The 144,179-nt window shown below is 37.7% G+C and overlaps 1 protein-coding gene across 2 annotated transcripts; it reads right to left on the reverse strand.

Annotated features, from left to right (window-relative positions):
• Positions 1-19,985: 19,985 nt before the first annotated feature.
• On the reverse strand, positions 19,986-67,034 carry LOC145978946 (uncharacterized). Of its 2 annotated transcripts, XM_083111953.1 has the most exons (3): positions 66,989-67,034; positions 66,854-66,872; positions 19,986-26,077 (listed from the first exon to the last, which is right to left on the reverse strand). In XM_083111953.1, exon 3 carries the CDS (start codon positions 26,035-26,037, stop codon positions 23,464-23,466), a length of 2,574 nt encoding a protein of 857 aa, XP_082968079.1. In that variant the 5' UTR covers positions 26,038-26,077; positions 66,854-66,872; positions 66,989-67,034; the 3' UTR covers positions 19,986-23,463. The 2 variants fall into 2 exon arrangements, with proteins under 2 accessions (XP_082968079.1, XP_082968080.1); XM_083111954.1 differs by lacking the exon at positions 66,854-66,872 and having other exon boundaries at positions 66,959-67,034.
• Between the last annotated feature and the right edge of the window lie 77,145 nt (positions 67,035-144,179).

A 144,179-nucleotide genomic window follows, 5' to 3' on the forward strand; every position in this document is an offset into this window, starting at 1 on the left:
TTTCATTTTTATTTTTTAAACAGTGTATGAAATCTTCTATTGTGAGTCTTGCTGTACATGCTTGATTCAAACCCTTAGCTTTTTAATTTCTTCCCCATCTATTTTCAGGCAATACATTTTTGGTCTGAGTCCGGCAAATTCTAATATATTAGATCCTGCCGCCTCATCTTTCATTTTCTCAGGGGTCATTTGGTTTTTAAGACTGTATAATAGATCATTTTCTTAATAGTTGCTAAAATCGAAATATTCTTTCATAGCAAACAAATCATTGTATAAATCACATGTTTCTATCACATATACAAAAGTGTCCATATCTATATAAGCTACTATAATAGATCATTTTCTTAATAGTTGCTAAAATCGAAATATTCTTTCATAGCAAACAAATCATTGTATAAATCACATGTTTCTATCACATATACAAAAGTGTCCATATCTATATAAGCTACTTCAATTTTATTTTTGTATCTGGGTTTCATAACATCATAATGAAATTTATACATCTCCAATTTAGATAATTCTAGGGTGGTAACACCCACAGCTATTGGTGCATCACACATTACATTGATATTGAATCTTTCAATAAGAGTCAAATCATCAGTAATTCTTGTAAAACCTTTGTATGTGGGATCGGCAATAAGTTTCTGGAGTTTTTTTCGATCAGACACCAAATTACACCTTACTCGATTTCTTTTGTTATCTAGACATTTTCCATATATAGAGTTTACTCATTAATTTATAAAGATTTTTTTCAACTTTCGAATTTGTTTGTATTCGATTGTCTGTATTTTTCTCAATATATTGAGCTAACCATTTTTCTTGGTTAAATTTTAACCCCTTATGGATTTTTATTAATTTCATACCATGTTTCAAATAATATTGTAACATTCGATAATGAAGTACATAATTATTTTTGTTTTCAAATGATATCAATTTTGTTTCCTCTGTACCCGAAACTTTTGGAGGAACTGGTGCCATAGCTAATCCATGGTGTTCGTCATGCAGATCTGATGGATATTCCAAATCAACTTCCAGTAGACAACCTTTTGGATGATCTTCAGACAAGTTTAAGAAATCCCTGTTTTTAAGTTCTGTATCGGTCATCCATCGTAATTACCGATTGGGAGTGATTGAGTCATGACATACCCATACAAATTATTCATATCAATATATAGAATATATATTTATATATATATATTTTTTCATCAGCATTATAATTACATAAATATTTATTGTTGGCTTTTGCATATCTTAAAGGACACTGGACTATACCACCACGTTTACCAGATTCAACGAACATGAACTGCTCGATATTGTTGAGGAGACCAATTTCAACTTTTGTATTTAAAAGCATAGCCTGCCAGGATAAACCGGGTGTTATGTACATAAAAACAGTATCCAAATTATATTTCTTGAAACAACGAGGGCCTCCCTGATGGCGCAGTGGTAGCGTCGTCGCCTTGTAATCAAGGGGTCCCAGGTTCGATACCTGGTGGAGGCACATAGTGGTTCGGATTCCACTATAAACTGTAGGTCCAGTCCCAATTAGCCTTACTGTGCATAAAGTGGACTTAAAATACCAAATCAATTCAATTGAAACAACGATCTCGAGAAATCTCAAACACATCAGCCAACAAGAGAACATCTAGATTCAAGTAATTGTCATGATAATCTCCCATTGATTTACAACCTAGTGTATTCCAAATTGTCTGTGCATATTGATAATCTAACTCGCTACATTCTTTATCCTGAAGATGGTTATAAAATTTATCTCTCGATGGTAACTGTGTCTCATTAAATTTATTAAAACTATCCATGTATTGATAGGGGTAGACTTCTTTTCTCCTTAGCAATTTCATGTTATCACTACCAAAATATTCTCGTGTGAATAAATTCATCATCGGTTAATTGACTCACCAGAGAAGCTAAACTGCTGGAAAGAAACTGATATGAATCCAGGAATCTAAGAACAACTTTTTTTCCATTTTCTAATATGATAGTTTTCTCTACAGCGATATATTTATCTTTACTGTGTGGTATAGTATTAATATTCTCTGCATCATATCCCAATTCTTTGATAAATAAATGTGCATCAATTTTTTGCAAATTGTGAATAAATACTGGATTATAATTTGGTTTCTGTATTTTCAAGTTACATGAATTACAAATTGTATGAATATATTCTCCATTAAAATTGTTGTGGTGTCGAACTTTTGGATAATCTGAATTATTATTTTTACAGTATTTACATTGTATAGTATTATCATGTTCCTGTTGTTGTTCTGGTGTAAGATCCTTCGTCGGTTCTATATTATGTAAGATTGGAGCAAGAGTTTTCACCCACTCTTGAAGTGTTTTGATAAATATTTGAGATGTATCTTTGTCTCGATAAATATATAGTTCTGAATTATTTTTTTCGTAAGTATTTACTAATTTTAGTCCAAAGCTACAGGCTTCATGCTTAGCTATATTTGTTGCGTATGATGCATTTGAATCTGGAAGACATATTGCCATTGGTTTCTGTATTGTTTCAAAATCAGCATAGATTACAAATGGATGTTGTACCAGTGACTTATAATAAGAAAATTGTATAATTTTGGATAGAAATTTGTAAGTTACATGAGGATAAAAATAACATTTTTCAATATGTTCCTCTAATTCTTGTTTGCTTGATTTATTACCCCTTCCATAAAATATTGACAAGCATCTATCACATATAGTAATTTTATGACAATCTGATGTAATTTGTTTTCTTACCAATTTTGGGAGATCCTGTATGAGACAATAGTGTTTCTTGTTTCTCTCTGTAACATATAATAATCTTATAATATGTGCATTATCTGCTGGTGGATGGTGTCTGAGTACATAAATATTATGATTTTCATTATAACCATAAACATGCACAGCTATCGATTGATTATTATACTGTATATATTGTTTTTCAAATTGCTCAATAGCTGAGATTTCTACTGGATATTTTATTCCGGACAGATTTTTTAAATTTTGTTTCAAAATTTTTGTATTGGGAGACACGGCATTTATTAATGTTAACTGAATGAAAATGTGCTAGGATGCACCAAAAAAAACATTTATCATCATTATTTTTAATATTCAATACAGCTTTTTTGTTTTCAATCTGTTCAGGCAATTTAATATACCTACAGTGGTGGCCAAAAGTCTGGTAAATGCTTTATGAATTATTTTTTTTGGCTTTCACATACAAACAAATTTTATGTCCTTCTATTCTTTTGTTTTCTATTAGCCTACACATTCATACAAGTGGCAGAATATTATATCAATGGTTTCTGTAAATATTATTATATTTTTCTTCTTCTTCTTCTTCTTCTTATGCAAAGGTTGGTTTCTCATTTGAACTATATATAATTTTATCAGTGACTTCAAAGCTTATTCTGATGTAGCGAACAATATTTTAAGGGTATTACTGAGTGCATTGTTGAAGTTTCTGTTGCAACAGTTTTGGCTTTATTTGTTATTACTGTGAGCACTTTGTTGCTTGGTAAATACCAGTGATTGTTGTTGCGAAACAGTGGATATCTGTGAATTGAGAAGGTACAGTACAGCTGTATTCTGAACACTTGTTACTGGGATTTCAAAATCGAAAGTGGAAGGAGAGACTTCCTTTTAGTTTTTTGTGTGTCTGTGTTTTTGAACTCTTCTCGTTTATTATACAAATATAAACAAGTGCTAGTGTGTGAGCTAGTGTGTATTTTCATCACCTGCACCTGTGTTTCCGGGAATAATGTTGGCAAGAAGCATAAAGGGATCTGAACTGAGCCCAGAGACCAGGGCCCAGATCAGCATATTGCATCAAGAGGGTAAGTCAAAATCCGAAATTGCAGCCCAATTCAAGATAGCTCCAAGTACTGTCACAAAAACACTGAATAGAATTCAAGAAATCGGTTCATTCAAGTTTCGCACACGAAATGGTAGGCCACGTGTTACATCTGATGGAACAGACACAGCAATCGTTAGATTATGCAAACAATCTCCCAAAACTACTTCTGCTAAAATAAGATCAAACCTTCCAGAAGACATCAACAACCCGAGTTGCCGAACCATTAGACGTAGACTGTTTGATGCAGGTCTGAAATCCTACACTCCAGCAAAGAAGCCAAAACTATCACAAAAAAATATCACTGATCGTATAACATTTTGTCGTCGTTACATGGCTTGGACAGCAGAGGACCGGGAATCAGTGATGTTTTCTGATGAATCAACATTTACTCAGTTTTTTCATTATAATAAATATGTAAGATGCCCCAAAAACAAAAGGTATGACCAACGTTATGTCGTCCCTACTGTGAAGCAAGCAGAAAAAGTGATGGTCTGGGGTTGTATTTCCACAAAAGGACGTGGATCACTATGGATAATGCCAAGGAACACTACCATAAATGGAGAGGTGTATCTACAGATCCTTCAACAGAAGCATCCAGCTGTTATGGACATTCATCAGTGTACTTATTTTCAACAAGATGGAGCTACTTGCCACGATACTAAGAAAGTGAAATCCTGGCTAACCTCATGCTACTACCAGTTGCTCCATCCATGGCCAGGCAGTTCACCAGATCTAAACATCATAGAAAATGCATGGTCCATCATCAAGATAAAGGTCTCTGAGAAGTCCCCAATGTCATACAATGACCTGGTATAAAAAATCAAGGAAGTGTGGGTCACTGAAATTACACCAGATTACTGTCAACGCTTGGCGCACTCTATGCCCAAACGGATATTGAAAGTGTTAAATAACAAAGGACATGCTACAAAATACTAGAGTATGGAAATTATGATAATTTGTATCTATATTTGTTCAAGTAATCTTATAGTACACATTTTAAAAATAAAATGTAAAATTTCATCAATTGTATTAAGTGTGAGAGAATTAAAAGTATGAATAATTAAACATTTTGATGATTTTCCAGACTTTTGGCCACCACTGTAGATCCACCAAATGGGGTATATTTTGCTATTTTCAATTCAAGTTTATGGTTTGTGTCACAAAGTGACAAACCCGAACCTCTCCTTTCGAACTGTTCTTGTTTTAACTTAAGTTCTTCACAAATTCTATCATAAATATCATCTAATCGAAGAATGTCATTATAGTGTAAAATTAACACATGGGTAGGATGAAAATTTTCCCCCACCCTCCCCCCCCAAGGAAAAAGTACATAACAGTGTCGACATGCACATGGAAATGATCGCTGACATGTAAGGAACACAAAAATATTTGCATTATTATCATATGACCAATGTAACTTGAGTTGTACCCCCAAAAGGAATGGTCACTGATTCAAGCTTCAAAATGCAGCGGTACCTTGAAATGACTATAGCTCAGAAACTAAATGCCCTAGAGATATGAAAGATATACCATTGTACGCAGAATGAATCACAGATTTAGACGATATATAATTTATGCACATTCGGCGTATATATGGAGGGGGAAAGGGGGAAATCCCCTGAAAATACTTTTTTTTAAATAATGGGGTTTCGCCCCCCCCCCACCCACCCCCGAAAAAAGGATATAAAAAGTTCAAAATGCACATAGAAATTATCGCTGGCATGTAAGAAACAGAAAAATATTTGCATCATTGTCGTATGACCAATGTAACTTGAGTTGTATCCCAAAAGGAATGGCCACTGATTCAAGCTTCAAAATGCAGCAGTACCTTGAAATTACTCTAGCTCAGAAACTAAATGCCCTAGAGATATGAAAGATATACCGTTGTACGCAGAATGAATCACAGATTCAGACGATATATAATTTATGCACATTCGGCGTACATATGGAGGGGGAAAGGGGGGAAATACCCTCAAAAATACTTTTCTTAAAAAAAAATGGTGTTTCCCCCGTCACCTACCCGAAAAATATGTCAAAATGCAAAATTTATGCAAATTTGGCGTATATATGGAGGGGGAAGGGAGAAAGCCCCAAAAATTATATTTAAAAAAATTTCACTTCACCCAAAAAATGTCCTCGCACTTGGGCACAAAACTACACCTACGCACAACATTCACGGACGAAAAGCTAGAACGCAGTGAAAAATGAGCACCGATTCTTGCTGCTGCTTGAAATTCTATTTTTAGACAATGCAGGGTAACCCCTGTCGCAACTTGTGGACACTTGTGCTAAAAAAAAAAAAGGTTTCCTTCAGCGCGCTTCAAAATTCCATTCTCACAACGCAGATTCAGCAACCAGTCTTCCCCCTCCTCCCACCCCCCCCCCCTCTGCTTGCGCCCTCACGGAAAACTTTCATTTTGACATCCTATACTGATAAACAAGCTTCCTTCAAAAGCAGTTCACAGGCGGGAGTGAAAAGCATTGCTTTAGAACAACAAAGCCCGTGTTCCTTTGTCGGCAAAAATTTGACCTTGAAAAGAAACGCAAAAGAGAAGTCCCTTTCCCCCTCCATTTTCATGAAGACAAAAAAAATGCAAAAAAAAAAAACATTTCTGTTAAATACATGTGTTAGGAACAATACAAAAAAAATCGAAATTCTAGCCACAAATAGAAAAGTTATAACGTAAAAACTACGACCTTGACACAGCATATCGATCGAGACACTTGGGACAGTGAGGCTTACATTTGGGTATCTCGATCGAGATGCTTGGTTAAGGTTAAAGGGTGGGGGGGAGCAGAAGTGCTGATGCTTGAGGGTTTGTCGTGAGCTACTTCCTCTTGCTCATACAGGGTGGAGCATTTTCGATTACCCAGTTTAAAAATAATATACTCAGCCTTGAGACAATGAAACTCCAGAAATGTGATATCATCCTTTGAGACAATGCAACTCCAAAAATGTGATATCATCCTTTTCACTACACTTGTCTATTTACATACATGCCACGCAGACTTTACTACTGCGCTTTGTGTGCATTTGCTACAGTTATTTGTCGGACATTTTTTTAAAATGGAGTTGGCTACACTGCATGGATGGACGACGTTGGAAACACCTTTGTGGCCTTGACTATCATTAGCGCATATGTCCTTGACCGTGTCATGCAAAGTGTCCGTAATAGTCTTGTGCAGTGCATTGCTAAACAATGTGGTCATTTTGCAGACATAGTGTTTCACAAATAACTGTAGCAAATGCACACAAAGTGCAGTAGTAAAGTCTACGTGGCATGTATGTAAATGGACAAGTGTAGTGAAAAGGATGATACAAAATCTTTGAAGTTTCATTGTCTCTAGGGCCGAATATATTATTTTCAAACTGGGTAATTGAAAATGCTCCACTCTGTATATTGATGAATAATTTACATAGCTTGAATAAAATGCAAAAAATATTGTGCCAAGGGAGGAATACAGGGACCAGAGGGGTGACCACACTCTCCATTCTATCAATCAAACAGAATGCAATATTTCTGGATGTTTGTACTATGTTTCACAAAACACTTCCACATACAATCCCTATACGATAGAAGAAATATACATCAGTTGATATTTTTACATAAACTTCTAAACAACTCATTAGACTCCTCTCAACTGCAATCAGAAATCCCTTTTTATCTACCATATACACCGATGAGCCAATACATTATGACCAACCTGACCCGGAAACATTTAGTGCACCTGGAGCATGGAGAGTAACACATGACATGCTGGCAGCATGGTATATAATGGGCATGTCTACCGGCTCGCTGTTAGTAGTGTCTTTGGTGTCGGAATGGGAAAAGCGGACGATCTCTCCCAGTTTGATAGAGGCCAAATTGGTACCAGCATCTTTCAAATGGCACGGTTTGTTGGCTTCTCTCGTGCCGCTGTTGTGAGCAGGTATCGAAAGTGGTGCAACAATGGCTGAACGACAACTCGTCATCCAGCAGTGTGTGGACAGCGGCTCATTGATGCCAGAGGCCAGCCGAGGCTGTTGCACATTGTTCTGAGCAACTGCAGGGCCACTGTGCGAGAAATTGGCCACAGGTACAATAGTGGTGACCAGGACAATGCTTCACAGCACACAGTTTATTGAACACCTCAGTGCATGGGACTGCAGAGTCAAAACCCAGTCGTACCCTAATGCTGACTGCACTCCACCGAATGGAGTGCATGAGGTGGGCACAAAATCATTGACACTGGACTGTGGATGATTGGAAAATGGTCGCTGGTCCAATGAATCCAGATTCCTAGTTCATCATATCGACGGCCGAGCGTATGTACGCTGATTTCCATCGGAAGCTATGGCATGATTGCACGGTTGGACGGAGACAGGCCAGTGGAGGTGTGATGGTCTGGCCGATGTTTTCATGGGACCCACTGGGGCCCCATTATTCCAATACACCAATCCCTGACGGCTCTCCGGTATCTGGACATTATTGGGAATTAAGTAAACACAGTCAAAAAAGTTTTGCATCACCCGAGAAGTGATGAAAATAGCGTCCGCAACATGCCGAAACGATGAAGCAGAGCTTCAATACCGATCACCACAGACGACTACCAGAGTCGGCAAGTGCATGCGTGTGTTTGAGCGTAGCACCACGGTAGTCGGCGAAGGTTAGTTAAGTGTTCCTTGTGTCCAGTTAGCGAAGGCGAGCGAGTGCAGCTGTGTGCAAGGCATGCCTAGGCGTACAATAGTGCAGTTTGATTGGGCCAGGATCATCACGCTACTGCAGACTGGCATGTCACAACGGGCTGTAGCTAGGGCTGTTGGAGTAGCGCAAAGCGATGTCTGTAGGGCCTGGAGGCGGTATACATACACAGGAACAGTAGCAGATCGTCAACGGACACGTCGTCCACGGGTCACAACACCAGCACAAGACCACTATGCACGACTCTCAGCTCGGCGACAGAATACCATGATGGCAAGGGACATCACTCATGCTCTCCAGGCAGCCTCTGGTGTGCGTGTGTCAAACCAAACTGTCCGTAACAGACTCCGAGAAAGTGGTTTACGTTCCAGAAGACCTCTCCGCCACCAGTACCTATTGCCACGCCATCGGCACGACTGTGTGCATTGGGCCCATGCACGTTGAAATTGGGGACCCGATCATTGGGCTCATGTGCTCTTCACCGATGAATGTAGGCTCTGTCTAAGGTCAGATTCACGAAGAGGATGGGTGTGGCGAGGCCCTGGACTGCAGGAGTGGCTTCGTGGTGTTCAGGGGGTCCATCCATACCAAGGAGGAGGAATCATGGTGTGGGCAGGGATCATGCTCGGACGTCGAACGCCCCTAATTCCAATTAGGACACAAACAGCTGTTCATTATGTCAAAGACATTCTCCAGACGACTGTGGAACCATTTCATCAGGAAATTGGTGACGAATTTGTCTTGGTGGATGACAATGCCCGTCCATACCGTGCACAGATTTTGCACGATTAACTGCAGGCGGCGAATAACCGTTGCATGCTCCGGCCAGCGCAAAGTCCCGACATGAATTGCATCGAACATGCATGGGCAATGCTAAAAAATGCCATTGCAAACCGTCCTGTGGCTCCCACCAATCTTCATGAAGTCTTTTTGCAGCACATAACGAATGGGGTCGCTTACCGCAAGATCACCTTGATCGTCTGATCCTCAGTATGCCACAGGATCTTCAAGACCTTCTTGCAGCCAGGGGAAGACACACCAGGTGGTAGACAATGTTTCTGGTGGATCCGCTATGACGAACAGTCTTCTTGTGACAGTTCTTTGTTTTTTCACCTCACATCATGAATTGTGCCATTTTTGTTTTAAACACATTTCTGAGAAAATTGTATGTTTTTTGTTCCCTTTTCATTCAACATGTCTTGTTCTTCATCTTTTCTTTTGTATTCCCACTGCCATTGTCAATAAATCTTGTGCTTCATATATCTTTTGTCATTTTCCATCCTGATGCAAAACTTTTTTGGCTGTGTTTATATCCATTCATGTCAACAGTGTTCCCTGCTGGTGATGGCCACTTCCAACAGGACAATGTGGCATACCACACTACCGGGATTGTGAAGGACTGGTTCGAGGAATGTGACAAGTGAATTTGCTTTAATGCAGTGACCCCCAAATAGCCAGGATATGAACCCCATTGAACATTTGTGGTTCGACTTGGAGAAGCGTGTTTGTGCTACATCACCACCGCCCCGCACTGTATGCCAACTAGAGGATATGCTGTTGCGCTTGTGGCATGAGATACCACAGGACACCTTCCGCCACCTCGTTGAATCGACGCCTCGCCAAGTGGCCGCACTTCTGCAGGCTAAAAGTGGTCATACACAGTATTAGGTAGGTGGTCATAATGTAATGGCTCATCAGCGTAAGTCCGTGGAGAGAGCTGTTTCAAGTACTGAGCTCTAAGGCCTGCTTTCCACGAAAACATTTTCCTTAACATTTATGCCATGGTATATTTCATGGCATTTCTAAGGATAGAACCGGCTCTATTTCCGTAGCATAACCAATAAGAAGCGACATCATGATCACGAGTGCAAATATAATGGTGGTCGCATGAGATGTAAATAATGTATCACTTCACACTTTTAAACGACTATAACTATTCAACCGAGAGTAATATCGCTTCACATTACATGGTTTTAGGTAAGAGAAGAATGGCATTGATTAAATACATACTTTACAAAATTTACTGTATAACTCGATGTGCCTTTTTCCTAGCAAATGTGCCAAAAAAAAAATGAGCAGATTTGAACCCAAGATGAACATTTTCATGTGTGTGAAAGAGAAAAATTGTTTTTATCTTTTCAGTGAGTTAATTACTGAAATAGTTAGAAGTGAAAATGTAATGTAATACTTATGTTATAGTAGTAATTGTATTCTGTTTGTTTTAGTGTAATAGATTTTGCAGGTTAAGTGGTAGAGCAGCCACAGGCTGAACTTCGCCCATGAATAAAGAATTTCTAATTCTAATTCTAATTAAGCTGTATGTATTGTACAGTAGAGCGTCGATTATCCGAACGTCGGTCAACCGAACGACCGCTTAACCGAACTGTGTACTCGCTCACTTTCAGATATCTGTAATGAAAAAAGTACGTGACTTAGCTTCTCGTAAGCGTGTAGGCTTGCTTAGACAGACCAAAATAAAGGATTTTTTTAAACGTTAATTTTGTGTACTGTGTGTATTGTTCATGCAAAATGCGTATGTAATATGTACATATTTTTGTTTAATAAACTGTACCACATACTATATATTCCTACTAAAGTTGCCTTTGTACGTTACTTTGTAATACATACTTAAAGAGATGCCTGTTTTTATGAATAAATTTACTGTACAGTACTTCTTTTTGGCAAATAAACATGTACAGTTCGATTATCCGAACAAACCAGTTTTCCGAACACCCATGTCCCCCAATTACTTCGGATAATCGACGCTCTACTGTACATTGTAATTGAAACAGCTAAACGAAATGTTCCATAAAATGCTTCCGTGCAAAGTACTGTCTGTTATAAGATTTCTGGAACCATTTACGTAGCATTTATGCTAGCAAAAATGTTAAAAGAAAATGCTTTAGTATAAAAGCCAGCTAACAAAGTCAGCCAATGTGGCACCCACTCGGAAAATGAGTAGGTTGTACAACAAAATTGCAAAATCATATGATAAGGTGGACATCTTTCAAAGCTTACGAAAGTTCAAAAGGTAATTATGTGATGAAACTTGAATTTTTCTACACGACCCTGATACCAAGTGACAATCCATGAACTGGAAGAGCCCTGAATCCCTAAGGATAAAGAAAGCTCGAATGAGCAAGTCCAAATTCAAAGCAATGATGATCGCTTTTTTCTATATGCGAAGGATTATTATTATTATTGGGTGCCTGAAGGTCGGACTGTCAATCAGTTCAATCATAAGAACGTTTTTGGACCCTTCGTGAACAGGTGAGAAGAACAGACATGTGGAAGAATGGCTCATGGATTCATCATCAGGACAATATGCTATCTGTCAAGAAGTTTTTGGTGAAACACATCATTCCAGTGTTGGAATATCCACCATACTCACCGGACCTAGCCCCATGTGACCTTTTTTTCTCTTCCCAAAAGTCTGCACTAAAGGGAACTCAGTTCGAGTCTGTGGATTGGGGAGGGCACTACAGTTAAGGGTTCAACATTTAGATTGCCTGATTTTTTCAATGAAAGAATTATAGCAAGGGTCCGGAAACTTTATTGCCACACCTCATACATATCACTTGCAATTGTCATTATCACCAACAGGTAGGAGAATATCCACAGACGTACTTCATTGGGACTTGCTGATCAATTAGGTGATTTTCCCTGAGATTTCAATGTTTTTCAAATTCCCCGAGATTTCCAGGTGTGTGGGAACCCTGATATTGTAGTAATAAATTTGCAACCTTTCTCTTTGTTTTGTTTTGTAAATGCAAAAAATGTAATGCACAGAGTTTTGAAAATGTCAAAAATAGATATACACAGTGTGTCTACTAAGTTTTAAGACAGTTGGGGCTGTGCAACTGTCAGGCGAGCCATCTACCAGCCAAGTACGGAAGCAGTTAGCAATAGGTGTAGTCATTGCTGGCAGTGTTTGGTGTACCCGAGTGTGGTAGTGTCTGTGCCATGTGCGACTGAACAGAGTTGTGTCAAAGTTGCCCGTCATGAATGCGAGAAAGGCCGAAGAGTTGCAGCCTGTCAAGACTTGATTTCCACAGCTGACAGTGACCCCGATTTCTTAAAAAAATATTGTAATGGGTGATGAAACTTGGTGCTACAAGTACAGCCCTGCCACAAAACATCAATTGGCTGCATGGGTTGGGGAAAATTCACAGCGACTTGAAAAATTGAAAAATCGAATGTGTGAAGACGATGCTAGTCATCATAACTTAACTGTTCATGACTTTTTTTTTTCTTCTTTAGAGTGTACACTTGTGAATTTTATTTCTTCTTTAGAGTGTGCACTTGTGAATCTTATATCAGTTTCTTCTGTCCTATATTGAAAACACAAAGGAACATTACATATTTTTACAAAGAATTGAATATGGCACTCTTGGCTTACCACAGCTCACTGTGCTAATCTCTATATGAAGATGATGGCAATATATTTTGCTTCTACTTTTGCTTTGTAATAAAGCGTGCTTCAAAATGGTTTGAACGATACGAAACCGTTCCAGGAGTGATAAAACTTTATCAACAATTAAAGTTCTATGTAAATACTTTCAACCATATCCTCGAGTTTTGTTTGCAACAGTCCTAGTAGTTCTAAATTTCTCCACTAGGTGGCAGGGTGATAAGTTCCAAGATGGCTGCCTGTGGTGCAGAGAAAGCTTTTTGCATCCTACAGTTTCACGTTTGTCGGTCTGTTGTTAGTGTTCAGCGTGAGTTTCATACAAAATTTCGTAAAGAACCACCATCCAAGAACTCCATATGTAAGTGGTACGATAAGTTCAAGACAACGGGATGCATTTGCAAAGGAAAATAGTCCGGTAGACCGTCCACGTCTGAGGCAGATGTCGAGAGAGTTCGAGCTAGTTTTCAACGTAGCCCCAAAATTCTACAAGGAAAGTGAGTCAAGAGCTAACAATGCCTCGAGCAACTGTTTGGCACTTAGTCCGTAGGCGTTTAAAGATGTATCCCTATCGAGTGCAGTTGTTACAACATTTAACACCTAATGATCACACGTCCTGCAAAAATTTTTGTGTCATTTCTAGAGTTATGTAGTGGTGATGGTGATTTTATTGACAAACTTTGTTTCAGTGATGAGGCTACGTTCCATGTGACAGGAAGTGAACAAGAAAAATGTTCGCATCTGGGGGACTGAGAATCCGCATCAAATCGTTGAAGTTGTGCGTGATTTCATCAACCAAAGTGTACGGTCCGTACTTCTTTCACGAAGAAACTGTGAGTGGACAAATATTCCTACACATGCTTACTACATGGCTTATGCCGCAGCTTGAACGTGACGCTGCCAACTTCATCTATCAACTGGATGGAGCCCCATGCCACTTTCATCGCCATGTTGGAAATTACCTTAATAACAGACTGCCAGACCACTGGATTGGGCGATCTACTCAAAATGATCAACAGTTACTACGTTGGCCACCAAGATCCCCGTATTTAACGCCCTGTGATTTTTTTCTGTGGGGACATCTAAAAGACATTGTGTACAAACCTCTACCCGCAGATGTCAATGAACTGAAAGAGCGCATTACTGCTGCAGTGCAAACTCTTGATGCAGACATGTTGAAACGGGTCTGGGCAGAATTGGATTATCGAATTGAAGTATCCAGGGTAACAAAGGGGGCTCACATAGAACATTTGTGAGATACAGTGTTCAAAATTTTATCAAAAAAACTTGCAGTTTTAGGAATTACATGTAAAATTTAAAGCAATTTGGATGAAAAATAAAAAAAATATATAAGAAGTTGAAATCGTTCACATCATTTTGAAGCAGCCTGTATTTTATATTTTTTCATGGACCTAAACAGCAAAAATTTATGAATGACTATGAAAGTACAGCCAAATTCAAAGAAAAATGAATGCATCAAGTCAACAATGCATTTTTTAGGAAGCTATTAGTTTATTCTTACTTTTTAATGTGTTGTGTTTGTCTTGTGCAGGTCCCTTTACAACCTTGCACGTTCAACTTTTTTCAAGGGCCTTTTTACATCCCTTGTTTTAATATTTTAAGTAAGAAAGATAAGGGTGCAAAATGGCCACACGTGCCGACACACACAACAATTTTAATTCAATCAATCAATTTATATAAGAAGCTGTCAACAAAGTGTGTATCAAACCCAGGACACCTTGAGTTGGTTTGCTTGAGTTGGTGTTTTAAGTCCATTTTATGCACGATAAGGCTAATCGGGACTGGACCTACAGTTTAAAGTGGGATCCGAACCACTATGAGCCTCCACCGGGTATCGAACCCGGGACCCCTTGATTACAAGGCGACGACGCTACCACTGCGGCGTCGAGGAGGTCCCCAGGACACCTTGATTACAAAGTAATGATGTTACAACTGTGGCATCAGGGAGGCCCCAAAGAAAATGCATTCTAGCACAAACAGTACAGTAATATGAAGCTGAAGGGATGGGATTTTTGTTAAACAATTTGCATCCTCATGTACTTGAGCTTTGTTTTTTTATTTAAGTCTACAGATGGGCTAATTGGGATTCAACCTATAGTTTAAAGTAGGATCTGAACCACAATGCGACTCCACTGAGTATTGAATCCAGCACCCCTTGATTCCTTGAACTTGACTGCACTATATTCTCAAGAATATTGTTATCTTATGTTTACGAGTGTAAAATATAAGCTTAAAAGTTAAAGCATTTGAAAACATTTTATTGAGTTTTCACTTGACATGAAAAATTTGAAATAAATTTGATTACAAGGTACATACAATAATTTCAGGATTTTTATAACTATAGAAACAATACTTGAAGTTTAAAACAAAACCAGGAACATAATATATATAAAAAATTAACATCTGATTTACTTCAGTACATAATACACATAGCAATGCCATTTGTGTTGCCTTAAATGCTCCTTATACAATCAGGTAATTTTGCTGTACTTTTTAGGTTTTTAACTAGATTGTTCTAAACACAAATTAATACTAGATGAAAAAGACAATGTATATAGAGTTAAATAATGAAACAATTGCACTGATGAATGAAAATGAATCTAATATTTTTTTCAGAAAAGTACAATTTATATGAAACTTAACTAACATGATGTTACTTTCAGATGCTTCCTTCAATAGGAACTGTTGAATACATATCACAAATAATTTGTACTTTTTATTATGCCTACTATACAATACTTGTTATGCAGAGTTCTTATCTTCAAAGAAATTCAAAGCTGATGTGCTATTTACTTGAATTGCATTGTGATAATATAATGTTTACTTGTTCACATGTTTGGAAAAATTCATTGTTCTCGGAATGAAATCAAATTGACATAGCGCTATTCAACTTCAGAAATAATGTTTTCTAATTGCTATTAACTGTGTTTTCCTTACAGCTATCAAGCTCAGCGTGTATTTTCATCTGGTTGCAGAGTGGTAAAAAAATAAAAATGTTGCTGATGAGAAGAGTTGAAAGAAAGTGAACAGAACGTTGGGACAGACTATCAAAATACATGAACACCTCCACTAACCTTCTCAAATTCTGCAAGAATACCCTATTTACGAATATTCTAGATGAAAATTTGTCATTAGCCACCTCCCCATTGTGCTTTTGCAATTGGAAGGGAAAAACTAACTAACAATACTGCATTATCTACATCATTGTTGTAACTTCCTTTAAAACTGGAGTTAGCACTGCGTATGGCTATGTATGATAAATGCATTACCTAGACTCAATCCTGCTTATTTTTATTGCAGATAATCTCTAACTGGTTTCAAGTGTAGAACCAATTGTGAAATGATGCCAATAAATATCTCGAATGATCTATTACATTTGTGATTTGGGTCAGTGGCCTGTATATTCTTGTGCTGTTTGTAATTGCAAAAAAATGAATTCAATGTAGTCATGCAATAAGGGGTACATCATAATAATTTACGAAACACATACTCAGTAGTAACAGAAGGAAATAATTGGATTAAAATCACTAAGAAGTACAAATATAGACAAAGAGAATGAAGTAATAAAAAGGTGAAAATACATAAAGATGCTAGAAAGTGTGTTAGCACTGAGAGGATGCAAAGGCAATATTAAGTGGGAGAAAAATCACCAGAAAATGCAAAAACAAAGAGAATAAAGACTGAAATGTGAGAAAAGTATCCACATTAAACAAAAAAAATACAGTGAGACTGCATGAAAGGGTTGTACAAGTAATTTAAAAAGTATGGCATAAAAAAATCTGTATTAAAAGAGAGAATTAAAAAAGTTCGAAAACAAAAAGTCCAAACTGGAGAATACTTGGAAAAAGCTTCCAATATTTTTCATTCTCCATCAAAATATCTATATTGCATTTCTTTATACTGGAAATTTGTTCAAAAATAAACAAAGTTCCAGCACATGAGAGGAGGTTTTTTGGTCGTGTGTACAGAAACAAATGCACAAGACACACATGAATACCGTAAGGAATAAGGTGAGTTACATGTTTAGTACTTTAAATGCAGAAATGTTAGACTTTAGTAAATATTACAAAACAGGTGAAAGAAGGGTTTGTTATAAATACAGAATGTTCTTGTTAGTTTGGAAATTACAAATTCCATGCTGGTCTCATCTGGTAGAAAGGTACCAGACTGGACAGTCAGATATAAATTGACAGGGACTGGAATTTGTATATCTAAGCAGCAGAATCTACGAGAACATCTTACGATATACTCTAACTTTCTTTACAGTGTAATTACTTCAGAAGGTATAATGTTAAATTATTAAAGTATTAAAACAATTCACATTCAATGAACAAATAAACTCCACAAAATGGTTCAAAAATAAAGAAAATCAATTCTCTATTAACATAACCTAATACTAACAACAACATAATGACCTAACCAGTCTATTTTATGGATTTTACTTTAAATTTTACATATTCTTGCAAACTACAATTGTGACAAAAGCTGCAAAGCTATTTGAATATAAAGAATGCAAAGAAACTGAGCTTCTTACTTAAAATCTAATATTAAAAAACGTAGTTGTACTCTACCTATTCTGCTGTACAACTATAAATATTTTTATTTTTATTATCTCCACACATTCCCAATAGTTTCACAAAAATTAACAAATCTTTACATTTCAATGTTTTAACAGTTTTAAAAAATCAGTCTTAATATAAATCTTCCTCACACTAATAAAAGAGATTAAGTTTTCTCTGTACACTTGCTTTCAAATATTCTTCTAGTTTATTTGATATGTACATAATACTATACATAATATTATTGCAAGAGAATTGCAATACTTAGTACTGTAGTATAGTTACGTAACTGTGTAATAAATATATCCAGAAAATATCAACCTTTTTAATATAAAATGTGATATGCAATATATACTGAATTTAAGTATGAAAATATTTATGCACTGAAAAATAACTCTTTTAATATTATTGCAAGAGAATTGCAATACTTAGTACTGTAGTATAGTTACGTAACTGTGTAATAAATATATCCAGAAAATATCAACCTTTCTAATATAAAATGTGATATGCAATATATACTGAATTTAAGTATGAAAATATTTATGCACCGAAAAATAACTCTCTTAAGGAACAAATCCAGAACACAAAAATATTACACATGGTTTCTTTTACACATAATTGGGAACACTATTTGACATTCTTTATAATTTAAAGAAAATAAACTCCTCATGTATAAAACATCTGAGGTTTGTCACCACATTTACATGGTGAACGTGTAATGTAATGAAAAATTAAGGACATTTTGGATGGACCGTTTGGAGCGTCTAGATTGCTGAAACCAAAATCAAAATTTTAATTAGTTCTTTTATTAATTTGTGAATTTGAGCAGACACAAACTTTCCCACAGCTCTAGAAATATCTTGCTTCTTACAACATTCAAGGAGTGGTAATGTAATTACTGGTAACACAGTGCTGCCCACATTGTGATATACAGGCAAAATCACATAGTTATGCATATATTGGTATGTTTTAACTTGAAATGGTATAAACCACATACCAGCACAGTGAGTGAGTAGAAATGAAATCATGAAAAGAGTAGCATATTAAAATCAAATTAATTTGCAAAGATCATCAAAAGTGATACTGAATTGATAGAACTGTTAAAGTTGTATATGTATTTATTTAGAATATGCCATGGAAGAAGTGTCTTGAGCAGTATAAAGGGCTCAAGAAAGGGGGAATATGTCAGAAGTGGGCAAGTGGGCAGCAAAAACTGAAAAGAGAGACAATTGTAGAAAAGTACAGATAGACACAAACAATATGGTAGAATTTAACATGTGAACAGATGTACACTAACTACTGGTCAAGAAATTAATTACAACATTGATTACCAAATAAATGACCACTCTATTCACCTGAAGTAGGTTCTTGGTATGCAAAGACTATTTTAAGATATTTCTAGCAACTAGCAAAGGAATTCCTGAGAGCAGAGTTCTCTGGTAGGAGCATAAATGTATAGCTGTGGACAAAGATTACTTTAAAAGTAAAGAAGAGCTGCTAGTGCACAAGCAAGATTACTCAAATATTTGTTTTACTAAGAGTGTGATCTAGAAATTATACTGTCACAGTTCATGCAGTGTGTGTGTGTGCACACTTCTTGTGTATGAAAACTTCAATTGTCATGTTTGTCACAACATGATCCCTAACTTATCTATATTTTTACTGCATATTCACAGCCTATTACAGGCAATGTTTAAATTCAGACATCCACTTTCAGAATAATATTGAACAAATTTAAACTGTACTACACAAGCTCTTTAACATTGGAGATGAGAATCTTTTTACGGTTTAAGACTCATAATTCACATGTTGGAATGAGATATGAGAGAATATGCCACTCAAATCAATGATTTTACATTCACGGTTTTAATATGTAGTGAAACCAAGTTGCTGAAACTTTAACATTTTTAATCCACCTTATGAGCAGATATTCTTCTGGGGACCAAATTGAACATTTCCAAGTTACTGTGTTGATGAGATGTTAGATCAATGGAACAAAAATAAGACATTAAAGGAATAGGAACTCTTCATCCACCATTGGCACACTGTAGTTTGCAACAAACACAAAATTACATAATTCAATCAATTGAATCAAATTACACTCAGGAATAGCTACAATATAAAGATTTCTCTTTAGCAAAAGGATGGAGTAGTCATATTCTTATGTATTCACTATCAGCAACATTGCAAATCAAATCAGAAAATTTAAATCATCTGTCTGACCATTGTGCACAAATTCCATATTGATAAGAGTTTTGAAAATACATTTAATACAAAAAGGAACAGTTTATATGAAAAGGAACAGTTTTTGGCCATCGAAAATTACCAACATTGTTTTGATGCTCCAGAAATATAAATTCAATTTAGAATAGAGAAAGCAAAAAACATATATTGCACTTAGATATTTACTTATGAACTATATTCTAATCTACATTCAATCAGGTTATGTACCAATATATCTACTTTTCAGGAACATTATAATGAGAATATTACAAAATAACAAAAGTAGAACTTCATACAATTTATCCTAAAGAGGACATAATATATCTTACAAATATAACAGAGGATGATCAAAATATATCTATATATTATCTATTAACATTCTCTCTATATGACTCAAGCTGAATATCAATTAATCTGAACACAATTTTCTCACTATTTATTTTCTTAGGTTAAATCCTTATGTCCATTTTTGAACTTCACAAGAAACATGTAAGCATTTTCATGCAAAGATTATGTAATATTTATTCAGTCCACTAGAGCTAGTGAACTAATCTCTCTATTTTATATCACAAAATAAATGACTTATGATCAAAACAATAAAAAAAAGGTATCAAAACATGATTTTTCAATACTTTTACTTTCGTTCCAATGACAAATGTAAATCTGTATCACAAAGTAAAATACAACTAAGTTCTATGTTCTAAAAATAGTTCACATTGATTAATTATACAGTATTATTGCTGATTTTATAATATAAGCATACTTTGGTATGGTGCAGCTAACTCACAAGGTTGTCCTACGATAAACTTTCAAATTATTGTGCGCTATTTTTCATATGACTCAAATTGGATACTTGTGATGTATATTACTTATTAATGTTGCAAATTTGTATGTTTCTCACAGCAAATCCAAACATGTTTCTTAATTTATTACACAGACAGCTTCAGCTATAAGGATACAGAATTCAAATACATACATGCAAAGACAAATTCTGTCAAGGTCAAGAATATCTAGTATGTAGTAGTGGTGTTTCGAACCACATTCAAAACTTGTGCTGACCTTAATAGAATAGGTCTTTGTGATCTGTAAAGCCTTATACTTGAAGCTGTTTATGGAATAAAGGAAAATGTTTCGATTGAAGTGGTATTTGCTGCAGGAAACATAAAATTCATTACATCATTAGGTAATTTATATCACAAGTGTCCAACCTTGAGTCATGAAAATATGGGAAGCCTTTTAAACTTGTTGAACAGAGAAAGAGTTTTAACAGTATGAAGTACCAATAGCTGCGTCTGTGAGCTCTGCACATAAGTAGAATATAATATAAGTCTGCTAGAAATGAATTAATTTACTCTAAACACTAATAGTCAAACAAGAATAAAAATAATATCTGAAATTCTGTGCAAAAGTGTTTGGGTAGATTGCAAGCATGAAGAGAATCTATTTCGGTTTTCAGACTCTGAAGACAAAAACTTTGCACCAGACAAGTAAGGCATTACTTGCTACTTTGGAATGGAAAAATTTCAAGTTATGATACTCAATCTACATTGTCACAAGTAGTGAATATTACCTTTATTTAAGATCTGACAATGATACTCAATCTTCCATTCATGATTCAAGTAGATACTATAATAGAGGAGCAAAATATATTTCTAGTCAGAGCAGTTCAAGGAAGACTAACCAAAAAATGGATCAGAGGTATTGAAAATAAAGATATCTTGTAGACTGATTCACCTACATTATCTTTACAGATTCATTTTTTTTTTTTTTACAGGAATCAAACCAGCAATCTTCCACATTGTGGGCAACTACCATAAACCCTTGGCCATTCTGCCACACTTGATTCTTCACTCTCTTGCATGTGCAATGTTGTGACATAACATTTATTCTGCTACTAAAGTCTTTTACACTGAAAGGGGGTTCAAAATATGCATGCCATTTATATAGTTTTCTCATACGCCTGTAAGGTTGTACTGAGCTTTTCAAACTCTGAAAACACAGAATGATGATAACACTAAATGAAAGGGAAATGCAAACAGATGTTGTTTAATCAAGCTGCTCGGGTTGCGTGATGAACAAGTCAAAGTGAAGCAACTCATCATTCCATTCAGTTAAGATAGGTGACTGTACAGTGGAAGGTGCAATGTATTCTTTGACCTGCCACATTTTAACATGAATGTGAACCCTGAAATTTCTTCATGGAACCTACTTTATCACAACATATATTGATGTTATCACAAGGCATACGTGAGAATGTCTTTCAGCAAGTTGGAATTTCTCTGTATTGCTCAAGAGCACTGAAGAAGAGGGTGGAAACAACAGCTACCGTAATGGTTAACCCATTAGATTTTTACTTGCGAGCTATGTCAAATGAAAGTGTACAGATTTGGTGTTCTTAAAATAGTGGTCACACATATGGAAAGAAACATGAATTCTTTCATTTAGTGTAGCACAGTTTAGAAAATATAACCTAATCATGAATATGGACACACTGTTTACAAAAAGTTGTTTCTGTATGGCACATGGTCATAAATACAAATGAAGCCAATATCAAATTAAATAAAAAAATCAATATCTAGTCAAACAAATATTCCAATATTAAAACAAAACACAAAATTATATGACATTACATGAATCTGGTTTATGGACTAAATTGTCACCTAACTGAATACACATGAAATTCCCATGCAATAAAAAAGTGATACTCTATCGGATGGAGCAGTTACTCTCCAATCAAAGACATTGTTGAAGGTATACATCGAAATACAAATCTCCTCAGAATATTATATTGAACATACTGTTTACTCAGAAATATCATGTTTCTTTTTCCACTTTTCTGAGAAAACCACTTTTATCAAATAATGTTTGACTCATTTTTCTCTACACAATATATAAACCCGACATTATAACAAAAAAAAAACACAAAGCCATTATTAATGTTGATAGTATTAAAATTGTACTGGCAATCTGACATAGATGAGATGGAAAATTTTAAATTTTGATTTGTGATAAATGGTTGTGCCTTTGTTAAAGAGTTTTGAATATAAGGCCCTTTTTATGCAAGTGTGTGTCTTAAGACATTCCACCTACAATAGTAAATTGACATATTTCAGAGGATAATGGCTATTAGGCATTCACAGTATTTTATATGGAATATATGAACCACATTGAAATCAGATATTTATGTGCAGAAATATAACCAACACATTGTTATGGATTGTAAAAATAAGTTCTTCAGCTCTGGTAGCTTGTTCATACACAGTAAAATAGGTATATTATTATTTGCACTATGTACACACTGCGCAGCAAATACCTCACAGCTAAGTGTAAAAATGCCTAACAGTATATTGTTTCCTCTCCGACTGTGCAGTTTTACAAGTGTTATTCATTCCATTGATGTTCTTGTACCATTATGAAAAGTACTTGGTTTACATGAGGCAAAAAAAAGCCAATCACATATGAGATATTCACCTAATTAATGTACCATTAATTGACAAATAAATATGTAACTTTTGAAAGGGTATGAACATGAGTAATGGAACAGTGTGCTGTTCTAATTTACTTATATATTCCAAATAGGTATAAAGGAATTGACAGGCTGATAAATAACTCCATATGCAGGTATATTTTCATATTCCCAAGTGAACCAAATGTTAACATGATATACCAGCCATTTTAACATATTGAGTAATTAGATGAATGAACACACACACTTCACTCAGGCACAGAATCAGTTTCATCACTCACCTCCCCAGACAACTCTGATTCAACACTCTTCATCAAGTCTGTCTTCAAGAACTGGAATCTATTCTCCATAATATTTTTCATTTTTTGTTCAGGATCATCAGTATTGATACACAGAGCATTCTCTGTAAGAATATCTATAAAGAAATCAGCCATGGACGTTGTCCAGGCCCTTAACTTCTTACTGATAATGGCATCTATCATTCTTTTGTACTTACGGCCATACAGAATTGCTTTTGCTGTCCCTGAACTAATGGCTCCCTGTTCCATTTGCCTCCTGGTGGAGCCTGATGCATTTGGTTCACTGTCTAGGGTAGTACTGGTTTCACGAGCAGGTTGAAGATTTCTCATTTTTAGAGATTCTGGATCACACTGACTTGATTTCTCCACACACTGTATTCCTGAGCAAATACTTTCACTACAGAGAGGTTTTGCACTGGTGTTATCACTGACTACTTGTGTACTTGGTATCACGTCATGATTCGGATCTTTTGAACGTCCTGAGAACTTCTTGCTTTTGTCGATACTACATTTTTGTCCATTGCTTTCATCAGTTCCAGCTTCTTCAGATTTCAACATCTTATCTTTTCCTACATATTTGTTTGTGCTGCATGACAAGTGTTCAAGAGAACGTTTGTTAGATCTGCTCCTATTTGAACACTGAGATTCTATTATTTCATCCATCACATTATGATTTGACTGTTCCTGAGAAGGATCTTCAACTTTGAAGGGAGAGTTCCTTTCTTCCACAGTGCTTATACAGCACATCTCATTCTCTGAAACATTACTTATCTGCTCTTTATCTATACTGGTGTCCAAAAAATCCTTTACAGCAGGGATGTTTGCTTTATCTAAAGGTTTGGTTTCAGAGGTACAAGTTACTTGTGAACAAGCATGTAAGACTGACTGCTGGTTAGTCAGCAAATCTGTGTTAGTTTTAATGTCAGTCTGAAGGTCTGCAGTACACATTAACAATTCTCCACACAATGTATCAGATACAGTGGAACTACTACTCTTTTTGTCCTGTGTATGACCTCCAGTGTCAGTTTCATGTAGACTTTCAGACTGCTTATCTGTCATCTGGCTATCTCTGCCAACTTCTTGCAATGTGCAAATGCCAAGTAATTCTGAACGCACATTATCATTTTTAATATTGCACGTCAAATGGTCCACTGCAGTAAGAAATGATTCTTTCATCTTATTGTACGCTTCTACCTCTGGGATAGACAATTCCCTTTTCTTCTCAAAATGCTTGCGCACCCGTTTATAGACGACCGTAAACAAGTCTTTGATATCCTTTGCAATGCGGCTCATTGGAACAACATCTACATTTTTATTCAGATCTTGTAGAGATTTCTCTTCCCTTTTATCACATTCATCATGCTGTTTAGGTAAGTCACTTGAATCTTCAGTGGTTGAAGATGAAGAAGTACACTCATTTTGTTCTTCTGAAAGCTTCTCTTTTGGAGATTGTTTTACCTCAGGGACATCCTTGACATTGCAGTTACTTCCATTTTTCTTCTCAAACAAAGGTACCTCATGAGCAAACGAATTATCATAGCCAAAAGATGTGTTACTTTCTCTCTCTGATGCTTCACCATCTAGTACAGCATTGCCCTGCTGTTGCTGGGTTTCACATTCTTCACAGTTAGGGGATTGGATAGCCACAGTACCCTTACCCTCAATGCTTGCTCTTTTTTTTGTAGGAGAACTTGAACATTTTGGTGATATTTGCATTTTTCTCTTCATCCGACTGCTGCTATTTTGTATGTCATGGTCCACAGCTACATGAACAATTGCTGCATACAGTTCTTGGTTTTGTTTTGGATACATGGGACACCAAATTTCACCTGTATTATGATCATAAACACTGCAAGTGGAACAATATTTCCTCATATGAAAATTAGTGAGCCTGGAATGTGTGCAGAATTCAGTTAGTTGGAATTCACCACATTTTTTGCACTGAGGAAATAAAGTTCTACACTGTAGAAAAACATGTCCAAACTGGTTACACCTCAAGCATGGTTCAATATTTTTAGGCAGTTCAACATCAAACCTTTCAGACATGAAATAAAATCCCGTATCTATTAAGTGTCCGACATGCTGGGGGTTTCTGCACGTAGCCGTAACATGTCTTTTTCCCGTGGTAATCACTTTCTCACACTTAAACTTTCCTTTCATGAGGGAAGCTTGGACATTCTTAAAGTTATTTCTTACCAGAATGTTCTTGATAACAAAATTGTATGCAATGATTGGGACTTCATACCTAGCATTTGATCCGAAATTAATTGCTGGGATTGTCGTAACGAATGTGTCACAATCTATTTCACTCCAAAACCACAATTTTACTTCATTTCTGAGAAAAGAGAGCTTTGGTGTTCCAATATGCAAATGATAGATTTCCATCAACTGCATTATGTGAGGTTCCGTTAAAGTAAACCCTTCAGCGGAGACAATTCTAGCATAAGTTTTCAGTAAGTCACCTCTGGGCATACTTGAGCTTTTCATTCTGGTACTATCACAGAGCACTATCCCGAAGAACATACACCATAGAAACTCTTAGGCATCACCTTCATATTCAATCCTGAAAATAATAAAAAAAACATTAAAAGAAATTTTATAAATAATTCTTTTCGTAGTCATCCCTGTACTTACAGTTAAGAAAGCTATCAATTATGTGTGATAAGACATTGCTGGATATGCAGAAAAATAGTGGCCGCAGAAAATTTTGCGCAATGAACGAAATATAACTACTCTTTTATTGTTTCTTTATGCAATATACAGGGTGGCCTACAAAGGACTTTACAACTTTGTAAATGTATAAAAAAATATTCGAAAAAGTTACAGAACTGATTGTGGCGTCATTTTGTAAGGAAATACATCAATTTTGAATAGCATTGTGAAATAGTACCAAATTCCATTAAAAATGGCTGCTTTCACAGGTCGAGCGAGCTCACTGTGTCTTGGTTTGAATAAACGAAATCTGCTAACATTGTGAAACATAACTCCTGTAACCATTATGGGAAAGATCCTCCCAGTAGGCCTACCATTTACTCTTGGCATCAGTGTTTTGTTGAGACTGGTCGTTCTGTTCAACATAACAAATTCCCAGGCCACCCGTGTGTTTCCAATGCTATTGTTGAGCAAGTGAGGGAAAGTTTTGTTGGTAGACCTACAAAGTCAACCTGATGTGCACCTCGTGAGAACAGCATTCCACATATTACCATTTGGCATGTGTTGAGAAAATGCATCTGAAACCATACAGATTTACGATGTACACAAACGTAAAAGACCCGGACAGTGTGACATCAGAAATTCTGTGTAAATATGTTAAAGAGGATGGATGAAGATGGCGATTCTTGGATAACATCATTTTCAGTGACAAGACAACATTTCACCACAGTGGAAACACTCACACCTGCAGAATTTAGGGCAGCGAAAATCCGCGATTATCTTTGGAACATGGCTGTGACAGGCCAAAGGTGAATGTCTGTTGTGCCCTAAGCAAGAATAAAATTTAGTTATTTTTTTCCAGGTCAATGGGTAGGTCATGGTCATCCAATTGCATGGCCACCTTGTTCCTTGTTCACCTGATCTGGCACCCCTCGACTTTAACTTTTAGAGTTTCATTAAAGATCTAGTGTATGTTCCAAACTCACCAGCTAATCTAGTTGAACTCAGAGCCCGAATCTATGCCACAGTCAAAGATGTGACGCTTGATATGCTTCTGTGGGTTTGGCAAGAAATGACTTCAGATGGGATGTCTGCCATATTACCAATAGGACCCACATTGAACCAAAATAACATTTTTACTTGTAGCTAAAACTTGATGTATTTCCTTACAAAATGACACCAAACCAGTTCTGTAACTCCTTCGAATAAATGTTTACACACTTACAAAGTTGTACAGTCCATTTTGGACCATCCTGTTGGGCAATATTGAAAGTCATTGTTCAAAAAATGCATTGGATCTTATGTACAGGAGCAGTGCAGGCATTTTTTGCAGGCCGATATGAAAACTTAGCCTTTAATGCATGGAAACGGACAATACTATGTTTACTCCTCACTACCACAGGGGTGAAAACTAGTCAAAGGGCCAAAAATACTAACTGACCAAAATATCTAATTAACTGACTAATTACCAACCAATTTAATAACAGAATAGTGATAAATCACCACTTTAAAAAGGAAAACTGCAATTTCATTAAAAGATGTATTATCTGGTCTCCACATTCCTATAATCAATGACATCTTTACATCATGAAGATTAAAATATATTTTCATTATTGTACAGACATGATGGGTTAAAACAAGGAGATGCATTATCTCCATTGCTCTTTAATTTTGCCTTAGAATATGCTGTAAGGAAGGTAAAAGAAACTAAAGAAGGACTAAAATTAAATGGTGTGACTCAGTTGTTAGCATATGCAGATGATGTAGACTTATTAGTTGATGATATAAATACAATTAAGAATAATGCTAAAATATTTTTCAAAACTGCTAAAGAGATAGGTTTGGAAGTTAACAAAGAGAAAACTAAATATATATATATATGCTTACAGGCCGAAACCAAGTGTTAGGTAATAATCAAAATCTAATTATTGATAACAACTCGTTTGAACCAGTTTCCAAATTCAAATACTTTGGAGTAATATTAACAAATGAAAATTATATTAAAGAGGAAATAAAAAGTAGGCTTAATTCAGGAAATGCATGTTACTTCTATCTTCATAAACTTTTGTCTTCTCGTTTAATATCTAAGAAACTAAAAGTTAAAATATACAAAACAGTAATTTTGCCTGTAGTATTATATGGATGTGAAACTTGGTCCCTTACATTGAAAGAGGAACATAAATTGAGAGTATTTGAAAATAAGATCCTTAGGAAAATCTTTGGACCTAAAAGGGATGAGGAGACAGGTGAGTGGAGAAGGTTACATAATTTAGAACTACATAATTTGTATTCATGTCCAGATATTATTAGAATAATTAAATCAAGAAGACTTAGGTGGGCAGGCCATGTGGCACGAATGGGAGAGGAAAGAGGAGTTTACAGGATTCTTGTTGGGAAACCTGACGGTAAGAGATCTGTAGGAAGGCCAAGACGAAGATGGAAGGACAACGTTGAGATGGACCTAAGGGAAATCGGTAGGGATGGAAAAGAGTATATAGAACTTGCTCAAGATAGGGAAAGATGGAAGGCCTGTGTTGCTGCAGCCATGAACCTTCGGGTTTAAGGAGGCTAGGGAGTTAGTTAGTTATTGTACAGACATTGAAAGTAAAAAATATTGGCTTTTAAAAATAACGATTATCAGGCTATGATTAAAATGGCACCTGCAGACAACAGACACATATCGAGGACATACAAACAACTTTTTTCATTATCATTTACATCATGATAGCAGACCTACCTAAGCAAATACAAATATCGTATTACAGTGCAACAAGTATGGGCTCCGGTACCCCTTTCTACACCCTCGATTTCAGGCACATTTCAAATATTTTCATGAAAATATTTAGTTCCTCATAACAAACAGTGTTTGCAAATAATGCGGAGGTTAATTTTTTAGATCTACATGCTACGAAACTTATGTTTTTTATAAAATTAAAATTCCTTGTGTAACGTCAAAAATGTTTTTCAGAACTTCTATGATGGCAGATGATGGATTCATCTCACAGGCACAAGTCAGAAGATTTCGGATCATGATTCAGACATTGGATTTCATTTATGAGACTTCAGAAATTGGAATTAATGATTTATTTTAGGCAACTGCAGCCCGTAAAGGAGAGGGTTGTTTTTTCTAAATGACTTGTGGAATGGGATAATTTGAGACTTCTTATTTTTATGATGGGAAGGGAGTGGAGGATGGTATTCTGTGGAAAAGGACAACAAGGACTTTCAACGTAGGATTTACTTCATTTTTGGACTTACAAATTTAACTTCAACCCGCTATTCAGTGCCTGGCCTTGGTAAAAAGACGTAAGTTACCTTCTTAGGTTTAATTTTAGCCTTCATTTCTGGTATCTTCGTGTGTCAATGCGGAAAACAGTGAGAAATAGTGATGGGGGCAGGTGACTCCGGCCAATTTCTAACTTGCCTTTAAAAGGGACTCTATAGATGAAGGTGGGTAACCGCAGCGTAGTGTAGTGGAGCGGAGGTGGGGTCCCGGTAGCGGTAGGGAGAGGTAAGTCAATTACCCCAGAAGTGGAGCCCGGAATCGGTGGGAAATTTGGACTCAACAATTTCAAATGACAAAATCTCAACTTTAAACGGCTGTACAGTCATAAATATTTCTTTCCGCGATCAGTTTTTTTTTTTATTCACAATTAGGATCACATAATCTTCATAATAAAAAAAAAATGAAAATTCGAGGGTGTAGAATAGGGTAACTGACCCCAAGTACATCATTGTTCACTTAGTGAAAAGAATAATATTATGCAAAATAATAAAATGCAGCTATAACATTTCAATCATCATTTTAATGTGTCAATAATCATAGAAATAGAAACATAAAATGTCAGCCTTGGCAGTTTCAACCCATAATCATATATTTCATTATCACATTGTAAGATACAAAACTGCATTTTAACATGGTGATGATGGCTATGCTCACTTATTTTTCAATTTCACTTCGTGCTTTACTTCACGATGAATATTTGAGGGCCCACTATAATAGACAAATGACGGAAATACATGTACTAATAGGGTTCAAATTAATTGAGCTTGATGGACCGTTTTTCACTCGAGCGGTGGACTTACCAATTCTGTATGGCATCTAGTGTTGCCTGTGCGAACTATTTGCCGCTCAAGCGAAAAATGCTCATTGCAGCACCCTACTACCTAGCGTAGAGTCCTCCTCCGTGGCTGTGCGGTCTAAGGTGCTGTTACAGCGCCTTGAATAACGTAGTGTGGAAAACGGCACAGTTCTGAGCTCTCTGGCTGGTTCCACTCGAAAATGATCCGCTAGAGGCACTGGTGTTGACCCCGGTGCTTGGTGTTCGACTGCTTATAATGGAAGTAAATGGAGTTTTCGCTGCAACGTCTGATTCTTCTACATAAAGCATTTCTATGAATGTGATAATTGCTATGATATTTGGTACAGTGGTTGCGAAGATATTAGCGAACATTCTAGACAGTCGACCACATCCTGTTATTGTCATAATTTCGTTAATAATACGGGAGAAAAAATATGCGTGGAATGCTCTTGGCATCTAAATTTTTGTGTATGAATTAGGTTCATTATTATTATCATCATCATCATTTCTTTTAAACATATACACACTGAAGCATTTGTATTTTGGATATTTACTGTCTCTTCTCTTCTGCTTTAAACTACTCGCGGTGATGATGATAATGATGATTGCATGAAATGACAAGCGGAACCCCACAAAACTTTCTTAGTGCCATCGACATGAGAGTAAGGCAACTTTCAAACCAATGGGACAAGCGACATGGGATGTTCACGCTGTCACACTAGTGACACACACTTCCAGACTGTAAAATAGCATTCACTGCACATGAGGGTCCAAACAGCAAACGACACGTTCATATGGCGTATTCGCGTGCTACTTGTTACTTCGGTCGAAAAGCTCCTTAAAGGAAGGGTGCTGAGACCAAAGCGACGTGCTACAGGGGGAGTTCCCAACTAAGTGACAAGCAACATGGTGGCTTCAATCTATTGGCAAGCGTTCGCTGCTAATTGTGTGAACAACAGATAGGCGACACGAAAAACCGCACATTAGAACAACGATAGGCGACACGATAAGTCACACGTGTCGCTTTGTCGCTTCTGCGTCGCTCAAACTGGGCCATTTCCTCAATAACTTGCAACATGTTGCCGTGGTTTGTTGTTCGCACACGCACGATGTAAGGAGTGTCTTGCTTTAGGAAGATTGCGCACCAAAGAGAGAAGGGGCACACAACACTTATCGCTTGAGGATTTCACCAACCAACGCTGGCCTGTGCTTCCCGTCATGCCACTACGATGTGAAATGTTGCTCTTGATTGGCTCTTTTCCAAGCAACATATGTCGCTTCGGTGTGAAAACTGCCTTAGACCGAAGGACCCTTGTCGCTTTGGTGTAAAATCTCCTTGAGGGAACGGTGCAGTCAGAGCTTGTGTCCCTACGGTTCAAAAGGCTGCATTGATTACGGACTGCTCACTTATAACCGACACTTGTAGTTTGTCGCCTCGGTATGAAATATCTCTCAGGATACTGAAATATCTCGCAGGATACTATTTATATTCTAATAACATAGAAAAATAAAACTCTAGTACACAATCCAACACCTGACGTCCGGAATCACTTTGCGATGTTTCTTCTTGTGTTACGCATACTATTTATTTATTAAAATAAATAAATAGTATGCGTAACATACTATTTATTTTACTTTTCTTACCAAATTAATGTCATTTCGTGACTGCAAATCACTCCACAAATATAACTGTTTCCATCAATTCACGTACTGCCTTTCAAGACAAACAAATCTACATAATATATTCCAAAAACTAACAAAGCCGCATTACTTTCATAAGAAAATTAGCACCGAGATTGATCGCACTGCCATCTATGTTTCTCATCCGTCTGGGGAACCAGTTTCTTGGGTCGTTTTCCATACTACGTTATTCAAGGTGCTGTAGCCCTGTGCTTTGGGCTGCGGGACGGCATGGGTTCGAGTCCACCTGGGTTTTCGGCCTGTGTATAGGACCGATGGCAACTTACCATCGTGAGGAAATTGGGGAGCTACGAGTGAGTAGCAAAACCCGGTCTCGGAAATCTCCTATAACTGATGGAGGTTCAACGTGCTGACCCCAGTCACCCCACTACCAGTTGAAGATCTCCACACCTCTAGGTAGGATTGTGGGAGGAAAGCTGGCAGTCGGGAGATTGGCCAAGGCCCTTCAAGGGCTGTCGAGCACGTGTTATTATATTTACAGAACTCTAATCATAAGTTGCTATCCTACAGTAGGATCCATGAGTATTACCATGCAAATTGTCCATGATTATTTTCACTAATTTTTCTCTTACATGCTATGTGTTTTTAAGTGATGGATTTTATGTATGCTGGTGCAGAAGTTGTCAACAGCTAGTTTCAAGTTTTCTTTTAATTCTTGAAGCTCTTATTGGGTCAAATAAAGTGCCTGAACATGGACAATTTGCACGGTAATACTCATGGATCCCACTGTACAGCAATTCCATATGAACTATGATAATTGTTTATTTTTTAGAGTAAGTTGTAAATGTAGGATAAAATTTTATCTTTTGTCGCCTTTTTTCAATTTGTAATTTCAAAAAGGAAGATAGATTATCAAACTCTACAAATCATTGAATCTCCCAAGTATTTAAAACAATAATTTACAAAATTTTATGCCAAAAAAAATAATCACTTTATGACAGTTTTTTAAAAATATTCTTACATCCTTGCACATTTTGTAACTTTGCATTAGAAATGTGAATGTACATGTTAAAAGGAAAAAGATTTAGTATCACCTTGATATCTTGATAATGTTTACAAATTTGCATGTTGTATAACTCAGTTTGTGACGTAAATGTGAACACACCAATCAGGGTGCTTATGGTACTTATGAAGTAAGTTCATTTAACGCAACATGCATAATGCTATGATGTAAATACAAACCCACCAATCGAAGTTTACCAATGTTAATACACTAACCAGACTGTGTTTAGATAATAGCGAAACGTTTAAATTTGTAATTTTCCAAAATGTAAGAAGTTTATCAACGTTAAATAAATAATTGTTAACTCAAATGAATATGTAAACTTTCTTTGTAAATTACTCAAAGCAAAACTATGTATATTCTAAATATCTATCTGTTATGATTCAGAATTGTATCAGAAAATTACCTACAGGCAAGAGTTCGAGGCTGGAAACTTGACGCATTTTGGCTTTGAAGATAGGTCAGTTTCAGTCTAGGAAGAAGTGAAATTGATTTATGCCGCTCTTCTGTAAACCAGGAAGAAGTGAAATAGATTTACGCCGCTCTTCTGTAAAACCTAGGTTGGCCGAATGGGATGAAGTTCCAATCTAGGAGGAATTGAAATACGTTTATGCTGCTCTTCTGTAAAACCTAGATTGGCCCATCTCAGGTGATAACTCCACGTCTAGGAAGAAGTGTACAGGTTTACGCCGCTCTTCTGTAAAACCTAGATTTGGGCCACCTTAGTGTTTATCTTTCAAATTAGTATATTTTTATCTACGAGAAACAATACTCCAAGTTCCGGTTTTCGGGTTACCTACCTACACGTTGTAAGTATCCCAGTGAAATAATAAACGTTTTTCTATAAACTATACAACCTTGAGTGGATTCTTCTTAAACCTACCTTGAGATGGGTTTCATTGAAGACCATTAACAGTCGATGTCCACGACTACTGGCGTAAAGGGTAAGAAGAGTTACCAGGAACGTAACAAACTCATGTGGAGAAAACTGGCTGGGCCCACACTGCATATTGCATTCAGAAATGGTTCAGACTGGTTTACGTTACAGGTAGCCCAGGAACTCTCTGAATAGGAATTTAAGTGTGGCTACTCTAGGAACATGATAAAATTCAAGTATAATTCCCAGTTTTAAAGGCGAATTTTCGAAACATTCAAAGCTATAAGCGGATGATTTCTCTGTTTGCCTTACGTATTGCCACCTCTCAACATGCACACACAAATATAGTAACAATGTGAAAGGTCTGTGATTCCAATGTATCAAAAAATTCTAATTCAATTTAATTAAATGGTATGTTTAAAACATTTAATTTGAGGTCAGTAGTTTACATTTGCCATTTCACATACTCAGACATGAAATTCATCTGAAAACACAAGCCACAAATGTTATGGTATACATTCTAATCTGCGAAAAATTGTTAATTGTGTAAGTATTACAAACTCAAATTTAACTAATCATCTTCAACATATCATACCTTGAAATAATCTTCCATCAGTCAGATTCCTCTACAAAGGACACCAAGTAAACTGATCAAGAGAATTCTGTTTTATTTTTCACACAGCATTCTTCTCCTTCATTGATAAAAGTTTAATTTTTCATGTCTACGGAGAAAATTTGAAGCAGAATTGATGCATAATTCCAGGAACCAATAATTCACACAGAATTCCTGGTGAGTACCCACCCTGAATTTATTGTGCAAAATATAATTTTTCTTCCTCTTGTTCCAACTGTGCTCAATGGGAAGGGAATATCAAATTCTTGCACTAGATTATGAATCTTAATAACGAAAAAAATCAGCAGAGAAAGTATGATTTGAAAAGTAGCTTACGCCAGCATATGTGCTTCACTGTGACTTGCCATTTACCATTTCTAGTGATCTAAGACTAGAGCTGCAAAAAAGCCAGCTCTTTTGAATGGACTTTTATTTTTCAATAGAAAAAAGATAGGCAGGTTAGTTTTCTGAACAATAAATTTCAAATCTTTTCTTTCATTTGAACACTGATTGAATAACAGCCAATGTTGGGCACATCTGGTACCCTCTGACAACCAATGCTGAAAGTACACATCGTAAATTTTTTTAAAAAAAACTTTTTTATGAATACACCACAATTAACCCCATAAAGAGTCTGTAATGCATAAAAATTTATCTTTTTTATCAGTTCGGTAAATACCCACACAGACCATCAATACAAATCAACATTTTTTTGAAGTGACTCAAGTCCCGGTGTTTTCACTTCATACAAAAACTTTTTTACACCTTAGTAATTTTTTCCCCATACTGAGTCACAGTTTTCTAGTTCAATGTTTAAAAATATCCACATGGACAAAATAAATGTTCAATGTAATAATCATGTATCAATCGCTTTTTATAAAAGTCACATACAGTCAAAATTTCGGTTGTGTGATTTTCTGGATACCCTGTAGTTACTAATTTGTTTTTGCCATACGTGAGTTTATATATGCGACTACCCAATGGCATAATGGTAACTAACTCTGTTGTCTTGTAATCAATGGGTATAGCCGACCACTGAGGAGAGAAGTGACGTAGCGACCTGAGTCACAAACACATGCTGGCCTCACTGTAACAGGTGCAGGGACATAAGTTGTTGCCATATATTCTTTATGGACTTCTTTGAAATACAGGCTAAAAAATGTACAGAATAAGCAATACAAAACTATTCTGGTCACTGGGGAGAGAAAAAAATCATCAACTTGTTGCAGCAGAAAACACTCTTCGTATGCTGTGTATTTCACACAAATCAACTCCCTCGCACTTCCAAAACGACACTGACCGCAGCGGAAGACTTTCTGCTACCTCCAAAATTTGCAAATGGCCAGGTCATTTCCATTACTCAGTCTCCCTTCAGTTGGGGAACTTCTCATGAGCTGACTGATGTACCAGGTTTGATTCTAGATATTTCAGGACATTTAAAAACTTTACTATTCATATATATACGTATATACCCCATTTAATACTTAAGATCAGTAGATCCTAAAGTAACTAATAATTGTGAGTACGGTTCTTAGAAAAAATTGCTGTAAATATAAAAATAATGAGCGTCCCTGATGGTATAATATAATGATGTCATTACATTGGTTGCTAGCTATTTTAAACCTGATTTTATATTTATCAATAAGCCTACACATATACCATAATGTATTTATTAATAGTATTTAATTTAGATTAATGGATAAAGTAGAAAGGGGTAAAGGGGTTGTAAAGCAGTTGACAGTTGTACTGGATGGACGTGCTTGACTAGAGCTCCGTGCTTTCACCCCTCAGCTAGCCTGGCATTCTATTCTCCAACGCTGTATGTTGCCACATCTTCAGCCAGGTTAATAGCTTAACCGTGTGGATCTTAGTGGTTGATAACATGTCTAAGCCTACACTATCAGTTGTTTTGACCAAAGTGGAAGAAATAGGAAAAACTATGGAAGCCTTCCAGCCAGGGACTGCGAAACGAATTTGAACTCGAACTGAAACATGCTCCAGTTCGACTTATAGTTCGCACTCGAACCTGAACTGAAATGTTTCGCTACATTCTGGTGCACCATAACCCTCCGTGTACTTTCAGTTTCAGTTCAGTTCCGGAATGAAACTTCATTGTGAACACTTTTGGTTCGCACCCGAACCTGAACTGAAATGTTTCGCTACATTCTGGTGCACCATAACCCTCCGTGTACTTTCAGTTTCAGTTCAGTTCCGGATTGAAACTTCATTGTGAACACTTTTGGTTCGCACCCGAACCTGAACTGAAATGTTTCGCTACATTCTGGTGCACCATAATCCTCCGTGTACTTTCAGTTTCAGTTCAGTTCCGGAATGAAACTTCATTGTGAACACTTTTGGTTCGCACCCGAACCTGAACTGAAATGTTTCGCTACATTCTGGTGCACCATAACCCTCCGTGTACTTTCAGTTCAGTTCCGGAATGAAACCTCATTGTGAACACTTTTGGTTCGCACCCGAACCTGAACTGAAATGTTTCGCTGCATTCTGGTGCACCATAACCCTCCGTGTACTTTCAGTTTAAGTTTTGTTTCGGAATAAAACTTCGTAGTGAACAATTTGGTATTTTGGGGGCTGCCAGATCCGAATATTTGGAAATAGATAAGATCCGAAATGCCATTAAGGCAGTGTTTCTCAATTTTTTTGCCTGAGAGTCCCCCTTGACATAATTGAATATTTCTGTGTACCCCCTGAATTCTCAATATTTTATATACCTAAAAATTGTATGAAATAAGTGTGAAAAATGACACCAAACACCAACTCATTGCTTCCAATACGCTCATAATAATATGGATACATAGTTATTACTTCTGAGTGGCAATATGTTTGTAATTCGTATATCTTGGTCGTGTTTGGTGTCATTTTTCATATTTTATAGCCCAGATTTCAATTATAACAAAATAAATGTAATATTGTTACAACATAAAAAAATAACATTGTTGATTCAAATAGTCAGTAGGTGACTCACTAGTCACTACGTCCGTCCGGTCCAGTTTCTATTGCGTCACCAACTGTAGGAAGGGAACAGGAAGTATGTATTTTTCAACAGTGCCTTACATCGCATTGCATTCCCGTTCCCAACCAATCACGTGGCCTCCTACCTGACTGCCATGCCATCAAACTGTTTAAGTCCAGGTACTATAAATAACCCTGTTCATACAAGATATTAGTCAAATCCACATTGGAATCGTATTTTTCACCACAGCTGCAGCGCAATTCAAGAAACAATTCTCATATCGGCATTGTCCAAGAATGGTGGTCATTGGTTCTGCGGTCACGAAAGAAGTTTGATCAACACACTGTCGTCTTAAACCACAATACATTTTCTTTCAATGGGTAACTGGGGAAGGCAAGTGCAAGGCGCATTTTTCCCACTTTTCATTGTGGTTACTCTTGGGAGGGCACATTTTTCCCACTTTTATTGCGAGAGCGCACTTTTCCCGGACCCATTTTTCCCGACACCGGTGGTTTTGGCTGCACCAGCCACCCAGGTAAGCGTGGAGCGGTTGTTCTCAAGTGTGAAGTTTGTAATGTCAGATTTGAGGTAAAACCTTTCCTCTCCAACACTTGATGATCTCATGGTCTTGCGGACGAATGCTTTATTCCAAAAGCATTCTGATCAGCACTTGCCAGCCTTAAACCAAGATGAAAATTCTTTCAATTCCTGTATTAGCTCCAGTAATGTTTACGAGTTCGTCGAGGAGGAAGGTGAATAGTCATTGTCTTTCATGCTCACATGTTTGCTGTCGTTTTTCATAATTTCGTTTGGAAAGACATTTAAAAGATTAACATTGTAAGATTTATGTATGACCTAATTTCCTTTTTTATTCAAAATTTAAATAATAGCTGTTAAAGTGCAAATGTTATATACGAGGAGGAGAAACTCGTACTACAAAATTATGACATGTATCATTTACAATCAACCAAAGTTTGTGAAGCATATTTTTAAGTGCTTTTTCTTTAATCCATGGTTATTTGTAGGTGTGAAAATATCCATCGAGGATAGATGCTTATTGCATTTTTCATAAATTAACAGTTCATACACTATTTTATTTTAATTTTCTATTTTCAGGAATTCAGAAAACCAAACAAAATTATGTAATTACATACAAAAGAGTAAATGCCATTTTCCATGAATTGGAAAATTTGCTGCCATAGGAAAATCTAATGTGTATTAATCTTATTGATGTAGTTTTGCGCAAAAATGGACACACTTATGAAGCTAGCCACAGCTCACATATAATTGTATCTGTTTTATTAACTACAATTTTGTTGCTGTACTGTGATGACATACGCTACTTTCATAAATGTATTTGTTTAACTACTATCTGTACTGTGATGTCATACGCTACTTTCAGAAATGTATGTTTGATTAACTACAATTTGGTTATTGTAATGAAGATACGTAACTTTTTTCACAGTTAATTTTCATCCCATTGTTTGATGCCATTTTGAACTGAATCAACTGAGGTAAAAGTGACGCGGCGGATTCATATAAACTTTTCGTTTTCATTTCACAGATAATTACAAAAAAGTACAATTGTCAGTACAATGTGAGATACAGTTCTTAAATGAAAATAATGTAAAAGTTACTCAGTATTTTTCTCGATCTCAAACATAGCAAAACGCGCCCAGATCCTTAACATTTGGGTCTGGAAACGGTTTAAGTTCGAGAACTGAAAACTTTCATTCCGGGCCAAACCGGAAGTGAAAGTTCAGACCATCCAATTACAGTTCGGGTAGATATACTCTGGTTTCGTTCCAATTTTAGTTCGAGAACTAAAAACAAACAGAAGGGTTTCATTCCGGGCCGAACTAGACGTACATCAGATCATTCTAGTTACGGTTCGGATAGATATGCTCCGGTTTCATTCCAGTTTCAGTTCGAGAACTGAAAGTGAACCGAAAGGTTTCATTCCGGGCCGAACTGAAACTAAAACCCCAGATCATTCCAGTTGTGGTTCGGACATATGTACTCCGGTTTCATTCGTTTCAGTTCGAGAACTGAAAGTGAACCGAAAGGTTTCATTCTGGGCCGAACTGAAACTAAAACCCCAGATCATTTCAGTTACGGTTCGGATAGATATATTCTGGTTTCATTCCAGTTTCAGTTCAAGAACTGAAAGTGAACCGAAAGGTTTTATTCCGGGCCGAACTGAAACTATAACCTCAGATCATTCCAGTTATGGTTCGGACATATATATTCCGGTTCCATTCCAATTTCAGTTCGAGAACTGAAAATGAACCGAATGGTTTCATTCCGTGCCGAACTGGACGTAAAACATCAGATCATTCCAGTTCTGGTTCGGACATATATACTCCGGTTTGATTCCAGTTTCAGTTCGAGAACTGAAAGTGAACCATAATGTTTCATTCCGATTCGAACTGAAACTGAAACTGAAAGTAGGTTTCAACTGCAGTCCCTGCTTCCAGCAACAGCTTGATGAGTTGCTAGACACCCATGGATCGGTGCAAGAAAATGATGACCTCCGCAAGTCACTCCTGAACCTCAGAGACAAGTTTGTGCAATTTAAGAGATCGACGAGCAACTCCATGACAGCACTGTGCGGCGAGACCTAGAGAGCATGGACAAGCAGATAGGTACGACCACCATCTAAATCTATGACCTAGCGCAGTACTCTAGGAGGAACTGCATCTTTCTGCATGGGGTTCCCGAAACCCTCAACAAAGAAGTGGACAGCATCGTGCTCCAGACATTTTAAAATAAGCTTCAGTTGCAGAACATCAAGTTTGAGCACGTTGACCGATGCCACAGGTTTGGCCCTCCGAAAAGATAGTCTGCCGAAGTCTTGATATCGGGAAAATTCCCCATCATTGTAAAATTCGTAAGTTACCGCTCCAGGAATGAGGTGTGGAAGTCAAAGCTGTTAAAGAACTCCTCTCTATTAATTATGGAGTTGCTAACCCCCTGCAGACAGAGGGTTTTGCGAGTGGCAAAGGATCTCGTAGGGACACACAATGCCTGGAACCAAGACTGACGAATTTTCGTATCCCACGGAGGTCGTCGCCACCTTATACGTGGACATGCCCAAAAGAAACCAAACTAATTTTTTTGTGAACTTATTTATTCACAATTTAAGTACAAACCTTCAATCTCCTTCAAAGTACTCTCCACTTGCATGAAGACACTTGTCCAATCTTTGATTCCATTTTTCAAAACATTTTTTAAAGTCATCTTTTGTGATGCGTGACAGCGCCTCAGTCGTTTTTTTCTTCACCTCAGCAAAATGCTTTCCTTTCATGTCTCCTTTCAGTCTAGCAAACAAAAAAAGGTCGCACGGGGCAAGATCGGGTGAGTATTGGGGGGGGGGGAACAGGGGTCATACCATTTTTGGTCAAGAATTGTCGTACAGACAGGGCTGTGTGAGCCGGGGCATTGTCATGATGGAAAAACCAGTCAACCGACTGCCACAAATCGGGCCGCTTCCGCCGCACACTGTTGTGCAATCGTTTCAAAACTTCCAAGTAGAAAGCCTGGTTAACTCTCTGACCCTGCGGAACAAACTCTGAATGGACGACTCCTCTCATATCGAAAAAACAAAGCAACATTGTTTTAATCTTTGATTTCACCTGACAAGCTTTCTTGGGGTGCGGCGAACTTTAAGTCTTCCACTGGCTTGATTGTTGCTTCGATTCGGCATTGTAAGCATAGCACCACGTTTCGTCACGTTTAAAAAAGTTTGGATCATTTTGGGACTCTTCTTTCAAAGCACGGCATGCTTCCACGCGACCTTGTTTTTGTTCAGCAGTCAGCAGTCGTGGCACGAATTTGGCAGCCACACTTTTCATTCCCAAATCATTTGTCAAAATTTGCTGCACTGAACTCCAAGTCACTCCCGACAGCTACCCAATTTGTTCAATGGTCCATCGTCGATCTTCGTTGATGATTTCACGAATTTTGACATTTCACCATTTTTGAAACGGGAAAACCACTCAAACACTTGAGTTTTCCCCATAGCATCGTCCTTGTACGCTGTTTTTAACATTTCAAGTTTCTGTTCCACTCTTTCCGAGCAAAAAGCAGCCATTGCAAAAACGACGATCACACAAAACAGCTGTCACTCTAAACTTCGCCGAAACGTGTCCTGACCTGCTTCAGCGACGGCACTTGGCTTACGGACTCAGGAAGGTTCGCTCTATGCGCTTCTAGCGGCAAAACGTGGTACTACAAAAGCTCTGCCCACCACAAAATTAGTTCGGTTTCTTTTGGGTATGCCCACGTATCTACCCCCGAGGATCTTGACGTCCTCTCTTGATACACTGTGTATGAATAATTGTGTGTGTGATGTATTCAAATCATGTGTATTTAGTGTGAGTTTTTTGTATGTTACATTTTTTTAATGTGCGTGAGTAGTGTGATTTACGATATTATAAACCCGAGAAATGATGAGGTGTTTTGACTGAATAGAAATACTTAAAACTAAGGCAAAATGGCTATAAAATTTCATTGTTACTGTGTAAAACCTACGATTTTTGTAAAAAAAAGCTTCCGAGAAAGATGACCCCCTCAAATTGATGTGTTTAAACCTAAATTTGCTAAAATTGCTGTTTATAAATTTGTTAAAAATATGCTTTTTCTCAATATTGTTTTAACTACACTTAAAACTAATCCAAAATGCTCTTATGAGCTACACCTACACACACTCACCCATACCTACACACACACACCCATACACATCTACCCACACCCACCTACATATACTTACTCACACATATTTACTTCCGGTCCACTTCCGGTCTACTTCCAGTCTACTTCCGGTCTACTTGACAGATACCTGTGGGTTACTGTGGTGTTTTCTGATTGGCTTACTGTTTCAGATGCGGTTTGAGCTTAGGCTACTTAAAGGGTTTTCGTATTACAAATCAGTTAATATTGTGAGAATAGTTGAAGAGTATAGAAGTGTTTTTCTAGTGCTCCTCAGTAGTCAGAGAAGGGGGCTACGAGTAAATACTCTCCTCTCCCCAAAATCTAACAATTTCATAGTGAGCTCTCTTAGTGTAATTTAACTGATTTTACAAGTTTAAAAACTGAAAATTTGTTTTACGCAAGAATTCAAATTCCAATTTTATTGTATAAAAATTTGTTTATAGTTGCAGAAGTTCAAAAAACACAGTTCTACTACACTTGCTTGGCGCTGGGATGCACCTGCACTCCACAATATGTCTAAAAGTGTATTGAACTAGACGGGGCTAATAATTTCTTAATTGCAATTATTTTTAGAAAGAAACTTCTGCAACACAGAAATGTTGGCAAGAATTCTCATCTAACCTAGTTGTTGACAAAATCAATAGTTTTGCATTCCAAACATTCCCCAAGTGTGCGTGCGTGTGTGTAGATGTGACGTCAACTTCTTAAGAATGTCACGTCAATAATACTAGCTTGGGAAGGTCGTGACATTTTTTTTTCTCTATAAAAAAGAGATAGAGGATCATGTAACTTGCTTGACGTAGACAGGATGTCAACAATGCATTCATAACTAACATGTGATTATTCAAAAATTCAAATAGTGCAGTGGAAAACAACTAACTAACTAACTCTCTAGACATCTTAAACCCGAAGAGAGCTAATACAAGCACAAGTGTAAATAATTAAATAAGTTACAAGGAGCTGAGACATGGTTCGAATTTTTTGATCTAGGTATGGATGCAGACAGGCACTAAGTTTTGTGTGGATCAATAATTATTCTACCTGCTTAGTGCTCAAGGGTCGATTTTAGGTCTCATCACTGAAGTTTCCGGGTTTGAACCCCTGCATAGGAGATCTTTATAAGTGTTTCTTATCCAATTTCATCTTTATTTTTATTGTTGCGATTAGCTAAAATCGAAAGAAAGGTGGCGTAAAATAACAAAATTACAAACAAGAAGATATAATAATAAGAAGAGATGCAATGCGTAACATGTAGTTTTCGAGAATTACTCTCAAGAAAGGGTCCAACACACTTCCACGCGCCTGAACCCAGAACTCGGATTAGTTGGAGCTCTTGAATGTCCTAATACAACATAGTTTTTATCATAGAATAGTTATAGGAAATTTGCTATCAGATGTAGGCATATGTGTTGGTTTTAGATGTTGATAAGTATAGGGAAAGGGGAAAAAAAGAGGTTCTGAAAATATGATTACATTAGTGATTTTAAATTGTATTCTTGGGGTCATGTACACACTTGAATTTTGAATTTTTCCCCGAGAAAATTTATATATAAATACCAGAGCTGAAAAAAAATATTATAATTATAATTATTGTTTTTTAAGTTACATTTTATTAATTATCATAAGTTTAAAAGTGTTTTTTTCTAGTAAATAGAATCTTATTAAATTTTGACTTGATTGTGAGTTTTGTGTTTTTCCCAGAGAAAATTTATATATAAATACCAAGAAACTTCTATTTAAATAACATCTTGTAAAAAATGACAACTTGTATAACTGACTTACCACTTGAACTGCTATACAAGATTTTTGAATACACAGTCGATGGAGGTGAGGATGTTGCGAGGCTTGTTGAGTTAAGCAAAATAGTGCCTGAATTTTATCCACCGTGCAAGATGATTTTTATGGATAATCTACGCAAAATAAGTGGAATGAAAAACTTACAGAATCCCGAGTCTCTTTTTCGGGCTGCAGGCAAAAAGTTAGCTGATAGGATGGACAAGCTTCATGAGGGGAGGGAAGGAAGGAGACGGTAAACGGATGATTGGTATAAGTCAAATGCTGAAACAGACAGAATTATTACACAACTTATTGCTTTGACTGAGGCACGAACGTTTTTTCTAATTTGACATGATATATAAATAAAATACTATTACTAAAAAGGAGATAAACGGATTAACTTTTGCAAGCAACCAAATCTTATGAAATATTGATAAAAGATATGCTTTCTATTAAAAATGTAATTACTTATAAACATGGAATGCGTGATATTCTCGAAAAATGTAACCTCTCTTTTCTCTCTTCAAGAAGTCGAATCCTATTAAAACAAACAAAAAAACATTAACACGGACGACAAACATGCATCACATGAAATAACAAACAACTTATTTTGTTTAGTTAAAAAATTCTAAATTTAATATCTAATAAAAACACATGATAACAACTTATTTGAACTAGTTTTCAAATTCAAATATTTAGGAGTAATATTAACAAATGAAAATTATATTAAAGAGGAAATAAAATAAAAAGTAGACTTAATTCAGGAAATGCATGTTACTTCTCTCTAAGAAACTAAAAGTTAAAATATATAAAATAGTAATTCTGCTTGTAGTATTAGTGGAGAAGGTTACATAATTTATATTTATGTCCAGATATTATTAGAACAATTAAATAAAAAAGACTTAGGTTGACATGCTATGTGGTACAAAGCTCGAATGGGAGAGGAAAGAGGTGTTTACAGGATTTTTGTTGGGAGACCTGATGGTAAGAGGCCTAGACGAAGATAGAAGGACAATATTGAGATAGATCTAAAGGAAATTGCTAGGGATAGTTAAGAATGCTTGTTTAGAAGTAACAAAAAAGAGATTACTTGAAAAGTAAAATTAATGCAATTGAAATAAAAGTATCAGAGGTGCAAATAAATTTAGAAAGGGGTGGCAACCTAAAATAAACTTGATGAAAAATGGCTGACTATTTTAAATAGATGGAAGAATTGCTTTAATGATTTTTTAAATGTTTATGTAGGAGATAAATCAGAAATAAATGAAGCAGAACTTATAGTCCCAGAAACTAACTTGATTGAATTTAAAAATGCTAAAAAGATAAATCATTCATATTTGGAATACCTAAGAATCTTGTTAATATGTCTGACAAATGTACAATTTATGAAAGGTTATAAAACAAAGATGCATCATATTTATTGCTTTTTAATTTTGTCTTAGAATATGCTGTTAGGAAGGTAAAAAAAAGTAACGAAGTAATGTGTCTCAACTGTTAGCATATGCAGATGATGTAAATACAATTAAGAATAATGCTAAAATATTTTTCAAAGCAGCTAAGGAAGTTAGCACAGGCCGAAACCAAGTGATAATTACTCGATTTTTGAACTAGTTCCCAAATTCAAGTACTTAGGAGTAATACTAACAAATGAAAAGTAGGATTAATTCGGAAAAATGCATGTTATTTTTCTCTTCATAAATTTTTGTCTTCTTGTTTAATATCTAAGATACTAAATGTTAAAATATATAATAACAGTAATTGTGCCTGTGGATGTGAAAACTTGATCCCTTGAAGATAAATTGAAGTGTATTTGAAAATAAGATTCTTAGGAAAATATTTTAGCCTAAAAAGGATGAAGAAACAAGTGAATGGTGAAGTTTACATAATTTAGAAGTACATAATTTATATTTGTTTCCAAAATATTATTAGATTGATGATTAAATCATGAAGACCTAGGAGGGCATGAATGAGAAAAGAATAAAGAAGAGTTTACAGGAGTTTTGTTGGGGAAAACCTGATGGTAAGAGACCAAAACGAAGATGGAGGCGGACCTAAAAAGAAATCGGTAAAGATGGAATGGAATATATAAATCTTGCTCAGGATAAGGACAAATGGAAAACTGCAGCTATGAATTTTCGGATTCAAGAAGGCTAGAGAGTTAGTTAGTTAATTGATATTCAATGTAATATAATTTAACATATTTCAGAAACTGAAAGGCAGCAACATGGTATTCATATTGACAAGGGAATTCCTACAAGTGGTAAGTCAGTTATACAAGTTGTCATTTTTTACAAGATGTTATTTAAATAGAAGTTTCTTGGTATTTATATATAAATTTTCTCTGGGAAAAACACAAAACTCACAATCAAGTCAAAATTTAATAAGATTCTATTTACTAGAAAAAAACACTTTTAAACTTATGATAATTAATAAAATGTAACTTAAAAAACAATAATTATAATTATAATATTTTTTTTCAGCTCTGGTATTTATATATAAATTTTCTCGGGGAAAAATTCAAAATTCAAGTGTGTACATGACCCCAAGAATACAATTTAAAATCACTAATGTAATCATATTTTCAGAACCTCTTTTTTTCCCCTTTCCCTATACTTATCAACATCTAAAACCAACACATATGCCTACATCTGATAGCAAATTTCCTATAACTATTCTATGATAAAAACTATGTTGTATTAGGACATTCAAGAGCTCCAACTAATCCGAGTTCTGGGTTCAGGCGCGTGGAAGTGTGTTGGACCCTTTCTTGAGAGTAATTCTCGAAAACTACATGTTACGCATTGCATCTCTTCTTCTTATTATATCTTCTTGTTTGTAATTTTGTTATTTTACGCCACCTTTCTTTCGATTTTAGCTAATCGCAACAATAAAAATAAAGATGAAATTGGATAAGAAACACTTATAAAGATCTCCTATGCAGGGGTTCAAACCCGGAAACTTCAGTGATGAGACCTAAAATCGACCCTTGAGCACTAAGCAGGTAGAATAATTATTGATCCACACAAAACTTAGTGCCTGTCTGCATCCATACCTAGATCAAAAAATTCGAACCATGTCTCAGCTCCTTGTAACTTATTTAATTATTTACACTTGTGCTTGTATTAGCTCTCTTCGGGTTTAAGATGTCTAGAGAGTTAGTTAGTTAGTTGTTTTCCACTGCACTATTTGAATTTTTGAATAATCACATGTTAGTTATGAATGCATTGTTGACATCCTGTCTACGTCAAGCAAGTTACATGATCCTCTATCTCTTTTTTATAGAGAAAAAAAAATGTCACGACCTTCCCAAGCTAGTATTATTGACGTGACATTCTTAAGAAGTTGACGTCACATCTACACACACGCACGCACACTTGGGGAATGTTTGGAATGCAAAACTATTGATTTTGTCAACAACTAGGTTAGATGAGAATTCTTGCCAACATTTCTGTGTTGCAGAAGTTTCTTTCTAAAAATAATTGCAATTAAGAAATTATTAGCCCCGTCTAGTTCAATACACTTTTAGACATATTGTGGAGTGCAGGTGCATCCCAGCGCCAAGCAAGTGTAGTAGAACTGTGTTTTTTGAACTTCTGCAACTATAAACAAATTTTTATACAATAAAATTGGAATTTGAATTCTTGCGTAAAACAAATTTTCAGTTTTTAAACTTGTAAAATCAGTTAAATTACACTAAGAGAGCTCACTATGAAATTGTTAGATTTTGGGGAGAGGAGAGTATTTACTCGTAGCCCCCTTCTCTGACTACTGAGGAGCACTAGAAAAACACTTCTATACTCTTCAACTATTCTCACAATATTAACTGATTTGTAATACGAAAACCCTTTAAGTAGCCTAAGCTCAAACTGCATCTGAAACAGTAAGCCAATCAGAAAACACCACAGTAACCCACAGGTATCTGTCAAGTAGACCGGAAGTAGACTGGAAGTAGACCGGAAGTGGACCGGAAGTAAATATGTGTGAGTAAGTATATGTAGGTGGGTGTGGGTAGATGTGTATGGGTGTGTGTGTAGGTATGGGTGAGTGTGTGTAGGTGTAGCTCATAAGAGCATTTTGGATTAGTTTTAAGTGTAGTTAAAACAATATTGAGAAAAAGCATATTTTTAACAAATTTATAAACAGCAATTTTAGCAAATTTAGGTTTAAACACATCAATTTGAGGGGGTCATCTTTTCTCGGAAGCTTTTTTTTACAAAAATCGTAGGTTTTACACAGTAACAATAAAATTTTATAGCCATTTTGCCTTAGTTTTAAGTATTTCTATTCAGTCAAAACACCTCTTCATTTGTCGGGTTTATATTAGTATATTTTATACTACTTGTGTGTGTGTGTGTTATTCCCTGATGCCTTTGCCCATGCTACTCTGCTTGACAGGGTAAGTAATAATTCTAAATTGAATTTTGGTCTGCTAATGTTTCTTCTACCACCATGTTTCTGTCTGTTAAACCCCAATCCTAAAAATGGCTAATCTGGCAACAATGCATCTCGGTGACAGTGGACGAAATTCTGAAGAGGGTATTCGCTCTGCTAATTGCCTGGCACTCCACCCCCTATGGTTAGATATTTCCCCTCTTTCGCTGATCCACCTTCTCCCCCATTACGTCACCATTCCAACTCCCAGTGCAAATGTTTGCAGTCTCGTAGATGGTTCTATTCAATTTTTTGTTTTCTTTTCTGATAACCTCTTTGTTTATGATTTTATGCCCGCTCATGATTATATGCTTGGATAACCCAGTTTTGGGGACTCCTTCTCTAATGTCATCTGAGTGTTCCTCCATCTTACACGCATGCTTCTTCCTGTTTGTCCGATATACTCTTTGCCACATTCACATTTAATTCTCTATACACCTTTAGATTCCTCGGGGTTTCCTTTTTTCTACCTTTTTATATTCTGTGAAATGTTTCTCTATATTCCTGGGGGCCTTCATCCCAGACCTAATCCCATATTCTCTTACTGTTTTCTCATTTTTTTCCGATACCCCTTTAAAGTACGGAATCCCAACAAAACTAACTTTCTCCGTACTTTTTTCTTTTTCTCCCTCCCTCGTTGTTTTCTCATTCTTATCTATGTTTGTCTCTCTTTGATAATTTTCTGCACTTTCCTTCATGTTCTTTCTGTTTCGTGGTTCTTGCAACCATTTTTCTTTCTTTCATTATCCATTCTACTTCTCTTTCCTCCTCTCCATTACATAATCTTCCTGCCCTAATGAAGAAATTAAGGAATATGTTCGTTTTAATCCTCTCTGGGTGTTCCGATTTTTTGTTAATGTACAGGTTCCCAGCTAACTGTTTATGGTATACTCCCATTCTCAACCTCTTGCCAGTTTTTGTGATGCTAAGATCTAAGAAATTAATCCTATTGTCAACAAGGTTTTCCCTTGTGAATTTGCTCCGTTCATCTTGCATACCTAACCCGTCAAATACCATATTTAGCCCTCCCCTTGTTACTATTATTAGGATGTCATCAGCGTATCTCCCGTAGAACCTGATGAAGGGGACAGTTGTACTCTGAAACGTTGTTTTTTAAATCTTCATACTCACTCACGTAAGTAATTTCAAAATTTTATAATAATTCAGAATTGCTTATATTAACCCTAATAAAACACAAGCAATTTTGATTGCTTCTGATAAACTGAAATGTTAGGTAGATCGTAACACTCAATCTTCCATTCTTGTAGATTCGACTCACATTCCATTCCAACAAACTGTTAAAGATCTGGGTATTTTATTAGATGGAAATTTATCATGGTCACATCACAAAAATTCTGCATGTAGGAAAGCCTTCGCATCTCTGTATTATATAAGGTGCATGGGTAAGTTCCTCCCCACCTCTATCAAAGCCAAACTATGTCAGTCCCTAGTTTTATGTCATTTAGATTATTGCGACGTAGCGTATATCAGCTTAACAGGTGAGTCAGCTAGAACTCTGCAGTGTGTTCCAAATGCATGGGTACGATACATTTTTTAATTTAAAATATTGGGACCACCTATCACCGTATTTTCTCAAATTGGGGTGGCTACATATGCAAGAAAGACAAACGCTACACACTCTGATTTTACTTTACAAAGTTCTCAACCTCAAGTCACCTTCCTATCTCCTCTCTCGTTTCCAATTTCTTCACGAATTTCACGATCGCGACACCAGATCATGCAGCTCCTCATCTCTCTCTATCCCCATCCACAGATCAAACTTCTTCTCCAACTTTTTCCATATCAGCTGTAAGACTGTGGAATCAGTTGCCAGAAAGCACTAGAACAGTACGCTCCGTCACTTCCTTTAGTAGACATGTTCGCCACTCTCTTCAGTGTACTCGTTAGATCTTCCCCTGTCAAGCAGACTAAAGGGCTTATGCAAGTGAACAAATACCTTACAGTTACTTAAATACAATTTTAAATTTTGCATTCTTTCATTTTATATTTAGTATTTTGTGTATTATATATAAAGGTAAAAAAAAAAGGTAAAGTGCTCCCCTGTACATGGCACCACGCCATGAAGGTGTATAGGGGGTGTGGGGGTAACGCGTGGCTCAGTCGGTAATGCGTCTGACTACCATGCTAAGGGTCACGGGTTCGATCCCCGGCCGGTTCAAATCCGGGAACTTTTCTAACGATGGAAGCGGCCCCGACGCCCACCCAGCGTCGAATAACATGGGTACCTGGGGGGAAACCCTGGGGGGTAAAGGCGGTCAGGGGCGTGATGCTGATCACATCACCCCCACTCATGACCGGATCAAGAAAGTGTGGGGAGTGTATTATATATATTTTGTATTTTATATCCAGGGTGTTAAGACGTGTGTGTATGAGTATAATGTGTGTGTGTGTGTGTGTGGACATATGTGAAATGACTTAATGTACTTTGTGTTTAATATAATAATGTAGTCTATAATTTTATGTGTATGATTGATTGGAAAAAAGATTTTGTACGGCCTTAACTTCGCCATTTAAAACAAGGCGTTAATAAATAAATAAACATTTTTGAACAGGGCATCAACTTTTTATAAAATGAATTTACCGCACTGTGGTCTCGCAATGTTTGACAACCACATGAGGTGGCCAAAATATGTCAAGCCTTGCTCTGTGACCAGGTTTTGTGACTGACCCAAAGATGTTCATTTATTTCATTTATTATTTATTGCTTAATTTTGTGTTTAACATGCATTATGATATTTATGTTGTTATCAATTACTATTTTGTTATGTTCCAAAACGTTGTAGAATTAATAAGATGTATAATTAATTATTGATAATGTGAAATTGCGATGTATAAATTTCTATACATATTTTGAGCATAGCAACGAAAAACAAAAGACAGTAGATCAATAAGTGATAAAATATATGGACATTTTAAAACAGTGACGTCCGAGTTTTCTTTGAATTTAACAAACTGTAAGTAGATTTGGATAAAGATAAATACTAGGATGTTTCGTTGAAGTACAAGTAAAAGGCTTGCTTCAATAATTTGGCGCCTACAGCCAGGATTGAAAAAGAAAGGACAATCTTCTGATGCATGGTGAGAAGTTTGCCCAATGGTAGTTATAGACTTTTAAATTTTATTTTGTCTTAGATTTGCAATTTGTTGAACATGTTGCGAAGACAAAATTGGCGACCCTAAATATTTTATTTCTTAAATTTATTATTATTCTGTGAAATCATGGCAGATAAATCTAAAGAAACGAAGCCTAGACATTCACGTAGGCTAAAATCTAATGTTGCATATAAAGGAACCTACTTAAATAGTAGTAATTCTGACGATGGTGACATTTGTGATGTACAGTCAGGTAAGATTGAAGGAGTGATGTGTTGTGATAAGCTCGATAATGACCTGAGGTATGTGCAATGTTTTGATTGCCGTTCGTGGTATCATGTTTCATGTTTGAAGCTTTCCGTCACACATTGGACAATTTATTCTACCACTAAGGAAAAATATTGTTGTAAGAAATGTGATTCCAGTTACGATCCTTACCAATTGCCAGTGTATTTGGAAAGTATAAATCCTAATTTAAATGACATACTAAACAGCATTAGAAGCATACAATTAGCTGTTGTAATTTCTAATCAGGAACTTAAGACTCAGTTTGAACAGTCCAATCAGGAACTTAAGACTCAGTTTGAACAGTCTAATCAGGAATGTAAGACTCAGTTTGAACAGTCTAATCAGGAACTTAAGACTCAGTTTGAACAGTCTAATCAGGAACTTAAGACTCAGTTTGAACAGTCTAATCAGGAACTTAAGACTCCGTTTGAACAGTCTAATCAGGAATTTAAACAGTCTAATCAGGAACTTACATCAGAATTAAATCTGTCTAATGAAAATATTCAGGTTAAACTTGACGTTATATCTTTAAAACAAGCTTAATTATCTAGTGCACATACACAGTTATCTTCACAGCTTGATGTCAAATTTGAAGCTGTTAATCATGATATTAGTAATGTTAACAATCGGCTCAATATTTTAATGTCTGAATTTAAGGACAAAATAGATGCGGTTAGTACAGCGTGTTTACAATCAACTACAAGTCATGAATCTGTGTTTGATAATAAATGTCATAATGTTGATGTCAAACTATCTGAATTTGAAAATGTACAATTATCATTGAAAGAACACGTTCTTGATTATGACCAACGTTTAGATAATCTTAATTCAAATTGTAATGAATGCTCTGCTAATATAGTTGATCTTATATCTAGAGTCACTATTTTAGAAAGTCAAAGCGATGTTAATGCTGATGTACATAAGCATATTTATCATTGTACAGAAAGGTTCCAACAGTTTAATTCCCATATTGAAGGTATAGCAAAATATCAAAAAGCTTCAAGCTGATGGCAAGGATTTAACAGCCAAGGTTAACGATAATAATGAAGGTAGCGTAGCCCTTACACATAATTCCTCTGCTCATAATTCTGTTGTTACAAATAGGGTCAATCCATATGAAATCATACCAGCTGGTTGCTTGACCATTTTTAAAAAAGTTTATTTTTTGAGTGGTGTGAGCCTCATATATTGACAGTTCAGAACCACTCTTATTTTATTTGTACTATCACCGATTTGAAGATGGCGGGCATTTTTTTTATCATGGCGCGCGTTATTTTCTCCATTCGTAAGCATCAGCGGCAACTTTTTTTTCTCAGCTCTGGTAAGTCCTACGACAATGAGACAAAATCTGTGATGTTAAGCACATTATAGGCTACAATTATATTTCTGTGTAATTTTCTAAATATTATTCCTTCATAATAAATTTTAAGATTAAAATTGTGTATTTTAATCGCTCAAAATGACATTTTCGGACATTTTTTTCAGGGGGAAGGCAGTTTACTTGACACTTGAATTTTTTTGCGCACGTACCTGTGTACCAATAGAGTACGTCAAAATTATTTGAAGCTTGAGACTTTAATATTTGTATTTCTACAGGGTCATAAACATGTACTTTTTGTTAAAAAAGTCCAAGTTCAGGGTTAAATATCTCTGGTGGGCAGTTGTTTAAAAATCTGAAATTTGTACACAATACAGTACTTCAGGATAAGTAACTTCAGTAAAAATTTTGAGTTTGAGATTTAATTGGTTTAGGAGATACAAAACTCGTGAAAAATTCAACATTTTGCATTAAATATGGCATGCCTAATTTCATTTCTTATTAACATTTTGTGTTGAAATTCTTCAAACTGTAATTTGGAATGTCAATGAACAACATTACAATCCTGAAATGGATCTACAATAAAGTATATATACGAGGGCGTGCTGAAAAGTAACGCTTCCTATGTTTTTATTTTCTTTGTTACCTTGTAAACGCATTTTGGATTCTGAGCAACCAAACATTGCACTTATAAGACTTTCCCGCTTCTCAATTGAAGGTTTCAAACTTCTATCGCCAGGGGGTGCTGAAGGAAAATGGCAGCATGTAACCATGCAATGTCGGTGAAGTACCTGAAGTAGTGTGCAGTGATAAGAGTTTCTAAACGCAGAAAATGTGCTAGAAATTGACATTCATCTGAGACTGAGGGCACTTGGTGGGGATGAATGTGTAGACATCAGTACTGTGCAATCGTGGGCTGTTCATGCTTGTAAAGATAACCCCAGCTGAACACGATTCTGATAACCTCCATCAGTTGCATTTCGCGGCCTTTCATTCCATTCTCTCACATAGCTGAGATTTCTTCAGCTGGGGTTATCTTTACGAGCATGAACAGCCCACGATTGCACAGTACTGATGTCTACACATTCATCCCCACCAAGTGCCCTCAGTCTCAGATGAATGTCAATTTCTAGCACATTTTCTGCGTTTAGAAACTCTTATCACTGCACACTACTTCAGGTACTTCACCGACATTGCATGGTTACATGCTGCCATTTTCCTTCAGCACCCCCTGGCGATAGAAGTTTGAAACCTTCAATTGAGAAGCGGGAAAGTCTTATAAGTGCAATGTTTGGTTGCTCAGAATCCAAAATGCGTTTACAAGGTAACAAAGAAAATAAAAACATAAAAAGCGTTACTTTTCAGCATGCCCTCGTATATATACTTTATTGTAGATCCATTTCAGGATTGTAATGTTGTTCATTGACATTCCAAATTACAGTTTGAAGAATTTCAACACAAAATGTTAATAAGAAATGAAATTAGGCATGCCATATTTAATGCAAAATGTTGAATTTTTCACGAGTTTTGTATCTCCTAAACCAATTAAATCTCAAACTCAAAATTTTTACTGAAGTTACTTATCCTGAAGTACTGTATTGTGTACAAATTTCAGATTTTTAAACAACTGCCCACCAGAGATATTTAACCCTGAACTTGGACTTTTTTAACAAAAAGTACATGTTTATGACCCTGTAGAAATACAAATATTAAAGTCTCAAGCTTCAAATAATTTTGACGTACTCTATTGGTACACAGGTACTTGCGCAAAAAAAATTCAAGTGTCACGTAAAATGCCTTCCCCCTCAAAAAAATGTCCGAAAATGTCATTTTGAGCGATTAAAATACACAATTTCAACCTTAAAATTTATTATGAAGGAATAATATTTAGAAAATTACACAGAAATATAATTGTAGCCTATAATGTGCTTAACATCACAGATTTTGTCTCATTGTCGTAGGACTTACCAGAGCTGAGAAAAAAAAGTTGCCGCTGATGCTTACGAATGGAGAAAATAACGTGCGCCATGATAAAAAAAATGCCCGCCATCTTCAAATCGGTGATAGTACAAATAAAATAAGAGTGGTTCTGAACTGTCAATATATGAGGCTCACACCACTCAAAAAATAAACTTTTTTAAAAATGGTCAAGCAACCAGCTGGTATGATTTCATATGGATTGACCCAATAGTAATAGAACAAAATCAACTGCTGTGGATAATACAGAATCTAATACATGTAGGAATGGAAAAACTCAGTGTGATGTACTCAGTACTTCGTCTAGTGATGTATCAGATGATTCTTCTAGGAAAGTTTCCGCTAAGAAGAATGTTACTAACACTCATGCTCGTAAACATGTCCGTTGGAAGCACAAGTATAATAAATCTGTAAGATCTAGCTCTGAAGAAACTTCCGTAAAGAAATTCCGAAGTGACGACTCAGAAGGTCCATTTAAAGAATGAGAGTTAGGCGCTGAGAAATATAACTACACTAACGTTTGCTATCAACTGTTTGGTACAAATTCACATCCTACTTCTAGTTTTGTGCTTACTAAGAATAATGACAATGTTAGTAATGTACATAATAATACACATTGTCATCTGGATCAAAGCGGTAATTCTCCTTGTATGTGGTGTGATTTTAACCCACAAATATCAGAACCTAACCCACAAAATGATTGTGTTAGTAATATCTATCGTGATGCAAGTGTACCATGTTCAGTTTCAAACAATCACGATGATCCTCATTCTTCTGTAAATGGTTCGAGATTGCATAACTGTAGTAACACAGGGTTAAACGGAGCAAATCATATTTGCTATAATCGACCGTATAGTTTGAGAGGAAGAAGTGATCATCCTATAACTAGAAATACATGCAATGGAGAAGGAAATGCAAGAAGTGGACGTTTAAAATTAAGTGAATTATCTCAATTGCCTAAGTTCTCGGGTAAGATAGAGCAACAATCAGCGAGAGAATATATTGAGCAGCTGGATAACATATTAAATGTTGTAGGAGTGCCAACAGAAATGAAACTGCAAAGTATCCAACAATGCTTCACTGGGAGAGCTGGTTATTGGTTTCGGACTCATAAATATTACTTTAATTCTTATGATCAGTTTGTACAAGAATTCATTAATCAGTTTGCTTCTTCGGAAGTTATCCAATCACAACTCTCCGTATTGAGGAATCGCAAATACGATCCCAGTGTACATGGCAGTTTAGAGACTTTTGCTTTAAAAACTCACTCCAGTTATTGCAATTTGGTTGAAAATCCTCAAGATATAGATGTTGTGCAGTTAATACTTAGCCAATTACCTGATAATATTGCCAATCACATTACTTGTCACGGAATTCGTTCAGTAGATCAACTAACTAGCATGTTAAGAAGATTAGATGTAATAAAATTTAGTAGAAAGGGTCTTGTTGTTCTTCCTAATGAAGACAATGAACGTGAAAATATTCCAAAGGTTTTTAAGAACTCTGAAAAAAATAGAGGCAAGTTAAATGTGCGGCAAGTTAATGTTCGACACTCGAAGACTACTAGTGTTTGTACTCAGACTCCAACTAGTAGTGAGGTAGATGCCAATGCTGTTATCAATCAAAGTTACGAAAATCAGCAGGGAAACAATCTTCGAGGTCGATATTTCAACAATTTTAGGCGAACCTCTAATAATTATGGACATCATGGAAATTTTACTGCACGAAACAATTATAATAGCTTCAGATCTAGAAACGGAGGACAATTTCGAAATAATTACAGGCAAAATAATTCTCGTTCACCTACAGGACAATTTAATGATGAAAATTTGCTCAATCAATCGCGATTCTATTACATGAATGAAAATCACAGTGCTAATAATAATACAATGCCATATCAGCGTTTTCCTGCAAATTCAAATTCATTAAATTCTCAACCTGAAGCAGCAGGTTTGGTATCACAAATTAATTCTCATTCTACAAGAATGGCAAATCGTGAACAAAATACTTCGTGAATAGATCAAGTACAAGGATCGATACAGCAACAAATTCCTAACTCTGCATCTTTAAATTAGTTGCGCAGAAGGAAGTGCCCCAGTCCCGCTGCTGTCCTGTTAAGAGGCAACGTTCAATTGATGATAGTGTTAGTGAAGAAGATCGTATTAATGTTGTAAATAATGCGAGTTCATCTTTCAAAACGTTTGAAATAAACTTTCTGTTAGAATGGTTCGACGATGAACCCGACTGAACTTTTAATGAGGATGGTGTTCCTATTCCTGTAACGGAAGTTCCAATCATACATGGACTCATATGTAAATTACCTATTACTTGTATAATAGACTCTGGAAGTCAAGCAAATATTTTAAATTACGAAGTTTGGTGCAAAATAACATCATTGATTGGTAATCTTAGATTAGACAAGGTTGAAGATATCAGATTGTTTGGATTTGTTGGAAGTAAAAGTGCAAGATTGCTGGTTGCAAAACAATAAACCTTCAAACTGATGATGAATATTTTCCTATGGAATTCTTTATTATAAAGGAACTTAATGCTGATGTTATTTTGGGAGTTCCATTCTTACGAAAGTATAAGGCTATAGTAGATCTCAGGTCACAGCACATAAGTTTAGTAAGTTCTTCAGGTAAGGAAATTTGTGCTTCATTAAATAATGAAGATTCTAATTTGTTACACTCTAAATGTGATGAATATTGTAGCTCTATGATTAAGAATGAACCTCAATTCAAAGCAAATAAATTGAAGTGTTGTGGATTGTTAAATTATGTGCCTGTATCAGATATCAAATACATGCCTTCTAAGAGCGACATTTACAATAAAGTTTTTGAAATTAACGACATAAATGAAGTACAAAAACAAGATTTACTTTCACTTTTATGGAAGTATCATAACCAATTTTCCGACAGACCAAGACATGCAAATGTAGAGGTATATAAGATACAATTGGACACAGAAATAGCTGTATCTACTGCACCATATCCCATTCCGATTTCTAGAAGAAAACCTTTGGAAGAAGAACTTGCCAAATGGGAAAGTTGGGGCATAATTTACCAAGAATCTTCGCCATATTTAAATCCTTTGCACATAGTCCCGAAACAGGGGGGTCTGTGGAGGCCAGTTGTGGATTTTAGGAATTTAAATAAGCATGTTATTAGTCCGCAAGTTAGAGTGGAACCAATCAATGAAATGTTGCAACGCTTTTTAGGAGCGCAGTATTTTTCTTCTATTGACTTACCTTGTGGATATTTTCACCCGTTAAGTCCGGATTAATATATTTATACTGCTTTTTCATATCGTGGAAGACAGTATCTTTTTAGATATCTTCCTTTTGGTATAAAGTCTGGAGTTTCTGTTTTCCAAGACAGGATGAATAAGATATTCACAAGGGAATTTAATGATTACGTTGTTTGCTACTTGGATGACCTCTTGATCTTCAGCAAAACTTGGCAGGAACATTTACGGCATATAGAAGCTGTTATTCAGAAACTCAAGAAGGCTAATTAGTCAATTAAGTTTACGAAGTGCAAATTTTCATGTAAGGAAATTTCTTTTCTTGGCCATATAGTTTCTGGAAGCCAAATTAAAGTTGATTCAAGCAAGAATTCTGCAATAATAAATTTTCCGACACCTAATAACAAGAGCTCTTCGTAAATTCCTTGGCTTGGTCAACTGGAGACGAAAATGTATAAATAAATTTGCAGAAACTGCTCAGCCTCTTTATGAACTTCTGAAATCTGATGTTCCTTGGATGTGGAAGGAATTGCATTCAAAGGCATTTGAGAAGTTACGTGAGTTAGTTATATCTCCCGAGGGTTTAGCACAACCTGATTTTTCAAAACCTTTCAACATAAATGTAGATGGCTCGAAGAAGGGAATCGTTGCGGTTTTATGGCAAAATGGCGACACTTCAGGAGAGGATCTCAAAATTATACAATATGCAAGCAGAGTTCTTCGCGGTAATGAGGTGACTTATAGTACGCACGAGATCGAATGTTTGGCAATTATTCTTGCTTTTGAAAAATTTTATATATATGTTGCTGGAACCAAAGTTCATTTGTATACTGATCACAAATCATTATCATGGCTGGAGTCTGCGAAGTCATTAAATCAGAGACTCAACAGATGGTCCTTAAAACTACAAGGATTTGATTATTTCGTGCATCATATACATGGAACTTGTAACCAACCTGCCGATACTCTTAGTAGGTATCCTCATTTATCTACAGGCGTTCCTCTCATCAATGAATTATACATTAATTATTTGAATATTGTTGATGAGGACACAGTTGACTTTTGGAAGGAGAGTCAAAGACTGGATCAATGCTGTTCTGAAATTATATGGCATTTAAAGGAAGGCAATACTCCGAAAGGATCCAAAGAGATTTACACATTCCATGACGGTCTTCTGTTTCTGAAGCACTTTCCAGACGATAAGTGGAAACTGGTAGTTCCAAGGGAGTTGGTACCTAAAATTTTACATCGACTTCACGATAAGCAAGGACATTTTGGATATTTTAAGGTTCATAATAAATGCAAAGATTATTTTTATTGGCCAAAAATGAAAGATACTATTAAGGAATATCTCAGAAACTGCTTAACATGTGAAAAGACTAAGCAGGCAGTCTTAAAAATTGATAAAGAAATTTTGCATGTACATACTACAACCCCTCACAGTATGCTTTCTATAGACCTTTACCGAAAGCACAAGGTGGCCGCGGTGGCTCAGTCGGTAACGCGCCTGACTACCATGCTAAAGGTCCCGGGTTCGATCCCCGGCCGGTTCAAATCTGGGAACTTTTCTAACGATGGAAGCGGCCCCGGTGCCCACCCAGCGTCAAATAACATGGGTACCTGGGGGAAACCCTGGGGGGTAAAGGCGGTCAGGGGCGTGATGCTGATCACATCACCCCCACTCACGACCGGATCAAGAAAGTGTGGGGCGTTACCCCCACACCCGCTATACGCCTTCATGGCGTGGTGCTATGCACAGGGGAGCACTTTACTTTTTTTTACTTTACAAGGTTATAGCTCTATTATAACAATAGTGGATGTTATGTCGAAATTTATAATGGCCTACCCTTTGAGAAAAGCTACAACCAAGGAAATTATAAATAAGTTTCAACTGCAATATTTTTATCACTATCCACTTTCTAAACTAATTTTGTCTGACAATGGATCTCAATTTCGATCAGTTGAATGGAAGAGTTTTGTAGAATCGAATGGAATAAAACATGTTACAACATCAGTGTATTCACCTTTCGCCAACCCAATTGAGCGATACAATAAGGAAATAATCAGGCTACTAAGACTATACACAAAGGATAATCATCAGCAGTGTTTTAAACACTTAAGTGTAATCATTGGACTTTTAAACAGTTTGGTATCTGAGGTTACAGGATTTACGCCGAATGAATTGTTTCTTCATGATAATGTCAAGAATGCAGTATTTCATCAAATTAATTGGCCATCTGAACTGGAGAAGGTGACATAGCAGAATAAATGTCTAATGGCAAAAACAAGAATGAAGAAAAGGGCTATAACCAAACTGAAGAAAGAGGATGGAAGGAATATCACAATCGCAGTCAACGATATTGCTCTTGTTAAAAACCACGAGAAGAGCAGCTTTCTTAATAAGAAAATTCACAAATTTATGGATTTATGGTTAGGTCCTTACTTAGTTAAAATGTTAAGAACAATTATGTGGAACTTATGTCTCTAGATGGAAAGAAATCTGTAAATAAGCAAAATTTGTCTAATGTAAAGAAGTTTAATTGTTCAGCAGACAGGAAAACAGAGTTGCTTAAATTTGCCTAAATTATTCTTGTATGTAGTTAGGTTTAGGTAACTACGGACACTTCTACAATGAAAAATGTTGGATATTTGCATAGTCAATAATATTGTTTATTCATTTAATGTACTGAATGCATGCAACTAAAACAAAATGAAGAATATGTCAGTCAAGTTTGATTGATGGAGATCATAGTGAACTGAATTAATATTGCTTGAAAAAAAAATATTTATGTTGTAATTTAAAAATGCAAGGTTCACAAGTTTGTAACTAAATGTAAAATTTTCGATATTTACAGAACTTAAATAAGTCGAAAATTTTCACCCTGAAGGGGTGCATATTGTGACTGACCCAAAGATGTTCATTTATTTCATATATTATTTATTGTTTAATTTTGTGTTTAACATGCATTATGATATTTATGTTGTTATCAATTACTATTTTGTTATGTTCCAAAACGTTGTAGAATTAATAAGATGTATAATTAATTATTGATAATGTGAAATTGCGATGTATAAATTTCTATACATATTTTGAGCATAGCAACGAAAAACAAAATACAGTAGATCAATAAGTGATAAAATATATGGACATTTTAAAATAGTGACGTCCGAGTTTTCTTTGAATTTAACAAACTGTAAATAGATTTGGATAAAGATAAATACTAGGATGTTTCGTTGAAGTACAAGTAAAAGGCTTGCTTCAGTTTACCGGTAATTAGGCCTAAGTCAAACTATACGTAATGTACTTGAAAGACAGAATACAAATCAGGGTTGGTCCGGGTGGGCCCAGCCCAGTTTTCCCCATGCAGTTTTTTCAGAAAAACCCACTCAAAAAGTGTTTTTCTTTTTCAGAAAATGTTGTAAATTATTGATTTAAATAATTGTAAGGTTCTAGAATTGTCAACATTTTGAGAAAACTTGTAAAATAAAAGCTTAGCCAAGCTTATAATACTCAAAATAACTAATGAGGTACAAGTCACAGTGGTTTTTTTTCAGGATATTTTCCTCAAATCATGCTAGAAATAGACTTTTAACAAATAATACGAATTTACTTCCAAGAAACACAAAAATCAAAAAGGTCTGAAATATTTAGATAAAACATTGAAGGAACAAGGCTTATAATTTTGAAATGTGGTAGCACTTTAGATATCAGTCACTTCCGTATGTGCGCAAGCCACATAGTTTCACCTGTGATGATCAACTTTTACAGTAATTAGTTAGTTAATTAATGAATTAGTCTTTGTGCTAGGAGAAATCATAAAACAATTGGGACCGAAGCCTTCGATTAGTTTGGACAGCATTCAACAACGTGGTTTATGCAGCATTCGCGGTAACGGTTCTGATTGTATTATGATTTATTTTTTTTTTCAAATTCTTCTAACAGAAAGACTAATTATTGTAGAATTTTGGAAATCTTTGTCACACAAAATATGAACCTTCGTTAAAGTAATAAGCACTGTTTGGATTCGAAAAAAATATATTTATGTTGAAAAAAAAACGGGCCAAGACTTAGTGTTGCGATTGCAACATGCTACAAATATCCTTTTTGGTAAACCTTCCGTATCCGGAAAACAGGTTTCTTAAAATTTACAGGATAAATTACTTACCGAATGCAGTTTCTTTAGACTTGTGGAAGTTCGGGGAAGTGTTTTCTCACATTGTTCATTGAATTTTGCCGGTAAATCATGTATTTTTCGATATAAATGTGTCACCAATGCACAAAAGCTGTTGCATCCATTTCCTTCCAGCCAGATGTTGCCTGTGTGTGATAACGTAACCCCGGTCAGTGTTTCTGTAACTGAAGAAGGTACGTTTCCGCAAATGGTTTGTGGGGCTATGAGTCAATGGTCTGTGGGGCTACGCATTTTTTTTCTAAACCAATTTTTAACTATTCTAACCAAAATGTGACCCAACCTAACCTTACTGGAAATGGTTCGTGGGGTTATGTATGAATGATTCGTGGGGCTACATAGGTATTTTTGGGTGGAGGGGGGTGGGGTGGAAACACTGCATGCCGACTACGGTAGTGAAACTGTGACTGCCATTTAGCATGTTACCCAAGGGGAAAAGAAACTAACAAACCTTACTTCATACCGTATCGTGCCCAAGGTATTGGGTAAGCATAGCATAGCAGGTAACAGAGAAAGGAATGCTGAATAAGTAATCAGGCAAAGGTCGGGTTATTGACTTGGAAGGCGTATGTGGCATGAGTGCTGGAATTGTCAGGAGGTGTGATCAGTTGGCGAGAATAGGAGAGAGAGTAAGGTCTGCGGATTGTGAGAGAGGAGCAAAGTGGAGAACGACTATTGGACGATGGTGTGTGACAAGAGACAAGTGATGTGAGAGGACAAGCTAGGAACAATCTCCATATATTTGTAAGGCAAGTAATATCCTTTCATTAACCAATCCATATCGATTCATGTCATGGAGAGTATAAAACCCATATTTAATCTAAGCTAATTTCTATCGCCATTCCTTTAAAAGGTTACGATACGTCGAAAATATAGATTCCGTGAAAAAAGCGAAATGCCACCTTCAGCAATGTTTTTAAATGCAGAATACATAAGTAGGAATATGGAAAGTGACATAAATAGCGAGTTTCAGGCATTTTCCGGATATGGAAAATTTACTTTTTGTTCAATATAAGCTTTTGTAGTCAGGTTAGGCAGGCCAGGTTTGATTCTCTTAGCATTCAAATGAAGTCCCTAAATGCATTCTAAGGTTCAGATTTACTTCTACTGTACAATAATTCCCACTACTCTCAGATACTTACAGTCCCTTGTCAACGGAAAATACATTGTCTATGTGAAGCGTGCATGCTTATGAAAGGTAATTTTTAAGTTGTTTTTTTTTTCAACACATATAACTTATTCTCGAAATCGTGCTCATTGCTTTAACGAAGGTTTAAATTTTGTGTGGCAATGTTTACCAAATTTCTATGATAATTAGTCTTCCTGCTAGTAAAATTTGAAAACAAAAAAACCTAAAAAAAAATGGGAACCGTTTACCAATGGTTTTGTGAAATTTATTCAAAATAGTGGTTAAGCATTTACGGTAAATGTCTGTTATATTGGAGACACATTAAAATCGGATATTTTGTGTTTCGGATGGTTCCGTACTTACCAATTATGTATTGCGGAACATAGGTGAAGGTACCATTATGCTTTTTACAGAAAAATAACATCTATTTAACAAATAAGAGTAATTATTTTGGTTCCTTTCTTCTGTTGCGGAACATATAATATCGCACGTGCAACTGTGGATCATCATGCGTTGTGCTTGTGTTTTGTCGATTTGGAGTAGGTATGCAGTGTTTCAACCTTCTTAACCAAAAAATACCTACTTTCATGTTCATTATGTCATCACAAACCATTGACTGATAGCCCCAAAAACCATTCACGATAGCTCCATGGACCATTTCCAGTTAGCTTAGGTTGTGTTAGGTAAGCATAGTTATAAAAAAAAAATTCTCGTAAAAAAAAAGGCACGTTTGGAAACACTGGCGAGACCGCGTGACTTGCTTGCGCCATCTGCAGGTACATAATGGAAACAACGGCATAATGTTGTCGCTTTGCACAAAATGCAAGTTTTTATTACAAAAGTGCTTATTTCTTGTTGTGCAGCATTCTACGGTGAGAAAATACCTCCACGAACGGTAAATGTCTGTTATATCGGAGACACATTTCTAACGCATATTTTCAGTTTCAAATGGTTCGTACTTACCAATTGTGTATTGCGGAACCTATTTCAAGGTGCCATTATGCTTTTTACACGAAAATAACTTCGATTTTTCACATTACGAGTAATTCTTTTGGGTCCTTTCTTCCATTGCGGAACATAGAATATTTCTTGCACAGCTGTGGATCATCACGTGTCGTGCTTGTGTTTTGTCGATTTGGAGTGGGCATGCAGAGTTGCAACCTTCTTAACCAAAAAAATACCTACTTTCGTGTTCATTATGTCATCACAAACCATTGATGGATAGCTCCAAAGGCCATTCCCGATAGCCCCACAAACCATTTCCGGCAAGGTTAGGTTAGATTGGGTTAGCTTAGCATAGTTAAAAAAATAAAAATTATGTTAAAAAAGGCACGTTTGGAAACACTTTTTCCCCTCGCGAGACTGCGTGACTTTCGACCCTCGCGCCATCTGCAGGTTCATAATGGAAACAACGGCATAATGTTGCCACTTCGCACAAAAGGCTACTTTATTACATCAAAAGTGCATATTTTCTGTTGTGCAGCATTCCATAGTGACAAAAAACCACCACGAAGTTTGATAAATGCAACAGAAACTCATTTCCGTAAGTAGTTTCTCCTGTAAATTTGAAGAAAAGTGTCTCCGATATAACAGACATTTACCCCACGAACTTTAAAAATGCTACAGAAACTCATTTCCGTAAGTAGTTTCGGAACGACTTGAGATGACCGGACCCCTCTCCAATTTTCTTCATATTTGGCATACTCACTAATTGAGGACTCCTAATCACGAATCTGAAATTAAAATTTGTCTGTAACATCTACAAATTGCAAAATAAGCGAATGGAAACTGTCGATTTTCGCGAATTTTTTTGTTTCACAACCACGACACCAAATTTTAACTATGTTTGCCTAACCTAACCACGTGCCAATGGTTCGTGGGGCTAACGTCAATGGTTCGCAATTATTTGCAATTTCTAGATCCTGATACTACCACATCAAATTTGAACTATGTTTGGTAACACTTTACTATACCGGAGACGGATTTCTTCAAATTTACAGTAGAAAGTACTTACACAAATCATTTTCTGTAGCGTTGTTGATGTTCGGGAATGTAGTTTTGATCCATTTTAATGCGAATGCATGTGGTTTTCTACGAAAATCTATTTCCGACGCGCTATTGCTGCTGCTACAAGATGACGTGTTGAGGATGCGTCATGAAGTTGTTGCCGGGTGTGGAAGATGCCGTGGAATTTGTAATTCCGATGTTGTCCGTATATGCTAAATTGAACGAAAGGAGTGCTAATGGAACTTAACCTAACAGGCCTAACCTAACCTAGTAGGCATACCTCGTCCCCGTGATGGTTCGTGGGGCTATCGTATGTATGAAATATACATTATTTTCGTTAGATCTCCAATATTTCACCTAAAGAAATGTTCCGCAATGCAGAATAGTACGTTAGCAATGTAAAAAAATTGCGAAATAAATCATTAATAGGTGTCTCCGGTATAGTAAAGTAGTACCCTATGTTTGCCTAACCTAACCAAAACTAAACTCACCACGTGCCAATGGTTCAGTAAGTATGAGCAGTACTATAAAAATCGGAGAGCGGTCTGGTCGCGAAAATTGATTCGCTTATTTTGCAATTTCCAGACGTTTCCGACAAATTTTAACTTCAGATTCGTGATTAGGAGGCCTCAATTAGTGAGTATGTCAAATATGAAGAAAATCGGAGAGGGGTCCGGTCATCTCAAGTCATACCAAAATTTGTGGTTGTAGTATATCAGGAATATGTGTATTTCGTTGTGAAACGATAGATCTTGGAATAAATAATGAGCAATTCGCTCCAAATAATGTAGTAAAGTTTCAGTACTGCTCACCAACTAGATATATTACCATGAGGAAAAGTTCAAATCAAATCATTTCATTCACACGACAGTTCATTATTCAAGTTTTAGTACTGCTCACCAACTAGATAGCCTATATTACCATGAGAAAAAAGTTCAATCAAACCATTTCATTCACACGATTTGATTTGATTTGATTTAGTTTATTTTACTTCGCGTTTTGTGCCTCTTGGCTAATTTGCGAAGATGGGGATGAGTGATGAAATTGATGAATGGACATTCACAAACAACCAAGCCCGACCGGGATTCGAACCCGGGACCCTTGGCGTCGCAGCGCGATGTGCTAACCACTCGGCCACCGGGTCGGGCTCATTCACACGACAGTTTAAAACAAATTGCATATTAACACTGTTAATACATAATCATGACATTCCAATATAATGTTTCAAAAGCATAGTCACATAATTACCTGTCCGTTAAATTATTATATCAAAGTCAAAATGCATATTAACACTGTTAATACATAATCATGACATTCCAATATAATGTTTCAAAAGCATAGTCACATAATTACCTGTCCGTTAAATTATTATATCAAAGTCAAAAGGCACGTACAGCATGCACATCTACAACGTCTTGCAGACCAAAGTCCAAAACAGTGGAGCGGGAAATATTTCAGTGTTACCAGACCAGCTATGCTTCAAATCGTAGTAACTGGTAGCATATTTCCACTAAAATGTATTTGCAATGCACATTCCACTACGACATGAAAAAGGTTTTAAATCCATTCATTTACGGATCACGACAGAGGAATGAGATGTGAAAAAAATCTCGGCGAAATTTGAGTTTGTTCCTCAGAAACAAGCGCAGCTCGTGCATTCATTATTTTTCTCTGGGTTCACTGACAGAGGCGCAACCAAAGTAAATATATAATATAGTTGAGAAAGCAGCTCAGTATTCCCTCCCGAAGCTGAAAAAAGAGGGTCGTGGGAGGTCCCAACCCTAACGTCACTCACGGGACAGGGGAGACGCTGTCGCTGACCATTCCGCTTGTTATAGGTTCTGCATTTGTGCGAGGGAGCGTGAAAGTACCTTGTGTTTAATTTCTCTGTAGCTTCTGTGATAGTGGAGTTTTTTTTTTTTTTAACAACAGTAACACTTCAGGAAGATGCCGCGCAATTATGCTGTTGCTTTCTGTCCGAACAATGCAGAAAATGCAGTATATTGATTGCTTGATCTGCTTTATTTTACTTTGCTTTTTGTGCCACTTTTGGCTAATTTGCGAAGATGGGGATGAGTGATGACATGATGAAATTGATGAATGACACTCACAAACATCCATGCCCAGGCCGAGATTTGAACCCAGGACCTCTGGCGTCATAGAGAGATGTGCTAACCACCCCGCCACGGGGCCAGGCAAAAATACAGCAGGTGTAAGCTATTTTTCTTTCACAAAGGATCCGATTACGTGCAAGAAACGCTGTACCAAGTTTAAATTTGTCTGGTTGTGTGGTGAATTGTAGTGTGCAACAGCCAAATTACATAATTGATCGAAGTGGACGTGCCAATAAAGGTCAGATTCGAAAGCGAGCAGTGGAAATACTTGAAGAGTTATCTCCTCGCAAAATAATTTGCATGGTACGTAATCAGGGTTGGCATGTTTAAAACAAAAGTGTTTAAAACACTTTGTTTTAAACGTTTCAAACACACGGCTTTGTTTTTTTACAATTGTTTTAAACGTTTAAAACAATGTGTTTTAAACATGTTTTTTTAGAAGTGTTTAAAACACATTTTGGTACTTGATAATTTATAGTCTGTGTTAATTTTTTGTTTGGCAACCCTGTATTTTCATTGAATCTGTGTCAATCCGTGCTTTACGGGTTTCACTTATCGCACAACACTTGAGCAACCTTATTTTCTGACGTCACAGGAGAAGGCTTCTTAATTTTAGGCTAAGTGCCTACGTTGTTAGGTTAGACTAGGGTTACCAGATGTGCTTTGGGCACATTAAGGTTAATCGGGACTGGACCTACAGTTTCAAGTGGGATCCGAACCACTATGATTCTCCACCTGGTATTGAACCCGGGACCCTTTGGCGTCTGCACTTATCCAGTATAATCTTATGTGGGGTTTGTGTCTGTTGTCCCTATGTGTTTGTGACTGTCCCTTCACCCATCTTATCTTACCACCGTTCATCCTCATCTTCGCGATTAACCAAAGGGGCAGAAAAAGTGAAGTAAAATAAACTAAATCAACCAATCAGTCATTGTGATAACAAAAATTCTTGACCACAAGAATAATTTATTGCCTTTTTATTGATTTCTTTACTTTTTCTTGACTTCCATTACTCTCTTGACTGGCAGGCACCCTGAATAACTTTGTTCTCTATACCCTTGCTTTACAATCAAAATATTGAATAAGAATGGGAAGCACCTTATTTCATCAATATAAACCCAAAAGCAAGAAATTCCGCTTAGGCATTGAATAGTAACATCATTAGAAAGTGGTCCGAAAACTTTGTTCATTAATTGCTTCCGTTTTATCGTTTGTTTTCTAGCTGGACAAACTTTTCTTTTCTTTTTGGGCAATGACTGAATCAAAATAAATTTCACTAATGAGTTTGGAAGCGCAGTCCATAGACTTGTAACTTGCATGATTTTTTTTGTTATGTATTTCCCTAATTTAATTAATATTATGTGATGCTCAAAATGTCGGACATTTACGATATTTTTCAAATTCCTCCCGGACACCGGACGTAAGGCTACAATGTAGGACATGTCCGGGAAAAACAGAACGTCTGGTAACCCTAGGTTAGGCAGGCTAGCTATGTATGCACAAGGTAGCAAAACTGTTCCGCGACAAGAAAGACCCGTGCTTTACTGTAGAATTCGAAACTTCTCAGTTCTTTGTTTCGTACCGTCCTATAAATTTGAGACTGGTGGAAGCTGGAAAGTAATATCTGAATACACAATGTGTGATTTTGATCATGACGTGATTTTTTTTCTCTCTTGCGATACGATTCATTGGTTTGTGTAACTGAATGAAGCGCACATGCTTACTTTTGGTAACATAATTTTGTACTTGGAACAGGGTTGGCATGTTTTAAACAAAAGTGTTTAAAACACTTTGTTTTAAACGTTTAAAACACACGGCTTTGTTTTTTTTACAAATGTTTTAAACGTTTAGAACAATGTGTTTTAAACATGTTTTTTTTACAAGTGTTTAAAACACATTTTGGTGGTAGATATTTTATAGTCTGTGATATTTTTTTTTGTTTGGCAACCCTATTTTTCATTTAATCTGTGTCAATTAATCCTTGCTTTGCGGGTCTCACTTATCGCACAACACTTGAGCAACCTTTTGTTCTGACGTCACGGGAGAAAGCTTTTTAATTTTAAGCTAAATGCCTATGTTGGTAGGGTAGGCAGGCTAACTAAGTATGCACAAGGTAGCAAAATTGTTGAGCGGCAAGAAAGACCCGTTCTTTACTGTAGAAATCGAAACCTCTCAGTTCCTTGTTTCGTATCGTCCTGTAAGTTCGAGACTGGTGGAAGCTTGAAATGGAAACTAATTATCTAAATACACAATGCGTGATTTTGAGCATGACTTGATTTTTTTTTTTTTTTGCGATACGATTCATTGGCCTGTATAACTGAATGAAGCGCAGATGCTTACTTTTGGTAACATAATTTTGTACTTTGAAAGATAAATTCATTTGGAGAATCTATTATGACACTGCAGGTTGTTTTCTGCTATATAAACTGTTCAGGCAACAGGAAATATTTCACCGTGATTTTTTCAGGACGAGGATAGTAACTCTATAATATTTAGTTTCTTGAAATTTAGATGAATATAAATTCTAACCTACTTCAGTAGTGGCGGAAAAAGGGGCTTATTACCCACAACTTTTGTCCCAGCAGACACGGGCGCCGACTTGTCAAAATTATTGGGGGGGCTCTGATCACTGAAATAAATTAATGAATGACTCACTCTCTCCCTTTTTTAAGTTTTAGCCTCAGTGTTCGGAATCTCATAAAAGCTAGGGGTGTGCGGGATCCCGAAAAGTCAGGACCGGGATCGGGAAAAAAATTTCCCGTTCCGATCCGGACTTCGGGAAATGATTTCCGGAATTTTCGGGATCCCGTGCAGTCGGGAAATACCGAATGCTCATTTGAAAATGTCGTTATTTCTCGACGTTTTCTGCATAGTCAATTTCTGGAACTTACCGTAAATGGTTAGTTTTTAATCCAGAAATCACTTAAAGTGAAAATGACGTATATAATTCGAGATTTTCAGAGCTTAGGGAAATTTTGAACATTTCCCGACTCAGTAGGGAAATTGAAAATTTTTCCCGTCTCGTTCCCGTCCCGCACACCCTTAATAAAAGCCCATGAATTCCTCAAAAATATCATTTTTTTATTCACAGTTCGAATGCAGAATATTAATTGTCCACGGATGGATATGTCACAAGTTTCGTCAACCATAATAGCAAAATATTCCCGACTTTTATTATCTGCTACCACGGAGCGTAAAAGAGATCTCCCTAATATATCAATGATCTCGTTCTGAATGTCATGTGAGAGCCATTTGTAGCCCGAACGTCCCATCCACTACCCTAGTTCATGCACATCGTCTTTTGAAACTCTTTTTTAGTAAAAATTTTAACAATACTCATAATCAGGGTTGGCAAAATTTGTGTTTTTTTTAAAAAGAACAAAACAAACTGTTTTTTTTGTTTAAAACATGTTTTTTTTGTTTTAAACATAGTTTTAAACATGAGTTAAAAAAACGTGTTTTAAACATGTTTTAAACAAAACAAATTCAACCTTTTCCCAGTAAATTATAGTTAAAGTCGTTAAAGGGAAAAAATACTCATTTTTATGAGTACATTGGCGGCAAGGACAGTTTATATCCCTTTGGAGATAAGGTTTACCATACTGCAGGGTAGAGGTACAGCGCCTTGAATAACGTAGTGTGGAAAACGACCCAAGAAACTGGTTCCCCGAGACGATGACAAGTAGATGGCAGTGCGATCGACCCAGGTGCTAATTTTGTTATGAAAGTAATGCGGCTTAGTTAGTTTTTGGAATATATTGTGTAGATTTCTTTCTCTAGAAAGGCCGTAAGTGAATTGATGGAAACAGTTATATTTGTGGAGTGATTTGCAGTCACGAAATGGCATTAATTTGGAAAGAAAAGTAAAATAAAATTAATAAATAAATAGCATGCGTAACACAAGAAGAAACATCGCAATGTGATTCCGGACGTCAGGTCTTGGACTGTGTATTAGAGTTTATTTTTCTATGTTATTAGAATATAAATAGTATCCTGAGAGATATTTCATACCGAGGCGACAAACCACAAATGTCGCTTGAAAGCGAGCAGTCGGAAATCAATGCAGCCTTTCGAACCGTAGGGACAAAAGCTCTCACTGCACCGTTTCCTCAAGGAGATTTTACACCAAAGCGACACGCGACAAACGATACGAGGATTTCACACCAAAGCGACACGGGTCATTCGGTCCAAGGCAACTTTCATACCGAAGTGACACATGTTGCTTGGAAAGGAGCCAATCAAGATCAACATTTCACATCGTAGCGGCATGACGGGAAGCACAGGCCAGCGTTCGGTTGGTGAAATCCTCAAGCGATAAGTGTCGCGTGCCGCTTGTCGCTTTGGTGCGCAATCTCACTAAAGCAAGACACTCATTGCATCGCGTATGCGCGAACAACAAACCACGGCAACATGTTGCAAGCTATTGAGGAAATAGCCCAGTTTGAGCGACGGAGAAGCGACAAAGCGACACGTGTGGCTTATCGTGTCGCCTAGATCTGTTGTTGTAATGTGCGGTTTATCGTGTCGCCTATCTGTTGTTCGCAAGCAACGCTTGCTAATAGACTGAAGGCACCATGTCGCTTGTCACTTAGTTGGGAACTTCCCCTGTAGCGCCTCGCTTCGGTCTGACTACCCTTCCTTTAAGGAGCTTTCCGACCGAAGTAACAAGTAGCACGCGAATACGCCATATGAACGTGTCGTTTGCTGTTTGGACCCTCATGTGCAATGAATGCTATTTTACAGTCTGGAAGTGTGTGTCACTAGTGTGACAGTGTGAACATTTCGTGTCGCTTGTCCCATTGGTTTGAAAGTTTCCTTACACTCATGTCGATGGCACTAAGAAAGTTTTGTGGGGTTCCCTTTGTCGTTTCATGCAATCATCATTATCATCATCGCCGCGATTAGTTTAAAGCAGAAGAAAAGAGACAGTAAATATCCAAAATACAAATGCTTCAGTGTGTATATCTTTAAAAGAAATGATGATGATGATGATGATAATAATAATGAACCTAATTCATACACAAAAATTTAGTTGCCAAGACCATTCCACGCGTATTTTTTCTCCCGTATTATTACCGAAAGTATGACGATAACAGGACGTGGTCGACTGTCTAGAATGTTCGTTAATATCTTCGCGACCACTGTACCAAATATCATAGCAATTATCACATTCATAGAAATGCTTCATGTAAAAGAATCAGAGGTTGCAGAGGGCCTCCCCGATGGCGCAGTGGTAGCGTCGTCGCCTTGTAATCAAGGGGTCCCGGGTTCGATTCCCGGTGGAGACACAAGGTGGTTGGGATCCCACTTTAAACTGTAGGTCCAGTCCCGATTAGCCTTACTGTGCATAAAGTGGACTTAAAACAACAAATCAATCCAATCCAGACGTTGCAGCGAAAACTCCATTTACTTCCATTATAAGCAGTCGAACACCAAGCACCGGGGTCAACACAAGCGCCTGTAGCGGATCATTTTCGAGTGGAACCAGCCTGAGAGCGCAGAAGCATGCCGTTTTCCACACTACGTTATTCTAGGCGCTGTAGTAGAGGTGTGCAGGATTGAATTTTTTGGGTCGGGACGAGATATTCTTTAAATCCCGACATTCGGGATTGGGAAAATTCTCAATTTCCCGAAAAAGTCGGAAAATTTTCGGGACGGGATGTGTTCGAAATTTCCCAAAGCTCTTGAAATCTCGAATTCTACCCGTAATTTCCATCTTAAGTGCTTGTTTTTGCACTTCTGGTACAAAACCACAATGCAGAGAACGTCTAGAATTGACGACGTTTTAAAATGACCATTCGGAATTTCCAGACTGCTTGGGATCCCAAAAAGTCGGGAAGTCATTTCCGGAAGTCGGGATCGGGACGGAAATTTTTTTTCCCGATCCCGGTCCCGACTTTTCGGAATCCAGCACACCTCTACTGCAGGCATAGGCGCCGACTCCATGGGGCTTGGGGGGCTCGAGCCCCCAATATTAACAATGTGAACTCAGAGCCCCCCCCAAATAATTTTGCTTAAGAGGATCTAATGTATTATTTTGCTTCTCTTCTAAAGTTTACTCTGAATTGTGCCACATGAACTTAACCTTTAATACACATTTAAAATTTTCTAGACCATCAACTTTGGGGGACTGAAACCGCTAAACCATCAACTTTGGGGAGGCTATGACCAGAGACAGCAAAACGCATGATTTATTACTAGTATATACTACGTATGTAATTATGAGTATTGTTAAATTTTTTACTAAAAAAAAAAGTTTCAAAAGACGATGTGCATGAACTAAGGTAGTGGATGGGACGTTCGGGCTACAAATGGCTCTCGCATGACATTCAGAACGAGATTATTGATATATTAGGGAGATCTGTTTCGCGCTCCGTGGTAGCAGATAATAAAAGTCGGGAATGGTTGACGAAACTTGTGACATATCCATCCGTGGACAATTAATATTCTGCATTCGAACTGTGTATAAAAATATTATATTTTTGAGGAATTGATGGGCTTTTATTAGGAGTGTGCGGGACGGGATTGGGACGGGAAAATTTTTCAATTTCCCTACTGAGTCAGGAAATGTTCAAAATTTCCCGAAGCTCTGATAATCTCGAATTATACACGTCATTTTCACTTTAAGTGATTTCTGGATTAAAAACTAACAATTTTCGGTAAATTCCAGAAATTGATAATGCAGAAAACGTCGAGAAATAACGAAATTTTCAAATGACAATTCGGTATTTCCCGACTGCACGGGATCCCGAAAATTCGGGAAATCATTTCCCGAAGTCCGGATCGGAACGGGAAAATCTTTCCCCGATCCCGGTCCTGACTTTTCGGGATCGCGCACACCCCTAGCTTTTATGAGATTCCGAACACTGAGGCCAAAACTTAAAAAAGGGAGAGAGTGAGTCATTCATTAATTTATTTCAGTGATCAGAGGCCCCACCAATATTTTTGACAAGTCGGCGCCCGTGACTACAGGGACAAAAGTTGTGGGTAATAGCCCCCCTTTTTCCGACACTACTGAAGTAGGTTAGGATTTATATTCATCTAAATTTCAAGAAAGTAAATATTATAGAATTACTATCCTCGTCCTGAAAAAAATCACGGTGAAATATTTCCTGCTGCCTGAACAGTTTATATAGCAGAAAACAACCTGCAGTGTCATAATAGATTTTTCAGATGAATTTATCTTTCAAAGTACAAAATTATGTTACCAAAAGTAACCATCTGAGCTTCATTCAGTTATACAGACCAATGAATCGTATCGCAAAAGAAAAAAATCACGTCATGATCAAAATCACGCATTGTGTATATTAGATTCCATTTCCAGCTTCCGCCAGTCTCAAACGTAAAGGACGATACGAAACAACTAACTGAGACGTTTCAATTTCTACAGTAAAGCACGGGTCTTTCTTGTCGCACAACAATTTTGCTACCTTGTGCATACATAGCTAGCCTGCCTAACCTAACAACATAGGCATTTAGCCTAAAATTAAAATGCTTTCTCCCGTGACGTCAGAACATAAGATTGCTCAAGTGTTGTGTGATAAGTGATACTGTAAAGCACGGATGAATTGACACAGATTCAATGAAAAACAGGGTTGCCACCAAAAAAAATTATCACAGACTATAAAATATCTACCACCAAAATGTGTTTTAAACACTTGTAAAAAAAACATGTTTAAAACATATTGTTTTAAAAGTAGACCTGGTGCACGGGTTCTGGGCCCTCTTTTGAGGCTCGAATCATCATTTGAGGCTCGCAGTGTTGCCAACTCCTCACTCGAAAAAATCACCAAGATTTTTTGGTCTAACCTAACCTAAAGCAAGGAGTTGGCAACACTGCTTGAGAGTTCTGCAACCGAAAGTGGGGCTCGCAGTGTTGCCAACACCTACTCGAAAAAAAATCGCCAAGGTTTTTGTCTTGGTCTAACCTAACCTAAAGCAAGGAGCTGGCAACACTGCTTGAGGCTTGCCTTACAGTGCATAAAGCAAGGTTGCCAACCTACTGGTACTTTTGCCATAGCTTTTTACAAAAGAGAGAGGAGAGAGAGAGAGGGGGAATTAAACAATCGATAGTGTTGCCAACACCTACTCGAAAAAAAATTGCCAAGGTTTTTTTCTTGGTCTAACCTAGCCTAAAGCAAGGAGCTGGCAATTTTGCTTGAGGCTTGCCTTACAGTGCATAAAGCAAGGTTGCCAACCTACTGGTACTTTTGCCATAGCTTTTTACAAAAAAGAGAGAGGAGAAAGAGAAAGGGAAGAGTTAAACAACCGACAGCCTACCTACAGCTTTTTTTTCTTGGTCTAACCTAACCTAAAGCAGGGAGCTGGCAACCTTGCTTGAGGCTTACCTTACAGTGCATAAAGCAATTTTTGCCAACCTACACATACTGGGCAAGGAGAGCCGGCAACAAACACGCACTGCCGTAAAAGAGAGAGATGGGTGGATGGCAACACAGTATGTGTGTGCGTGTGTGTGTATAATATGTAGCATTATTAACTAGAGAGTGTTGGCAAACCACCTGCAACTAAAAAAATAGAGATGCCAACGTTGCTGTAAGATGAAGAGAGAGAGAGACCTATAGCTGGCAACAATGGTGAGCGAATGCACCTTATTGTAATTTTCTAAGTCCCCGGGGGACCAAATGTTTATATATCGTGACTTTTGTAAACCTCTCTCGGGGGAATGATGTGCCACACGCGCGCGCGTGCTTTTTATTATTTCTGTATTGTGACGCAAACAAACAAATAATAATTGTTGTTTTTTAGGATACCTGGCCTCTATAACCTCGCCAGGAGTGCGTGGTGCCCAACCAAAAAAAGTAAAGGTTCTAACGGCCGCGGTTAGATAACCACATACCTCTGTAGAGTTTCACGTGTTTTTTTTTCTTAAAAAATCCTATGGGACACCTCTGTTTATCAAAAATTCGAGATATATTTGCAATTTAACGCTGTGGACTTGGAAAATTTTCGATTGACGAAAAAAATTGGTTCTATGACGACTTATGTTTATTTTGGTATGGGAGGACAGAGGACACCGAGATTCGACCGACACACTAAACCCGACCTCTCTATGCGTACTCTACGTCACCAAAAAAAATATCTCTTCTTGTCGATAAGTCGTCATGTTGTAATCAAAGGGTCCCGGGTTCGATACCTACTGGATTCCGATTCTATTTTAAATTGTACGCCCAGTCCCCCGATTAACCTATCTGTGCATAGAGTAAACTTAAAAAGTCGGTCAATTATTGTCGCGATTAAGGATTAAAAAAAAAGAGGGGTGGGTGAAGTCAGATTCAAAGAGAATGCCACGTGATCACTTTGATTCAATAGCTCCGTCTAGTTCGCTGCACTTTTTGACTGCACTCATGCGTCTAGTTGGTTACACGGTGCAACCTACCTTGTTGATTTTGGGTGTCATGTAGTGTATTTGGTGTCTGCACCACGTTTTGGAGAGGTGTAATATGTGGTGTGGTGTATGACCACGTGGTGAGTGGTTAACTAATCAAATGAACATTTAAAGCAGCAGACAGGTATTTGTTGAATCTTCTGAACTTGAACACTGCTATTCGTCTACTTGGTTGAACGTTATTTTCTTACACCAGCCTGACACCGGGATACACCTGCACTGCATCTAATGTCAAAGAAGTGCAGCGTACTAGACGAGGATATTAAATTGCCCTGTTGTAAATGAGATGCATGATGTTCTCTCGTAAGTTGTTAATATGAATTGATGTTACTGTGAAGAAACTGAAGGCAGAATAACGCCAACGCTATCTGGACTCGCTTAGTTAATTCAAGATAGTCGCGACAAACGTAAACGGGCTGTGCAGGACTTGGAAAATTTTTTCGATTGATGAAAATTTGGTTTTATGATGATGACCTATACTAAATTTTTGGTATGGGAGGACAGAGAATACCGAGACTCGACCAACACACTAAACCCCAGACCTTTTTATGGCTACATGTTCGGAAGTTACGAGTGATTAAAAGTTTTGGGAGGGTGTGTGCAAACATCCCTTACCCTTGAACTCAGGACCACCAAACTTTGGCATACATATGCTACATCCCCAAATCGACAAGGGGTGGTGTTTGGGGGGATTTTTCGATTTATTTTCGTGCAATATCTCACTGTTTTCGAGTTATTTGCAATTTTTAACGCTGGACTTGGAAAATTTTCGACAGAGGGGGGGGGGTTCAACCATGATAACCTATGTTTATTTTGTTAGGAGCCAATGCTAGCGCATGTCTCTACGATGATTCTATCGAAAAGAAATTGACAATTGGCCCACCCTTGACCTTCAAATTTCGTACACGTACTCTACATCACCAAAATCGACAAGGGGGTCGACCCTATCTTCTGCACAACTCTGACGTGTACGTCCTGTTTCGCGAAGAGTCGACAACCTTCTACAGCTGTTTGTATTATATTACATCAGATATTATATTGCATGAGTGAGTTGGCTGTGTGTATAAAGACTAGTTTCAGACATGGACGCGAATATAATGCCATGATAATTAGCTGCTGTCCAAAGTTATTGCATAACTTAAAATATTTATATATAAAAAAGAATATTTATTGTACTGTGTTTTCTAGCGAAGGTATTATTGTAAACGATATTGTTTGTAAATGTGGAAAGTTAGAAGCTCAGTCCCCGGCCTATTAATGATAAAAAATTTCATCACGGACAACAACCAAAAAAAAAGGGTGTGCACGTCACAAAAGCATTGTCATATGGACTGACGATTATTATTTTTTTAAAAAAAAACAGACCTAGTTACGATGGGTTATAACCTGTGCTGTCTTGCAATTGTTTTTGCTTATTTCAATGTCAGCGAGCGTGATATGAAACATGCATGCGAAGAAGGGAGGGAGATCATAACAAAATAATTCACACTTCGATTTTATTACTTTCGCTAGTCATGTTTCACCTCCTATCTAGAAGGATACTGGATGCTATTTTATTTGAAGATGGCTAAAAGCGAGGGAAGGAGAAAAATGTTATTTTTTATTTTTTTGCCTGTGTGTGACGAAAATAGTTTTACATGCATACGGCTGTATCGTGATCTGCTTGAATCATCATCACGTCTGTGAGTTTTCAGTATTGCTGAATATATTTACATATCAACCAACGGTTATGAATTGCGTAGAAATTGGCTTTTGTTAACGGTCCAGTGGCGAAGTTGGAAACAGAGAGCGGTCACATCAGACAGGTGCTCCTGGTATCTAAAGAAATGCCCCCTCTTACAGAAAAAAAATGGAGTGTTAGAAAGGAAAGATGTTATACCCGAATGAACGGGGAGTCTCGAGCATCTTCCAATCCTCATCTTCGCGTTCAGCTAACGAGGAAAAAAAAGAAATTTTACATATGGGGGACTCAACAGCTGCTGTACGGTATTGTCCATGGATGTTAAAACTTTTGTTTTTTTTCTGAATAGACGGACATATCAGTGTTGCAATCTCCAGATGAGACCGGAACTTATTATTATTATTATTATTATTATTATTATTATTTTGGACAAGGGGGATCAGATCAATGTATGGACTAAAACTTTTCTTTAAATCAAAATAAAACAGAGGATTTTTTACTCTACTGCTTATTTATTATTGTAAAGAATGAGGTGCTGCGTCTTATTGTATAGTCTTCCAACAGCACACCTCGGGGCGTAAATTTCTGCTTCTTTATGTATGCAAAATGCACTTAACTTCTGTTGTGAAGCGAATGGAGAGTTTGTTTTGCTGCTGTGATTAAATACTAAACCAAAATCTTATTACATAACTTTAAAGTATATTTGTTAATACGATCTATATTATATCATCGCTATAGGTGGTCCATATTATGCGCAGGAGAATTTTTAAAAAATGTCTTGTTTCTCGAACCTGTGACCTGCAGATTTGCTTTTGCTGGCAACAGAAACAGAAAATGGCACTATGTTATTCTATACTGATACAGGTGTATTGTAATCATAACAATTTTCTAGTAACAAAACAACAACTATGTCGGAAAGAAATGGTGGGGGGCTTGTATGTGTGGGGTCTTATTAACTACTTCACATCTGTACCCGCACAACTCATCGACTACAAAGCAACAATGTTAGGAAGTGTGTGCATGGTCCCAAAAATACAAATTTAAAATCACTAATGAGACATGAACTCCCTTCACTGGTGTGTATTTGAATATGCAAAAATGAGGTACTTTGAATAACCACAAAAAAGCTTGCAACGGTATAGAGAAGGGTCACAACTTCAAACTTTAGACGATTTTTTGTTAATCTGCAAAGGGCCAGGGCGTACGGTAAATTGATTTTATTGAAAAGTATGCAGAAGCAGTGTTGGAAGCAGTTTGAAGACTGAAACGGCTATGGAAGGACACTTATTATAATGTTAATATTTCAGTATAATGTTTTCAGAATTGCTTTTCGATAATGTTCGGTACTTAATTTAATCAATTGTTAGACAAAACACACATTCGAATTCAAGGACGGAAAATATGAACAGCGAATGAATGCTTTAGAGTAGATGTGATATTTAAAGGAGGTGATCATTTTTTTACTTTCTCAATTCAAAACAAAAATTCATGAATATTATTATCATTGAATGGTTGGTTAGGTGCTCGGTTTACCTTGTCCCTCCGAACGAAAGATGGAATGTATACAAGCCTGTGCCTCCTAAGTTTTTCGCGGCTATGAGGATGAATCGCGAAATGAAACGAACTGGAAACTTTCAATATATATATATTTTTTATAACATGCTTCACTAAGGAGGTCAAATGACAAGTTGGATTGCTATTTTTTTTATAATTTGTTAAATTTTATTACGAACGAGGAAAGAATGCATGGCACTTAATGCTGTAATGTTATTGATTAGATCATCGTTTATCTTGTCCGCATCGATTAATCTCCTTATGTTTTTTTTTCGTCTTCTCGTCGCGTCCATCTCTTCTGTTATCACAATCGAGACTTCTAGATTATCATTTCTTCTCCCTGCAATTTTAGAAATGTAATTTTTCATGATCATCCAGCGAACGCCTGAGACATTTCAGCAAAATGTCGATTATTCAATGGATGTTGTAAGGTTCCATGTTTTTTTTTTTCACTATCTCTTGTTTGGTCGATTTTGAATTTGGGAGTTATTTTTTTTATTTTGCCTTTCGCGACATGTTCGACTAATCGTGACAATACGTTTCAACCTTTCTGCATAAACGTTGAAATTTTTCTAAAATTGCAGGGAGAAGAAATGATAATCTAGAAGTCTCGATTGTGATAACAGAAGAGATGGACGCGACGAGAAGACGAAAAAGTAGTTGTATTTACGGTGGGATAAACCCGAGAAAGGAAGAGCTCCCCTCCAGCAGGTTTGGCTATACTTAAAACAAGCTCAACATGCCCATATGAGCTTTTTGCTCTAGTGTGGAACCCTGCCTAATCCAAGATTTTTGTAAAAATGCCCTCGGGAATTTTCTGTGAAAGGAAGAGCCCCCTCAGATTGATTTGTTTATACTTACAAAAATTGCATCAGCCAGATTTTTGTCTATAAACTTGTCAAAAATTGATATTTTTTTGGCTATACCTGAAATTAAGCCAAAAACCCATACCCACACACACATATTTACTTCTGGTTGGAAACCAGGTTCAATTGTTTATCCAATATTAAAACAATGCAATATGCAGAGACTTTCTAGAATTGCTCCGTGACACTCTCATTTCTTATATTATATGTTTGCATGTTTCACCTCTGTGTCAGTGTGTGCAATTCCCGAGACGGTAGTATTGATTTTTGTTTTGCATGTTTCTCCTCAGCGCCAGTACTTACAGAAATTCCCGAGTATTGCATCAGCCAATATTGTGAGAGTGACTGAGGAGAATAGATGTGTTGATACAGTGCTTCTCATACTTACAGGCCTGTTTGGTTTAAATATTCATATTGAACAATATAAAATCTGATATTTGTTGTAATCCACTCATATTTAGAGTCAAACTTATATTTGCCCCAGCCTGTTATACAAAAATAAATACATAACAAGGTTATTACCATTCAAGACATGCATGTTTGTGCAGGTATTTGTGCTGGGTCAGTGTGAATGAATATTTATTCTCTTTTTCCACTTGTAAGCTATTGGCTTTACAACCTGTCATAATAAGCATGGAGTTTTGAATTGAACCCCAGGAAATTTTATATAAATACCAAAGCCAAAAATATTAACACACATACACACATACACACACACATACACACACAAATCACACTGCTGAACCCAACTGATATTTTTTATTCAGTATAAAGTTTTGAATTGAAACCCAGGAAATTGTATATAATAAACAACAACAAAAATGCCGAATCAAAAATATTGCAATCAGTGCAATAAAAATATATTTAGCTCTAATTGGGCCAGACACCAAAAGATTTGTAATCCAGACAAATACAGAACTCCCACAAAAATTTGCCCCAAATGCAATAGAAAATATAGCATGGAATATTTCACATATAAACATAAAGATACTTGCTCTGCACAGTCATCAGCACAACCATCCACATCTGGTCTGAAAAGAAAGCACGAAATACCTCTTAATGCCAGAGCAGCAAAGCAGCCACGCTATGAACCTATCCATAGCAGTTTTAATAACCAATTAAGAGATTATCGGTTTGTATCAGAGCCAAGATGTGGCATTGAGAATTTTTTGAACAGTATAAATTCTGATCTCCAGGCAATTCTTAATGCACAAAATGGCTCTTATAAGCTCTCCCTCAAATTGTTTACACAATATAAGAAACCAAATGGCACAAAATTTACACAGCCCCACATAACAGAAACTGTACCGGTATATTCAAATGCAAATTCAGACAAAATAATAAGCAGGTTGATAGAACAATTGAATATTAAACACTCTGAATTTGCAGCAAAAGAGTCTGGATGGAGCCTTTGCGGTTCATCACACAAATTATATGTTAATATTTCTGAATTCAGCCCATTGCAAGGATCTACATATCTGCCATTACCTGCCAATATTAAAAACAGAAGAGCCGTGGTTAATATAGAAAATACCGACCAGAAATGCTTTTTGTGGTGTATATTAGCTGTTTTGTATCCAGTTTCAAGGCATCCTGAGAGAATAACTTATTACAAACAACATGAACACAATTTCGATGAAGCAATGGAGGGTTTAGAATATCCAATGTCTGTTCAGAATATTGATAAATTTGAAAAAAGGGCCAGGAATATCAATGGCAAACAACTATCTATTAATGTATTTATTTGTTCCACTGGTCGTGATAATTGCTTGATAGAACCTCTCAGAATCAGTACACTTGATGATGAATCCGATTGATTTGCTCTTAATTGAAGGGGATGGTACATATCATTACACTTTGATACATAATCTTGAAGCTTTAGTGAGAACACAACTAGACAAATATAAAAAAATATTTAAGTTGTGCAGAAGATGCTTAACTGTATTTGATGGTCAAAAAATGGTGAAAGGGGTTCGGGAAGAGAGTGCAGAAATTGCAAAAAACAAGTTAATTGAGCATCTGAAATACTGTGGCAATCATAAACCTGTTCATATGGTGATGCCCAATCCAAGTGAAAATTGCAAATTCAAAAAGTTTGAAGCCTTGTTGGAACACCCAGCATATATTGTCTGTGATTTTGAATCGAACCTCAAATCTCTTGCATTCTGCAATCCAGATCCTGAAGAATCTTCAATTACACCATACCAGCTACATGAACCTTCCAGCTTTTGTTATATAGTTATACGGGATGGTGTAGCTAGTGAGCCGTGCTTATACTTGGGACCAGATGCCATCAAAATATTTGCACATAGAATAGAAAATGAGTGCCGTGACATAGCATCTAATGTTTTATTAAAATCAAAACCCATGTTGCCTTTAACAGAGGATCAGATTGAGGATTTCAACAATGCAGAAAAATGCCCGGTATGTGATTCTGAATTTTCAGATACAAATATCAAGGTGAAACACCATTCTCATACAGATGGTAAATTCTTAATGGCCCTGTGTAATAGCTGTAATATTAAGATCAAGAGACCAAAATTTGTCCCCATATTTTGCCATGGAGCATCCAATTATGATTTCCATCATCTGATCAGATATGAGGGGTTTGAGAAGCAGAATTTAAATATTTTAGCTGAAAATGATGAAAAATATATATCTATTAGCAAGATAATTAAAGTTAATGGTGTTCCTATTCACATAAGATTTCTTGATTCTTACAGAATTTTATCAGCTAGCCTGCCTACACTGGCCACTCAATTACCTGATGATCAATTCAAAATCACACGTGCAATGTTTCCAAATCAGGAGCTGAAATTAATTAGGCGGAAGGGTGTATATCCATATGACTATGTTACAGATTTTTCTAAATTTGATGAGTGTTCTCTGCCACCACAAGAAGAGTTTTACAGCAAAATCAGAGGATCTGGAATCACTGATGAAGATTATCACCATGCCCAGTTGATGTGGAACAATTTAAAATGCAAGACATTTGGTGATTATCACAAGGCTTATTTAAAACTTGATGTCACCCTCTTAGCTGATATACTTCAAGCATTCAGAAAATCTTCCATGCAAAATTATAGACTGGATCCAATATATTTTTTCAGTGCCCCAGGTCTAGCATGGTCTGCAACGTTTTTGAACACTAACATGCATTTGGATCTGATCCACGATCAAGATAAGTACTTGTTTATGGAACAATGTATAAGAGGAGGGATGGTGCAATGTTCCCAGAGATATGCCAGAGCAAATAACAAAGATATTCCCAATTATGATCCAGCACGGCCATCAAATTATATAGTGTATGTAGATGCCAACAGCCTCTATGGTCACGCCATGATGCAAAAACTGCCATATGCAGGGCTTGAGTGGGTTGAAGATTTCAATATTGAAGATCTTCAGGATTTTGATGACAGTGACTATGGCCTCTTCTTAGAGGTTGATCTGACAATTCCTGATGATTTGCACAATAAATTTTCTGATCTGCCCCCAATTCCCGAGGTTCAGTGCTCACCTGGCTCTAAACAGAAGAAGCTCATGATGACTCTAGAGCCAAAACAGGGATATGTCATATATTACAAAAACCTCCAGTTCCTGATGAAACATGGTGTTCAAGTGACCAAACTTGGCAAAGTCTTAAGGTTCAGGCACTCAGAATGGTTGAAACCATATATTGATACAAATACAGAGCTTCGAACATCTGCAAAGAGCCAATTTGATAAGGGCTTGTTTAAATTGATGGTGAATTCAGTGTATGGCAAAACAATTGAAAATGTCAGAAAACATACCGATGTTAAAATAATTACTGACCCCAGCCTAAGCAAAAAATTGGTTGCAAAGCCTAATTTCAATTATAGAAGAATTTATGATGAGCACATGGCACTTTTCAACATGAAAAAAACAAAGATTAAGTTTGATAAACCTATTTATGTAGGGGCTGCGATATTGGAATTGTCCAAATTACATATGTTAACATTGTATTATGATGTGTTGAAACCTTTTTATAAGGATCGTGTAAAACTGATGTACATGGACACAGATAGTTTTATTCTTGATATTCAAACAGAAGATGTTTATCAAGATATTGCACAGCCTGCATTGCTTGAATATTTTGATACCAGTGAATTGCCTGGCCATCTGAATATTCAACACCACAACAAAAAGGTGCCCGGCAAGTTAAAAGATGAGACACTTGGTGATGTTATTGTGAAATTTGCTGGGTTAAGTGCCAAGATGTATACTTTTAAAACACGTAGTGCTGTTGTCAAAAAAGCCAAGGGCATTGGCAAAGTAACTGTTGAAAAAGATCTTAAATTTGAAGATTATAAAAATTGCCTCAAATCCCAGAATTTAATCAAAACATCAGAATCCAGAATTCAGAGTGTGGATCACTTATTGACTTCAAATGTTGTAAGAAAAGTGGCTCTGGACCCACATGATGATAAGAGATGCATTTTATCATGTGGCATACATACTTTACCATGGGGTCATTGTGATTTGAAAAATGGCAATCAATGCCCAATTACAGAGCATGATTTGAAATAAATAAACATGCCCATGAACTTATTTGGGTTCAAAAAACAGGCTATTATGGAGCTGCCAACACCACAACCCTCTTCTGATATGCTGTCTAAGCTGAGTGGCTTGTTAATTATTCATCTGAACAGCATACTTACAGATATTGATGATAAAACAGGTAAAACATTGTACATATTTAACAATAATTTAAATTATTACCAATTACCTGTAGGTGGGCAATTGCAATTTATTACAACCCCTGAGGGTGATGTTAAAATTTCAGTAGGGAGAAATATTTACAGAATTAAGCACTCAAACATGATTTCTGGCACTGTATATACTGTTTCTGCTGGTGACTGCTTATATATTGAGGTCCCTGGATCATATGATAAGCTTATACCCTTTTTTATAGAATTAAGAATCAGATACTCTATAATAAATAACCACTAAAACAAAAATGCCTAATGATATATTTGGCCATACAAGACACGAAGATCACAGTGATGAGATTCTGATGCTTGATGTCAGAGTCAAGAAATTAAGAAGTGATTTACAAGCTTTACAAACCACACTCAATGCCAGTCTTCAACTAGAAATTACAAATTTGCAATCACAATGCATGGAACCTCTTCTTAAAATTGATTCTGAACTCAAAGTGCTGCTTCAGAAATATACTGATTTGGCCACATTAGATAATTTTCAAAGTTTAGAAGAAGCTGTAGCAACTCTTCAAGCCAAATTTAAGACCCAGGCCACCAACTCTGAGCAATTGAAACAGCAATTGGAAGAGCAGATAAATAATGTCCAGGCACAGCTCCAAACAATTGTCAAAAGCATAAAATCACAAGAAGATTTTGATCTAGTGATTTCCACTCTAAAAGAACAGATTCAATCACTCCAAATACCTAATCTGGACCCCTTGAACAATGCCATAGCCGAGGTTAAAGAAAAAATTGAGACACTTGAAAATTTTATGAACAACTTGCCATCTTCTGATGCTTTGAGTGCAATAACTCGGAGTGTTGCAAATATTAAGCTGCAACTTGAAACATACGAAGATTTTGGAAAAATTCAAAGTTCCATAACCCATCTTGAGGGTACAATAGCAGCAGTGCAAAGTGATTTGGCAAATGTACTAGAATCCCGATTGCCTGGGATTGTAGACACTCTTGTTAGTGTCCAGCACCAAATCACAAAGCTTGAAAACCTCAACACTGAATCTGAACTATCTCATTTTCATCACTTGATAGATGATATCCAAACAAAACTTGAAATTTTACAACAATCCACACCCACTCAGGCAGATATAGCGCTGCTCCAAAATGCTATGCAAAATGTGGCTGATGCTTCTGAATTAAACAATGTGAAATTGGCACTTGAATTTTTGCAGAATACAGTATCAAATTTGCCCACATCCCAGGAACTTAAAAATATTAAGAGGGCAGTGAATAGGATATTGAAATCAGAAGATATCAAGAATATCCAGGCAGAGATCAAACAACTCACTCAGACAGTGGCCACTCTACCAACCAATCAACATATTAATGAACTGCATGCCCTGTTTGAGGATATCAGAAGACAGGTCCATGATCTTACTGCTCAAAATTCAAAATTGGCAGTTGTTGAAAATTTGCAACAAATTGTAGCTAATATCAAGCAACAGCTAGGGACCATGGAATCCAATCAAGCAAAAGCCCTAGCTGTTTTTGCAACCCAGCTACAAGAGATTGTGCAACAATACAAAAAACTTGTCGTGGACATAAAAATTAAGCCAGGCCATGATGATGTTGTTAGAACGATCAATGAGCACCTTGAATCTGTAACAAGCAGATTGCTCACAGCAGAAAAGGAAATAACAGGCATAATCGAGAATCCAAAGCATACAGTAATTCTTGAATTGTACAGCATTCCCAACAAAGAATATGATTCTCCATTTACACCAGGTGGCAAAATATAGATGCTGTCCCCTGCACAATTTTATTACCAGTTTTTTGTTGGGGGCACATTGAGACCAATCAAGATCAAATATTGGCTTCAACCACAGGCACACCACTACCCTACCTTATCAATAACAAATGCTGACAACAAAGTCAAAATCACCAGTGTGGAATTGGAGGATTTTACAGATCCCAATACATTAGAAACAGCCTATACTGAAGATGATGGCACTTTGGAATTTAAAATACATATTGGAGACAAATTATATTTAGAAAATCCTGCAGTATCAGCTGCTGAACACCTCATAGTTGCAATATTCTTGTTTTCATATTATGTCTAGAGAAATTATTGTTGATGAATTACACAGACAGGCCAGACATAATTTTAAGAGACTCCCAGTAGTCACAAAGGGCATAGATGATTTATGGCAGAGCGACTTGATTGAAATAGCAAGTGGGCAGTTGAAAAACTTAGACAAAATCAACAAGGGCTACAAGTATCTACTCACTGTCATAGACACATTTTCAAAATTTGCCTGGGCTGTGCCACTCAAATCCAAGACTGGAAAATGTGTTACAGAAGCCATCAGGACAATCATCAATCAGAGTGGAAGATCACCGCGCTATTTGCAAACAGATAATGGCAAAGAATTTTATAATTCAGTGTTCCAACAATTTATTAAAAGCCAGGCAATAAAACATTACTCGAGTTACAGTGACCTCAAGGCCTCAATTGTAGAGAGATTCAACAGAACCTTAAAAAATCTTATGTATAAACAATTTACACTTCAAGGTAATTATAAATGGCTTAATATTCTTCCAGAACTTCTACATAAATATAACAACTCGGTCCATTCCACAATCAACATGAAACCCTCTGAAGTAACTCCATCTGATGAGCAAAAATTGATCAGAACTGTTTATTATCCTAGATACCAGCCAACAAGAAGAAAGGCCAAATACAGGGTGGGTGATCAAGTAAGAATCAGCAAATATAAGCACTTATTCAAAAGAGGTTTTACAAGAAACTGGAGTACAGAATTATTTACAGTGGTTCAAGTTAAACCTGGGACCCTTAACACATATATAATAAAAGATCACCGAGGAGAAATTCTCAAAGGCAGGTTCTATGAACAAGAACTCAGCAAAACTAAACAGCCTGACACATATCTCATAGAAAAAATCATCCGCAGAAAAGGCAGCAAGTTAGTTGTCAAATGGCTAGGACTCCCAGAACACAGCTGGATCGATGCAAGCAAAATAATAATATGAGAACCTGGGATGTTATAAAAAGGCTGCCAGAACCTGAACAGCAGAATAAGAGAAATGGCAAGTTGCTGCCTGATAATATTAGATGTCTTATTGTTGGGCCATCTGCTTGTGGTAAAACTACACTAATGGTTGATAATTTTTTATTGGCACCCAACTGGTTAGACTGGAAAAACAGGCACTTGTATATCTTCTCTAAGAGCTTGGAACAATTAAAATATCAGCAGTTGATGAAGCTATATGATGGATTGGATATTGCCACTTTTGAACCAGATGTTAAGCCACTTCATGAATGTCTCGATAATTCTGTTGTTGTGTTTGATGACATTATACTGGATAATCAAAACAAGGTTAGAAATTTTTTTACACAGGGCCGGCACAAAAACATAGATTGTTTCTACCTGGCACAGACTTTTTCAAAAATACCGAAGCAGCTGATCCGAGACAACAGCAATTTTATATGTGTGTTTCATCAAGATCATACCAACCTCAAACACATACATGATGAATATGTAGGTGGGGACTTGAGCTACAATGATTTTTCTAAATTTTGCAGCAGGTGCTGGAACCAGGACAGTTATGGGTTTGTCACAATTGATATGACAAGAACACCTAATACTGGAAAATACAGAAATAAAATCAACAATTTTCTAGACATTGAAACATAAATAAATAACCATGAAAAGGCCAATTATTGATGATCTTAAGTTAAGAGATTATCTTGTAAAAAGATTTAAGGGATGGAAATCAGAGAACCGGGGAATTTATGAAAAACACAAACAAGCAGAACAGCCCATAATTGATGCTATTAGTGATTTAGGTAAAAATATCAAAACTGTTACAGAGCAAAATCAAAATTTGATCACGGAGCTTGTACCTGTAGCTGCAAGGAACATATTAGGTTATCCATTCACCCCACTTTCCAGTATTCATACACCTAGTCCTCTTGCTCCTCGAAGAATTGAAGCTACTCAGGATCCTATTGAATTGGGTCTTCTTGCTCAAAAATATTTAACCACACCTAAAGACAATAAAGATGAGGTGTTTGGCTTATATGCTGACACAGAGCCTGATGGTAGCATCATACATAGAATTGGCAATTTCAGAGTAACATTTATGGGAGATGATCTGATTGTATATTCAGAATCTCGTCTCGGAGAAAAAGGTGCTTTTGTTAAGTACCCCGGCACACCTGGATTGTGGGAACTGATGACTAGGAAAAGGCCTGGCAGCTATACAGATCAAGATTATGATTATTACAAAGAAATATTAATAAAATCAGACGCTCTATACCAGAACAATGATCCCACACAAAAAAGAGTCAAGTCTAGCAGTGGGGCAAAATACAATAATTTAATCAAGCCCATATGGTCACAGATCAAGACTGGCAGTGGAATCAAACAATACAACACCCTGCCTAAAGAATTTGTGTGGGTTGATGATGTCAGGAAACTTGTAGATAGGTTATTGGTGATAGCTGGGGAGGAAAATGCTGGGAACCACAATTTTTACAATGAAAAGGTTGGAATTATGGACATGATAAGCACAAAATTGTCTAATTTTATAGTGAATGACACTAAGGGGATTGGATATCTTATAAAAATTATTAATACTCTACCTCCCAAATTTTGGAATATTTCTGAGGGCCGGGGGTTGGTTAATGACATTATAAACAAGTTGCCATTTGAACTACACATTCCAGGCTATCAGTATTGTGGTCCAGGCACAAAATTGGACCATAGATTAAACAGAGGTGATCCTGGTGTTAATCCCCTCGATGCTGCTTGTAGAGACCATGACATAGCATACAACACACATTCTGATCTTGACAAGAGACATGTTGCAGACAAGAAATTAGAAGAGGCTGCATTTGGTAGATTTGTAAGCAAAGATGCATCTTTGAGTGAAAAAATAGCAGCATTGGGAACCACCATAGCTATGAGCACCAAACAAAAATTGGGGTGGGGGTTGTGAATATGTATATAATAAACCTACAATGAAGGCCAAGGGTGTTATGTATCAAATACCTTATGCAGGTCTCAAATCTCTTAAAACTATTGACAGTCTTTTAACCAAAAAGCAGCGCAAGAAAAAAAATTCTTGTCTTGCAAAAGGCCATGGTATGAAATTATTGCTTAGTACCCCCAATTAAAAAAATTACAACAATCCAGAAAAAAAATCACATGTGGGGGGTTTCATATTTACTATCCCGGCCATCTTAGCTGCTCTCGGGGCCGTTGGGAGCTTGGCTGGGGGATCAGCTGCCATAGCAAAAACAGTAATAGATGCCAAGAAAAATAGGGCAGAATTAGATGAGCAGAGGCGCCATAACCTTGCCATGGAGAAAAAAGGCAAAGGTGTTAAGAGAGCCATGAATAAGTTTAAAAAAAACAAGAGCCGCTTACAAACCAAGATATTGAAGCTTTAATCAAGCCACTGGGCATCAAACATTTTAGAGGTGTGTACATGTCTGATTCTTTACCGGAACAACCACTCAACAAAGAGTGTGGCATTGTTAATTTGGATAAGTTCAAAAATCAGGGCACTCACTGGATTTGTTATCTTAAATATTTAAAAGATGAGGCATTTGTGTTTGATTCATTTGGAGGTGTTCCGCCTGAAAATTTAATAAAATATTTAAAATCAGCTAATCTTTATTACAATAATGCCCGTGTTCAAAACTTCAAAGATGTTAATTGTGGACATTTGTGCTTATCTGTTCTCAGATATATGTCTCAAATAAATAAACCATCAATTGAAAATTTTCAAAAGGCCTTGTGGTATCTAAAACATCATGGGGGTATTCCATCTCACCAGCCAAAATTCAATATTGAAACTCAAATTGCATGATGACATAGTGTATCCCAAAACAATAGCTCTCAGAGCATTTTACGGCATGTACCTGATCCCAAATATTACACGCCACAACAACACAATTGCAGTAGGGGATCAAAAAATTGTCATCACTCCAGGGCAATATAATCTGTCCACTCTAAATGCTCAATTACCCAGAGGTGTAGTGTTAAGTCAAAATTCTGTCACTCACAGAGTAGAAATTGTATCTGCCACAGAAACAGTGAATCTGGGTACTATAGGAGAGCTGTTAGGCTTTGAGAACAACACAAAACTTGAAGCAGGCATCAAACACACTGCTATGAATATACCTAAATTCTTGGCCATAGAGACTCTGAATATTCACTGTAATGTGGCTGAGGGTATGATCACCAAATCAAATGGCATAGGCTCTCACAAACAAACCGGCATCATTGCAACATTCAAACCTAATTCTGAATTTATGGAGCCAATCATCTACAATCCATCCCCAACATTATATTTTCCTGTGTGCCATAATAGAATAGATTATATTGAATTGATGGTCACTAATGAAAAAGAAGAATTAGTTGATTTTGCTGGAGCCACAACAACTGCAATCATAGAGATTAACATTTAAATAAAAATACATACAATGGAAAATATTGAGAGTTATGAGCTACAATCATTCCCCCCAAACAGGAGGACATTTGCAAATTTAAATCAACCCAACACAGAGATTGAGGTTGATCTTGATGTAAGGGATGGCTTTATACACCCCCACAGAGCAGATCTATACATCAAATTTGATGTTGTAAAGCTCGATGGAACAGATTATCCGGCAAATTCAAATATAAGATTGGTGGACAATTTTGTGCCGCATCTGTTCTCTGAAATTGAGATCAGAAAGCATGGCGTTGTTATAAACAGAATAGATTATCCCGGCATTACCTCCACGGCTTTGGCCACACTAAAATTATCCAAAACCGAGGCTTCTTACTACAGAATCGGTGGATTTGAAGCTGGGGATAAGATATTATCTAAAAACCACACTGTGCTGTTTCCTATGCGCCTGTTGCCAGGATTCTTCTCGGATTACAAAGATATTATGTGGAAGGGTGGTTTAAGAATCACATTTAGAAGAGCTGCAAATGATAACAATGCCTTGATGAGATACAGTACAATAAACCCTACAGGAGAAGCTCTGCCTAATACCCTACCTGATGCAGGGAAGTGCATTATTCAGACTATGGAGTTAAGAATCCCGGTTGTTGAATATGAAGCCAGTTATGCTCTTAAATACAAAGCAGATATAATAAAAAATCCACAGATTCCTCTGCAATTTTACACATATCAATCTGTACAGAAGCCCGCATCTGGTTCTTATTATGAATTTGATGCTACAAATTCATTCTCCAGCATACAATATGACATGCCTGATTTTGTAGTGGTACTGTTTCAGACTGGAAGACACAATAATCAGGAAAAAAATTCAAGTAAATTTGATAACTGCAACATCAAGAACATATATCTTAAAAATGGCAGAAATGAGGTCTTTCCTAGAGAAAATTACAATTTAGACATGTCCAAGGATGATTTCCTCAAATTATATTAGGCATTTTCGGCTTTCAAGAGGGTCACTACTGGCAATACTGACATGTATTACACACCAGATGAATTCAAAACACAGAGACCCATGTTTGTAATCAACACTTCAAAAAGGAAACAAGTTGTGGTGAATGACAGGACAAACATTAAAATTATCTGTGAATTCCATGAGGCATTAGCTGATGACACCATATGTAGTGTTATTCTCATAGGAGAAAAATCATATGTTTATGATGTAAGAAATGAGAGGGTCACAGAGCAATTCTAGAGGCCCGATTCAAACACAGAGGCCCTTTGGATATAAAACAACACTTTACCGTTAGTTACCTACCCATTTTATAGCACCTCTGCTCGTAGCAGAAAAGCTTTTATACCTACCCAAAACACAACACATCTGCCAAAAACTGAAATACAGAAATATACAATGTTTTGTAAGTTCTGCGGCAAGACATACAATTCAGTTTGTACGACAAATATCCAGAAGACAATATTAGTATTTTCCTCAATATGATGGATGGTTCCCTGAAAGGGTGCACAGTATAGATAAGAATTTTCTCTTTGAGTCCCATGATAAATGACATGTAATTTCCCTCTGAAAAAACATAGTGCAGGTTAAGCCAACAGATAAAATCTCCCAGGCATACAGAAAGAAGGCAATTACTCTTTGATGATGAATAATATGTTATTTCTCTCTGAAAAAGACGCAGTGTAGATTATATCTGCTGGCATACAGAAAGAAGACAATTACTCTTTGATGATGAATAATATGTTATTTCTCTCTGAAAAGACGCAGTGTAGATTATATCTGCTGGCATAAAAGAAATATAATTCCCCGGGCAAGCAATAATTTATTACTGGCTGAAACATGGGACTGATCAAAGAACATGGAAACAATTAATTATGTTTACTTGACCTCCATTCTATTGTATTGATCAGGGAGTTTTGCCTCATAGAAATATAACAGCAGTTAATGTGATTTTATACCCAGACAACAGCTATTAACTAGGCTCTGTTGTATAACACTTTTACCAGGTTTTCAGATCTGGGAGTTGTATATCAACTAGCAGTAATTATTCTCAAAATCTCACGTATGGAATGCCACACATATTTCAATCTATCAGGACTCGAACCCGGAGCCCCTTGTTTACAAGACAACAATATTATCATTTTGCCATCAGGGGAGGCTTCACATATTACCAGGATTCAAACCCGAGTTTTTTTATTACAAGGCAATGCACCACACTCTACTGGCTCTCAGAACCCAATAAATATCAATTCAAGATTCCTGGGATTTTGACAGAAAAACATACTATAAACAATAAGATGATAAGAGAACTTGGCATAGTTTTAAGTATAAACAAATCAATCTGAGGGGGCTCTTCCTTTCACAGAAAATTCCCGAGGGCATTTTTACAAAAATCTTGGATTAGGCAGGGTTCCACACTAGAGCAAAAAGCTCATATGGGCATGTTGAGCTTGTTTTAAGTATAGCCAAACCTGCTGGAGGGGAGCTCTTCCTTTCTCGGGTTTATCCCACCGTAAATACAACTACTCGAAAAAAAAAAACATAAGGAGATTAATCGATGCGGACAAGATAAACGATGATCTAATCAATAACATTACAGCATTAAGTGCCATGCATTCTTTCCTCGTTCGTAATAAAATTTAACAAATTATAAGAAAAATAGCAATCCAACTTGTCATTTGACCTCCTTAGTGAAGCATGTTATAAAAAATATATATATATTGAAAGTTTCCAGTTCGTTTCATTTCGCGATTCATCCTCATAGCCGCGATAAACTTAGGAGGCACAGGCTTGTATACATTCCATCTTTCGTTCGGAGGGACAAGGTAAACCGAGCACCTAACCAACCATTCAATGATAATAATATTCATGAATTTTTGTTTTGAATTGAGAAAGTAAAAAAATGATCACCTCCTTTAAATATCACATCTACTCTAAAGCATTCATTCGCTGTTCATATTTTCCGTCCTTGAATTCGAATGTGTGTTTTGTCTAACAATTGATTAAATTAAGTACCGAACATTATCGAAAAGCAATTCTGAAAACATTATACTGAAATATTAACATTATAATAAGTGTCCTTCCATAGCCGTTTCAGTCTTCAAACTGCTTCCAACACTGCTTCTGCATACTTTTCAATAAAATCAATTTACCGTACGCCCTGGCCCTTTGCAGATTAACAAAAAATCGTCTAAAGTTTGAAGTTGTGACCCTTCTCTATACCGTTGCAAGCTTTTTTGTGGTTATTCAAAGTACCTCATTTTTGCATATTCAAATACACACCAGTGAAGGGAGTTCATGTCTCATTAGTGATTTTAAATTTGTATTTTTGGGACCATGCACACACTTCCTAACATTGTTGCTTTGTAGTCGATGAGTTGTGCGGGTACAGATGTGAAGTAGTTAATAAGACCCCACACAGACAAGCCCCCCACCATTTCTTTCCGACATAGTTGTTGTTTTGTTACTAGAAAATTGTTATGATTACAATACACCTGTATCAGTATAGAATAACATAGTGCCATTTTCTGTTTCTGTTGCCAGCAAAAGCAAATCTGCAGGTCACAGGTTCGAGAAACAAGACATTTTTTAAAAATTCTCCTGCGCATAATATGGACCACCTATAGCGATGATATAATATAGATCGTATTAACAAATATACTTTAAAGTTATGTAATAAGATTTTGGTTTAGTATTTAATCACAGCAGCAAAACAAACTCTCCATTCGCTTCACAACAGAAGTTAAGTGCATTTTGCATACATAAAGAAGCAGAAATTTACGCCCCGAGGTGTGCTGTTGGAAGACTATACAATAAGACGCAGCACCTCATTCTTTACAATAATAAATAAGCAGTAGAGTAAAAAATCCTCTGTTTTATTTTGATTTAAAGAAAAGTTTTAGTCCATACATTGATCTGATCCCCCTTGTCCAAAATAATAATAATAATAATAATAATAATAATAATAAGTTCCGGTCTCATCTGGAGATTGCAACACTGATATGTCCGTCTATTCAGAAAAAAAACAAAAGTTTTAACATCCATGGACAATACCGTACAGCAGCTGTTGAGTCCCCCATATGTAAAATTTCTTTTTTTTCCTCGTTAGCTGAACGCGAAGATGAGGATTGGAAGATGCTCGAGACTCCCCGTTCATTCGGGTATAACATCTTTCCTTTCTAACACTCCATTTTTTTTCTGTAAGAGGGGGCATTTCTTTAGATACCAGGAGCACCTGTCTGATGTGACCGCTCTCTGTTTCCAACTTCGCCACTGGACCGTTAACAAAAGCCAATTTCTACGCAATTCATAACCGTTGGTTGATATGTAAATATATTCAGCAATACTGAAAACTCACAGACGTGATGATGATTCAAGCAGATCACGATACAGCCGTATGCATGTAAAACTATTTTCGTCACACACAGGCAAAAAAATAAAAAATAACATTTTTCTCCTTCCCTCGCTTTTAGCCATCTTCAAATAAAATAGCATCCAGTATCCTTCTAGATAGGAGGTGAAACATGACTAGCGAAAGTAATAAAATCGAAGTGTGAATTATTTTGTTATGATCTCCCTCCCTTCTTCGCATGCATGTTTCATATCACGCTCGCTGACATTGAAATAAGCAAAAACAATTGCAAGACAGCACAGGTTATAACCCATCGTAACTAGGTCTGTTTTTTTTTTTAAAAAAATAATAATCGTCAGTCCATATGACAATGCTTTTGTGACGTGCACACCCTTTTTTTTGGTTGTTGTCCGTGATGAAATTTTTTATCATTAATAGGCCGGGGACTGAGCTTCTAACTTTCCACATTTACAAACAATATCGTTTACAATAATACCTTCGCTAGAAAGCACAGTACAATAAATATTCTTTTTTATATATAAATATTTTAAGTTATGCAATAACTTTGGACAGCAGCTAATTATCATGGCATTATATTCGCGTCCATGTCTGAAACTAGTCTTTATACACACAGCCAACTCACTCATGCAATATAATATCTGATGTAATATAATACAAACAGCTGTAGAAGGTTGTCGACTCTTCGCGAAACAGGACGTACACGTCAGAGTTGTGCAGAAGATAGGGTCGACCCCCTTGTCGATTTTGGTGATGTAGAGTACGTGTACGAAATTTGAAGGTCAAGGGTGGGCCAATTGTCAATTTCTTTTCGATAGAATCATCGTAGAGACATGCGCTAGCATTGGCTCCTAACAAAATAAACATAGGTTATCATGGTTGAACCCCCCCCCCCCCTCTGTCGAAAATTTTCCAAGTCCAGCGTTAAAAATTGCAAATAACTCGAAAACAGTGAGATATTGCACGAAAATAAATCGAAAAATCCCCCCAAACACCACCCCTTGTCGATTTGGGGATGTAGCATATGTATGCCAAAGTTTGGTGGTCCTGAGTTCAAGGGTAAGGGATGTTTGCACACACCCTCCCAAAACTTTTAATCACTCGTAACTTCCGAACATGTAGCCATAAAAAGGTCTGGGGTTTAGTGTGTTGGTCGAGTCTCGGTATTCTCTGTCCTCCCATACCAAAAATTTAGTATAGGTCATCATCATAAAACCAAATTTTCATCAATCGAAAAAATTTTCCAAGTCCTGCACAGCCCGTTTACGTTTGTCGCGACTATCTTGAATTAACTAAGCGAGTCCAGATAGCGTTGGCGTTATTCTGCCTTCAGTTTCTTCACAGTAACATCAATTCATATTAACAACTTACGAGAGAACATCATGCATCTCATTTACAACAGGGCAATTTAATATCCTCGTCTAGTACGCTGCACATCTTTGACATTAGATGCAGTGCAGGTGTATCCCGGTGTCAGGCTGGTGTAAGAAAATAACGTTCAACCAAGTAGACGAATAGCAGTGTTCAAGTTCAGAAGATTCAACAAATACCTGTCTGCTGCTTTAAATGTTCATTTGATTAGTTAACCACTCACCACGTGGTCATACACCACACCACATATTACACCTCTCCAAGACGTGGTGCAGACACCAAATACACTACATGACACCCAAAATCAACAAGGTAGGTTGCACCGTGTAACCAACTAGACGCATGAGTGCAGTCAAAAAGTGCAGCGAACTAGACGGAGCTATTGAATCAAAGTGATCACGTGGCATTCTCTTTGAATCTGACTTCACCCACCCCTCTTTTTTTTTAATCCTTAATCGCGACAATAATTGACCGACTTTTTAAGTTTACTCTATGCACAGATAGGTTAATCGGGGGACTGGGCGTACAGTTTAAAATAGAATCGGAATCCAGTAGGTATCGAACCCGGGACCCTTTGATTACAACATGACGACTTATCGACAAGAAGAGATATTTTTTTTGGTGACGTAGAGTACGCATAGAGAGGTCGGGTTTAGTGTGTCGGTCGAATCTCGGTGTCCTCTGTCCTCCCATACCAAAATAAACATAAGTCGTCATAGAACCAATTTTTTTCGTCAATCGAAAATTTTCCAAGTCCACAGCGTTAAATTGCAAATATATCTCGAATTTTTGATAAACAGAGGTGTCCCATAGGATTTTTTAAGAAAAAAAAAACACGTGAAACTCTACAGAGGTATGTGGTTATCTAACCGCGGCCGTTAGAACCTTTACTTTTTTTGGTTGGGCACCACGCACTCCTGGCGAGGTTATAGAGGCCAGGTATCCTAAAAAACAACAATTATTATTTGTTTGTTTGCGTCACAATACAGAAATAATAAAAAGCACGCGCGCGCGTGTGGCACATCATTCCCCCGAGAGAGGTTTGCAAAAGTCACGATATATAAACATTTGGTCCCCCGGGGACTTAGAAAATTACAATAAGGTGCATTCGCTCACCATTGTTGCCAGCTATAGGTCTCTCTCTCTCTTCATCTTACAGCAACGTTGGCATCTCTATTTTTTTAGTTGCAGGTGGTTTGCCAACACTCTCTAGTTAATAATGCTACATATTATACACACACACGCACACACATACTGTGTTGCCATCCACCCATCTCTCTCTTTTACGGCAGTGCGTGTTTGTTGCCGGCTCTCCTTGCCCAGTATGTGTAGGTTGGCAAAAATTGCTTTATGCACTGTAAGGTAAGCCTCAAGCAAGGTTGCCAGCTCCCTGCTTTAGGTTAGGTTAGACCAAGAAAAAAAAGCTGTAGGTAGGCTGTCGGTTGTTTAACTCTTCCCTTTCTCTTTCTCCTCTCTCTTTTTTGTAAAAAGCTATGGCAAAAGTACCAGTAGGTTGGCAACCTTGCTTTATGCACTGTAAGGCAAGCCTCAAGCAAAATTGCCAGCTCCTTGCTTTAGGCTAGGTTAGACCAAGAAAAAACCTTGGTGATTTTTTCGAGTAAAGTATTGGCAACACTGCAAGAAAATAGGGCTTATGCCTTACAAAAACAAACCATTAAGGCAAGCCCCACCGAGCCCCACTTTCGGTTTGTGAACTCTCTATTTGGGTCTACTTCAACCTGGGAGAGAAGATAATACCCGAGGGCGAAACCGTGCAGACGCTCTACGAGAAAAACAAAATAGACGATCTGTTGCAGTACAACGTCCAGGATTCGATGCTTGTGAGAGACGTGTGTTTCTGAAAAACAGACTCGTGCAAACAATCGTCTCAACGTGCTGCCAGAGCGTGTTGCGCGCGGACCAGGTTCGAGGGCACAAATTCAATTTGCATTTCTCGCATTATTATTTCAGCAAAGTGTTGCAGAACAAGCGATGTTTGTGTTTCCCACCCGGCACGGAAGTTGATGTTTATCGCGGCGTCACGAATCCCACACCGGCTGCACGGAAGCTGATCTTCACGTATATTTCTCACAGGACATGCTAAATGCCACGTGCATCTGCAAAATCATAGCCTTGCATAAAAAATCAAAAAATTTAAAAACAATAAAACTTTACCGCCGGGCAAACTGCTCGAAATAGACGCCAAACAGAACACAGCTAAATTAATAATAAATAGCATGTACAGGCAAATATACAAATTAAAAAACATCCCCGAAGAGATTCGCCCCCACGTCAATCAATTTTACGTTCGAAGGCCGTACGGGAAAACCTTTACTTTTTTGGTTGGGCACCACGCACTCCTGGCAGGGTTATAGGGGCCAGGCACACACGCATGTGTGTGTGTGTGTGTGTGTGTGTGGCACATCGTTCCCCCGAGAGAGGTTTACAAAAGTCACGATATACAAACATTGCCGGAGTTGGAAAATTACGATATGGCGCATTCGCTCACCACTGTTGCCAGCCGTAGGTCTCTCTCTCTCTTCATCTTACAGCAACATTGACATCTCTATTTTTTTTTTAGTTGTAAGTGGGTTGCCAACACACTCTAGTTAATAATGCTACATATTATACACACACACACGCACACACATACTGTGTTGCCATCCGCCCATCTCTCTCTTTTACGGCAGTGCGTGTTTGTTGCCGGCTCTCCTTGTTTAGTGTGTGTATGTTACGCCAGTATATAAATTGGCTAAGCCTCAAAAAAAAATAGTAGCTTTTGCAAAGTAAAAAGAAAAAAAAGTTGTAGGTAGGTGTTGGCAGCTGTCGGTTGTTTAATTCCCCCTCTCTCTCTCTCCTCTCTCTTTTGTAAAAGGCTATGGCAAAAGTACCAGTAGGTTGGCAAAAATTGCTTTATGCACTGTAAGGCAAGCCTCAAGCAAGGAGCTGGCAACCTTGCTTTAAGCTAGGTTAGACCAAGAAAAAAACCTTGGCAATTTTTTTTCGAGTAGGTGTTGGCAACACTATCGATTGTTTAATTCCCCCTCTCTCTCTCTCCTCTCTCTTTTGTAAAAAGCTATGGCAAAAGTACCAGTAGGTTGGCAACCTTGCTTTATGCACTGTAAGGCAAGCCTCAAGCAGTGTTGCCAGCTCCTTGCTTTAGGTTAGGTTAGACCAAGACAAAAACCTTGGCGATTTTTTTTCGAGTAGGTGTTGGCAACACTGCGAGCCCCACTTTCGGTTGCAGAACTCTCAAGCAAGGTTGCCAGCTCCTTGCTTTAGGTTAGGTTAGACCAAAAAAATCTTGGTGATTTTTTCGAGTGACGAGTTGGCAACACTGCGAGCCTCAAATGATGATTCGAGCCTCAAAAGAGGGCCCAGAACCCGTGCACCAGGTCTACTTTTAAACGTTTAAAACATTTGTAAAAAAACAAAGCCGTGTGTTTTAAACGTTTAAAACAAAGTGTTTTAAACACTTTTGTTTTAAACATGCCAACCCTGCTCATAATTACATACTTAGTATATACTAGTAATAAATCATGCGTTTTGCTGTCTCTGGTCATAGCCTCCCCAAAGTTGATGGTTTAGCGGTTTCAGCCCCCAAAGTTGATGGTCTAGAAAATTTTAAATGTGTATTAAAAGTTAAGTTCATATGGCACAATTCAGAGTAAACTTTACAAGAGAAGCAAAATAATACATTAGATCCTCTTAAGCAAAATTATTTGGGGGGATCATCCCCCACACTGTTAATATTGGGGGGCTAGAGCCCTCCCAAGCCCCATGGAGTCGGCGACTATGCCTGCAGTAGAGGTGTGCGGGATCCCGAAAAGTCGGGACCGGGATCGGGAAAGAAAATTTCCGTCCCGATCCCGACTTCCGGAAATGATTTCCCGACTTTGTGGGATCCCAAGCAGTCTGGAAATTTCGAATGGTCATTTTAAAACGTCGTCAATTCTAGACGTTCTCTGCATTGTGGTTTTGTACCGGAAGTGCAAAAACAAGCACTTAAATGGAAATTACGGGTAGAATTCGAGATTTCAAGAGCTTTGGGAAATTTCGAACACATCCCGTCCGGAAAATTTTCCGACTTTTTCGGGAAATTGAGAATTTTCCCCATCCCGAATGTCGGGATTTAAAGAATTTCCCGTCCCGACCCAAAAAATTCTGTCCCGCACACCCCTTCCCTGTAGTATGGTAAACCTTATCTCCAAAGGTAAATAAACTGTCCTTGTCGCCATTGTACTCATAAAAATGAGTATTTTTTCTCTTTAACGACTTTAAGTATAATTTACTGGGAAAAGGTTGAATTTGTTTTGTTTAAAACATGTTTTTTAACTCATGTTTAAAACTATGTTTAAAACAAAAAAAACATGTTTTAAACAAAAAAAAAAAACAGTTTGTTTTGTTCTTTTTTAAAAAAACACAAATTTTGCCAACCCTGTACATAATTCATAAGACTTTGAGTACTGGAAATATACAAGTCAAATACACCCAATCTCCAAGAAGAAAGTGAGTTGGAAACTGAAAAAAAAATGTGCTGAAGAACAAATAAAGAAACTACAGACACTACAGGATGAAAGTGCTAAAAAAGTCAACAAAGTAAAGAAACAATGCAATCGTTTATTACATAAAGTCAAGAATTTACAAATTAGTAATAAAAGTTTGAGGCAACAGTTAGTAAAACCTCACAAATCAAAGCAATCTGCTTTCAACGTGACTAAGAATAAGGGAAATTCTTCGACCAGTGTTTTCCTCCAACCAAATCGAATGTCTTCTTAGTCACAAAAGCAGACCGAAACTGTTGTCGGGAAGTGATATTGTAAGTGCATTAGCACAAGAAAAGCTTACACCTACATGTATAGCCGGCCCCTGTGGCGGAGTGGTTAGCACATCGCGCTACTATGCTAGGGGTCAATGCTAAACTTGATATTTTATAACGCACGAGTTGCATCTCGTGAATTGAAGGGAGTTTGCAACGCTGCAGCCGACTTAGTTCCGATCTTCTCCACCCGCCTCAGTGCTGCCACCAAACAGTATATAAACAAAGCAGCGAGGCCCGGAGCTCAGTCGACTGCCAGATGCCGACTGCGAAAGACCTGGTTCCCAGATCTAGTCTGGAAGTTTCCCCTACCAGGATCCAATAGCTTCCTTGAGAAGGAAGGAGGAGAAAAGAAAAGCAGTTTTCCTACCTACCTGGTCTGCCCCATAAGAGCTTGATGTGCTACCCTTGGGAAAAACTTTTGCAACGTCCGCGCGCCGGAGCACTGCACACTACACCACGGAGCGGTGCAAAAGTGTACCCATATATGCTAGCTTGTAGCCAGCCGAAGACATGGACTCAAAGTATCTCAGGGCTTGCGGGGTTAGTATGGAAAGGTCAAAGGTCAACTTGTAAAAGTTTATTTATATTTATACACGCATGTAAATAACCAGTTTAGCACATACGCTCTTAAATCCTCCTCAGTGAGGTACCTGGGCAGTATTAGTATTCTTATCTAATTTAGGGGGGAACCAACTAGTACAGGTAACCAATAGGAACCTGGGTAGCCGTCACGTGCCACGCCGTCTGGGGACAACATGCGAAAGCGTCAATAGCGAGGGACGGGCCAAGGGGCCCGCGGTTTCACAAAGGTGTTGGTGTGAAAGGACGCCGCAAAGTCAATCCAGCTACGACAAGGGAACGGTTCGGTCCCTTGGCATGTCCAGTCAGTAGCAAGAGACGGCAAGGTACAAAGGGTAGGTCTGGAAGCACCCAGGAGACTTGGGCTTGGGCCGCCACGACCCAAGGGTAGCACATCAAGCTCTTATGGGGCAGACCAGGTAGGTAGGAAAACTGCTTTTCTTTTCTCCTCCTTCCTTCTCAAGGAAGCTATTGGATCCTGGTAGGGGAAACTTCCAGACTAGATCTGGGAACCAGGTCTTTCGCAGTCGGCATCTGGCAGTCGACTGAGCTCCGGGCCTCGCTGCTTTGTTTATATACTGTTTGGTGGCAGCACTGAGGCGGGTGGAGAAGATCGGAACTAAGCCGGCTGCAGCGTTGCAAACTCCCTTCAATTCACGAGATGCAACTCGTGCGTTATAAAATATCAAGTTTAGCATTGTAAAAACCACTAGCATGTGGCGATATAAACTTAACACTTGTGTGCTAAACTAAACACGTTACATTAAAGAATTTACAAGACAAAGAGATTCGACAATGCAAGTTACAAATTAAACAACAATTACTGCACAAAAGATAACTGAATGCGTAAACCACGCAGGGTATTTAGCATGCTTTCTTTAACCAAACGTGTGTGCCATAACAATATATGCTTCATGCTTAACAACAATGCACTCAAAATTAGATAAAAGATAAATCAAATGCGTAAGCCTCGCAGGGCATTTCTCAAGCATTAATAATTATATATTAAAGAATATGGCTATCACGCAGGATAGCTACATGTGATGACCACGCAGGGTCGTTACATATGCCCCTCTCTCGGGCAAAAATTTTGAGGATAATTAAAAAGTTTAAATTTTCAGAAAATTTTTTGGTAAACCAGAGTCTATATCTCTTTTACTTTTTCAATCACTAAGTTTTTTCTTCATTCACTATTTGTCTTCTCCGTTCGGGGGAACACCTGAAGAGACGAAGGTTGTCAAAATTCACTCGGTCGACTGGGTTCTTGGTCGTCGGGTTCAACAGCAGGGCAATGTTGCTCCGAACATCCGAGGCGACATAGGGGCCAATGTATACCTCAAACAATTTGGCGATAGTCCTATTCTTTTGGGAACTTAACTTGCGATTCCTGACAAGCACCAAGTCACCTTCTTCTAATTGAAGAGCGTTTCCTTTTTATTTTTATTCTTCTGTATCAACAATTGTTGAGCCTTGCTAGAATGTTTAGATATGGCTTCGTCGTAGAGATGGTGAAGTAGTCCAGAACTTCATTAGACAGGGATACACGGAATAGCAACCCAAGAGGAAAACATTTCGAAATATCTGAGACAGTGTGCATGGCAAGTTAATCAGCGAACTCATAACCAATAAATTCATAATGAGACACAATATTAGCTGGATGAAGTTCCAAATCTTCCAATCTTCATTCTCCAGTAAAGCCATCAGGAAAAACGGTAAAGAATGCGACTCGTAAAGAACTGTCTCGGCACACTGTTTATATCCAACATCCTTCAATGGTACGAGCTTCTCAAGAATAATCTCCAAATTGCGTCTCAGCACATTTAGGAACTCCTGCTTATGGGAATCAGTCAAAATATCTAATACCTCTACCTTCCTTGAGAGGTCAGCGGATTTATACATCTCAGCCTTCTCTACCTGGCCTACGTGGATGTACCGCACAGCTTCAATATGCAGAGGATTCCCTTCCTCATGTTCAGGAGTCTTCACGAAAACCAACTCTGCTGAGTGCTGTCTGAAGCATGACATGACTTCAAGAAGATTCGCAACATATTTCTTCAACATAAAAACTGCAGTACTGAAAGTCATTCCACCTATTTGTAGCTCTACTCGCCTACTTCCAAAAACTCGCTTTCTGTGGGTACCAGAGAAATCAACTAATCTTATTTCTGGAACCTTTTGTACCTGAATGCCTGGTATTTGATCCTTTAGTTTAGTCCAGACATTATGACTTAGAATTGAACATTCGCTTCCGGTATCAATTATACAGTTTATCGGTATTTCCATTAATTTTGCAGACACTGCTGGTGATTTGTAACTAGTCTTAGATGCTCGTGCAGATTTCAGATCACTTTGCAAATTTATTTCCTCTGTTTCGGACAATTGAAAATTTACTTTTAGTTCCTGGATACATCTTACTGGTCGCTCCTCCGAGGCCCCTTGCCTAAATGGGAACGAAGCACCTAGACAAGGCTCTAGTTTGTTTGACTAGACTGTGACCTTTGGTTATGCAGGAAGTCCCGGGTTGTCTCTAGGGCTTCCTCCTGCTCAGAGGTCAAGTCTTCTCTGGTTGGTGACTGCCTTCTAGTCTGTTCTGCATCCCGAGGTGAGTATCGTCTAGGGGAACTCCCATCCTGATAATTCCTTATATCAGGGAAGCTTCGACCTCTTTCTGGATAAGGTCGATTAAAGTTCCTCTGACCATCCTGTCGGCTGCGGTCCGCTCCTCTCCAGCCTTGTCTTCTATAAAACTTTGGATTCCTCGCAGCATTCCTATCTCTACCGCTGGTTCTGGTCTCGATGTTGCGGACTTTGAAGCTCTTATTATTGATTCCAGGCTCTTTACTCTTGGGGTCTTCCTTATTTCTCCAGGCATCGGGATCGTCATAGATGTCGAAGTCCTTGAGAAAACTGGTCAATTCATCAACTGATCTCGGAGCATGCGCAAGGCAGAGGTTCCGGATACGATACGGCAGCTGTCCTATTATTAGATCCAGCACTTCACTTTCGCTGAAATTGTCACTCAAGTTTCGATAGGCAGCGTAGATGCTCCAAGCGAAGCTCTCCATATTCTCGTGGACTGGGCGAAAATATCGTCGATTTCTTACGGCAGTTAACTGTCTTTGTTTGGCTTTCTCAGAGGCAAACTCCTCCTTAAATCTTAAGCAAAAGTCGGCATAGTTGACAAAACTATCTATGTTTCCCGCCAGCCAATGTTCCGCCTTGCCTGCAAATACTCTAGGAAGTAACTCAAGTCTATAGTGCTCAGGTATCTGCATAAGCTCGAAACTGACATTGAGCTCTCTAAGGTACTTCTCTGCCGATTGGGCCTCGATATCGCCTTTGAATTTTGGTATGTGGGCGATATCAGCCATCCTAGGCATCTTGAAATCGGCTCTACGTCGAGGAGGAGATCCATCAGAACTGTCTCCCTCTCTAGGTCGCTTACCTCTATCTGTTCGAACGGTTCTTTCGACGCAGTAGGGACTTTGCACTACTCTAGGAGGTTCAAAGGTGACCGCTTCCGGGTTTAAGCTTCCACCCCGTTCAATAGAATCCGGGAGTACATCTGAAGTGGCTTCGGTTTGCAACTGCAGTCTTTGAAACTTATCCTGCAGCTCACCTACTCTTCTAATTATAGTTCCAGTTTGTTCATGGATCTCTCTTCGAAGGGACACTTCCAGTCTCTTGGTCTCTTCTCGGAGAGAGCTCACTTTTTCTCCAGCAGTTGTTACAACTTCTTCCCGGAGATTCCGCGTCAATGCGTCGGCAGCCTCCTTCTGCTCTCGTGCAGTTTTTTCCATCTGCTCGGTCCTTTCACCAAGGGTTTTTACCACAGAACTCATTGCTTCAACAGAGACCTCTATCTGTTTAACTCTCTCGGGATCGTCACTTTCAGTTTCTTTCCTAGTAACTTCCCCTCTAGACTGGACCAGTTCTAAGCAGGTATCTAGATTCCTCTTCATCTGTTCATGCTCTCTTTCTATCTCTCCACGCCACTCAGCTAAGGGCTCTAGTTGTTCTTCTACTACCCTTACTACCTCCTGTTGGCAAGAGATCCGGATTTTCTCCAACTCTTCTCTAACACTTTCTCGTTGGTCAACCTTAAGCTGAGAGAAAAACGTTCGCAACTCCTCCCTACTTTTCTCGGCTTCTAGCTGCCTTCTTTCATTCTCTGCCTCTTTTTCTTTCTTTCTCTTTTCTTCCTCTTCCTCCTTTTCTTTCTTTCTCTTTTCTTCCTCTTCTTCCTTTTCTTTCTTTCTCTTTTCTTCCTGACTTTCCACCAGGACACGGAGAACTTCTAACTCCCTTTCTCTTTTCTCTTCAGCTTCTCTCTTCTCCATCTCCCTTTTCTCTTCAGCTTCTCGCTTCTCCACCTCTCTTTTCTCTTCAAGAGACTTTATCAGAGTCCTAAACTGATGTACCTCTTCTTTTCTTTTAGCTTCTTCTTCTGCTTTCTCTCTTGCTCTTTTAGCTTCTTCTTCTGCTTTCTCCTCTTCCTTCTCAAGGAGTCTCCTCTCCTCCATGGATTCGACAACCTGTCTCAGCTCTAACAACTCTTTCTTTCGAGTTTTCTCTAATTGAGCAGTTTCCCTTTTTCTTTGTTTTTCATCAGCTTGTCTACGCTCTTCTTCCTCTTTCTTTTCTTTACGTCTCAGTTCTTCCTCATCTTTCTTACGCTCCTCTCTATCTTTCATCAACCACTCCAGCAGCCAATGGTCTGATTGGGTCTTACTTGGAAGGCTTGGTTCAAGCAGGGACGCTACCAAGGGTACTGATAAGCATGTTTTACACCTAGCCTCTGCAACAGTCTCTGAGGTCTCTTCTTGCCCCTCGCATATCCAATGGAAATTCTTGAGACACTGGAAACACTGGAAGGACTCCATCTCGGCTCCAGGATCATCACAGCATGCGAACCCAGTCTCACCTTCCGTGGTTTTTCTCCCTCTGCTTCGTAGACTCATTCCGGACGTTTCTCTTTCCATTTTGTCACACGCGAATATGTCACAACACTTTACCTTCGTGAATTCTGTATGGTTATTCCAAACCTTTACCTTCACTACCTTCGTGAATTCAATAGACGAACACTGTCACTAACACTTGCACTTCAACCAGTGAGCCACTTCTAGTCCATATACGGCTTCACTATGTAACCAATCCGACCCCACGTTTTACAAGTCCAGCCCTGTGTTTTTGCAAATTCGGGCCCCACGTTGGGCGCCAAAAACTTTTGCAACGTCCGCGCGCCGGAGCACTGCACACTACACCACGGAGCGGTGCAAAAGTGTACCCATATATGCTAGCTTGTAGCCAGCCGAAGACATGGACTCAAAGTATCTCAGGGCTTGCGGGGTTAGTATGGAAAGGTCAAAGGTCAACTTGTAAAAGTTTATTTATATTTATACACGCATGTAAATAACCAGTTTAGCACATACGCTCTTAAATCCTCCTCAGTGAGGTACCTGGGCAGTATTAGTATTCTTATCTAATTTAGGGGGGAACCAACTAGTACAGGTAACCAATAGGAACCTGGGTAGCCGTCACGTGCCACGCCGTCTGGGGACAACATGCGAAAGCGTCAATAGCGAGGGACGGGCCAAGGGGCCCGCGGTTTCACAAAGGTGTTGGTGTGAAAGGACGCCGCAAAGTCAATCCAGCTACGACAAGGGAACGGTTCGGTCCCTTGGCATGTCCAGTCAGTAGCAAGAGACGGCAAGGTACAAAGGGTAGGTCTGGAAGCACCCAGGAGACTTGGGCTTGGGCCGCCACGACCCAAGGGTTGCACAACAAGCTCTTATGGGGCAGACCAGGTAGGTAGGAAAACTGCTTTTCTTTTCTCCTCCTTCCTTCTCAAGGAAGCTATTGGATCCTGGTAGGGGAAACTTCCAGACTAGATCTGGGAACCAGGTCTTTCGCAGTCGGCATCTGGCAGTCGACTGAGCTCCGGGCCTCGCTGCTTTGTTTATATACTGTTTGGTGGCAGCACTGAGGCGGGTGGAGAAGATCGGAACTAAGCCGGCTGCAGCGTTGCAAACTCCCTTCAATTCACGAGATGCAACTCGTGCGTTATAAAATATCAAGTTTAGCATTGTAAAAACCACTAGCATGTGGCGATATAAACTTAACACTTGTGTGCTAAACTAAACACGTTACATTAAAGAATTTACAAGACAAAGAGATTCGACAATGCAAGTTACAAATTAAACAACAATTACTGCACAAAAGATAACTGAATGCGTAAACCACGCAGGGTATTTAGCATGCTTTCTTTAACCAAACGTGTGTGCCATAACAATATATGCTTCATGCTTAACAACAATGCACTCAAAATTAGATAAAAGATAAATCAAATGCGTAAGCCTCGCAGGGCATTTCTCAAGCATTAATAATTATATATTAAAGAATATGGCTATCACGCAGGATAGCTACATGTGATGACCACGCAGGGTCGTTACATATGCCCCTCTCTCGGGCAAAAATTTTGAGGATAATTAAAAAGTTTAAATTTTCAGAAAATTTTTTGGTAAACCAGAGTCTATATCTCTTTTACTTTTTCAATCACTAAGTTTTTTCTTCATTCACTATTTGTCTTCTCCGTTCGGGGGAACACCTGAAGAGACGAAGGTTGTCAAAATTCACTCGGTCGACTGGGTTCTTGGTCGTCGGGTTCAACAGCAGGGCAATGTTGCTCCGAACATCCGAGGCGACATAGGGGCCAATGTATACCTCAAACAATTTGGCGATAGTCCTATTCTTTTGGGAACTTAACTTGCGATTCCTGACAAGCACCAAGTCACCTTCTTCTAATTGAAGAGCGTTTCCTTTTTATTTTTATTCTTCTGTATCAACAATTGTTGAGCCTTGCTAGAATGTTTAGATATGGCTTCGTCGTAGAGATGGTGAAGTAGTCCAGAACTTCATTAGACAGGGATACACGGAATAGCAACCCAAGAGGAAAACATTTCGAAATATCTGAGACAGTGTGCATGGCAAGTTAATCAGCGAACTCATAACCAATAAATTCATAATGAGACACAATATTAGCTGGATGAAGTTCCAAATCTTCCAATCTTCATTCTCCAGTAAAGCCATCAGGAAAAACGGTAAAGAATGCGACTCGTAAAGAACTGTCTCGGCACACTGTTTATATCCAACATCCTTCAATGGTACGAGCTTCTCAAGAATAATCTCCAAATTGCGTCTCAGCACATTTAGGAACTCCTGCTTATGGGAATCAGTCAAAATATCTAATACCTCTACCTTCCTTGAGAGGTCAGCGGATTTATACATCTCAGCCTTCTCTACCTGGCCTACGTGGATGTACCGCACAGCTTCAATATGCAGAGGATTCCCTTCCTCATGTTCAGGAGTCTTCACGAAAACCAACTCTGCTGAGTGCTGTCTGAAGCATGACATGACTTCAAGAAGATTCGCAACATATTTCTTCAACATAAAAACTGCAGTACTGAAAGTCATTCCACCTATTTGTAGCTCTACTCGCCTACTTCCAAAAACTCGCTTTCTGTGGGTACCAGAGAAATCAACTAATCTTATTTCTGGAACCTTTTGTACCTGAATGCCTGGTATTTGATCCTTTAGTTTAGTCCAGACATTATGACTTAGAATTGAACATTCGCTTCCGGTATCAATTATACAGTTTATCGGTATTTCCATTAATTTTGCAGACACTGCTGGTGATTTGTAACTAGTCTTAGATGCTCGTGCAGATTTCAGATCACTTTGCAAATTTATTTCCTCTGTTTCGGACAATTGAAAATTTACTTTTAGTTCCTGGATACATCTTACTGGTCGCTCCTCCGAGGCCCCTTGCCTAAATGGGAACGAAGCACCTAGACAAGGCTCTAGTTTGTTTGACTAGACTGTGACCTTTGGTTATGCAGGAAGTCCCGGGTTGTCTCTAGGGCTTCCTCCTGCTCAGAGGTCAAGTCTTCTCTGGTTGGTGACTGCCTTCTAGTCTGTTCTGCATCCCGAGGTGAGTATCGTCTAGGGGAACTCCCATCCTGATAATTCCTTATATCAGGGAAGCTTCGACCTCTTTCTGGATAAGGTCGATTAAAGTTCCTCTGACCATCCTGTCGGCTGCGGTCCGCTCCTCTCCAGCCTTGTCTTCTATAAAACTTTGGATTCCTCGCAGCATTCCTATCTCTACCGCTGGTTCTGGTCTCGATGTTGCGGACTTTGAAGCTCTTATTATTGATTCCAGGCTCTTTACTCTTGGGGTCTTCCTTATTTCTCCAGGCATCGGGATCGTCATAGATGTCGAAGTCCTTGAGAAAACTGGTCAATTCATCAACTGATCTCGGAGCATGCGCAAGGCAGAGGTTCCGGATACGATACGGCAGCTGTCCTATTATTAGATCCAGCACTTCACTTTCGCTGAAATTGTCACTCAAGTTTCGATAGGCAGCGTAGATGCTCCAAGCGAAGCTCTCCATATTCTCGTGGACTGGGCGAAAATATCGTCGATTTCTTACGGCAGTTAACTGTCTTTGTTTGGCTTTCTCAGAGGCAAACTCCTCCTTAAATCTTAAGCAAAAGTCGGCATAGTTGACAAAACTATCTATGTTTCCCGCCAGCCAATGTTCCGCCTTGCCTGCAAATACTCTAGGAAGTAACTCAAGTCTATAGTGCTCAGGTATCTGCATAAGCTCGAAACTGACATTGAGCTCTCTAAGGTACTTCTCTGCCGATTGGGCCTCGATATCGCCTTTGAATTTTGGTATGTGGGCGATATCAGCCATCCTAGGCATCTTGAAATCGGCTCTACGTCGAGGAGGAGATCCATCAGAACTGTCTCCCTCTCTAGGTCGCTTACCTCTATCTGTTCGAACGGTTCTTTCGACGCAGTAGGGACTTTGCACTACTCTAGGAGGTTCAAAGGTGACCGCTTCCGGGTTTAAGCTTCCACCCCGTTCAATAGAATCCGGGAGTACATCTGAAGTGGCTTCGGTTTGCAACTGCAGTCTTTGAAACTTATCCTGCAGCTCACCTACTCTTCTAATTATAGTTCCAGTTTGTTCATGGATCTCTCTTCGAAGGGACACTTCCAGTCTCTTGGTCTCTTCTCGGAGAGAGCTCACTTTTTCTCCAGCAGTTGTTACAACTTCTTCCCGGAGATTCCGCGTCAATGCGTCGGCAGCCTCCTTCTGCTCTCGTGCAGTTTTTTCCATCTGCTCGGTCCTTTCACCAAGGGTTTTTACCACAGAACTCATTGCTTCAACAGAGACCTCTATCTGTTTAACTCTCTCGGGATCGTCACTTTCAGTTTCTTTCCTAGTAACTTCCCCTCTAGACTGGACCAGTTCTAAGCAGGTATCTAGATTCCTCTTCATCTGTTCATGCTCTCTTTCTATCTCTCCACGCCACTCAGCTAAGGGCTCTAGTTGTTCTTCTACTACCCTTACTACCTCCTGTTGGCAAGAGATCCGGATTTTCTCCAACTCTTCTCTAACACTTTCTCGTTGGTCAACCTTAAGCTGAGAGAAAAACGTTCGCAACTCCTCCCTACTTTTCTCGGCTTCTAGCTGCCTTCTTTCATTCTCTGCCTCTTTTTCTTTCTTTCTCTTTTCTTCCTCTTCCTCCTTTTCTTTCTTTCTCTTTTCTTCCTCTTCTTCCTTTTCTTTCTTTCTCTTTTCTTCCTGACTTTCCACCAGGACACGGAGAACTTCTAACTCCCTTTCTCTTTTCTCTTCAGCTTCTCTCTTCTCCATCTCCCTTTTCTCTTCAGCTTCTCGCTTCTCCACCTCTCTTTTCTCTTCAAGAGACTTTATCAGAGTCCTAAACTGATGTACCTCTTCTTTTCTTTTAGCTTCTTCTTCTGCTTTCTCTCTTGCTCTTTTAGCTTCTTCTTCTGCTTTCTCCTCTTCCTTCTCAAGGAGTCTCCTCTCCTCCATGGATTCGACAACCTGTCTCAGCTCTAACAACTCTTTCTTTCGAGTTTTCTCTAATTGAGCAGTTTCCCTTTTTCTTTGTTTTTCATCAGCTTGTCTACGCTCTTCTTCCTCTTTCTTTTCTTTACGTCTCAGTTCTTCCTCATCTTTCTTACGCTCCTCTCTATCTTTCATCAACCACTCCAGCAGCCAATGGTCTGATTGGGTCTTACTTGGAAGGCTTGGTTCAAGCAGGGACGCTACCAAGGGTACTGATAAGCATGTTTTACACCTAGCCTCTGCAACAGTCTCTGAGGTCTCTTCTTGCCCCTCGCATATCCAATGGAAATTCTTGAGACACTGGAAACACTGGAAGGACTCCATCTCGGCTCCAGGATCATCACAGCATGCGAACCCAGTCTCACCTTCCGTGGTTTTTCTCCCTCTGCTTCGTAGACTCATTCCGGACGTTTCTCTTTCCATTTTGTCACACGCGAATATGTCACAACACTTTACCTTCGTGAATTCTGTATGGTTATTCCAAACCTTTACCTTCACTACCTTCGTGAATTCAATAGACGAACACTGTCACTAACACTTGCACTTCAACCAGTGAGCCACTTCTAGTCCATATACGGCTTCACTATGTAACCAATCCGACCCCACGTTTTACAAGTCCAGCCCTGTGTTTTTGCAAATTCGGGCCCCACGTTGGGCGCCAAAAACTTTTGCAACGTCCGCGCGCCGGAGCACTGCACACTACACCACGGAGCGGTGCAAAAGTGTACCCATATATGCTAGCTTGTAGCCAGCCGAAGACATGGACTCAAAGTATCTCAGGGCTTGCGGGGTTAGTATGGAAAGGTCAAAGGTCAACTTGTAAAAGTTTATTTATATTTATACACGCATGTAAATAACCAGTTTAGCACATACGCTCTTAAATCCTCCTCAGTGAGGTACCTGGGCAGTATTAGTATTCTTATCTAATTTAGGGGGGAACCAACTAGTACAGGTAACCAATAGGAACCTGGGTAGCCGTCACGTGCCACGCCGTCTGGGGACAACATGCGAAAGCGTCAATAGCGAGGGACGGGCCAAGGGGCCCGCGGTTTCACAAAGGTGTTGGTGTGAAAGGACGCCGCAAAGTCAATCCAGCTACGACAAGGGAACGGTTCGGTCCCTTGGCATGTCCAGTCAGTAGCAAGAGACGGCAAGGTACAAAGGGTAGGTCTGGAAGCACCCAGGAGACTTGGGCTTGGGCCGCCACGACCCAAGGGTTGCACAACAAGCTCTTATGGGGCAGACCAGGTAGGTAGGAAAACTGCTTTTCTTTTCTCCTCCTTCCTTCTCAAGGAAGCTATTGGATCCTGGTAGGGGAAACTTCCAGACTAGATCTGGGAACCAGGTCTTTCGCAGTCGGCATCTGGCAGTCGACTGAGCTCCGGGCCTCGCTGCTTTGTTTATATACTGTTTGGTGGCAGCACTGAGGCGGGTGGAGAAGATCGGAACTAAGCCGGCTGCAGCGTTGCAAACTCCCTTCAATTCACGAGATGCAACTCGTGCGTTATAAAATATCAAGTTTAGCATTGTAAAAACCACTAGCATGTGGCGATATAAACTTAACACTTGTGTGCTAAACTAAACACGTTACATTAAAGAATTTACAAGACAAAGAGATTCGACAATGCAAGTTACAAATTAAACAACAATTACTGCACAAAAGATAACTGAATGCGTAAACCACGCAGGGTATTTAGCATGCTTTCTTTAACCAAACGTGTGTGCCATAACAATATATGCTTCATGCTTAACAACAATGCACTCAAAATTAGATAAAAGATAAATCAAATGCGTAAGCCTCGCAGGGCATTTCTCAAGCATTAATAATTATATATTAAAGAATATGGCTATCACGCAGGATAGCTACATGTGATGACCACGCAGGGTCGTTACAAAGTGATATTGTAAGTGCATTAGCACAAGAAAAGCTTACACCTACATGTATAGCCGGCCCCTGTGGCGGAGTGGTTAGCACATCGCGCTACTATGCTAGGGGTCCCGGGTTCGATCCTGGCCTGGGCATGGATATTTGTGAGTGTCCATTCATCAATTTCATCATATCATCACTCATCCCCATCTTCGCAAATTAGCCAAACGTGGCACAAAAAGCGAAGTAAAATAAATCAAATCAAATCAAAACCTACATGTATAAACCTACTGAAGATTTTTCAAATCGTTGAGCAAGTGGAAAATGCATTTTGTTTATACAATCCTCCTGGCAATTTAAGCAGGAAATGTTGAGTAATGGAAAAAATGAGATCATTATTAGTTTCCAGGTTTCCTATGATAAAGAAGGAAATTATAGATATCTGTCAAAACTCTGACATAAATTCGTATCAGGCATTTGAATTCGAAAATTAAACTCAATTGAAGTCGGGTCAAGAAAGGTAAAAAATTGTTTTTGTCTAATTAATGCCAAACTGAACCTGTAGTCAGGCAGGACTGTCTTTGGAGGGGAGAGCTTGTGATCTAGTTTACATTAATGTATATTTGACTTTGAGAACCAATGAGAAATATGTACTCAATATTTTTTGTGTGTTGACGCTTCACGGGATATAAAAATGCATCTATCCAGGCTCTCAATGAAGCGTGAACAGTGTGTGAAGTGAAATATCAATAGTGTTTGGATTATTTATTTCTGCTACATGTGTACTTTTTGTCTATTTCCTGGCGTCTTGTTAATGCTTCTTTCCTGGGCATGGTAAGTCACACTTATCAATTAATTTTAACTTATGCAGGGTAGTACATTTTCTCTCTCGTTTGTATTTACATTTTGGTATGCAGCACCGCTTTTCTGCAACTTTTGGATTATGAAACATGAAGTTGTAATGTCTCGGCCCCAGCAACTCCGCCCTAACAGCCCACACAATTTTTTTAAAAAGGACAAATTTGTGGTCATTTGTGGTCGAAGTATACCTTTTCACCCTCATACACCCCTCAATTATAAGATTCTGAATAAACCTCTGCTCCACCCCCGAACCGGCTTTTCCGCTTTTCATTACATGTTAATTATATTGATAGTTAACCTTCAGCGATACAGTTTACTAGATATACTCTGCTCTATACATATACATTTACTTACACACACACACACACGCCAGAACATTCATTCGATTTATAAAATAAATTTATTTTCAAAAACACGGAAGAAGTGTGAATTCCTATACCGTTGCTGGTGCTAGTCATTGAGATGTCCCGTGGCTGACGTCATCGGTGGAAGTTCATGAATGGTTCCGAACGCCAGACTGCACCTCCCTGGGCGCAACCACGAATTTTTGTCTGCAGGTGGCAAGTCGCTGGATTAAATGTTAAGTATCCCCGAAACGGCTGGAATTCTTTTATTTTCTTCTTTTTCACATTGTTACTTGCGTATTCTGCATTCCTAAGGATTCTTGAAGGTGCCATTTCTTTTTTTCACGCAAATAATCTCAATTTTCGACATTCTCCTGTAAAATTGAAGAAATACGTTTCGGGTATACTTAAATTTTACCCTGTATTTTCGTCGTAAAAAAGGCTACTGTTAAAAAATTAAATATTAATACCCTTACAGGGTTGGCAAAATTTGTGTTTTTTTTTAAAAAAGAACAAAACAAACTGTTTTTTTTGTTTTAAACATAGTTTTAAACATGAGTTAAAAAACATGTTTTAAACAAAACAAATTCAACCTTTTCCCAGTAAATTATACTTAAAGTCGTTAAGAGAAAAAATACTAATTTTTATGAGTACAATTGCGACAAGGAGAGTTTATTTAACTTTGGAGATAAGGTTTACCATACTGCAGGGTAGGGGTATGCGGGACAGAATTTTCAAAAGACGATGTGCATGAACTAGGGGAGTGGATGGGACGTTCGGGCTCTCGTATGACATTCAGAACGAGATCATTTATATATTAGGGAGATCTGTTTTGTGCTCCGTGGTAGCAGATAATAAAAGTCGGGAATATGTTGCTATTATGGTTGACGAAACATGTGACATATCCATCCGTGGACAATTAACATTCTGTGAATAAAAAAAAAATGATATTTTTGATTAATTCATGGGCTTTTATTAGGGGTCTGCGGCACGGGATCGGGACGGGAAAAATTTTCAATTTCCCTACTGAGTCGGGAAATGTTCAAAATTTCCCGATGCTCTGAAAATCTCGAATTATACGTCATTTTCACTTTAAGTGATTTCTGGATTAAAAACTAACAATTTACGGTAAGTTCCAGAAATTGACAATGCAGAAAAAGTAGAGAAATAACGACATTTTCAAATGAGCATTCGGTATTTCCCGACTGCACGGGATCCCGAAAATTCCGGAAATCATTTCCCGAAGTCCGGATCGGAACGGGAAATTGTTTTCCCGATCCCAGTCCTGACTTTTCGGGATCCCGCACACCCCTAGCTTTTATGAGATTCCGAACACTGAGGCCAAAACTTAAAAAAGGGAGAGAGTGAGTCATTCATTAATTTATTTCAGTGATCAGAGCCCCCCCAAAAATTTTGACAAGTCGGCGCCCGAGTCTGCAGTGACAAAAGTTGTGCGTAATAGCCCCCCTTTTTCCGCCACTACTGAAGTAGGTTAGGATTTATATTCATCTAAATTTCAAGAAACTAAATATTATAGAATTACTATCCTCGTCCTGAAAAAATCACGGTGAAATATTTCCTGCTGTCTGAACAGTTTATATAGCAGAAAACAACCTGCAGTGTCATAATAGATTCTCCAGATGAATTTATCTTTCAAAGTACAAAATTATGTTACCAAAAGTAAGCATCTGCGCTTCATTCAGTTATACAGACCAATGAATCGTATCGCAAAAGAAAAAAAATCACGTCATGATCAAAATCACGCATTGTGTATTTAGATAATTAGTTTGCATTTCAAGCCTCCACCAGTCTCAAACTTACAGGACGATACGAAACAAGGAACTGAGAGGTTTCGATTTCTACAGTAAAGAGTAGTGTAATTGATGATACAACCAGGACGAGAAATGATGAACACCCCTCAGGCAGATTTGGCTACACTTAAAACTTGCTCAACATGCCCATATGAGCTTTTTGCTCAAGTGTGGTACTCCGTCTAATCCAAGATTTTTGTAAAAATGCCCTCGGGAAGTTCCTGTGAAATGATGAGCCCCCTCAGATTGATTTGTCCACACTTACAAAAGGCACTTCTGTCAGATTGTTGTCCATAAGCTTGTTAAAAATATGCCCCTCTTGATATTTTTTTTGCCCACACCTAAAATTAAGCCAAGATGTTCATAAAACCCACACCCACGCACACCCACCCATATTTATTTCCGGTCCACTTCCGGTTTAAGTTCAATTGGGCACCAGGTTCAACTTGTTTATCTAATATTAAAACAATGCAATATGCAGAAATCTTCTAGAATTGCTCTGTGACTCTCTCATTTCTTACATCATAAACATATGATTTTTCACCTATGAGAATAACACTACATATAGTGTCATCAGGGAGTGTATTGTGGAATTCACAGATAATTTTAATGTTTGTCCTGTCATTAACCACAACTTGTTTCCTTTTTGAAGTGTTGATGACAAACATGGGTCTCTGTGCTTTGAATTCATCTGGTGTGTAATACATGTCAGTATTGCCAGTAGTGACCCTTTTGTATGCTGTAAATGCTTCATATAATTTAAGGAAATCATCCTTGGACATGTCTAAATTATAATTTTCTCTGGGGAACACCTCATTTCTGCCATTTTTAAGATATATGTTTTTGATGTTGCAGTTATCAAATCTACTTGAATTTTTTTCCTGATTATTGTGTCTTCCAGTCTGAAACAGTACCACCACAAAATCCGGCATGTCATATTGTATACTGGAGAATGAATTTGTAGCATCAAACTCATAATAGGTACCAGTGGCAGGCTTCTGTACACATTGATATGTATAAAATTGTAAAGGTACTTGTGGATTTTTTATTATATCTGCTTTGTATTTAAGAGCATAACTGGCTTCATATTCAACAACTGGGATTCTTAGCTCCAAAGTCTGAATAATGCACTTCCCCTCATCAGGTAGGGTATTAGGCATAGCTTCCCCTGTAGAGTTTAATGTACTGTACCTCATCAAAGCATTATTATCATTGGCAGCTCTTCTAAATGTAATTCTTAAACCACCCTTCCACATAATATCTTTGTAATCTGAGAAGAATCCTGGCAACAGGCTCATAGGGAACAGCACTGTGTGGCTCTTAGATATAATTTTATCACCAGCCTCAAATCCACCTATTTTGTAGTAAGAAGCCTCGGTTTTGGATAATTTTAGTGTGGCCAAAGCTGTGGAGGTAATGCCGGGATAATCTACTCTGTTTATAACAACACCATGTTTTCTGATCTCAATTTCAGAGAACAGATGTGGCACAAAATTGTCCACCAATCTTATATTTGAATTTGCCGGATAATCTGTACCATCGAGCTTTACAACATCAAATTTGATGTATAGATCTGCTCTGTGGGGGTGTATAAAGCCATCCCCTACATCAAGATCAACCTCAATCTCTGTGTTGGGTTGATTTAAATTTGCAAATGTCCTCCTGTTTGGGGGGAATGATTGTAGCTCATAACTCTCAATATTTTCCATTTTTTTGTATGTATTTTTATTTAAATATTAATCTCTATGATTGCAGTTGTTGTGGCTCCAGCAATATCAACTAATTCTTCTTTTTCATTAGTGACCATCAATTCAATGTTATCTATTCTATTATGGCACACAGGAAAATATAATGTTGGGGATGGAGTGTAGATGATGGGCTCCATAAATTCAGAGTTAGGTTTGAATGTTGCAATGATGCCAGTTTGTTTGTGAGTGCCTATGCCATTTGATTTGGTGATCATACCCTCAGCCACATTACAGTGAATATTCAGAGTCTCTATGGCTAAGAATTTAGGTATATTAATAGCAGTGTGTTTGATGGCTGGTTCAAGTTTTGTGTTGTTGTCAAAGCCTAACAGCTCTCCTATAGTACCCAGATCCACTGTTTCTGTAGCAGATACAATCTCTACTCTGTGAGTGACAGAATTTTGAGTTAATGCTATACCTCTGGGTAATTGAGCATTTAGAGTGGACAGATTATACTGCCCTGGAGTGATGACAATTTTTTGAACACCAACTGCAATTTTGTTGTTGTGGTGTGTAATATTAGGGATCAAGTACATGCCATAAAATGCTCTGAGAGCTATTGTTTTGGGATATACTATATCATCATGTAATCTAAGTTTCAATATTGAATTTTGGCTGGTGAGATGGAATACCCCCATGATGTTTTAAATACCACAGGGCTTTTTGAAAATTTTCAATTGATGGTTTATTTATTTGAGACAGATATCTGAGAACAGATAAACACAAATGTCCACAATTAACATCTTTGAAATTTTGAACACGGGCATTATTGTAATAAAGATTAGCTGATTTTAGATATTTTATTAAATTTTCAGGTGGAACACCTCCAAATGAATCAAACACAAATGCCTCATTGTTTAAATATTTAAGATAACAAATCCAGCCCTGATTTTTGTACTTATCCAAATTAACAATGCCACACTCTTTGTTGAGTGGTTGTTCTGGTAAAGAATCAGACATGTACACACCTCTAAAATTTTTGATGCCCAGTGGCTTGATTAAAGCTTCAATATCTTGTTTGTAAGCGGCTCTTGTTTTTTTTAAACTTATTCATGGCTCTCTTAACACCTTTGCCTTGTTTCTCCATGGCCAGGTTATGGCGCTTCAATTCATCTAATTCTGCCCTATTCTTCTTGGCATCTATTACTGTTTTTGCTATGGCAGCTGATCCCCCAGCCAAGCTCCCAACAGCCCCAAGTGCTGCTAAGATGGCCGGGATAGTAAATATGAAACCCCCAGTATGCAATTTTTTTCTAGATTGTTGTAATTTTTTTAATTGGGGGGTACTAAGCGACAATTTCATACCATGGCCCTTGGCAAGACAAGAGCTTTTTTTCTTGCGCTGCTTTTTGGTTAAAAGACTATCAATCGTTTTAAGAGATTTAAGACCTGCATAAGGTATTTGATACATAACACCCTTGGCCTTCATTCTAGGTTTATTATATATATATATTCACAGCCCCCACCCCAGTTTGTGTTTGGTGTTCATAGCTATGGTGGTCCCCAATGCTGCTATTCTCTCACTCAAAGAAGCATCTTTGCTTACAAATCTACCAAATGCAGCCTCTTCTAATTTCTTGTCTGCAACATGTCTCTTGTCAAGATCAGAATGTGTGTTGTATGCTATGTCATGGTCTCTACAAGCAGCATCTAGGGGATTAACACCAGGGTCCCCTCTGTTTAATCTATGGTCCAATTTTGTACCGGGACCACAATACTGATAGCCTGGAATGTGTAGTTCAAATGGCAGCTTGTTTATGATGTCATTAACCAACCACCGACCCTCAGAAATATTCCAAAATTTAGGTGGTAGAGTATTAATAATTTTTATAAGATATCCAATCCCCTTAGTGTCATTCACTATAAAATTAGACAATTTTGTGCTTATCATGTCCATAATTCCAATCTTTTCATTGTAAAAATTGTGGTTGCCAGCATTTTCCTCCCCAGCTATCACCAATAACCTATCTACAAGTCTCCTGACATCATCAACCCACACAAATTCTTTAGGCAGGGTGTTGTATTGTTTGATTCCACTACCTGTCTTGATTTGTGACCATATGAGCTTGATTAAGTTGTTGTATTTTGCTCCACTGCTAGACTTGACTCTTTTTTGTGTGGGATCATTGTTCTGGTAGAGGGCATCTGATTTTATTAATATTTCTTTGTAATACTCATAATCTTGATCTGTATAGCTGCCAGGTCTCTTCCTAGTCATCAGTTCCCACAATCCAGGTGTGCCGGGATATTTAACAAAAGCACCTCTTTCTCCAAGATGAGATTCTGAATATACAATTATATCATCTCCCATAAATGTTACTCTGAAATTGCCAATTCTATGTATGATGCTACCATCACGCTCTGTGTCAGCATATAAGCCAAAGACCTCATCTTTGTTGTCTTTAGGTGTGCTTAAATATTTTTGAGCAAGAAGACCCAATTCAATAGGATCCTGAGTAGCTTCAATTCTTCGAGGAGCAACAGGACTAGGTGTATGAATACTAGAAAGTGGGGTGATTGGATAATCTAATATGTTCCTAGCAGCTACAGGTACAAGCTCTGTGATCAAATTTTGATTTTGCTCTGTAACAGTTTTGATATTTTTACCTAATTCACTAATAGCATCAATAATAGGCTGTTCTGTTTGTTTGTGTTGATCATAAATTCCTCGGTTCTCTGACTTCCATCCCTTAAATCTTTTTACAAGATAATCTTTTAATTTAAGATCATCAGTGATTGGCCTTTTCATGGTTATTTATATATGTTTCAATGTCTAGAAAATTGTTGATTTTATTTCTGTATTTGCCACTATTGGGTTTTCTTGTCATATCAATTGTGACAAACCCATAACTGTCCTGGTTCCAGCACCTACTGCAAAACTTGGAAAAATTATTGTAGCTCAAGTCCCCACCTACATATTCATCATGTATGTGTTTGAGGTTGGTATGATCTTGATGAAACACACATATAAAATTGCTGTTGTCTCGGATCAGCTGCTTCGGAATTTTAGAAAAAGTCTGTGCCAGGTAGAAACAATCAATATTTTTGTGTCGGCCCTGTGTAAAGAAATTTCTAACCTTGTTTTGATTATCCAGTATAATGTCATCAAACACAACAACAGAGTTATCAAGACATTCATGGAGTGGCTTAACATCTGGTTCAAAAGTGGCAATATCCAATCCATCATATAGCTTCATCAGCTGCTGATATTTTAATTGTTCCAAGCTCTTAGAGAAGACATACAAGTGCCTATTTTTTCAGTCTAACCAGTTGGGTGCCAATAAAAAATTATCAATCATTAGTGTAGTTTTACCACAAGCCGATGGCCCAACAATAAGACATCTAATATTTTCAGGCAGCAACTTGCCATTTCTCTTAATCTGCTGTTCAGGTTCTGGCAGCCTTTTTATAACATCCCAGGTGTTCATATTATCACTTTGTCTGCATCGATCCAGCTGTGTTCTGGAAGTCCTAGCCATTTGACAAATAACTTGTTGCCTTTTCTGCGGATGATTTTTTCTATGAGATATGTGTCAGGCTGTTTAGTTTTGTTGAGTTCTTCTTCATAGAACCGGCCTTTGAGAATTTCTCCTCGGTGGTCTTTTATTATATATGTGTTAAGGGTCCCAGGTTTAACTTGAACCACTGTAAATAATTCAGTGCTCCAGTTTCTTGTAAAGCCTCTTTTGAATAAGTGCTTATATTTGCTGATTCTTACTTGATCACCCACCTTGTATTTGGCTTTTCTTGTTGTTGGCTGGTATCTAGGATAATAAACAGTCCTGATCAATTTTTGCTCATCAGATGAAGTTACTTCAGAGGGTTTCATGTTGATTGTGGAATGGACCGAGTTGTTATATTTATGTAGAAGTTCTGGAAGAATATTAAGCCATTTATAATTACCTTGAAGTGTAAATTGTTTATACATAAGATTTTTTAGGGTTTTGTTGAATCTCTCTACAATTGAGGCCTTGAGATCACTGTAACTCGAATAATGTTGTATTGACTGGCTTTTAATAAATTGTTGGAACACAGAATTATAAAATTCTTTGCCATTATCTGTTTGCAAATAGCGCGGTGATCTTCCACTCTGATTGATGATTGTCCTGAAGGCTTCTGTAACACATTTTCCAGTCTTGGATTTGAGTGGCACAGCCCAGGCAAATTTTGAAAATGTATCTATGACAGTGAGTAGATACTTGTAGCCCTTGTTGATTTTGTCTAAGTTTTTCAGCTGTCCACTTGCCATCTCAATCAAGTCGCACTGCCATAAATCATCTATGCCTTTTGTGACTACTGGCAGTCTCTTATAATTATGTCTGGCTTGTCTGTGTAATTCATCAACAATAACTTGTCTAGACATAATATGAAAACAAGAATATTGCAACTATGGGGTGTTCAGCAGCTGATACTACAGGATTTTCTAAATATAATTTGTCTCCTATTTGTATATGAAATTCCAGAGAGCCATCATCTTCAGCATAAGATGTTTCTAATGTATTGGGATCTGTAAAATCCTCTAACTCTACACTGGTGATTTTTTGTTTGTTGTCAGCATTTGTTATTGATAAGGTAGGGTAGTGGTGTGCCTGTGGTTGAAGCCAATATTTGATCTTGATTGGTCTCAGTGTGCCCCCAACAAAAAACTGGTAATAAAATTGTGCAGGGGACAGCATATATATTTTGCCACCTGGTGTAAATGGTTAATCATATTCTTTGTTGGGGATGCTGTACGATTCAAGAATTATTGTATGTTTAGGATTTTCGATTATGCCGGTTATTTCTTTTTCTGCTGTAAGCAATCTACTTGTTACAGATTCAAGGTGCTCATTGATAGTCCTAACAACATCATCATGGCCTGGCTTGATTTTTATGTCCACAACAAGTTTCTTGTATTGTTGCACAATTTCTTGTAGCTGGGTGGCAAAAACAGACAGATCATTTGCTTGATTGGATTCCATGGTCCCTAGCTGTTGCTTGATATTAGCTACAATTTGCTGTAAATTTTCAACAACTGCCAATTTTGAATTTTGAGCAGTAAGATCATGGACCTGTCTTCTGATATCCTCAAACAGGGCATGCAGTTCATTAATATGTTGATTAGTTGGTAGAGTGGCCACTGTCTGAGTAAGTTGTTTGATCTCTGTCTGGATATTCTTGATATCTTCTGATTTCAATATGCGATTCACAGCTCTCTTAATATTTTTAAGTTCCTGTGATGTAGGGAGATTTGATACAGTATTTTGCAAAGATTCAAGTGCCAATTTCACATTATTTAATTCAGAAGCATCAGCCACATTTTGCATAGCATTTTGGAGCAGGGCTATATCAGCCTGAGTGGGTGTTGATTGTTGTAAAATTTCAAGCTTTGTTTGGATATCATCGATCAAGTGATGAAAATGAGATAGCTCAGATTCAGTGTTGAGGTTTTCAAGCTTTGTGATCTGTTGCTGGACACTGGCAAGGGTGTCTACAATACCAGGCAGGCGAGTTTCTAGAGATTCTTGTACATTTGTCAAATCACTTTGCACTGCTGCTATTGTACCCTCAAGATGGGTTATGGTACTTTGAATTTTTCCAAAATCTTCATATGTTTCAAGTTGCAGCTTAATATTGGCAACACTCCGAGTTATTGCACTCAAAGCATCAGAATATGGCAAGTTGTTCATAAAATTTTCAAGTGTCTCAATTTTTTCTTTAACCTCGGCTATGGCATTGTTCAAGGGGTCCAGATTAGGTATTTGGAGTGACTGAATCTGTTCCTTTAGAGTGGAAATCACTAGATCAAAATCTTCTTGTGATTTTATGCTTTTGACAATTGTTTGGAGCTGTGTCTGGACATTATTTATCTGCTCTTCCAATTGTTGTTTCAATTGCTCAGAGTTGGTGGCCTGGGTCTTAAATTTGGCTTGAAGAGCTGCTACAGCCTCTTCTAAACTTTGAAAATTATCCAATGTTGCCAGGTCAGTATATTTCTGAAGCAATAATTTGAGTTCAGAATCAATTTTAAGAAGAGGGTCCATGCATTGTGATTGTAAATTTGTAATTTCTAGTTGAAGACTGGCATTGAGTGTGGTTTGTAAAGCTTGTAAATCACTTCTTAATTTCTTGACTCTGACATCAAGCATCAGAATCTCATCACTGTGATCTTCATGTCTTGTATGGCCAAATATATCATTAGGCATTAGGTTTTAGTGGTTATTTATTATTGAATATCTGATTCTTAATTCTATAAAAAAAGGTATAAGCTTGTCATATGATCCCGGGACCTCAATATATAAGCATTCACCAGCAGAAACAGTATATACAGTGCCAGAAACCATGTTTGAGTGCTTAATTCTATAAATATTTCTCCCTATTGAAACCTTGACATAACCCTCGGGATTTGTAATAAATTGTAATTGACCACCTACAGGTAATTGGTAATGATTTAAATTATTGTTAAATATGTACAATGTTTTACCTGTTTCATCATCAACATCTGTAAGTATGCTGTTCAGATGAATAATTAACAAAGCACTTAGTTTAGATATTATATCAGAAGAGGGTTGTGGTGTTGGCAGGTCCATAATAGCCTGTTTTTTGAACCCAAATAAGTTCATAGGCATGTTTATTTATTTCAAATCATGCTCTGTAATTGGGCATTGATTACCACTTTTCAAATCACAATGACCCCTTGGTAGAGTATGTATGCCACATGATAAAATGCATCTCTTATCATCATGTGGGTCCAGAGCCACTTTTCTTACAATATTTGTAGTCAACAAGTGATCCACACTCTGAATTCTGGATTCTGATGTTCTGATTGTGCTACATGATTTGAGGCAATTTTTGTAATCTTCAAATTCAAGCTCTTTGTCTACAGTCACTCTGCCAATGCCCTTGGCCTTTTTGGCAATAGCGCCACTACATGTTTCAAAACTGTACATCCTGGCCCTTAACCCAGCAAATGCCACAATAACATCACCAAGTGTCTCATCTTTTAACTTGCCAGGCACCTTTTTGTTGTGGGGTTTAATTTTTGAATGTTCAGTGGTATCAAAATATTTAAACAATTCAGGCTGTGTTATATCTTGATAAACATCTTCTGTTTGAATATCAAGAACAAAACTATCTGTGTCCATGTACATCAGTTTTACACGATCCTTATAAAAAGGCTTCAACACATCATAATACAATTTTAACATGTGTAATTTGGCCAATTCCAATATCACAGCCCCTACATAAATAGGCTTATCAAACTTAATCTTTGTTTTTTTCATGTTGGAAAGTCCCATATTCTCATCATAAATTCTTCTGTAATTGAAGTTGGGCTTTGCAATCAATTTTTTGCTCCGGCTGGGGTCAGTAATTATTTTAACATCAATATGTTTTCTGACATTTTCTATTGTTTTGCCATACACAGAATTGACCATCAATTTAAACAAGGTCTTATCAAATTGGCTCATTGCAGATGTTCGATGCTCTGTGTTTGTATCAATATATGGCTTCAACCATCTTGAGTGCCTGAACCTCAAAACTTTGCCAACTTTGGTCACTTGAACACCGTGATTCATCAGGAACTGGAGGTTTTTGTAATATATGACATAATCCTGTTTCGGCTCTAGAGTCATCATCAATTTCTTCTGTTTAGAGCCAGGTGAACACTTAACCTCAGGAATTGGGGGCAGATCAGAAAATGTGTTGTGTAAATCATCAGGAATTGTCAGATAAACTTCTAAAAACAGCCCATAGTCACTGTCATCAAAATCCTGAAGATCTTCAATATTGAAATCTTCAACCCACTCAAGCCCTGCATATGGCAATTTATCCATCATAGCATAACCATACAGGCTGTTTGCATCCACATAAAGTATATAATTTGATGGCAGTGCTGGATCATAATCAGGAATATATTTGTTATTTGCTCTGGCATATCTCTGAGAACATTGCACCATGCCTCCTCTTATACATTGTTCCATAAACAGATACATATCTTGATCCTGGATCAGATCCAATTGCATTTTAGTGTTTAAAAACATTGCAGACCATGCTAGGCCCGGAGCACTGTAAAAATACATTCGATCCAGCTTATAATTTTGCATGGAAGATTTTCTAAATGCCTGAAGTATATCAGCTAAGAGAGTGACATCAAGTTTTAAATAAGCCTTGTGATAATCACCAAATGTCTGGCATTTTAAATTGTTCCACATCAACTGGGCATGGTGATAATCTTCATCAGTGATTCCAGATGCTCTGATTTTGCTGTAAAACTCTTGTTGTGGTGGCAGAGAAAACTCATCAAATTTAGAAAAATCTGTAACATAATGATATGGATATACACCATTCCGCCTAATTAATTTCAGCTCCTGATTTGGAAACAAAGCACATGTGATTTTGAATTGATCATCAGATAATTGAGTGGCCAGTGTAGCCAGGCTAGCAGACAGAATTCTGTATGAATCAAGAAATCTTAAGTGAATAGGAACACTATTAACTTTAATTATTTTGCTAATGGCAATATATGTTTCATTATTTTCAGCTAAAATATTTAAATTCTGCTTGTCAAACCCCTCGTACCTGATCAAATGATGAAAATCATAATTGGATGCACCATGGCAAAATATAGGGACAAATTTTGGTCTCTGGATCTTAATATTACAGCTATTACACAGGGCCATTAAGAATTTACCATCTGTATGAGAATGGTGTTTCACCTTGATATTTGTATCTGAAAATTCAGAATCACATACCGGGCATTTTTCTGCATTGTTGAAATCTTCAATCTGTTTCTCTGTTAAAGGCAACATGGGTTTTGATTTTAATAAGATATTAGATGCTATGTCATGGCACTCATTTTCTATTCTATGTGCAAATTCTTTGATGGCATCTGCTCCCATGTTTAAATATTCTTTACTAACAACACCATCCTGTACAATCACATAATAAAAACTAGAAGGTTCATGTAACTGGTATGATGTAATTGAAGGTTCATCAGGATCTGGGCTACAGAATGCAAGGGGTTTGAGGTTTGATTCAAAATCACAGACTATATATGCTGGGTGTTCCAACAAGGCTTCAAATTTTTTGAATTTGGCATTTTCATTTGGGTTAGGCATAAGCATATGAACAGGTTTATGGTTGCCACAGTATTTCAGATGCTCAATTAACTTGTTTTTAGCAATTTCTGTATTCACTTCCCGAACCCCATTCACCATTTTTTGACCATCAAATACAGCCAAACATCTTCTGCACAACTTGAATATTCTATGAGTTTTGTCTAGTTGTTTTCTGACTAAACCTTCAAGATTATGTATCAGAGTATAATGGTGTGTATCATCCCCTTCAATTAAAAGCAGATCAATCGGAACAGCAGAATCATCATCAAATGTACTGATTCTGAGAGGATCTATCAAGCAATTGCCACGGCCAGTAGAACAAATAAATACATTAATAGATAATTGTTTACCATTAATAACCCTGGCCTTTCTTTCAAATTTATCAATATTCTGAACAGACATTGGACATTCTAAACCCTCCATTGCTTCATCAAAATCATTTTCATGTTGTTTATAATAACTTATTCGCTCAGGATCCTTGAAACTGGATTCAAAGCAGCTAAAATACACCACAAGAAGCATTTCTCATCATTATTTTTTATATTAACCACGGCTTGTTTGTTTTTAATATTGGCAGGTAATGGCAAATATGTAGATCCTTGTAATGGATTGAATTCAGAAATATTAACATAGAGCTTGTGTGGAGATCCGCATAGGCTCCATCCAGACTCTTTTCCAGCAAATTCAGAGTGTTTAATATTCAATTGATCTATCAAACTGCTTATTATTTTGTCTGAATTTGCATTTGAACATACCGGTACAGTTTCTGTTATGTGGGGCTGTGTAAATTTTGTGCCATTTGGCTTCTTATATTGTGTAAACAATTTGAGGGACAGCTTATAAGAGCCATTTTGTGCATTTAGAATTGCCTGCACATCTGGATTTATACTGTTCAAAAAATTCTTAATGTCACATCTTGGCTCTGATACAAAACGGTGATCCCTTAATTGGCCATTAAAACTGCTATGGATGGGTTCATAGCGTGGCTGCTTTGCTGCTCTAGCATTAACAGGTGCTTCATGCTTCCTTTTCAGACCAGATGTAGATGGTTGAGGGGGCAATATTGATGACTGTGCAGGGCAAGTACCTTTATGTTTATATGTGAAGTATTCCATGCTATATTTTCTATGGCATTTAGGGCATATTTTTGTGGGAGTTCTGCATTTGTCTGGATTACAATTCCTTTGATGCCTAGCCCAATTGGGGCTGGTTATATTCTTATTGCATTGATTACAATATTTTTGATTTGGCATTTTTGTTGTTGTTTATTATATAAGATTTCCTGGGGTCCAAATCAAAATTCTATGCTTAATAAAAAATATCAGTTGGGTTCAGCAATGTGCTTTGTATACTTAGTGTGTGTGTGTGTGTGTATGTGTGTTAATATTTTTGGCTTTGGTATTTATATAAAATTTCTTGGGGTTCAAATCAAAACTCTATACTTAATAAACGTATGACAGGTTGTACAGGATAGCTACATGCACAAAGATAGAATAAGTATTGATCCACTGAAGCACTGACCTTTCACAATTGCATGTCTGCACAGGCATGTCGTGATGTGCATGGAAATGCATTGACCTAATACCATGTGTCATGTATTGATCTTGTATAACAAACTAGGGCAAATATAAACCCTTTGTTCAATATATTAGAAAATTCTATATATTGAATCAAACAAACCTATAATTCAATTTATACAAATCTGCTATATTTTTGTGTTTTTTTTAAAAAAAAAAATAAGAGGAGCACTGCAACAACACATCTGTACTCCTCAGCCACTCTCACAATACTAACTGATATGTAATACAAAAAGCTCTTGCATCATAATTTGTTGCACAACATAATGCAAAAGCTCTTGCATCATAATTTGTTGCACAATGCAAAAACTCTTGCATCATAATTTGTTGCATAATACAAAAGCTCTTGCATCATAATTTGTTGCATAACATGATGCAAGAGCTTAGTTTTAGGTGTGGGCAACAAAAATATCAAGAGGGGCATATTTTTAACAAGCTTATGGACAACAATCTGACAGAAGTGCCTTTTGTAAGTGTGGACAAATCAATCTGAGGGGGCTCATCATTTCACAGGAACTTCCCGAGGGCATTTTTACAAAAATCTTGGATTAGACGGAGTACCACACTTGAGCAAAAAGCTCATATGGGCATGTTGAGCAAGTTTTAAGTGTAGCCAAATCTGCCTGAGGGGGTTCATCATTTCTCGTCCTGGTTGTATCATCAATTACACTACTGTAAAGCACGGGTTTTTCTTGTCGCACAACAATTTTGCGACTTTGTGCATACATAGCTAGCCTGCCTAACCTAACAACATAGGCATTTAGCCTAAAATTAAAAAGCTTTCTCCCGTGACGTCAGAACATAAGGTTGCTCAAGTGTTGTGCGATAAGTGATACCTGTAAAGCACGGATTAATTGACACAGATTCAATGAAAAACAGGGTTGCCAAACAAAAAAATTATCACAGACTATAAAATATCTACCACCAAAATGTGTTTTAAACACTTGTAAAAAAAAACATGTTTAAAACATATTGTTTTAAACGTTTAAAACATTTGTAAGAAAACAAAGCCGTGTGTTTTAAACGTTTAAAACAAAGTGTTTTAAACACTTTTGTTTTAAACATGCCAACCCTGTACACTTACCTCTGCCTTTACAAAGACGTTTTCCAATATTGAAACTAAGCTTCAAACCACGTTACTCATCTGTGTTTGGCTTCTTCTGTGCACAGCGTCGTTAAACTTCTCTGACGCAGTGGATGATGGGAACCAATGAGGCAGATATCGCACGAAACTACGCCGAGACATCCCTGTGTAAGAAGTAACGAGCGGCAGAAATGAAAGCACCACGCAACGTTAAAGCAACCACGACAGGGAAACTTTGAAGTATGTTATGTAAATGAGACTTCGTAACCTTTCAGAAACATGATTCTGACTTCGTGTGCTGTATGGGCACAAGTGTTTCTATCTCTCATGATCAAGGATGGCAGTTTCCCTGAGTTTTTTCAAGATGACGGCGCTCCCCCGCATTTTGGTCACAATGTTAGGGACTATCTGAACATCTAGTTTCCTATTGGTGGATAGGTCGCAGAGGGCCTGTGGAATGGCCACCACGCTCGCCGGACATGACCCTCGAGTTTTATCTGTGGAGCCACGTGGTCTATTCCGTACAAATTCGTGATATGGAACATTTGAAAGAAATAATTGTCGAGTGCTGTACAAGCATCTCACCCGATATCTTATCGAAAGTCCATCAGGAATGTGTGAATCGACTCAATATGACACTCAGGGGCGGCGTCAGGGGTAGCTTGATCGCCCCTTAATTTTCTTCCGCACCCCGTAAGTTCAACTGAAAACACTAACATTAATATGTAATATTACGTCATGTCGTCATATTAAGCGCCGAATGATAGGTACTGGCGGCAGCCTCGGTAAAGATCAGCGGCCGGTTTCTTTTCCGCCAGCATTGTTGTTATGAATTTTTTCTTCTTTTGTTTCTCCAAGTGTGGTCTGTTCGTGGATTTTGATAATTGAAGGCCTCGGGTGTAAAACATGGTGTCATTTTGGTCATTTTGGAGTTACAATGTGCATCGTGGGAGTCGAATCGTACTCGAAGTGTTCCGTTTCGTCAACAAATGACAGAGCTAGACGTGTTGAATGTTATGGTACGTATCAACCAGTTGTTTGATGTAAAGTATGGTAAGCAGCACAGATGGCGGTGAAACGGCTGTTACTGAATTGTAACGTGTCTCAGAAAGTTTGTGAGTACTGAGGCAACAGCAAAGATGAGAACGAGTTGAAAGTGTATAACAAACTAACTAACTCTCTAGCCTTCTTAAACCCAAAGGTTCATGGCTGCAGCAACATAGGCCTTCCATCTGTCCCTATCTTGAGCAAGATCTATATACTCTTTTCCATCCCTACCGATTTCCTTTAGGTCTTTCTCAACGTTGTCCCTCCATCTTCGTCTGGGCCTTCCTAGAGGTCTCTTACCATCAGGTTTCCCAACAAGAATCCTGTAAACTCCTCTTTCCTCTCCCATTTGTGCCACATGGCCACCCACGTAAGTCTTCTTGATTTAATCGTTCTAATAATATCTGAACATGAATACAAATTATGTAACCTTCTCCACTCACCTGTCTCCTCATCCCTTTTAGGTCCAAAGATTTAGGCAAAATTACTGTTTTGTATATTTTAACTTTTAGTTTCTTAAATATTAAACGGGAAGACAAAAGTTTATGAAGAGAGAAGTAACATGCATTTCCTGAAATAAGCCTACTCTTTATTTCTTCTTTAATACAATTTTCACTTGTTAATATTACTCCTATACGCCTTCATGGCGTGGTGCTATGCACAGGGGAGCACTTTACCTTTATTTTTATTTTGGCAACTGTCTGCTGCCACGTTCTTTTTCCGCTAGAATCTCAAAAGAAGAAGAAGAGGCAACACTCAACGAGAGAACACGTGATTCAAGATGGCGAAACTAGGGTCGACGGCGTAATGAGCTCCTGCTCTCTCTCTCTCTCTTTGTCATGCGTAAGAAAGTGGTCCGTCTCTCCTAGGAAGCCAAAGTTTAGGGTGACATGATTTCCGTTCTGTAATATTGATTGATTTAGTTTATTTTACTTCGCTTTTCTGCCACTTTTGGCTAATCGCGAAGATGAGGGTGAGTGATATGATGAAATTGATGAAGGGACACTCACAAACACTCATGGGTCGACCGGCATTCGAACTCGGGATCCCTGTAGCGCGAGTGCTAACCACTCCGCCACGGAAGCCAGCTTTAACAAAAATTAAGTAAACAATGAACTTTCTTCCATTCCGCTCCTAAAATGCATGTACGTACCATGTGAGTTGAGTTGAGTTGGGAGTTTTAAGTCCACTTTATGCACAGTAATGCTAATCGGGACTGGACCTACAGTTTAAAGTGGGATCCGAACCACTTGTGCCTCTACCGGGTATCGAACCCGGGATGTACCATTTGATTTTAACTAAATCTGGGACTAATTATTAGAAAATAACGTATCTCATTGAGTTTTGAGTTGTTGTGTTTTTTTTATTTTATGCACAGATAGGCTAATTGGGACTGGATTTACAGTTTAATGTAACTTCGTTCTACCATCCTGCCCAGCGGCTCTGCAAACTACTCTTTTGCTACTTGATGTTGACTAACGCCACGTCATACCCAGAGACTCTTGTGTGTGCTAATATATGTTATCAGTCAGACTCATTTCAATGGCCAATAACCCCCTTCCCCCTCCGCTCTCCTCCAAGTAACTTTCCCTGCATTCATGATGTGTGATTTGATTTATTTTCATCATATTTGTGTAATGCATTTGTAATATCGGACATGTCAATGAATAGAGCAACGTGGGGCATATTATTGAGCAAAGAACTAGGTACATGACCTTCAATGACCCCTGAGAGACAATAGACGTATTAGAAGTTCCAGAATGAACCTGACTGGCTTCCCAGCGATCTCCACAGAGTGTCTCTTTAGTCGAGCTGCGAACCATCATATTATCTTGAAACAGGCATGTAGAAAGCACAGTAGACCTACTACAGCACATTGTAAAAAGAGTGGAGGCAAGACTTGTTCTGCAATTGTTATTTTACGTTGTTTTTCTTCCTGTTTAGGTTAATCGCGACAACGAGGACGAGTGAGTGTTGATATGATGAAATTGATGAACATTTACAAAGAGCAATCATGCCCAGGCTGGGATTCGAAGCCGGGACCCCTGGCCTCATAGCGCGATGTGCTAACCACTAAATCGCGGAGGCTCGGCACGAGACAAGAATTGGGTGGTAAAATGGAAAATGTAACCAAACAAAAATATGTTTGTAAAAAGGTTTCATTTAGGTAGAACTTAGAGGGAAAAATTAAAACAAGTAATCAAGCAAGCAAAGCAGCACCGGAAAACATAGGTGCCGATTTCTAGCGATATTAGGGGGGCAAAGTTAAGCGAAGTATGAATACCAATTTCTTTCCGCGTGCGAGTAGGTACACTGAAAACATAAAAACATGTATCAACAGGGCCGGATTAACCTATGGGCAACTGGGTCAATTGCCCCGGGACCCCCACCAAGAGGAAGCTGTGAAGGGCCTCCACCAAAAATAATATTTTATCCAAATGGCTATGCTTGTGAAAAATTACATAAGAAGTTATTTTAAAAATAAAAATAAAACTTCAATATTGTCGTATGTCTACACTCTTCTGGATCCAATTGTAGCACAGCTCTCAGTCGATCTGTTTGTAGATATCTGAAGCTCAGTATACTTTATACCATGGATTGATTTGGCTGTGGTGTGGAAATAAGGCACACTTATTCAAACAATCAATTCTCACATACGATTAAGATAATAAATAATCCTACGAAGTACATAACTTTCTTTCGTTAATAACATCGTATTAGAACTGTGAGTTTTTCTAGGGAAAAAATGTAGAGATACTAGCGCTTTCTCAAAAATGAAATTAGTGAAAAACAGGCTTCGTGCTACCATGCGACAGGATCGCTTATCCAATCTTTGTTTATTAAGCATTGAACATGAACTTCTTCGTGAATTGGACTTCGATGATATTGTAGATGAATTTTCGGCGAAAAAGGCAAGAAAAGTGTGTCTACTGTAAGTGTTAAGCCTTTGGGAATTTTCTTGAAGAAAGTGTAGTTACTACAATTTCCACAATGAACCTGTCGGTAGTTGTCCAGTAGATGGACCGTGCATATGTAGTGACATATTTACTCTTAATAATAACATCATTTATAATAAATTATGTACGTAAGTACAGTCTACTGCTCAGTTCTCTGTTTCCGTCTGAACCCCCTTAGTATTTACTATATATTGTAGTTACGGTGTTCACTCTTCATAATATGCTGTAGACATTTAGACCCAGAATTTTACTGCTGCTATAGCGTTACAATTTTCGTCCTGTAACTTTATTTTACTGCGCTATTCTCCCTGCAAACCTATCTGCGATATGTTCGACTGTGAATGACTACCGATTCTAAAATCAGGTCTACCATTTCAACTGCTGAAAATTGGTGGTTAAGCCTCGGCTGGATGTTTCTCTCAACAGCTGAAAACTGCTTCTCGTTCTGTTGACAAAATCTCCTAACATATGCCTCCAATTTCGGTGATACTCTGCAAGGCTTTTCTAGAAGGATACACGAAGGGATGTATTGAATAAAAAATCGAATTGGGATTCTAGTTTAGCGTACAAAAAATTGGAAATGCAGCATTAATTGGATGTGAAAGCAGCTTTAAATGGGGCGTTTGAAGAATTTTAAACCATCTTACGGTTTAGGTTCAACATTGTGCATCTTAGTGTCGTGAATTTAGATAGATAATTCCAAGCGTTTGCACAATATCTTCAACAGAAATTACATAATTTTATTACAAAAAATACAAGTATTTAGTTCCCACGCCTTCTAGAAGTTCGAGGATTTTCCGCTTATGGCGCTGCTGTCGCTTATGGGCAAGCAACCCTCTGAATGTGTATTCTCCCATCTGCGGCACCGGTCATGTGCCGCTCGGAGCGGAGGAGGGGGGGGGGAGGGTTAAACACCGCAATTTGCAAACTTATCTTGCTTTGACATCTGGTTTATGTTTTGTCCGCGCAAAGACCTTGGAAACTCAGGGAAGTGCATCCATTCCTTCAGTGGGTGGCTACGTTCAAAATACAAGACAGACAGTCTTGCAAGTCGAGGAAGTGAATCGCCATCACTTAGTTTACACAAATTACGTCGGTTTACAAGTCTGATCCAAAACAAGAAAGCCAGTTACTTCGTTGACTTACTCTGTGATGCTCTCCGATTTTTTTTACATATCTAGGTTATGCATCATAATGGGAATTGAAGAAAATGTAGGATGGAAGAGAGTGGTTCAGAGATTCCCATTTTCGCATTTTGACTTTTTTTTACCTAATACAATTATATTACTTATACTAAATCTTTTGCGGCGCGGTGAGACCCAAGAACTGATTTATTTTAATTTATTGAAGCTCAAAGTAAATAATAGAATAAAAATTTAAATTAACATTCATCATATTATTATTATTATGATCATCATGCGTATTATTATTATTATTATGAAACGTATAAAGCGTAAAATTTAATAGGACGACAATGCTCTGTCTGAGTTTGGTGTGAAGTAACAACATTTTAATAAATTTATTTCCAAACCATGAATTTCATCTGAAATTAATGCTCCCCGATCGCATAGTGGTAACGTCATCACCTTGTAATCAAGAGTTCCCAGGTTAGGGTCCCACTTTAAACTGTAGGTCCAATCCCAATTAGCCTATCTGTGCATAACATAGGACTTAATACAAAAATTAATGTAATATTATGTAAAAATTGACAATTTTGACTGACGTGTCGGCGTTAAATGAACCTAAAAATTAAAATACAAATTATACAAAAATAACAGAAAATTTACGAAGGGGAAAATTAAAGTTACTGGTTTGAAGATGTAGAGGCTGGGGAAAATGAGACAGGAGACACTTTCCTGGAATCCCCTTCAATTTGAACAGTGACTTGACATTGGTAACATTAACTAAGGAAGCATTCATTCATTAACTGACATTCGAGCCTATTGGACTTATGACTTTGCGGTGCATCACAGTCAGAAATCTGGTGAAATCTTAATATTTAGTTTCAAGTGGGATCCAAACCACTCCTTCGGGAGCGGCGTTCCTTCAACGGCTATTGAACCCGGGGCCCTCTGATTACAAGTAGGCCCTCCTTGGTAATGGTGCATAATATTTGAATACAATTGAATTGTATTCCTTTTCCAGCAGTTTAGCGAGTAAAATTTTAAAATTTCGTTTACACTCGAAACTAGGGCGACTTTTTTTTTCGCCTCATTTGAGCTGGAATGAGACTTGGGAGAGTCTAGAACTTGTAATACAGAAAACTCAATTTTATTTATAACTCTTTTATCTCTCTCTGTGTGTAAAACCATAGTATCTTTTTCACGATTAGGTCTTGTTCCATTTTCCCTCCTGCGTTCTTTGCTCTCTCTCCCTGGCTCTTCAGATATAGAGCATCCTTCATTTCTTGCCCTTCTCTTTCTCTCTCTCCCTCCACTTGCTCGTTCTCTATTTCGTTTTCTACCTTTTGTTTCTGTTTCTCATTCTCTCTTTCTATAGATTTCTCTGTATGCCTCTCTTTTTGTTTCTCTTCCTTCCTTTATCTCTTTATCGTTCTGTACTGTTTCTTTTCTTTGTTCCTATTCTCACTCCATCGTGAGAAATGTTTATCTTCATTTCTCTCAATCCACCCCTCCCTCTGTTATTATAGTATGTTTTGGTTGGTTTTCCACTTCCTTTTCTTCTCTTTCAGTCTGTTTTGCCTCTTTATTTCCACTGGAGGCACATGGCACAGTGGTTCGGATCCCACTTTAAACTGTAGGTCCACTCCCGATTAGCCTTTCTGTGCATAAAGTTGACATAAAACCACAAATCAATCAATCAATCTTTATTTTCACTTTCATTCTCTATCCTTTGGTTTTTAAGCATCACGCTCCAGCCTGCTTTAGCCTTCCCCCGCCCCTAGAAGTGTCGTCCTCCACTGGTACCTATTTATTTGAGAATGAGTGAACCCCAGAGCCGTTTTATGCAGAGAGAAGGCCGCAAAAATCCGACCTTACAAAACACGCCCAGGAATCTAATCTTAGTCTCCTGCAGGCCAGTGAGACGCCCAGCCGACTTTACAAAGGGAAAACTTCCCTGTTATTGTCCTTCAATACTTTCTTTTTTTCAAATCAACTTTAATCTCTATTTTCTCATTCGAAAAAGAATAGTTTCGGAGAATTAGAGATTAGAAAAAGGAATTCACCTTGGCTTTTCTGTCACTTTTGAGGCGAGGACTATTTAGGGGAGGGAGATCCAGAGGGCACTGGCATGCATACGCAGAGGGGGTGCTGAAGGATCTACAGCCCCCCCCGAAATTTTTAGAAAATAAAATATTCAAATGAAGGTAGTAATAAAGTCGAAAAAACTCAAAATGGCCCCCAAAAACAATTTTTGTGTTTGAATTACTTTTAAAACGAAGGTTTAAAATTTTGAGCTCATACCAAATGAAAATAAAACACCAACACTGAAATTGATTTACGGCAATGTATTCTATCATTTAACCAAATATTTAATCTCCCTCTGTTCAGTAAAGGTTAGATTCATGGCACGGAACCCGCATTCACATTCAGTTGTAGATATTGGTACAATTTCAATTGAATTCACATAATACTTGAGTGAGGTGAAAATGTGTTTTGGCTGACATGACATGTTTCCATAAAACACACGTTCTTAATCATCTAAATGCCATGTGTGTGCATTTAATAGGACTATATTAAAAAATAAACCTGTCTTCAAAGCGGCCATTCATACTGTGCAACGAAGATTGAAAACAATGCTTTCAAACGTATGGTTTTCCTAGATCGGGGACCACCTCGACTTATTTTTATAAAACACAACAAAATACTACAGATCTCAACAAGCTCTCGAAGAAGATTAAATGACCAAGCAACTCAACATACGTCAGATACACCGCCCAGTTTTAGTGTTCGATACAAGAATACTTGTGAATCACCAGAAGTCTGAAAAAATACCGAATACATGGCATTTAAAAGAGACAGTCAGGGGTGCCAATTTAAAAAAAAAAAACACTGGGTGGGCTCAAAAATTTGAATTCACAAATCACATAAATTATTGGGTGGACTCGGGTCCCACAGACCCGTATAAATTGGTGTCACTGTACACAGTCACCATAAATTACATAACGAGATTTTTTTGTATGTAGCTATGGTGTGGTAAACTTAAATGAATCCAAATGGAAAACCATAAGTACGATATAGTTTACAAGTGGGTTCAAAATAATGATCCCAGGTTGAGATGTGTCACTCATAACTAGAAATTTGATGTTTCAAAACAAGACGGGGGGCAGAGGCGTGGCGTGCATGTAGCCGCTGTTACCGCAGGTAACACCAAAATATAAAGAATTGAAGAACCTGTCTTAAAATATTATTACGTACATAAACTGCTAATATTGTCGTAAAGTAAACATTGCAGACTGACATTTTTTCTGACACCGGCAAAAGCGAAGAGGAGGACTGATCCGGTACCCTCCTCAGGCAACATGAGGAAAGGGCTCTGAGCCCACGCAAGGAAGACTTTCCGTCGCGGCAAAGACTGTTACGGCGGGAGGAGGAGGCGGGTTATTGCCATGACTGTTTAGCCGACGCAGTTGCCGGTGATCCTTACCGGATACAGATCAGTGTTGCCATATTCAATTGACAGAAAAGAGCTAAGTCGCCTAATCGGGTCTATCTTACTCTGAAGGTGTCCAGTCACACTGGGGAACGATGGCGCAGTGGTAGCGTTGCAGCCTTATAATCAAGGGATTCCGGGTTCGATACCCGGTGGAGGCACAAGTGGTTCGGATCCAAATTTTAAACTGTCCCGATTAGCATTACTGTGCATGAAGTGGACTTAAATTGCCAATTCAAAATTTTAAAAAATCAAATCACACTGGGGGAAAAGCAAACTACCAAGTGATATTTTGTATTTACTCTAAATATCAGCAATTACGAAAGTCCTCTTTGTCCTTCTTCGACATCATGGGCGAGAAGGAGAGGAGAGGGATGGGTATGATCAAGTGGTCCGCTGTCCTTCTAAAAATGTCAACCTAAAATTCTATATTTCACACATATAATATTATTTCGGTTACAGAAATTTCTGATAATTGTTGAAAGGTCCAATTGAGATTGACATACGTTGTCGCAGGAATTAAATAATTTCGGATTGAAGCAATGTTCTTGAGATGGTAGAACTGTTTTTTGGTGAAAACATTACTTACAAGCATAATTTCCCGATTGTTATCTTAGCACGCTCTGAAGTGTCAGGTGTCCCAGGTTCGAATCCTAAGCAAGAAATGGTTATTCAATGTTCGTTGTTATTATTTTACTTACATAATTATAAAAATTAATAATTACATACACAAATAAATAATAATTTTATTTCAATAATTCACCATGCATCCTCATCGTCACGATTATCCTATAAAGCGAAAGCCTTAAAGGTAGCAAAGGACGTAAAATATACGAAATAGTAGTGGTGTCAGAAATGAGATTTCAGTGGATTTAGCGAAACATGGGAGTGGGAGTAGTTAGGAAACAGATGAAGACTACATCACTCTACATACGTCTTATTTGAAACGAAAAGTTTCGCGATTTGGGCAAATCTGGTTTCAAATGAACTAAGATGGCACCAGTAGTAGAACTGCACTTCTTGCAGGTTCCGAAGGAAATATTGGGGAAGCGCCGATGCTAAAAGGGGAAGGGGCAAGAAGGGTGCTTCACGTGTTACAAAAGTAAACAACGGTTTGTGGGAGGGACTGTGCAGTGCGAGTTTTGTGAGTGGTGTCCTTCGTCTTTATGTTGTTTTCGGGCATTGTCAATTAATTAATGGAGCTTGCTTCGAGTTCCGAGGTGGCGGGTTCATCCTATCTGAACAGTGTGTGTAATCGTGCGATAGAAGATATTTTGAAGCAATCTTCCGGTTCGTTCTTTTGCAGAAAAAATCGAAATTGTGGTGAAAGGGAGGCCAAAGCCTATTTTGAACGATTTAAAAACCAACTCGTCTGCTGGATATGACCGACATTTCAATGTTTCGTGGTATAACGACTATCCATGGTTATGTGGATGTGCGCAGTTGTCGAAACTCTTTTTTTGGCCATGTACTCAATTTTCGGGTGAAAAAAAAAACGTGTGGAATTCAGGTGTGGATAACATGGACCATGACCATGACGCACCCAAAAATTCAAATTCAAATGAAAGACTTCACTTTATGACAGCATCATAGAACTTTTTTGATTTGATTTGATTGATTTTGCTTTCCTTGTGCCACTTTTGGCTAATTTGCGAAGATGGGGATGAGTGATGATATGATGAAATTGATGAATTGCAGACGTACCAGATTAATATTATATGAACTACTTGGAAGACATTGGGGGGGGGGGGGCATGAGGTGGGGAGGCGCCCAAGTCTCCCTTAAATGTCCTACTGATAACCGGTAACACTTTTAAAAATCCCACGCCACGCCACTGACGGGGGAAAATCCTTCCTATTGTCCCTTCAAATGTCACCCTGCATTAAAATTATTAGAAATTCGCTACTTTCAAATGACAAAACTCTGATTTTCCGTTTTATATATATATATATATATATATATATATATATATATATATATATATAATAATGAGGACGAATTTTGTACCTTACAGATGAAAAATGTTCCTGCGCCACTGTTTATGCACGATCCAAGTTCACAAGTTCAGCCCCCCAAAACAAAATATATAGGAAAATATAATTATAATCTCTAATTCATCGTACACAAGTACTGAAATTAAATAATAAAAATATACGTTTTTAGTACTTGTTGTATAATCGAAGGTTATTTATTTCTGCCGAACTTATTGGAAGGCAACGATTATATTGGGAACATACGGTTGTTAAGGCCAGTGTCAAAGAAGATTTATGGAACTAACCAAGAAATATACTTTTCGTCTACTGGATCCAACCTTCTTTTTTGTTATTCAATAAATATTCGATCCTTGATCTATTTGACATTTATTTCCCCATTTCATTTTTTTGCGATATTAACTACACCTAAATAAAGAATACGTTTTGTTATATCCCTGTTTCTACACCGTCTTTTTGCCTATTCAAGTAATAATAATAATAATACATTAATTTACATATTTAATTAATGTCATTAATCTAATGTGAATACTTTAATTTAATCATTTATATTATTACTAATATTATTTCTGAGACTTGGTTCGGACACCCCCCCCCCCCGAAATATATTTCTTGATACGTACCTGCTTTTGACTAATCTTGATTGATTGATTTGTTGTTTTAAGTCCACTTTATGCACAGGAAGGCTAATCGAGACTGGACCTACAGTTTAAAGTGGGATCCGAACCACTGTGCCATGTGCCTACAACGGGTATCGAACAGACTAATATTGAGTAATAGAGATCCCGAGTTCGGGGGTTATGTACAGAATTGTATTTTAACGGGAAGGGGAAGTGCTCCATCTACTTGCTAACATTTGGTTATTGTGGGGAGACTATATATGTACAATTTATAATATATCGATGCTTCAAGAGTAGTTGCAGGAAATTTTGCAAATACCTCACTCTTTACGTGCATCTATCCATTTTGGACACTTATCAATATCACCAACTATTAGAGCACAGCTAATCATAATTGTGAACTGATAGCAAAACGTTTGTTTGTTAAACTTGTTTTAACACCAATTATATTCACAGAAAGGCAAATCGGGACTGGACGTATAGTTTAAAGTGGGATCCGAGCCACTCAGTGGCGTAGCGCAGATATTTGGGCCCACCTGCAAGTAAAATATTGAGGGGCCCCATTAGTGCCAAAAAAAAAATATGATGCCAGAGTGGGACGGAAGTACAATAGTTAGCTGCCCTCCCCCCTTCGTTGTACAAGAAATTAACTTTTACCTCAAATATTATGCCTTCCCATTTTTTTGTTATCGACTTATATCACTGTAGTACTTTCTTGAAACTAAATCAGGATGGGCTGAATCTCTGAAAAATAACTGGAAGAAGAATCTGGAAATATTTTCTCTACTTCAACGCAGCGACACAGCCAGGAATCACTTTTGGAGGAGGGGGAAGCTTCCAGCTGCCAAATATTTTGTTCGTGATGCTTTGTATTTTTGCTTGAAATATTTTTTATGAAGTTACATATATTACACAGATATTAAAAAATACTGTTTTGGTGGAATTGTAAAAAAATAGTAAACACTCCTCTTTCGGACTTTGAGGTGAATGTGCCTTCAGCCCCTGGTTCCTCCAGGCCAAGATTCAACGTAAGAGTCGCTCATATTAGCCTTCTAATACTGAGTGAGTAGCCCT

Source organism: Lepisma saccharinum, chromosome 25 (assembly GCF_977018435.1).
Source record: "Lepisma saccharinum chromosome 25, izLepSacc3.1, whole genome shotgun sequence".
In the NCBI taxonomy this organism is placed as follows: domain Eukaryota; kingdom Metazoa; phylum Arthropoda; class Insecta; order Zygentoma; family Lepismatidae; genus Lepisma; species Lepisma saccharinum.

Bases quoted from the DNA above. Each gene is read 5' to 3' on its own strand.
- LOC145978946 (XM_083111953.1), bottom strand. From the start codon at position 26,037: ATGTTCTTCGGGATAGTGCTCTGTGATAGTACCAGAATGAAAAGCTCA.